At 43.7% G+C, this 121,896-nt stretch overlaps 1 protein-coding gene across 1 annotated transcript; it reads left to right on the top strand.

Annotated features, from left to right (window-relative positions):
- Positions 1-722: 722 nt before the first annotated feature.
- Positions 723-68,889, top strand: PLBD1 (phospholipase B domain containing 1). The gene is given in 12 exon segments (XM_029590348.1): positions 723-971; positions 19,908-20,127; positions 22,001-22,084; positions 25,241-25,379; positions 30,638-30,799; positions 31,690-31,834; positions 41,322-41,522; positions 47,833-47,973; positions 54,479-54,664; positions 67,609-67,715; positions 67,918-68,050; positions 68,053-68,889. Coding segments are annotated over 12 exon segments (1,608 nt in total). The 5' UTR covers positions 723-913; the 3' UTR covers positions 68,085-68,889.
- The last annotated feature ends 53,007 nt before the right edge of the window (positions 68,890-121,896 follow it).

Raw genomic sequence — 121,896 nt, 5'->3', positions numbered from 1 at the left:
ACCACTCCTTTTCACCACCGAACAATATTAAGAACATAAGAAAATGCCATACTAGGTCAGACCAAGGGTCCATCAAGCCCAGCATCCTGTTTCCAACAGTGGCCAATCCAAGCCATAAGAACCTGGCAAGTACCCAAAAACTAAGTCTAGTCCATGGTACCATTGCTAATGGCAGTGGCTATTCTCTAAGTGAACTTAATAGCAGGTAATGGACTTCTCCTCCAAGAACTTATCCAATCCTTTTTTAAACACAGCTATACTAACTGCACTAACCACATCCTCTGGCAACAATTTCCAGAGTTTAATTGTGTGTTGAATAAAAAAAGAACTTTCTCCGATTAGTTTTAAATGTGCCCCATGCTAACTTCATGGAGTGCCCCCTAGTCTTTCTACTATCCGAAAGAGTAAATAACCGATTCACATGTTCGCTTTGTATGCATTACACCTTAGAAGTATTTGAAGGTCTCTGTCGGATCCCCCCTCTCTCTGCAGCTGTGGAAAATTCTGCAGTCGTGACAACAATCCCTTCACTCCCCTCAATAAGGTGAGCGATTTAAAGTTCCCGGCAATAAGGAAGGTGCAAAGGCAGGAAGAGGTCAGCAGGAGAGGACGGGAGCAAAAAAAATGATATGGAGGGATATTAGGAGAAGGCTAAGGTGATAAGAGAGATAAAAAGAAAAGGGCACGAGAGAAGGCGCATCGGAAGAGGCATCGGCGGGAATCTGCAGGCGGCTCCCTCTCCGCCAGGGCTAAGTCCACTTCGCCGGCGGCAGCCGAGCCGGGACTCCGGGGGCGGGGCTACGAGGGGGGCAGGGATTGAGCCCGCGGCCCCGCCCCCCCGCCCCGTCCCGGGACAAACTCCGCCGCGGCGAGTCCCGGCCGGCACCTTGCAAGAAGCGGTGGCGGCGGAGACATGTGCTGGCTCTCGGGGCTTTGCGTCCTGCTCCTGCACACTGCGGGGGCTCTGGCAGGTGAGGAAGGGAACTGAGACACGAACCCCCCTTACGGGATCCCGGGCTGCGACCCTCCCCAGCTCTCAGGCTGCACGAAGCCCGCGGGAAGTGGCTGACACCCCCAATTTAACGGGAAAATGGTGCCCTCCCCCCCCCCGTCTTTGTGCAGACGATCTCGCACATTATAGGCGCTGCGCCCCCTCCAAACAGTGGCAGAGTCAGGGGCCACCTGGGTCATGCCGTCTGTTTGTGACGTCACAGCGGGTATGGGCCAATCGGGTCCCGCGGCTGTATGAGGTAAGGTCAATAATAGGCGCCTGGCTCCCTCGCCGCGGGTTCTCGCTCCCCTCACCTCTGCTGCGCCCGGTGAGATTTCCTTTGCTTTCCTGAAGGATATCAAGAGGCGCCTAGATCTCCCTCCGACGCAGCACTGGGCCGTTTATGACCCCACTCTCTTGACCTGGACTGCTCCCAGGAGAGCGGCTTGATTTCCCTTACATTATTCTTTTCTTAACCTGTGCACGCTTTAAATGGTGCGAAATTTGTAGTGCTGCTCTCTGTCTGTGCTTCACCGATCTACTTTCTGGACTGTGCATTTTTTTTGGATTCTTCCGTTAAAGCCCTAAAATGTCTGAAACTCATCTCTTCAAAACTTTTTTTTTTTTTTAATCAGTTAAACCTTAAATCTTCCTGTTCATGCAAAAGATTTTGTCAGTCTCGGCTGGAGTGTGCATTTCTCAACTATTCAGGCAGTACTGGGGTTGGTATTCTGTCTATTTACCCAAATTGAGAATCGCCAGATCAGTCACAATATATAATAACCCAGGCTCTCCTTTGAATACTTACAGTCCCACCATTATATTTGAGCCACAGTGTAACTCCCCTCTCTCCCCAATAATCACATACTTATTCTTCTCAGCAGTGTCTGTCTGCTGCCCTAACTCGAAGCCTCTTGTTTGTTCTTTGCTGCTGTCTTGTCTGTCTGTTATCACTAGCTTGTAAACTCCAAGGCGTTATGACTGCCCATTATGTGCCTCTGTGCAGGGCTATGTACATCTGGTATGTGCTATACAAATAATTCATAATGATTTTACCATTTTGCTACTATAAAATAAGAAGGTTAGAGAATGTGTTTAGGTGACATCAAAAGCAGGTCAAGCTGAAATGCTTTTTTGGTTTGGGTGGCACTTTGCCTTACACACCTTTTTAGAAGGTGAAAATTATTTTTATTAAAAGATTAGTGTCAGTTACTGAAAACAAAATGTACCAGAGGCATGTTTCCCAATCGGTGTATCTTCAGATCTGATAAAGTGTATTACAGAAAAGTCATCACTGCTGGTACTCTGATCTAGGACAGCACTATAGCTCTGCACTCAGCACCTCACAGCAACAAGACACCAGAGTTGGCTCTTAAACGTGTAATCATGTATACCTCTTCTCCCTAACTAAAGCATGAACCCCAGAGTGTGGTATTTTTAATGGGCAACATGCAGGGCACAGATTACCAGGTCCTGCTTTTGTGCAGCGCACACACAGCACCTTCTCATCTTCCCTATCCTGAGCCTCCTTTGAGTCTTTCCAGCCTTTGTCCTATCCTCAGGCTGAGGGGCCGATGCAATAAAGTGCGTCCAGGCTAGCACATAGGCTTACGTGTTGTTGGACGTGCGTTTAGACAACCACCCGATGCAATAAAGAGATTAGCGAGGCCAAAATGTGCCCAAACAAATGTGTAGTGTATAGCGCTCATCACATGTAAATTCCATGTAGATGAGGCTATTAGCCATTACCCCCTGATGCAAAAAAATTGCTGGGTGCCCAACACACACTTTTTTAAGATGGCAAATTTAACTCCAGCCCTCGAGGTGAAGACAATTCATGAGTCAAGGGCGCATGAAAAATTAAAAAAATTCTATTTTTTTTTTTTATGACATTCGATGCAGTAAGCTAATGGTATACTAAAGCATCGGGAGTTTTTAAAAAGCATGCCAACCTGAAAACCATCACAGAAAGGCACTTTTTATGCACATAAGTCACAATCTGTTCACAAAACATGCTTTCTGCACATAAATCCCGAGTACAGGACTACCGCACCACAAGTTCAGGGTTTTGTCCCTTGCTCTGACACTAGCCCTAGATGCTTTATTCCACCTCTGACCAGGCGTTAAATGTCAGCATTAGGGAAACCTGCATTAAGCCTATGCACATTCATGCAATGGGAAGCAGTGCCTCAATCAACATGGGATTTGCAATATATATATATATTTTGGAGAGTCCCCTATTTCCCACTTGGTATTTTGGGCTGTGTATAATGCATTCTTTCATCACCACCAGTAGTGTTACAAAGTTTTTGTTCCTCTTTCGTCTTCCTCTTTCTGATGTTGTTTTTATGCCCTGACGACAGAATGGTCTATTTTCTTAAATCTGTTCTTCCCACTATTTGGGTGCATATATTTTTCTAAAGGGAAATGTTTCTCATACCTTACAGCCACAGCAATTGCTGTTTAAAACATTTTGCCTTGAAGTCTCCTGGTGTTTATCCAGCATTCTTTCCTAGTGTAGCGCTGTATCTAACTCTTTAAAACAAAAAAATAACTTTTATCAAGGTACTCAATTTGGTGGTGAGGGGAGAAAAAGAGGCCGCAAGCTGTCTCCCGGTGGCAGTTTTCTGTGCTTCCAGTTAATTCTGCCATGAGTATGGAATTTTGTTTGTTTTTACATTCAGTATATTCATTGTAGAAAAATATCTTTGTTGCATAAGGGCTTATGTCCTATTTGAAGTAAAAGTTAACTCTTGTCAAGAATAGAACTTATACACATCTGCTTTGAACAACATTTGAAAACCTAGTGATGCCTAAAGCCAGCTCTTGGACCCAGGTTGTACACTTGGACTGGGTTTCTGATCTAGAAGCTTCAGAATTTCAGAAGAGTTTTTTTTTTTTGTTCAGCCAGATGAAAGTACCCTCCTCACAATTGGCCAGCAGGGTTTAAACTCGATTGAGTTGTGAGCTGCTTGTTTACACCGAAGAGGGATGTTCACTCTTGCGGCAGTGGAGCAGTCAACGAAGATGCCTGACATCGCGCCATCTCGGAGATGCTACGGCAAGGCCCGTGCTCCTAGCGGCATCGAGTCCTCTCCAGGGTGAGCCGGTTCAGAGCATACTTCTTGGGTCTACAAGCTGTTGTCCAGCTAGAGTGCGCTTTCACCTGGCTGGGACAGTAAAACCACATGGCATCTTGACATGGCCGGTTCCTCTGCGTAGTCTGCATGTGGCTAATCCTTAATTGAAGGTGTCTGCACATGCTGAGCAAGCTACCAGCAAAGTGCAGATGAGCGGCTGACTGCAGCAGAGAGGTTACGTAAGCCTTCTTAGTTTAGCAGTCCAGCTAACTATGAAAGCGTTTTAGCCTGTAAATGTCTAATAAGTACATTCTCTATGTTAAAAAAAAAACCGGTCCTAAGATTGTGGAGAGGATAAAATGCGTGTTGTTCACTGAACTGGAAAAGAGCTACAAGACCAGGGGCACTGTCTGGCTGCCGCAGAGTTGGGCTGTGATTATTTACTTTGGCAGCTCTCCCTCTCCGTGGTTACTCTGTAAATTGTTGCACCCAGGGAAGCTGCTTTAAGATGGTTTTGTTTATAGGAAGTTATATTTGTATTTGCGTTTTAAGTCGGCTCTGAGAACTAGAGGCAACATGACCTTATTATTTTCAAAATTAGTCAAAACATAGTAATGATGGCAGATAAAGACCAAATGGTACATCCAGCCTGTCCAGCAAGTTGATTAGGAAACTAATTTCTGCCCCAATCACTCCTTTCTTCTTTTACAGCATCTAACCTCTAAGGATCCATAGTGTTTGGCTTTTTAAATTTGTTTACTGTTTGTTTTTTTTTTGTCTTCACCACCTCTTCTGGAAGGACATTCCAGGCATCCGCCACTCTCTGTGAATAAATATTTCCTGATGTTCTGAGTCATCTGTCCTGGAGTTTCTTTTCATGACCCCTAGTTGTACTGCTGGCTTACCAAAGGAAAAGGTTCAAAGATTGTGCATCACTGAAACCTTTCAGGTATCTGAAGGTCAGCATCCTATCTCCCCTGCACCTCCTCTCTTCTAGGGTGTACATAGTCAGATCCTTCAGCCTCTCCTCATAAGTCTTTCAGTGCTGACCCTTCAACATTTTGGTCACCTCTTCATGGACTGCTTCCATCCTGTCTCTATATCCTTTTTGAGATACGGTCTCCAGAACTGAACACAGTACTCCAGGTGAGGCTTCACCAAGGGCACTATCACCTCCTTTTTCTTACTGGTTATTCCTCTCTCTATGCAGCCTGGCATTCTTCTGGCTTTAGCTGTCGCCTTGTCACATTGCTTCGCTGCCTTCAGATCTCCAGACACTACTACTCCAAGGTCCCCCTCTTCTGGTCCTTGCATGTCACGTACAGCTCTTTTGGGTTACTGCAGCCCTGATGCATGACTCTGCACTTCTTGGCATTGAATCCCAGCCACTCTTTTTAATTTTCTTCAACATAGGGAAGCAATACGGCAGTACACTCTCCATTTACGCCCCCTCCCCCGCACAAAACACAGGAACATCGATTATGGCTTTAAAACAAGGCCGCAGTTTATTATAAAACACAGACCAAGTCCCGCAACTTGTTATACATAATACCAAAACATAATCCCCCCTCCCCCGACTCCATTGTGCCCCTCTTTGCTTACCACCGCGTCCCAATGGTAAGACTATTTCGACACTCCCCCTATCTCTTACCCAGCCACGGAACCAGCAAGGGTAAGCGTGTGGCCTGAGTTATCGTCCCCCCCCCTTTGCTCTTTAGGCCTTCCCGTGTAACAGCCCCAAACTACATGAGCATTTCCCCCCCCCCTCCAATGTCCTTCACAATCCAGTAGAATACATTACAACTTAGAACTCTGGTTTTCCGCCACAAATAAAGGCAACCCATTTGCCTTTGTTCCCCCACTCGGCCATCCTCTAAAGCATTTGTTGCTCGAATCCTTCCTCCAAGGCATTGTTGAATAAATCCTTACCAATGTCCGAAAGATGTACCCCATCGCCCAAAAATAGACCCCCAACACCTCCCATGACCAATGGTGCCATACCCAAAAACCACCCTGTTGAACCAACCGTTTGTCAATTTGTCGATTTCAATTTTTTGCCAAGTTACACCATAAGGGCTCTGTATGGTGTCTAATCCGAATTATAATATCAGACCAATCCGCGTTCATACCCAGCATGCTGATCATAATACCTGCCAAATCTTTTCGCATAATTGCCACCAGTTCACGGCAGGATATTGTACCAATGTCATTTCCTCCCAAATTATTATTATCCGTGGGGCACCCCATATCCGAGCCTTCCCTTGGAGGAAAGAAAGCAACTCCCCCCCACCGCATACCCCCTTTGCCGAACCATCGCACAATCCACTGGTTGGTATTCAGGTTCAAATTTTTTCCATAAGGCCTCTTCGCCGCCCTCCGTTGTGCACGGTGAATGAAAGAATGGCCCACGACCCAAGCACATTCTCGATTAGGTACCACCCCTTCCGTGTCTGCAAAGCACATTATTAGCCACATAGTAAGGGCCCCCTCACTCACCCCATGTCAATTTGTTACTTCCGCACATAAGACCGGAAAAACCGCTGACTTCCAACGTCCGAGCATTTGAATCCTGAGCACCGACCACCCCAACTCTGCCGCCGTAGTTGCTGCCCCTATCTTAAATGAATGTGTCGAGTACCTCCCCGCCTCCCACTCCAAATCTTCCATCACCCATTGTAGCACACGAGCAAATTGAAAAAAGGTTAATGGTAAACCATCCTCATGAACTAAAAAGAAACCACCAGTTGCCGGTCTTACCCATACGAAAGCTTGCGCGCTCCGCACTGGACACACCAGCTCATCGCGTGCCTGAACCAATGAAATCCAAAACCCTTTTCCTTTTTGATCAGTCTTGGATTACTGAATACGCAACGTGATGTGATACTCATAAACCCCAAACATCTTGTGCCCTCAACCCTACCCCGTCTCACATGCCTTAGATCTGGCAGCCAATTCGCTGACCCTCAAGGCTCCAAAAAAATGCCAAGGAGAAAGCCACTCGAAACAGCAAAACCTCGTACGTAGACTGACACACCACCGTCAAGTGTTCCGCTATTTTCAACAGGTCTAAGTACCTTATAGGTCTCCTTTTATCGCCTTGCACAACATACTCTCTACTCCATCCTCCCAAAACTTGTCTTACCAGAAAACTGCTAATCTGGTTTCCCCAACCCCCAGTTTCTGAAAAAATGCGAAACTCATTAATTGGCACTAAACCGACGCCAACGAGTAACCCGCCCCCTTAGCCCACAAAATAAACTGTACCACATCTCCTTCTCGCACGTCCCCCCCCCCCCCCCATTCCATCCCAAAAGTCTGCAAAAAAGAGACACCGCTCCTCTTCCTGCAAGATAATATCTCCACGTAGCCGGTGCCAGGGATTGTCTGATCAATTCCCATGTGTCATCCTGCCAAGCAGCCAAAGGTGCTCTGGGAAAGTCTCTCCCCGCAAACTTGCTTGAGGAGCCTCGACCCTGAAGACATCTCACTTGAAACGATAAAGAGCATCGGCAATCAAGGTCATGTTACCCAGCACGTGTCTCGTCCTTATAGTTACATTCCATCTCATGCATAGAAAGACCATTTCCCTAAGAAGCCCTGACACCCTTGAACACTTTTTGGACTGCTTGTTGACCACCTGAACCACCCCTAAATTATTGCACCACCATACTACTTTTTTATTCTGCAACCCCTTCCCCCAAATCGTCAATGCTACTATTATAGGGAAAAGCTCCAGGAATGTGATATTTCTTGTCAACCCCTCCTTCACCCACTCTTCCAGCCACCTTTCCACGCACCACTGCCCATAAAATATAATCCGAAACCAGACTCCCCCGCTGATTCGGAATACAGTTCCAAATCCTCGTTCGATACTTCTGCCTCCTGCATCATACAGACTCCATTAAAGGAATCTAAAAAACTCTCCCAAACCCCCAGTTCGTCCTTCACTGCTTGCATGACTCGAATGAAATGATGCCTTGCCTTTACCCCTATGGTTCTAGCTGACAGTCTACGGATGAACGTCCGACCCATCGGTATCACCCGGCATGCGAAATTAAGGGAACCTATCAAGGATTGCATCTGCCTCAAGGTCACTTTAACCGAGCCGCGGACCATCCTAACCAGTTCCCTCAACCAAAACTACTTTCTCGGCCGGCAACCACGACACCATGTCCACTGAATCTAATTCTATGCCCAAGAAAGTAAGCCTGGTGACCGGCCCCTCTGTTTTGTCCTGCGCAATGGGCACTCCGAAAGACCTAGCTACCTCCAAGAAACCTGTTAACTGATACTGATAGACGCTGGACCTGCTCGGCCCAGAAGCAAGAAATCATCTTAAGTAATGTAACATGTCTTTGCAATCGTTGTACTGCATCATGGCATATTGGATGAAAGTGCTAAAGGCCTTGAAGAGTGCACACGAAATCGTGCAACCCCATTGGCAAAACATCGATCTACAAAATAACCTCCTTCGAAATAAAAACCCAATAGAGGGAAACTCAGTGGATTAATTGGTAACAGCCAGAAAGCAGATTCTATGTCCGCTTTTACTAGCAAAGCCCCCAGCCGAGCACTGTGCACCAAAGCTATCGCCTCGTCAAAAGAAGCATATTTCACTGTGCACTCATGTTTCGGGATAAAGTCATTTACCGATGAGCCTGCTGGGTACGATAAATTCAGGATCAACCTAAACTTACCTGGGACCTTCTTTGGGATGACCGCCAACTGTGACGAATGCATCCTGTAAAAAGGCCGAACATCGAAAGGCCCCACCACCCTCCCTAATTGGATTTCCACCTGTAACTTTTCACGCACTACATCCGCCATTCTATGCACTGACCTGGAATTCCTCGCCCTCCCCCTGCTCCCCGGACCCACGTATGGAATAAGGAACCCTACAGTAAATCCCACCCTCAGCAAAGAAGCAGCCTCTAAGTTTGGATACCACCGCAAACTCTCCTTTAAAGCAGGGAGCTTGATCGGTGACTCCACCTTTTGATACAAGATTTCATATTTTACTGCCCTTGTTGAGGGGGGGGGGAGATCGTTCACAGGTGCAAACGATCCCCCCCCCCGCACCTTGCGAGCACTTAATGGCCGGATGTGCCCCGCCGCAAGAGGTGCATGCATGCCTGAATTTACATTCGGGGAAACAAGCACGTAAGCTTGTTGAACCTCCAGCAGAGGTCCGATCCGCTCCCGGTGGCTTTGCTTCCTGGTTCGCTCTTGCGATTAATTCCTGAACCTCGAAAGGACCCACCCTTACTGCCCCCAACACCGTAACCCGCTGTGCTACTGCTCGCCCCGCCCCTACGCTTCTGCTAGTCCTTACACCCTTGTTTGTAATCTGAGTACGGCACAGATGAATGTCCTGCGTACCCCAGGACATAAACTTATTCCCTGCCATTTTGTCACGGAACGTTTCGTCTTAGTTGAGCCAAGTCCAACCTTCGTAATCCTTGAAAGTCCCTAAAATGCTGTCCGCTTAGGACAGCAAAACCCCATACTGAGTGGGATCAAAATGACTGAACAACGCTGGCTAATTGTAAAAAAAACACTGGACCCAGTTAACTATATTCTTTGAAATTTTTGGGCCAGCCCTGTCTCTTTTGGCCTTCTTTTTGTGCTTCCTTCCGCCCCTTCTACCCTCTAACAGCTTAAAAATATTTACAAATTTACACCTGCGAATACGCTTAACTAGGCACTTAGGCACTCTTCCCACAATTCAGTTAAGGAATCCAGTGCTGGTCTGCTGGGTGTCCCATGTCTTGCCTGGGACCCTCTGCTAATGCTGTGCGCTGTCCCGGCCCTAAATCTCTCGAACTCGTAGAGGAGGAAGACTAACTAGAAGAGCTGCTGACCTGTGACCTTTTTTTTTCCTGGCATGCCCTCTACTGTCGCGCACTCCTCCCCCCCCCCACCTGTTCCCACTCCTGATGCGCCGCTGCTCCGTACTTCAGCTGCACACCCCTTCGAAGCTGTCCTTCTGTTCCTCGAGTCATCACGCCGTGCCTGGCACTTCCGATCTCTCCACAACTCTTGACGTGACGTCCCTGGGACCATGTCGTCCTTCGCACCTGTGAACGATCCCCCCCCCCCAGCACCGTACAACCCCCTGCCTACTAGCAGTGCCACTGAGGTACAAAACTAGCACCCCTGGTAAGCCCACTTCTGGTGCTCCGCTCTCTGCCCTCCCCCCGGGGCTCGTCCCTCAACCACTCCTCTACTGGAAATACCTCCTCCCCAAGGTGAACGTCCATTTGCGATTGCCAGCCCCAAAAACCCTCCCTGCCCCCGGGAGCCCAGGTAATGGCTCAAAATGTCTGCCACCAAAACAGCTGGGAGGTCTCCCCTCACCCCTTCTCTATCCAAGGAAAGGGCCGGGGAACCTGGGGGGGGCGGGGCCCTACCCTGCCCTGGGTGCACTATGCTCTTTCGCCAGACCCTCCCCCCGCCTTCAGTCTGCCTTGGGTGCCACCACTCTTCCTGGGCAACATCAAGCTAGGTGGAGAGAACATTGCACAAATCTCATCTTTGGGTGAGTTTCCTCACTCCGAAGGTCATCAAATCTTCACAAGAGAGCACTGTTCTGTTCGTACGTCTCACGTTGAATATCAAAGTGGCTCCTAACCCCCTACATTAACATCTAAACCTCACCTCGAGTTACTAGGTGGGCCTCTCATAGGGATACAAATACCTATCTAGGGAGAGGACATTATGGCTAGTCTCAGTCTCTCTCTCTCTCTTTCCCATTAACAATGGTCCCCCAGTGGTTTATGCAGGCGATACAATGGGTCTGCCATGTATTGCAAAGTGTGAAAATGTTATCACAATTTGCACTAACTTAGTGCTTCACATAGGTATTAGTGCAAATTGCGATAAACTGTCTATTTGCATAAAACATGCCCCTTTTGCTATTGCATGCGATACTTATCGCATTTTGATAAATCCAGGCCTCTCTTCTCTCTTCCTCATTGCTTAGGGATGATGTTGCAATTTCATTGGCCACCTTCTGCCACCTCTTTCCCCCGCCCCCCCCCCCCCACGTTTAAATATCTGATGCTGCATGACCTGAATTTCTCACTTAAGATCTTCTTTCTTGTCACTGCCACATGTAAGCCTCAAAAGATGACTGTACTCCTTGAGGGTGTGCTGTCTTCTCTCCATGGGGAAAACATGACACTACTTTTAGCCCAGGTACTGACATGGAAACAACATAAACAATATTTGCCCTCTAGAATTGGCTATGGTGGCATTAACACAAATGCAGGATAATGGTTTTGCTTTGGATTTCAATTATTTTTCCAAAATAAAGCTTGTGCCTACATTTGGTGGTAGTATGCACACACACCTTTAGCAGAACTTTAAGAAACGCCATATGTTTTTGAAAAGGTTATCTGGGATTGGCAAGCCATCTCTGACTTCTAGGTTTTCAATGCAGGTGGACCCTGCTGTTTGTGGCATGGGGCATCCAAATTTGAAGCCCAGTGCGCCTTCATTTCCTGTATTTGCATTTCTCTCCCCTCTGCACCCACTTCATTCCTCCCATCTCTCGTTTGCAAAGCAGACACTGCTGTGCCAATCCTCCAGCCAAGATGGCATGAGCTGCAGCTCCTTACCGACCCTGCTACAAGTAGCACCTTCAGTGAGTTCCTATAGCGTTGAAGAATAGATGTGAGGAGAGGACTGGGAATCTGGCCCCAGCTTCACATATGGTAGCACACAGAATTGCTAGGGGGCTGTTGGGCCAAAATAATTTTACTGCCTTTTTTTTTTTTTCTTTTTCCTGGCTCTGGCGTACCATGCATATTTGAACGTGGATTTGATCATATTTTAGGGTGGGAGGAGGACATCCTGAGGCAATCAACCCATTATAGGCAGGGCCAGTGCATGGGTATTAGGCACCCCAGGCAAACTTTCAGCCTTACGTGGCACCCCCCCTCCCCCTCTGGCCAGCAGGCTGAGAACCAGGAAAGCCAGGGTTCAAATTTATTTCTCCCATTGATACTACTTGTTCTCTTTGCCAAGTCCTTCCATTGCTTCAAATACAAAGTTATATTGTACGCCAGCTGGGATAGTGAGATGCTTACTGTATCTGATAAAACTTGCCTTAAACTTGGATTTGGAAAGGCAAATAAGTCCAAATGAATGTTATTTCTGATTTCTGGGGGTAGACTGGAAATTCATAAAAATGAATAAAACACTTTTTTTTTTTTTAAATCTGTATCATATGGCTAAAAGTGAAATGGCTGGCTGACTTAAATTAGGATCTTCTCTCACTACACAAAAAAAGACACATTCCTTCCATTACCAGGTACTGGCGGGCCAATACAGTAACAGTGCACTCCGGAGCGCACTATTAACCCTCTATTGGATGAGCGTTTGACACGCTAGTGTTACCCCCCTTATTCAGTAAGGGGCCAGGAAAAGAGTGTCCAACCCCCTGACCCTAATAGCGCCCGCAACATGCAGAAAAAGACCATATGGCCTATCTACTCTGCCCATCCGTCCAACTTATCCAGCCCTTACAACTTTCATCCCTTCAATTTCTCTAATTTAAAAATGCCCCTTCTTGATTAAACAATATTTGCCCCTGCCCCCCAAAAGAGAAGATTTAATTAAAAAACAACAAAACCATTTCTTCTGTAGTTTCAGGCTTAGTGGGAGCCATTTGGGGTGCAGTGGGGGATGTACATTTAGTAGGAGGTTTGGAAGGAATCCTTCCTCATCCCCCTCCCCCCATTCATTTTGACTGGCTTGAATTTGCTCTCTGACAGAACTGGCAGGGCATGGGTGTACCTTGAGCCTGATTTTATGTTTTAGGAGGGAGGGAAGAGGCTTCTAAGAAAACTAAAATGTCATGGGATAGGAGGCGATGTCCTTTCGTGGATTACAAACTGGTTAAAAGACAGGAAACAGAGAGTAGGATTAAATGGTCAATTTTCTCAGTGGAAAAGGGTAAACAGTGGAGTGCCTCAGGGATCTGTACTTGGACCGGTGCTTTTCAATATATTTATAAATTATCTGTAAAGGAATACGCGAGTGAGGTTATCAAATTTGTGGATGATACAAAATTATTCAGAGTAGTTAAATCACAAGCGGACTGTGATACATTACAGGAGGACCTTGCGAGACTGGAAGATTGGGCATCCAAATGGCAGATGAAATTTAATGTGGACAAGTGCAAGGTGTTGCATTATAGGGAAAAATAACCCTTGCTGTAGTTACACGATGTTAGGTTCCATTTTAGGAGCTACCACCCAGGAAAAAGATCTAGGCATCATAGTGGATAATACTTTAAAATCGTCGGCTCAGTGTGCTGCAACAGTCAAAAAAAGCAAACAGAATGTTAGGAATTGTTAGGAAGGGAATGGTTAATAAAATGGAAAATGTCATAATGCCTCTATATCGCTCCATGGTGAGACCGCACCTGGAATACTGTATACAATTCTGGTCGCCGCATCTCAAAAAAGATATAGTTGCGATGGAGAAGGTACAGAGAAGGGCAACCAAAATGATAAAGGGGATGGAACAGCTCCCCTATGAGGAAAGGCTGAAGAGGTTAGGGCTGTTCAGCTTAGAGAAGAGAAGGCTGAGGGGGGATATGATAGAGGTCTTTAAGATCATGAGAGGTCTCGAACGAGTAGATGTGAATTGGTTACAGTTTCGAATAATAGAAGGACTAGGGGCCATTCCATGAAGTTAGCAAGTAACACATTTTAAGACTAATCAGAGAAAATTCTTTTTCACTCAACGCACAATAAAGCTCTGGAATTTGTTGCCAGAGGATGTGGTTAGTGCAGCTGGGTTCAAAAAAGGTTTGGAAAAGTTCGTGGAGGAGCAGTCTATTAACGGCTATTAATCAAGTTTACTTAGCGAATAGCCACTACTATTAATTGCATCCGTAGCATGGGATCTTCTTAGTGTTGGGTAATTGCCAGGTTCTTGTGAGCTGCACCTGAACTTTCTTCTTGCTGGTTGCATTCAAACCTGACAAAGTTTTTTAAAAAGGAAAAAATGGTAATATTTTGTCTTAAATCATCTGTATATTTTTTTAATTAAAGCGGAAGCCGATCCAGTTGGCTGTGTTACGGTGAAGAAAATGAGAATCGGACAATCAAAAGAAGCCCTTTATTAAAAATGCCCGACTGGCGGAGTTTCGCTCTTTACATAGAGCTGCCTCAGGGGCAACTAGAAATAAATATATAAACATAGAAATTTAACACAATTAAATAATTAAAAACAATAAAATAATTAAACCCAATAAGATACATGTATAGGTGTACAAACTCAAGACATACAATAAAATCAAACATATAAATGTGTTTAGACATAAAAAATGGTGGGGCGGATTTTAAATGCCCTGCGCGCGTAAATCCGGCCGGATTTACGCACACAGGGCCCTCGCGTGCCTATTTTGCATAGGCCGCCGGCGTGCGCAGAGCCCCGGGACGCGCGTAAGTCCCGGGGCTTCGTAAAAGGGGCGTGTCGGGGGCGTTGCGGAATGACGCGGCGTTTCGGGGTGGGCCCGGGGGTGTGGCGCCGGCCCGGGGGTGTGGTCGAGGCCTCCGGACCAGCTCCCGGGTCGGGTGATGGCGCGCCAGCAGTCCGCTGGCGCGCGCAGATTTAAGTCTGCTTTCAGCAGGCGTAAATCTGCCAACAAAGGTAAGGGAGGGGTTTAGATAGGGGAGGGCGAAGGAAAGTTCCCTCCGAGGCCGCTCCGAAATCGGAACGGCCTCGGAGGGGAACAGGCAGCGCACGCGCAGGTTACACAAATGTGCACCCCCTTGCGCGCACCGACCCCGGATTTTATAAGATACGCGTGGCTACGCGCGTATCTTATAAAATCCAGCGTACTTTTGTTCGCGCGCGCGTATGTTTTTAAGATCTACCCCGGTATGTGAAGCTATTGCAAAGTCAAAATGAAACAAACAGTGTTCTTAAAAATGTGAAATATGAAATGCATTTACATGCATAAATCAAATGATGCTGGAGAGGCTGGCTTTGTGTTCATATAGATTATAATTGAAAAATGCTGAGTGTCAGGGAGTCAGTATTTATTATTAAATGACAAAAACCAAAAAAGCTGCATTAGCTGTATGAATAATGCTTACTTAGATTAGCAGGACTTAAGGTATGCCTGCAGGGCTGATGTCACAATGTCATGCAAGGACATACATTTGTACCTGAATAAAAAAATGAATGAACTGCATTGAAATCATGAACAAAATAAATCAAAAATAAATAACAAAGAAATGAAAAATTGAAAATAAATGAAATATCATGAAACAGAGACTACCTACAGAGATTGGTGTTATCCTGTTCTGTCAAGAGATTTTGCTCTGATCGCGTTGCCAACTACAGTAGCAACATTAATGATGAGAACTCCAATCAGTCTGTTTCATCGACTCGATTGAATTTATATCGCTAAAATAAATATGAATATAGGATTAATTGACTAAAAGGACTTGCTAATATAACCAGAAAAAAAGGGGGTGGAAAAGACCAATACATAAAAAAAACGAATGAACACACAAAGCTCATGAACACCTAGGGGGTAATTTTCAAAGGAGTTACGCGCATAAATGTAACTACTATTGTAGCAATTTTCAAAAGCCATTTACTCACGTAAAGTGCACTTATGCGAATAAATCCTATGGACGATTCAATGGCATATATTGTAGCAATTTTCAAAAGCCCACTTACTCGAGTTAAAGTGCATTTACATGCGTAAAACCCAGAATTTACGCATGTAAATGCTTTTTAAAATCTGCCCCTAGTGTACAAAATTGGTAACCTAAAATTACATACATAAAATCCTGCAGTGCTTTTAATATCAAAATAAATCGGTGCTACTAATCCGATGTCTAAAAAAGACAACAAGGCGGCAGATTAATTACCCTAAAGCAAACTGTTAAATATATATAAAAAATATATATTTTTTTAATATATTTTTTTATATATATTTAACAGCACTGCAGGAATTTATGTATGTAATTTTAGGTTATCAATTTTGTACACTAGGGGCCGGATTTAAAAGCCCTGCGCGCCGGCGCGCCTATTTTTGCATAGGCCGCCGGCGCGCGTAAAGCCCCGGGACGCGCGTAAGTCCCGGGGCTTTCGAAAAGGGGCGGGAGGGGGCATGTCCGGGGGCGTGCCGCGGCATTTCGGGGGTGGGCCCGGGGGCGTGGTCGAGGCCTCCGGACCAGCCCCCGGGACCGGAGGATGGAGCGGGGCTGCTGGCCGACGCGCGCAAGTTACGCCTGCTGAAAGCAGGCGTAACTTTGCCAACAAAGGTAGGGGGGGGTTAGGTAGGGGAAGGTGGGGGGAGGGCAAAGGAAAGTTCCCTCCGAGGCCGCTCCAAAATCGGAGCGGCCTCGGAGGGAACAGGCAGCGCGTGCTGGGCTCGGCGCGCGCCGGTTGCACAAATGTGCACCCCTTTGCGTGCGCCGACCCCGGATTTTTATAAGATACGTGCGGCTACGCGCGTATCTTATAAAATCCAGCGTACTGTTTGTTCGCGCCTGGTACACGAACAAACGTACGCGATCGCGCAAGTATTTAAAATCTACCCCTAGGTGTTCATAAGCTTTTTGTCAATTAATCCTGTATTCATATTTATTTTAGCAATATAGATTCAATCGAGTCGATGAAACAGACTGATTGGAGTTCTCATCATTAATGTTGCTACTGTAGTTGGCAAAGCGATCAGAACAAAATCTCTTGACAGAACAGGATAAAACCAATCTCTGTAGGTAGTCTCTGTTTCATGATATTTCATTTAATTTCAATTTTTCATTTCTTTGTTATTTATTTTTTGATTTATTTTGTTCATGATTTTCAATGCAGTTCATTCATTTTTTTATTCAGGTACAAATGTATGTCCTTGCATGACATTGTGACATCAGCCCTGCAGGCATACCTTAAGTCCTGCTAATCTAAGTAAGCATTATTCATACAGCTAATGCAGCTTTTTTGGTTTTTGTCATTTAATAATAAATACTGACTCCCTGACACTCAGCATTTTTCAATTATAATCTATATGAACACAAAGCCAGCCTCTCCAGCATCATTTGATTTATGCATGTAAATGCATTTCATATTTCACATTTTTAAGAACACTGTTTGTTTCATTTTGACTTTGCAATAGCTTCACATACCATTTTTGATGTCTAAACACATTTATGTTTGATTTTATTGTATGTCTTGAGTTTGTACACCTATACATGTATCTTAATGGTTTTAATTATTTTATTGTTTTTAATTATTTAATTGTGTTAAATTTCTATGTTTATATATTTATTTCTAGTTGCCCCTGAGGCAGATCTATGTAAAAAGCGAAATTCGGCCAGAGTCGGGCATTTTTAATAAAGGGCTTCTTTTGATCGTCCGATTCTCATTTTCTTCACTATTTTTTTTAATTAAACTGTAAGTCTTAACGCAGAATGGGTTTGTGTTTTTAGGGAAATTTTCCCATTCTAGTTGATTTTCATTTTTTTTTTTTTGAGGGAGGGGGCATCCCTATGTTCTGTATGTCATCTGTAACGAACTACTTGATTACATTGCTTTACCTTTTTTTATTCACTGCAAGCCAGGATTATTTATTTGTTTAAAGTCTTTTCTATACCTTCGTTAAGTTATATACCATCGCAACGGTTTACATGTAGGCACATAAGTAACTTTAGAGTAAGCGTACTATAGTACATTCTAACCGGTGCCATTAACTTTCGGTTACATTAAATCATAAAAATATGTACAAATGTTTAGTGATGTAGATTCTGGCCAGGTGTACCTAGAAGGTACTTTTATAGGTCAAAAAAAGATCATATTTCCTGTGTTATCTTATTACATTCATTGTGAACTCAGTATGTTAAAATATTGTAATGCACATTTATGAGAATAGTGCTGTGTACCGGTGCTCTTCTTTTATTCCAGTGTATTTTCTATTCTACGGTCTCTTTATAAAAGGCTTGTTTAAAAAGCCATGTCTTTAGACTTCTCTTGAATGTTTTGGGGTCTCTCTGTTAATCTGATCTCCAAAGGCATTGTGTTCCAGAGTGTGGGTCCTGCTAAAGACAATGCCCTCTCTCTTACCTGTGTTAGTCTCGCTGTCTTGACTGAGGGAATGGTTAAGAGAGCTTTGTTTGCTGAACGAAGGTTCCTGTGTGGTACGTGTACCCGTAGTGCAGTGTTTAGCCAGTCCGCTTTTTCATCATGTATTAGTTTATGTATGGTGCATAGTGCTTTGTATTTTATTCTTTGTTCTATGGGTAGCCAGTGAAGTTCGGCCAGAGTTTGTTATATGGTCACTTCTTCTTTTTCCAGTTAGTATTCTCGCTGCTGTGTTTTGTAGAAGTTGAAGTGGTCTTATTGTTGTATTTGGGAGTCCTAGAAAAAGTGCATTACAGTAATCGGTACTGGCGAAAACTAGTGCCTGAAGCACTGTTCTGAAATCTGCAGGAGTTAGTAACGGTTTAAGTTTTCTGAGGATCATGAGTTTAGCATAGCCTTCTTTTACTTTTAGCGATATGTGTTGTTTTAGATTAATTTCGGGGTCCATTATTATTCTTAGGTTCCTTATTTTTTTCACTTGTTCTATTTTCTGGTTATTTTTGAGTATAATTGGGGTTTGAATGATTTCAATATTTTTTCTTTCTAAGTATAGAAATTCTGTTTTTTTTCAATATTGATCACTAGTTCCATTCGGTTTAATAGTTGTTTTATAATGTCTAGGTACATGTTAGCTAGGTTTAATGTTTTTTCTATTGAGTAGAATTAATTGAATATCTGCGTAGATATAATGTATGATTCCTAATCCTGCTAATAGATGGCATAATGGAAGCATGTATATGTTAAAAAGGGTTGCGGACAAGGCTGATCCCTGCAGTACACCTGTTTCAAGATTGAATTGTCCGATAATGTGTTGTTGATCTGAACTTGAAAGAACCTGTTTTTTAGATATGAGCAGAACCAGTTTGTTTCGTTGTGTAGTCAAATCTCTTCTAGTCTTTTTAGTAGAATTTTATGGTTTACTGTGTCAAAGGCTGCTGATAAGTCTAACATTATTAGAATGTATTTTTTTTCCACTATCAAAACCTCTTAGGATGTTGTCTGTAAGTGAGAGGAGTAGAATTTCGGTACTGTAGTGTTTGTGAAATCCATGTTGTGATGGATATAGTAAGTTATTATTATCAAGGTGTTCCGCTAGTTGTTTCTGTACCGTTTTTCTATTAATTTGGCTAATAAGGGTAGATTTGAGACTGGACGGTAATTGTTTAGGATCAGGGGGTCACTGTTTTTTTTTTTTTTCCCCTTTGGTTTTATAATTACTCCTTTTAGTATATCTGGCATTGTTCCTTCTTATAAAATTTTGCAGCATAACTGCAGCTTCTCAGTCTGGGGAGGTAAATCCTCCTCAGGCCAAATCAAGCAGAGAATTGCATCATGGGATAGCATCTCTGAACATCCCCTGCATGTCAGCAGGGTGGAGATGTGGGGCCACGGATGAGGCTAGGTATCTGCACCAGCACCATGTGCAATGTTTTGAGCAAGGTGCTCTTATCTCCTGCCCCCCCCCCCCCCCTTCAGTTTAGATAACAGTTGGGTAATCCTCTGGAGTGTGTTAAGAGCATTTCTTCTTTGGAAGCTGTTCTGCCCTGCAGGGCACCTATTAACTTTATAGCCAAGGCCTGTCCTCCCAGAGATGCCTGCACATTTCTGGACAATCTGAGAATTTTACAGTTGAGGTTCTGTGAATGTGAAAGGTACTGTAGAAAATTCAAGTCGTGTGGGTGGGTTTTTTTTTTTAATTAATTTTCTGAACACTTATTGTACAGGAATCCAGTATGCAACAGTGTACTGGGTCAGCGAAGAGAAGACCGTTAAGGTGAAAGATACTCTGGACAGGAGCGGGGATGCGTACGGATTTTACAATGACACCATACAGTCCACAGGTTGGGGTGTCCTGGAGATACGAGCTGGCTATGGGACCGAACTCAGGAAAAATAAAGACATCATGTTTGCTGCCGGTTACTTGGAGGGTTATCTTACTGCTCCGTAAGTATCCTTGTAAGCCAAGAGTACTTGCCAGTGCCTGTTGCTTTCAGATGCCCTTATGGTTTGGCCTAACTGCTGGCTCTGCTGTTGATGTAGCTCTCCTAGCCTATGATGACCACCAAAGGTATGGTATGCTTAGTGGTCCATCAAAGAACAGCACAGGAAGTAACAGAGGAAGTTGCATCCTCCCAGCACAGGGGTTGCTGATGTGCATGAGCTAGGATATATATGGGCGCTCCTGGAAGGTACTGCTTGCCAAACATATTAGCTTCTGACGAATAAAAAGAGAAAAATCTGCAGGGGAGGTGGGAGAGAGAGAATCTCTAATTGCTCTAATTCTCTTACTCTCTCCCACTCAGTGTCTCTCTTTCTTGAGTGGCTCAATTTTAAATGTAATAAGGTGGTAGAACAGTTTTGGTTGGCTGTTTCTTCCCAAAAGGCTTTTGTGCAACGCCTGAGATCACTAGCCCCGGCAGCTGGCTGCATAGCTGTTCCTGGAAGGACTGTAAACTGGTGCTGGATGAATGCTTAATGTTGTAGGTCAAGCTAACTATGAATCCTGAAAAATCCTTTTATTTGGGAAGATGTGTACATTGGAGTGACTTTGAAATTTTTCAGCATGTGGGGTAGGAGGAGAGACTTTTTTTTTTTAATTTTAACCTTTTTTAGTCTTGGAGTTAAAGGTCGGTAGAGTAGAGGAATGGTAGAATTTTTAACAACAGTTGTAGTTGAGGCCTTTGTGAAGTCAAAAGGACCTGCTCATTCTGCACCCTACCAGGACATGGCCCATAAGTCAAATCACTAAGACCAGAGCTTCCCAGCCCTGTCCTGGGGACCCCTCAGCCAGTCAGGTTTTCAGGATATCCACAATGAATATTCATGAGAGAAATGTGCATATCATGGAGACTCGTGCATATTCGTTGTGGATATCCTGAAAACCTGACTGGCTGTGGTGTCTCCAGGATTGGGTTTGGGAAGCCCTACTTAAAATAAACACCTTGTGTCCCCTTCATGTTCAGTGGGTGTGGCTCCAGTGTTAACCGAGACAGCTGTTGCACTGCATAATGCCCCTCCTAAGACGCACGGAGTGCAATTCATGCTGCTTAGTAATTCAGCTTGTGTGTTTCCCTAGAAAAGGCAAATGACCGAACAAAATAAATTAATTAATACAATGCCAAAATGGGAAAGCTTAAGACTGCATTTCAGTGGAATGTGGAGGAGTAAAGGGAAAGATAGCCTGGCCCGGCTTCCATGACATTGCATGGGAGGACAAGAGAACTTGACACTTTTTTTTTTTTTTGTTTTTTTGTTTTTATCAGGAGTCACTCCCTCTGGCCCGAATGCCTCTGGGAAGCATGTTAAGGGCTGCATAAGCATGTAGGTGACTAAACCCCGTGTGGGTCAGGGGCAGAGAGAAGGCATTAAGTACAGTGTGGCATCGCCTCCCCTACTCCCCCCCCCGCCCCCCCCCAGATTTCTTTTTTTCTTTTGTTAGTTTCAAATATCAAACTGTCATAAAAGGGTTTACTGAGAGAATGTTTGGGAAAGGCTTCCGTTCACTCAACGGAGGCCCAAAGTGATAGGGGTGACTTGAATATAAGTTTTGGAATATAAGTGAATACCTTTTTAATGACCCTTTTGGACCTCCCGTGCAGTGGGGACCAGCGCTGGGATCTTGGCACCATGGAACTTCGTTCACATCTACCCAGGGGGATTTTTCCCTCTCTTAATATGATACTGTGAGAATTGTCATTTATTGATGTATTTGCTATATTGTCGTGAACCACCTCAGGTAAAACTCTTGTTTGAGAGGAATGGTATATAAGTACGGCTTAACATAATCTCCCTCCTTTTTTAATATTTGGTTTTTTAGGCACATATACAACCAGTTAACAAACCTGTATCCGCAACTGATTAAAGATGCCTCAATGCGTAAGCCAGTCGAAGACTTCTTGTGGTACGTAGCTTGGAATTAGTAACATGGATCCCCTGCTGTTACCTTTGTCAAATTTCATTTCTTTTGTTAAGATGTGATTACTTTTTTTTTTTTTTTGTGAACTAGAATGCTTATGATCATTCGTTCTTTCATGGGTAACATGGTTATATGTGTGTGTTTCATGTTACAAAACAAAATGGAATTTTTAAAATCTTATCAGTTTTGTTGGCAGGTTTAGTCACAAATGTAAAACTTGCAGCATCATCATACTTGAGTTTTGATAAGGTTGCCTATTAGATTCCATACAGAAGGTGTTATCAAACTGTGTAGAAAACCACAGCGCCTTTTTTTTTTTTTTTTTTTTTTTTACAAGAAGGCATGATGTGGGCTACATTGTGTTCATATGGCTCATTAACTTAATAGGGGAATACGGGACACTATAGAAACCTTCCCCAGCTATGTGTGTGAGGATCAGGACAGAACATGAGGAGGGGGGGGGGAGAAATGGGAAGAGATGTGAGAAATGAAACAAATGAGAGACAGTGAGATGGTTAATACATAAGAATAGCCCTGCTGGGTCCATCGAGCCCAGCATCCTGTCTCCAACAGTGGCCGTCCAGGTCACAAGCACCTGGCAGGATCCCATAAAGTAGATCTGTTTCCTGTTACTCATTCCCAGGGATAGCAATAGCGTTCTTCAGTCTACCTGGCTAATAATGTGCTATGGACTTTTCCTCTAGGAACTTGTCCAAACCTCTTTTAAATCCCGCTATGCTAATGTCCTTGATCAAGTCCTCTGGCAACAGATTCCACAGCTTGGTAGTGCACTGGGTGAAACAGTACTTTCTATGATCTCTTTTAATCTGTTAGTTGTTAGTTTCATGGAGTGTCCCCTTGTTTGAAAGGGTAACTAACTGTCCCTTTTTTTACCCATTCCACCCCACTCAAGATTTTATAAACTTCTATCATGTCCCCTTCTCAGCTGTCTCTTTTCCAAGCTGAAAAGCCATAGCCTATGCAGCCTCTCATCATAGGAGAACCATTCCAGCCCCTTTATCATTGTTGCCCTCCTCTGTGCTTTTTTTTTTTTTTTCTAATTCTGCTATTTTTATTTTTTTTTTTTTTAAGAGGGGTGACCAGAACCGCACTCTATGTTCAAGGTGCGGTCATACAGAGGCAATATGATGATTTCCTATTTATTCTCCATTCCTTTCTGGATCATTCCTAACATTCTAATTGCTTTTTTGACCACTTCCGTGCACTGAGCAGAGAACTCAAAGGCCCTTGAGTGGTGACTCCCAAGACAGAGCCCAACATCGTGTACCTGTAGTTGGGATCATTTTTCCATGTGTGCATCATTTTGCACTTTTCCACATTTAAATTTAATCTGCCAGTAGCCCAGTCTCCTAGTTTCCCAAGTTCCCTCTGCAGTACCTTGCTTTTGTTGATGATGTTTTAACAGCCAGCAATCATGTTGCCTTCCTTCCACCTTTCTTAATCTGTGGAATACATCTGGACTGCGCTTTTAAGATTGTTTATAAATACTATGTCCACATCTGTTGCACACTTTTAACTTTTGTAGCAGCACCTTTCAGTTTTTTAAACTATTTTTCTCATTTTATCAATGTCTTCCTTTCTAAAGTTTAGCGCTAGACCCATGGATTTCCTTATTGTCAATTGGTAGGAGCACTGGACGGCCGGCGCCATCTTTAAAAATGGCGCCGGCCGTCCAATGCTCCTACCATGTGACAGGGGCCGGCCAATGGCACGGTTACCCTGTCACATGGTAAGGGCAAAGGGCCATCTGTGCCATTTTTATTAGTGGCAGCCGATGGCCCGAGAGCGGGAGATCGCTCCCGGGGCCCACTGGACCACCAGGTAATTTTAAAACGTTTTTGGGGGGGGGGGGGCGGGAGGGTGGTAGAGGCTAAGGGAGTGGTTTTAAAGGGTCGGGGTGGGTTTTTAGGTTGTGTCCTAACTCCCGTTAGTGTGCACTAACCCGATTTAATGATTTTTTCACGATAAATAAGTGGAATTTCTATTGTATCGCACTCTTTAACGATTCATGACTATTTAAAAAATATCGGACGATATTTTAAATCGTCAAAAAACGATTCACATCCCTACTAAAAATAGGACTAGAAAAGCTTGTTCCATATGACATGGAGCCAGTTGGCAACCCAACACCAGTTGCCATTGCTTTTGGCAAAAAAGTACAGTAAAACAATAAACAAGTGCTATTATAGAATGAGTGTCTCTCACTGATTTTTAGATTCTTTGGGTTTGGCCATCATATGGTTGCCATGTTGGCTTAACCAAATCAGGACTTTACATGGGAATGCATTAATGTGAAATTTCTATCCTGGAAGGTTTCCAGTTTTTTTCATTTGAAAATTATCTGAAAATATTCACATGCAGTGATTACTAGTTTAAAGATTCCAAAAGCCAGTGGAACTGTTATAGCATTAGTTCTTAAAAATAAAATTCATTTTTCAACCAAAAATATTAAAGAGTGGGCCTTACACATTCTTTCAGCATTGAGTCTTCATACATTTTGTTTTGTCATCACCTAAATTTTCCTCTGTCTTCTGGAAGGAAAAAAAATTCAGCAGACACATTCTGCAAGTAAAAGCATGTGCTAATGGCATTTTGGAAACTTTTTTTTTTTTTGCCTGATTTTTTTTTTTTTATTTTATTTTATTTTTTTATTTTGAGCTATTGGGCAAAAATCAAAAAGTGCAGGGAAGTGTTTGCGTTCCCTGTGACTTTAGGAAGGGAGAAAACATTTGGAAGCATCTCTTATCCAAGACTTTAAGCTTTCAGAATGGTGCCAGCAAACTGATTTTCAGTCTTTTGCACTTTTTTTTTTTCCCCTTGAACTTTTGCTCAAAACTTTTAAAATCTAACTTCCCAAAGTATTGTGTGATGTACCATACATATTCCTAAGTGCACTGTTTTACCATTTGAAAAAAAGTTCCATTCCCCTGATTTTAATGTGTTTTTGGTTTGTTTTTGCTTAGTTCAGCACACTGTTTCTGCTATATTGGAAGTCCTAGCATGGATCTGTTATAGCAAGTTCAATTATTTGGTCTTTCTCCACTCCCCCCTCTGTCCCAGTGCCATCTATAGAACTACTGGTCAGGTGCTTCTAGAACGCCTGTCTCTGTACCTTCACAGGAACCAGTATCAGTGGACCAAAAAGCAAACAGAACTCCACAAAGATGACCCCTTCTGGCAACATGCAGGCTATGTTATAGCCCAACTGGATGGACTGTGTGATGGAGCAGCGGAGTGGGCGAAAAGCCATGCCAAAAAGGTAAAGGTAACCTAAATGCCCTCCTTCAGTCTGTTGCATTACTCTGAACTGCAGGAAGGTTAACCAAGGAGGATGAGATGTAATATCAGGTTTTATGAGGGGGAGGGTGTGTGTTTTTTGTTTTTTTTTGTGCTAAGCAATATGGAGGCTGTTCTCTAGTCCAGCGGTTCTCAACCGGTGCGTTGCGACACACTAGTGTGTCGCCAAGCACCGGCAGGTGTGTCGCGTGGCTCCCGGTCCCTCCCGCTGCTCGTTCTTCCCTGCTGCCGTTGCCGCTGGGCTATCAGCACGTTCAAGCCCAGCGGGAACGGCAGCGGTGCAAAAAAAAAAAGCTGTGGCATCCGCGGCTGCCCTTTTCTTCTTCCCGCACCTGCATTCCCCCCCTGGACCCAGAACAGGAAGTGGTGCGCGGGAAGAAGAAAGGCCGTGCCGCAAGAGAACCCACGCCTCGCACGCCATCACGGCACACATGGGGAAGCGCTGCTGCGGCCGTATGGCCAACCGGTCTTCCGTTCGGGGGGGGAGCAGAAGCGCCGCGCGCAGCTTCCGCTTCCTCCCCCCAATGCAGGAAGATCAGCTGCCTCTCCTGCTGCCACCGGCCTCCTGCTATCTTCGGGCGTCGGGCCGTATGGTCCGCCGATCTTCCTGCTTGGGGGGGGGGGGAGGGAGGAAGCGGACGTTGTGCACTGCGCTTCCGCTACCCCCCCCCCCCCCCCGACAGGAAGTTCGGACGCCCGAAGATAGCAGGAGTCCGGTGGCAGCAGGAGAGGCAGCTGATCTTCCTGCTCTGGGGGGAGAAAGCGGAAGGGAAAGGAGAGAGCAGCATGAGCCTCCCGCGATCGATGGAATTCTTCCTTCTTGGCCTGCGGGGGCTGGAGGAGGAGGAGCAGAGGAAGTGAGTGACAGAAAGAGAGAGAAACAGCCAGCCAGCCTGTGTGTAAGTGAGAGAATGTATTTGATCGAGAGTATGTGTGTGATTGAGAGAAACTGGTCAGAGAGCTGATGTATGTATATATGTGAGAGACAATGAAAGTGACTGCTCAAGGAGATGACTGATGTGTATGTGAGAGTGTGAGACAGTCAGGGATGTGTGTGTGTGTGTGAGAGAGAGAGAGAGAAAGCATGGAAGTGAGAAATCTGGGTATGTGAGAAAGCATGGGAGTAAGAAGCCTGGTGTTGTGGGGGTGTATGTGAAAGAAAGCATGGGAGTGAGAAGCCTGATTATGTGAGAGAGAGCATGGGAGTGGGAAGCCTGTGTGTGTGCATGTATATGAGAGAGACTGGTTGGTAAGGTGACTGGTGTGTATGTGAATGTGAGAGAGAGAATGTGATTCAGGGAATGAGAAGCCTATGCACGTGGAGAGCGAGCATGGAAATGAGAGAGAGACTGGGTGTGTGTGTGTGTGTGTAACAGAGAAAGTGATTATGGGAATGAGAAGCCTGTGCATGTGAAGAGAATGAGCATGGGAGTGAGAACCTGGGTGTGTGTGAGACACAGCATGGGAGGGAGAAGCCTGTGTATGTAAGACAGAACATGGAAGTGGGAAGCCTGTGTGTGTGTGTGTATGCATGAGAGAGATCAGGTGACTGGTGTGTGTTTGTGTGTATGTGAGAGAGAGAAAGAAAGTGATTATGGGAATAAGAAGCCTGTGCATGTGAAGAGTGAGCATGGGAGTGAGAAAGCTGGGAGTGTGTGAGATACAGCATGGGAGTGAGAAGCCTGTATATCTGAAAGAGAACATGGGAGTGGGAAGCCTGTGTGTGTGTGTATGCATGAGAGAGATCAGGTGACTGGTGTGTGTGTGTATGTGGGAGAGAAAGAAAGTGATTATGGGAATGAGAAGCCTGTGCATGTGGAGAGAACAAGCTTGGGAGTGAGAGACTGGTGAGTGTATGTGAGAAAGAGAAAGTGATTATGAGAGTGAGAAGCCCATATATGTAAGTGGAACACGGGAGTGGGAAGCCTGTGTGTGTGTATGGCATGAGAGAAACTGTTCAGGAAGGTGACTGGTGTGTTTGTCAAAGACTGGGAGATGATTGGTGTGTGAGAGACAGAAACTGGTCATGGGGGCATGACTGGTATGGTGTGTGTGTGTGAGAGACATGGGCCCTAAGGAAGAGGACCATGAGTATAGAGCTTAGCCACTACTGCTGCTTCTGGTGTGTGCTACAGCCTGCATGGAAGAGGAGTAGGAGAGCTGTTGGAGGGGGTAAGTAAAGGTGGCTTTTTAAGTTTATTTTTCTTGATTGACTGCTATTTTAATTATTTAATATTATGTGATGTGTCTGCTTTTTTTGAAATATTTTATTGGTGTTTGGAGAATTTTTAATAGTTTTTATGAGTTTTTTAATTGTTGGATGTTATTCTGTTCATAGTTGTTGTGAAACATTTATTCTGCTTATTAGTATAGTTTTACAATTATTTCTGTGTGGGGATCTATAGCTGCTTGCTAGTTCTGTTTTCCTAATAAGAGGTGTATTGGTTTTTAGGACCTGATTTAATATTTGTAGTGTTGCCTTTTCATAGATAGGGTTGCTCCTGTTTGAGTGTATTCCATAATACAGGTGTAACTGTGTGTGGATTAGTTTATGTGCATTACTACACATCCTGGGAGTATGTTAGGTCGGTTCTGTGTCTGTTACAGAGATATTTTACTAGCATGTAAGTGTTTTATCAGTCTTATTTGTTGCGTTTTCTCAAGAGGACATGCATTGGTGGTAAACTGCTGTCTTTTCATAAGTAGGGCTATTGAGCCTGAAAGTAGAAGGAGTTTGAGTTGCTGTTACTGAGATGACACCAGAACCAGAATATCTTTTTTGTAGAGTGAGTTGAATGGGGAATGTCATAATTCTGCTTTACATCCATTATTGTGGATCAGGGGGGTTCCCGTGGATGCAAACTGTACATTTACATCTAGCCCTGTGACGATCATGGGTCAGTGTGTCACGCATGTGAGAACCATCTGTCAGGTGTGTCCCGACAGAAAAAAGGTTGAGAACCACTGCTCTAGTCTAAGACCCTTTGGATGATCAGTTTTTGAATTCAAAAGATCCATTCTTGTTCTTCATCTAATTGCTTCAAATGGTTTCCCCCTTGTCAACTAACGTGTATTATCTAAGGAATGTACAATACATGAAAAATGTTCCACCATCAGCACTTTTGATCTGAGAAATTGAATACAGCTTTTGCACTCTACTAATCTTGTAAGTACTGTCTGTTTAGTTTTACCTACAGTATATAATATATCTCACAGGGATATTCTATAAAATAGATTATATAACAGGATTTCCAATTAGTAAAATAAAAGGCAGGTTAATATGATCTGTTTTAGTAATAAATGAATCTCCTTTAACAGTAATCTTGCACATACTACAGTTTCCACATGCATAATGACCCGTAGCACTCAGATGTTTGTTAGATATTGTCATATCCAAATTAATCCATTGTTCCTTCAAATTTTTTTCACTAGGAAAAAGCAAATCTAAGAAGTGCTGAGAAAATGTGATAGATCCCCCAATACTGCCCAATGTATTCTAAATGTATGCTGATAATTAAAAGTTGCAGTCAAATGTCTTGACACCCAAGCTTGAAATACAGATGACTCTCTGATTTTGAAGACTAAGATCTCTATTTATTTAGGCATTTTATATACTGTCATTCCAAATGTAGATCACAACTGTTTACAAGATCTGCATACACATTCGATGTCAACGATCACATACTGTTAAATAAGTATTTTGTAATTTTTAACCTATTATTGATCTTATAGTTACTTATATTTACTTTGTTAAACTGTTACACTGTATTTTGTCTTCAAAAGATTAACTGGAGACACTTTTGTTATATGTAAACAGATGTGAAATTCTGAATCGAATGTCGGTATAGAAAAACAAATAAATACTGTGGGTTAGCATTCACCTTCTAGTTCAACACCGCAAAGTAAACATGTTCTTGTTCAAAATCATAAGTATTTTAGGAAATTACACTAACATAGTAGTCAACTATTTAATTTCACTATAGGAGGGCCAGCTAACAGCTCAAGGTGAGGTTTTTGTGGTGGTTTAGGGTTTTGGGGCCAGTTTGAGATGCAGAGAGAGATGTACGAACAACTCATTTGGAGTGAGGAAAGTCTGACAAAGATGAGATGTTCTCTTGCCCTAGCTTGATGGAATCTATAACAGGGTACTATCAAGCTAGGGCGAGAGAACATTGTAGAAATCTCAACATCGTCTTCTCCTTATCTCCAAGGATTGCATTATAAATAACTTTTTTTTTTTTTTTTTTTTTAATAATTTTCTCAACCCATTGAAAATGTAATTGAGAAAAGCATCTCTTCCTGATTGGAAGCCAAGCTACAAGATATTGCTAGCCAGACATGGTCATGACTATAAGCAGGGCTATTTTGTACCACACAGCAAAAATACTGCACATGGACAAATGTCCATGTGCAGTATTTTTAAACAAGCCAATCAATAACTGCTTCTATTTTTGTCTGATAGTCTGCACTCTGTGGCCATCTGTTTCAGCTTCCAACACATCAATGTCCATTGTAGTGTATTTAAATAAATGCAGACGACTTCAGCCCTTTTTATGATGAATAGTCATTTTCAATATTTATGTGTTGAAGCAATTGATTATTGTGTTTTTTGTATTATCATACTACACGTGTAGCCAGATAAACATTTCGCTGAATGTATGGTACAAATTATCCAGCTAAAGTTAGCCGAATAACTTGTCCCAAATGACCTATCGAATATTAGCCTTTAGTATAGCGGCTGAGCAATGTTTATGATATCTGGTCCACGGCCGATCCCCTTGATCAGTGTAATTTAGGGAGGCCTTCTATAGTGGAACGGATGCTGCCGTTGCTCTGTAGCCCCTAAAAACAAAAAGATAGCCATCACACCATCAGTTCCCTTCTTCCCACTAGAGGATCCTAAATCTTTGATATGAACTCATTTCAATTTTATTTAAACTGATCCAATGACTTTTTAAAAAAAAAAAATCTTGCATGTGAGAATCAAAATTATCAACAACTGTATTCTGCTTAAGCTCCTCTAGCTTCATATCAATGTCTATTTTAATAGAAATAACAATTTTTCCTTGAATAAAAAAAAACTGAGAAAAAAAATCCATTTTTTTTCTTAGCTTTTTCTATTAGTAGGATTAAATCCATCAAATGACTATAGTTGACCATTCAGCATTCTCACAGTAGATTTTTGATACTTTAAAAATTCTTAATGCTCTTTCCCTCCAGCCACTCACTTTATTTGATGTCCTGTTCCTGAACGCAGTTGGAGATCTCTTGGACCTCATCCCTATGCTGTTTCCACCTATAAGAGTTGACCGACTGTTCATTAACAGGGGAGCACTTGGGAAATTCAAATGGGACATGGGCCATTGCTCTGCCCTCATCAAGGTAAGATCAGAAAAAAAAATCCCCTTTGAAATCCTTTTTGTTGTAATTGTATGTCCCTGCAAGAACTTTCTGGAGTGCAGCCTTTTAGCACTGCTGGTTCTGGACAAAATTTGTAGGTTGATTTATATATGTATTTTTTTTTATTTGGGTCAAAAGAGAAATTAAAAGATGTGGTAGTGTATGAGCTTCAGAAATTGCACAGTCCCTTCATTAGCTGCATATCTTTATAATTCACTGATTCTGTGATGCAACTTGAGCAGTGCTTTGAGTCCAGGCCGTCCCAGCAAGGAGAGGCTTGAGGCAAGAATCAGACTTGCATGTCTAGCTTGGCATGGTCTTGCGACACATTTTTTTTTTTTCAGCAGTATACTTTAAATCTGATCCATGTGGGTAGGTGAAATTGAAGACTGGCTTAGGCATGCCTCCAAACCGTTAAGGGCAGGGGTGATTTGGGTTGACTAACTGCAAAGAAATATTGCTTGCTAGCGGCAGGAGATGGGCACAGTAAGATCTTCAGCTGTAAGGGAGAAAACTTGCTTTACCATGGAGGATAGGTCCCTTGCTCTAGGTAGTGTGGGAGCCACAGCACTAGGCTCTGTGGTCTCCCTGTCTGAGGCTGGTGCTGGTGATGGGGCTCTGGCAGGAGTTAGCTGCTGCTTAGCTGTCTCTTAACCTTGTCCATACTGAAAACATTTCTCTCTTCCCCCCCCCCCCCCCCCCCCCGTGTGCTGTGCAGAAATTCAGTACTCAGTACTACTTTGTACACTCGCATACCAAAAAATGTGCACGGGAACTTTCTATATACTATGATTGGCTGGATCTCTAAGCATATGCCGTAGATTGCATTAGCCAAATATTTGGCTTAATCAAGGATTCTGGCTTGTTCCCAGGTTCTCCCTGGATATGAAAACGTCCTTTTTGCTCACAACAGCTGGTACACGTATGCAGCCACCCTGAGGATTTTCAAACACTGGGACTTCAATATCACAGACCCAGGGACCAGCTCCGGCAGGATGTCCTTCAGCAGCTACCCTGGTACAACCCAAAGAACATAATAGATTAAAGCAGCCCCCTAGGGTAGTGGATAGGATGTGGAATGGTTATGGGGGAGGGAGGTGGGGATGGATTGAAGGTATTCACTTTATTTTTTGTAAACATACACAGATGATTAACAAAGGGGCTTATTTGCTAAAGATTTTCTCCCATTTTTTTGTATCTGTGGGAAAAATACTTAGTAAACAGGGCTCAATCTGGATAAACAAATAAGCGTGGGGGGTAGCTTGCTTATTACAGCGGTTACTACCCTAAACCAATTAAGCCTGATACATCACTTTCAATGCATATACAGCATTGCTCTCTGCTTCAACAGCAGGGGGAAATGTGGAAAACAGGTTTTACATTCAGACAACATCCAACAAGGCATTGATCTGTGCAGTCTGGGTAAACAAGCATCGGGGTAACTTGCTTGATGCGGCAGTTACTACCCGTAACCATTAAGCCTTATGCTCAACTTTGAAGCAACTCCAACATTACTCTCTGCATCAATGGCAGGGGGTGGCAGGAAACTTGAATCAGTTACCAACAAGGGCCCTGAAATTGGTGGTTGGTGAAACAGATACTTATGGGAAAATAAGTGTGTGGGAGCTTGCTGGGCAGACTGGATGGACTGATTTTTGGTCTTTTTCTGCCGTCATTTCTGTGTTTCTATGTTTCCTGCAGATGGTGGACGTGCATCTCCCTATGGGGATTGCTTTGAGCTTTTTGAAAGGGAGAAATTTGAAATTCTAAATTCAGGAAAAGAGAGCCTCCCTCTGCTGCGGTGATACCTAAAGGTCCCTCCCCCAGTTGAGAATTCCTGAGGCGATTTCCGTGGTCCCGTAGCTGGGTTTCTCAGCGTGGACTTAGCTGCTAGTTAAGCTGAAAGGCAGCGGGTGCAGGAGGCCAAGTGCGGTGGTGACAGCAGTTTCCTCCCCCCCCCCCCCCTCCCCGCAGCCAAAGACTGTCTCTGTACTCTGCTGTAAACGCTGAGATCAGGTAAGGTTTTAAAAAAAACAAAACAAAAAAACAAAGTTTTACCTGAATCGGAGACTGTTAGAGGAATTTCAGGACTTCCTCCAGTCTCTGTTCTTGGCATGCTGTGCCAACGGTTGTTCCTGCTCCTGTTGGGGAACTGGGCAGCCTGGCAGGTTGAGTATCCCCTGGTGGGCTACGCCCTGCACTTAGGCTATTTTCCTTGTAAGCTGTTGGGTAGGTCACGGCGGCCATTTTTCACGCCCTTTTGTGTGTGTTCTGCTACCCTTTATAGTCTGTCTGTATGCGCAGTGTGTCGACTCTGTGCATGCATTGTGCTCTCAGTTTATGGGTGTGCTTTTTACACGCACAGACTTTTTTTTATGCGCTTAATTTGGCACACAGTTTGTGCATGCGCCTTGCCATGCTTTCTTCTAGGCGCTTATTTTTTTGGGCGCATGTCATTTTTGAGCGTGAGCCATTCTGACGTTACTGCAGTGATAGCACCGGTAAGCAAGAAGCCTAAGCATCTTCCTATTCGTGTTTCCTGTCATATTAGGGCTTCTCAGCCTGACCTGGCTTCTAATCTGTGTCAGCGGTGCTCAGACACTCAAGAGTTGTCTTCCTCGGATTTTTCTAAGCCTGGCTCTTCCCATTCTGATGATGGTTTGGTCACTGCCTTGATGGGGGGGGGGGGGGGGGGGGGGGATGAAAACCAGATCTTGGTTTGCCCTTGACTGGCTCCTTTGCAGTTCTGTGGGACCAGCTCCAGTTCCTTCTGGGCTTGGTCTGGGCCCGGCTGCTTTTTCTTGGGTGGAATGTTTTTCAAGGCTTACAAGCCTTTATTCAGGTGCAGTTCTCTGCTTCCCCCATTTCTGTCTGGTCGGACTCTCAGCCGATGGCTCCTCCCTCTTCCAGTCCTATGCTTAAGTGCCGGGGTTCGCCGGCTCCTTGCAGGTGTTACCAACAGGAAGCCGGATGGCACTGATGAGGGTGATCCCTGATTCACTGGAAGATGAGGAAATTCCTCCAGGGCTGGAATCGTATCAAACCATGTTGTGGTTCTTTTCATAGAGATGAACTGCTGGCCCTAATTTCCCAGACCTTTGAAACAGCTGGGTGTTCCTGGTTCAGATGCCTTGTCAGAGCCGAGGAAGAATGCCATTTTGGTTTCCTTATACAAAGCCTCTTGGTTTTTTCCTGGTGATGGATGCCATCCAGGAAGTGACTGATCTAGAATGGGATGCAAATTTTAAAGGGGGTTGGACACTGGAAGGCCTGTATCTCCTGGATCAGCTGTGAGTAAGCGTTTTGCGGTTGTTTTTTTTCCCCAAAGTGGATGCTCTAGTATGTGTCTAGTATCATCCACTTAGACTATCCCTGTAGAAGGAGGAATGGCCTTGAAGGATGTACATGATAAAAAGATTGAGGCTATTCTTAAGCCTTTTAGGCAGTGGCAATGAATTTACTGTTTGCCTCCTGTTGTGCCCTAGTGCTTCTCTCTCAGGAGGTGGTTGAATCTGGAGGGAATTCCAGAGCGGTTATAGAGCCTGCTGCTGCCTTCTTAGCAGACACAGGCTGTGATTTTTGGTCCATACCTTAGCCAGAGGAATGGCTTCAGTGATAGTGGCCAGGCATCAACTCTGGTTGTGAAATTGGTCAGCTAACACAGCTTCCAAAGCCAATCTTACCAAGATGCCCTTTTAAAGGCTTACATAAGAGTATAAGAAATTGCCATGCTGGGTCAGACCAAGGGTCCATCAGGCCCAGCATCCTGTTTCCAACAGAGGCCAAATCCAGGTCACAAGAACCTGGCAATTACCCAAACACTAAGAAGAACCCAAGCTACTGATACAATTAATAGCAGTGGCTATTCCCTAAGTAAACTTGATTAATAGCCATTAATGGACTTCTCCTCCAAGAACTTATCCAAACCTTTTTTGAACCCAGCTACACTAACTGCACTAACCACCTCCTCTGGCAACAAACTCCAGAGCTTTATTGTGCGTTGAGTGAAAAAGAATTTTCTCCGATTAGTCTTAAATGTGCTACTTGCTAACTTCATGGAATGCCCCCTAGTCCTTCTAAAATTCAAAAGTGTAAATAACCGAGTCACATCTACTCGTTCAAGACCTCTCATGATCTTAAAGACCTCTATCATATCTCCCCTCAGCCATCTCTTCTCCAAGCTGAACAGCCCTAACCTCTTCAGCCTTTCCTCATAGGGGAGCTGTTCCATCCCCTTTATCATTTTGGTTGCCCTTCTCTGTACCTTCTCCATCGCAACTATATCTTTTTTGAGATGCGGCGACCAGAATTGTACACAGTATTCAAGGTGCGGTCTCACCATGGAGCGATACAGAGGCATTATGACATTTTCCGTTCTATTAACCATTCCCTTCCTAATAATTCCTAACATTCTGTTTGCTTTTTTGACTGCTGCAGCACACTGAGCCGACGATTTTAAAGTATTATCCACCATGATGCCTAGATCTTTTTCCTGGGTGGTAGCTCCTAATATGGAACCTAACATCGTGTAACTACAGCAAGGGTTATTTTTCCCTATAATCAACACCTTGCACTTGTCCACATTAAATTTCATCTGCCATTTGGATGCCCAATCTTTCAGTCTTGCAAGGTCCTCCTGTAATGTATCACAGTCTGCTTGTGATTTAACTACTCTGAATAATTTTGTATCATCCGCAAATTTGATAACCTCACTCGTCATATTCCTTTCCAGATCATTTATATATATATATATATATATATATATATATATATATATATATATATATATATATATATATATATTGAAAAGCACCGGTCCAAGTACAGATCCCTGAGGCACTCCACTGTTTACCCTTTTCCACTGAGAAAATTGACCATTTAATCCTACTCTCTGTTTCCTGTCTTTTAACCAGTTTGTAATCCACGAAAGGACATCGCCTCCTATCCCATGACTTTTTAGTTTTCGTAGAAGCCTCTCATGAGGGACTTTGTCAAACGCCTTCTGAAAATCCAAATACACTACATCTACCTGTTCACCTTTATCCACATGTTTATTAACCCCTTCAAAAAAATGAAGCAGATTTGTTAGGCAAGACTTCCCTTGTTGACTGTGTCCCATTAAATCATGTCTTTCTATATGCTCTACGATTTTGATCTTGAGAATAGTTTCCAATAATTTTCCCGGCACTGAAGTCAGGCTCACTGGTCTATAGTTACCCGGATCGCCCCTGGAGCCTTTTTTAAATAATGGGGTTACATTGGCCACCCTCCAGTCTTCAGGTACAATGGATGATTTTAATGATAGGTTACAAATTTTAACTAATAGATCAGAAATTTCATTTTTGAGTTCCTTCAGAACCCTAGGATGCATACCATCTGGTCCAGGTGATTTGCTACTCTTTAGTTTGTCAATCTGGCCTACTACATCTTCCAGGTTCACAGTGATTTCGTTCAGTTCGTCTGAGTCATCACCCCTGAAAACCATCTCTGGAACTGGTATCTCCCCAACATCCTCATTGGTAAACACGGAGACAAAGAATTCATTTAGTCTTTCTGCAATGGCCTTATCTTCCCTAAGAGCCCCTTTAACCCCTCTGTCATCTAATGGTCCAACTGACTCCCTCACAGGTTTCTTGCTTTGGATATATTTAAAAAAGTTTTTATTATGTGTTTTTGCCTCTATGGCCAACTTACCTTGACAATGCTTATGTTTTATCTTATTTTCTTCAGATGGATCCTTCTTCCAATTTTTGAAGGATGTTTTTTTGGCTAAAATAGCCTCTTTTACCTCACCTTTTAACCATGACTGTAATCGTTTTGCCTTCCTTCCACCTTTCTTAATGCGCGGAATACATATGGACTGCGCCTCTTGGATTGTATTTTTAAACAATGTCCAAGCCTGTTGAACACTTTTAACCTTTGCAGCTGCACCTTTCAGTTTTTTTCTATTTTCCTTGTTTGGGAGTGAGTTGGAGAAACTGACCAGTAAGTGGGGAGAGTCTCTTATCCTCTGGCAACTGAGGCATAGGAAACAGTTACAGTACCTCTTTTGGCATGAGGAGTCTATTCTGTGGTTCCAGGCATTTTTGACCCTACAGAGGGATGATCTTTCAGCGGACTTGGCTTTTCGGTAGGTCTCAGTCCTTTCGTCTCTGGCAGCCAAAGAGAGGAGTGGGCTCGGTTAGTGGACCTTCCCGAGCTTCCCAATGAAGGTTTGCCAACCTACCTTCCGGTACAGGAAATAGGGGGTTGTCTCTCTTTTATCGGAGGTGGGTCAAGATCACATCTGACTAGTGGGTCCTGGAGGTGATACACGAAGGGTATGCACTGGAATTTCGTAGAATTCCTTGGGATGTGTTCATGGTGTCCCCTCGGAAGAAGCAGGCAGTGGAGTTCATGCTTCAACGGCTCCTCAAAGTGAGGGCTGTGGTTCCTGTGCCCACATCTCAAAGTATGGGGTAATATTCCATTTATTTTGTTGTGCCCAAGAAGGAGGGCTCCTTTCATCCCATCTTGGATCTCGAGGGTCAACAGTCACTTGAAGGTGACTCATTTTTGAATGGAAACCTTACACTCTGTAATAATGGCAGTGCAGTCAGGGGAATTTCTGACCTCCCTTGGATCTGTAAGAGGCTTACCTTCATATTCCCATCCGATTGGAAAACCAGTGCTTTCTAAGCTTGTGGTGTTGGGGCACTATTATCAGTTTCGGGTGCTGCCTTTTGGACTAGCCACTGCTCCCAGAACATTTTCCAAGATTATGGTGGTGGCAGCAGCAGCCTTGAGAAAAGAAGGAATCCTGGTGCACCTGTATTTGGACGACCTGGCTGATTCAAGCCAAGTCTCAGGAAGAGAGCCTCCTCATGTCACACAAGGTGATCTCCTCCTTATTGCAGGAGTTTGGTTGAGTGGTGAACCTAACCAAGAGCACTCTTCAACCATCCCAGTTGTTGGAATATCTGGGGGTCAGGTTCGACATGGGACAGGATGCAGATTTCCTACCGGAAGTTCAGATCCAGAGATTGATGTCTCAAGTGCATCAGTTGATGAACACCATATGCCTGACGGTGTGGTTCTACCTACAGGTACTCGACTTGATGGCAGCTATCCTGGAAGTGGTGCTGTGGGCAAGAGTGCATAAGCATCCTCTTCAATGTTCTCTGCTATCTCATTGGAACCCACAGTCTCTGAATTATGCTGTTTGGCTCCACTTATTGATGGAAATCTGCTCTTGCCACCAGTGGTGGTTGCAGGAGGATCATCTGAGAAAGGGAGTTCCCTTGTCCTCTCCGGCCTGGTTGGTACTCGCAACAGATGTGAGTCTCCACGGTTGGGAGGCTCACTGTCTGTCTGAAGTTAACAGCCCAGGGGTGCTGGAATGCCTAAGAGTCCCACTGGAACATCAATCACCTGGAGGCCCAGGCAGTACGGCTGGCATGCTTGCAGTTCAGCCACAGGCTGCGGAATCAAGCGGTTCACATGATTTCTGACAATGCGATGATGGTGACCTATATCAATCACCAGAGAGGAGCCAAGAGTCAGCAAGTGTCGCAGGAAATAGACCAGCTGATGGAATGGGTGGAAGGTCATTTGCAGATGATCTCGGCCTCTCACATTGCAGGAAAAGACAACATAAGAGCAGGGAGAGTCTGGACCCAGAAGAGTGGTTGTCAGCCAAGGTGTTTCAGCTGATTGTGGATCACTGGGGCCTTTCGTTGCTAGCCCTTCTGGTGACTTCTTGAAATGCAAAGGTTCCTCACTTCTACAGTCTCAGGAGAGATCCATGGTCCCTGGGAATAGACACTTTTTTGTACAGATCTGGCTGGAAGACTAGGTTGCCTTATGCCTTTCCTTTGTGGCACTTGCTGGGCAGGATAATTCGCAAGATCGAACGCCACAGGGGGCTAGTATTCCTGGTTGCGCCAGACAGACTCAGGTTTCCGTGGTATATGGATTTCCAATGATTCTTGGTGGAGGCCCCCCTTCGTCTTCCGCTGCACATGGATCTGCTTCAGCATGGAATGGTTTTTCATGAGGATCCAACTCTGTTCTGTCTTACGGTTTGACCCTTGAGAGGGCTTGCCCGTTAAGGCATGGTTATTCCTCTGTGGTGTTTGCCACTTTACTCCGCACTCACAAGTTCTCCACTTCTTTGGCCTATGTGTGGGTTTGGAGAGTTTTTGAGGCCTTGTTCAGTTAAGATCCCTCTCATTCCAGATTTTTTGCAGGATGGATTGAATAAAGGCTTGGCCCTTAATTCCTTGAAGGTGCAGGTTGTGGCTCTTGCCTATTTCAGAGGCCTAGTGAATGGTGTTTCTTTGTCTCATCCTGATGTGGCCCAATTTTTGAAGGGAGTGAAGCACCTTCTGCCTTCCCTGAGGTTACTGGTTCCATTGCGGAATCTTAATTTGGTGCTGGACTTTTTGGCGGGCCCTATATTCTAACCACTGCATAGCCTTTCCTTATGGTTGTTGGCTTTGAAGACTGTGTTCCTGGTGGCTATATGTTCTGCGTGTTGGATTTCTGAGCTGCAGGCCTTGTCTTGCTGGGAGCTATTCCTTTGGGTGACTCCAGAGGCGTTACAGCTGCAGTACTGTTCCATCCTGTTTCAGGACAGGAGGTTGGCCCGTAACCTAAGTTCCCTTCCATCCATCTCAGTTTGATTCGGTTATCTTATTGTATTCTGAATTGAGGAAATCATAGTCAGAATGAGAACAACTTTCAAAGCTCCAGATCCAAGCAAATAGCAATTTATCTGTACTGACTGGCAGTCTGAAAGTTGCCGCCGCCTCCCTCTTTCTGCTGCTAAAACCCACGCATTGTGGAAGAGCTCATGTGCTTTCAGCTGCGTTTTAGAGGGGCGAGGAGGAAAGCAGTGCGCCGCGAGAGCCTTCTCACCTCTCTGTGAACCTTCTTCTGTAGAAAATCTGCCCACATAAAAAGCAGGCACTTCATAGCCATAGCAAGATTTTTTTTTTCTTTTCTCTTTGAAACTTGCCACAAAGACTGGAAGTAAAAAAATTGCCTGTGGACTCGGGGGGGACAATTTCCATTTGGTCTGCGCTGGGACAAATGGAAGCAGGAACACAGTCGTGAAAGAGGAGGAAAAGAGTTGAAACAAAAAAGATAGATTTTGTTTTCCAATTGCCATAGGCATGGGGACAAAGGCAGTCGTCTTGTTGTAGATAACATTCGGCCCTTGAACCCGTGGAAGTGGTGGTGGTGCTGCGTTGCTCATGTAGGTTGTGCAGGGAATCTGTCTGGTCCCTTAAAGGACCTTGACCTTGATTGGGAGGTGTTCTCTTTCCGAATTTGCTCGCCTCATGGCACAGTGTAGCAAAGATTAAGCAGGTGAATAAGGCAATTCACCCGCTTAATGGAAAGGGGCACTGGACATACTCCAATTAGATTTTAGTCATGAGCAGAATCTCAGGCTAATCTGGTGCCATTATGGTTCAGGACCCTACTGACATTGCCAGATTTTTCTGGGGGAAGAATTGATACGGGTTTCTTTTAGTTTTAAGGTTATACAAGAGGTTGAAGTGTCTCCTAAAATGTTCATATGTAGTTAATGAGCTCTTGAAGCGTTATTTCTCAGATAAATGCTAGGGCTTTTTGGTGGCTTACATTGACTGAGGAGTTTGGGGCAGCATTATACAAAAATGTTCTTTCCTCTTCCTGTACCTGACCGCAGAAGTTTGTCAAATCTACCACATCCATTTTTTGTACCTCTGCAGGGAGATCTCTGGGGGACCTGACAGTGAAATTGTGTTTTTGTTGAAGAGAACTATCAATTTTCTCATTGGTAGCTTTGATTCCTCCTTGTCTTTTTCCACTTGTCTTAATATTGAACTGAATTTTCCAAGGATTATAGAGCATGATATACTGGTCGGGATGTGTACTTTTGAATGTATGGTCCTTTACTTCTTCTCCTGGCCAAATATAACAGGTTAGGGCAAGTTATAAAGTGTATGTATTTCTGGAAGTGGAGCAGAGCAGTCTGATATTAATGTTACTGTTATTTCTCACCTATCCTATTTAATTATTTACCCTCCTCCCAGTTTCTAATTCCCTGTTAAAATGTAACTTCCATACTTTACCAGTTTTGATGTAAACTGGCATGATGTCCACAACTAATGCCGGTATATAAAAATGTTTAAATAAAATAAATAAATAAATATTGCCTGCTTGTAAAAAGTTTCTAGTCATTGGACAGCTTGGAAGCCATGATTTACTTCAGTTGTCTACAAACCACAACTAGGGTGATTTATGCCAAGTAGTCACCAGGAAGAAAAAAAACAAATGTGAAGACTTAATATTGCAATATATTTTCAGGAAAAGATGATTTAATAAATATTTTTTGGTGCATGGGTCTTGGTGCTAGAATACACAAAGTGTTGCAGGTTAAGAATGAGATACACTTACTGTACATCTTAAATGTAGCTGCAGCATAGAAAGGATGCTGAATAGTAATCTAATTTAGGGTTTTTTTTGTTTGATCTAGGCTTTTTGGTATCCTTGGATGATTTTTACCTCCTTGGCAGTGGTCTCACAATGTTGCAAACGACAAACTCCATCTTCAACGTTACTTTGTTCAAAAATGTAGGGCCTGAAGCCCTCTTCTCTTGGCAGAGAGTCCGCATCGCCAATATGATGGCAGACAGTGGCAAAGCGTGGGCACTAACATTCTCCAGGTATAATTCTGGTAAGCTGACAGCTTTTTCACTTAAGCACCTAATGTTCTGGCAGTCTCTCTCTCTTCTCAGTTGGGGGATCCAACTTAGTGAGAGCCTGTTTTTATCCCTTAAACACTAGTGTGGGTGATCTAGACCATCACCTGCCAACCTGGTTCTGACCCTGATTTCAGCAGCAGTTTATGGCTGAGGGCTGTTGACCAGGGCTCTGAGCACACCACAAGTGCCCCTTCCCCCCTTTTTATTATTATTATTATTATTATTATTTTTTTTTTTTTTTTTTTTTAATAAGCCAGTGAAGGCATAGTTCTGTTCACACAACATTAAGGGCCGGATTCATCAACTCTTTTCCCAGTAGACACAGAATGGAGAAAAGCCTTTGTGAATTAGGCCCCTAAATGCAACAGCTGTAACCTGGCTGCTGTCACATTTGATGTCAAGCATAAGATTTTTGCCTTCGCTGCTGTATTAAACAAAGGAAGAGGGTGGATCTTGGAGTGGTGGTGGTGGGATGAGAGGATCGACATGACAAAACTGAACCAAAATAGCCCATCTTATGGGCGAACAGCAGCAGGAGACGGCAGAGGAAACAGGATGATGTGTGACTCTCTGAACGGGTACTGCCCATTCAGCTGTCGGTGAAGGGCCAATGGTGAAGCCTTGACATGAAGAAATGAATACATAAGGGCCAGAGCTGTCTAAGCTCCAGGCACTTGGGTAAATAGAGTGGGAAGAGGAAGAAGAATGCATTACTGCCACTCAGAGCTTCTTAGGCATCCAGAGTGGGGGTGGGAGGTTCCAGGGTGTGGAGAAGGGGACCAGAGGGGAGCCAATAAGTCCACTATAATATTTTAGTTTTGATATTGGAGGGGGAGGGATGTTGCTGCTTATCTTGCAAATATATATTTGATTGATTGAAGAGATTCAGCCATGACTGCCTTGCTTGCTTTTCTCTCCCCCTGCAGAGTTACCCAGCTATCTTGTTAAAGCTTGGAAGCTTTAACAATCTTTATTTGGATGACTTTAGCCAAGTATATTCTGTAAATGTAGGTTTCAGAAATCCAGCCGCAGTCAGTTGATTGATCTAAAAAGCAAGTTTTATTAATGGAAAAGACAGAGAAAGGAAAAAGCGGAACAAAGAAATGAGGAAGCAGTTTGTTCCACGGAGTAGCAGGCTGGTTACAAAGGCGTTCTCTCAGTTGCTACTCCAAAGCAGAGCACTGCGCATGCCGCTTTTAAGCTTTTCATGATGTCCAATGAGAATGTTCTGACATGCATCCTGGGTGTATTTTCTTCTTCCGGTCACCAATAGGAATCGTTGCTTTTAGTCCAATCAGGTACAGTCTCTCTGGGGTGTCGGCTCCTTTCAGGAAGGAACATTTAATATTTGGCAATTTGAGGTTGTTGGAACCCACAATATACCACCATATAGAATAGAAGGGACCTCTTTTATGTTCCCACATAAGTATTATTATTCTCCCCATCTTTTTTCCTCAAGTCTCACCCATGTGAAAGATGCTGCTGGGCAGTGTTGGCCTGTGGGGTCCGTTGTATCTAAACAGTCTCCTGCCACTTGGCTGAGAGGTCCACGCCACTGAAAGGTCTGTGCCAATGCTGGAGTTCACACCCACCTGGGGGACCCAACTCCACCTCCGGGCCTGCCACTGGGGTCCCTTTGCTTAAGAGGGGACCGCTTGATCTCTGGATTTGCTGCTGTCCTTCTGATCTCTTCCCTTGATAGGAGAGTTTCCCCTGGCTTGAATTTTACAGCTCCACTAGGCTCATGGCTGTTTAGTGTTCAGTGATTCAGGCCCTCTGCACTTTCACCTTTCAGTGATTTTAGCTCCACTAAACTCATGGCCAGTCATTTGCTGTTACCCAGCCTGAATAAGTCACCTTCTGTCAGCCAAAAGGCCAAGACCCAGGCAGGTCCACAGAAAGGAGACCATGTGCATGCCCCTCCATCCTGCCTGGCTCTATCCTTCTGTTGTCTGGGAACTGGGTACCCAAGTGTCTAAATATCCTTGTTAGTCAGGGTGAGAATCTGTTTGCTTCCTAGGACTGTTTTCCATTACATTTCTCTCATAAATCACTTTCCCAGTCATAGTTCTGTATCCTTTGAATTTTTTAGTGATATTTCACTGCAAAATTACCAGCAGTAGTCCAGGGGGCTGTTACCATGCAAATCCCCTACCTGAATCTCTGATTCCTCTACTCAGTGGTCAGTTAAGCACCTTCACAGTAAGGGGTATTTTGGGTTTGCAGTTCACTTAAATGGTAGCATGCTCAAATGTTCAATGTTCATACTATTATCTGGCATTGCAGTTTAAAAAAAAAAAAAAGTAAAAATTACTACAACACTAATTATGAAAAATCTTGGACTGAAACAGAAAGGGAAATATTTAGGACTGACTGATTGGGAAATCCCTCTGTTGGCATTTAGTAGGAAAGGATATAAAAGCCCACCATATCCTACAGTGATATCCACACCATTGTTATAATTGGTTCCTTAAAGGTAAGCTGGGTATGGTTTCTTTTTTGATACCCATACTGTTTTGTGATAAGTTGAATAAGCTGTGGCTGAATTACTTTAATTTTTGAATATATTTTAATTTCTTGTTTTTGGAGGGTGTCTCCCACTTTAAGGAGAGAGGGAATTATATTAATTGTTTACATTGCCCTTTTATTTGTTTACTTGCAATAAAGAGCTTTTTGCTTGGGTAAGGGAGAATCTATAGTTTATAAAAGGCTGTTTGATCTGTTTCTGCCATCATGTTTCTATCTCTTTTGCCCATCCACTCGACTGCTCAACTCTACAATCTCTACCATTTTTTTTTAATTCGGATACTGTCCTTGTTTCCGCCACCTCCACTGGGAGGTTGTTCAATGCATCCACCACCCTCTCTGTAAATAAATAGTTCCTTTTTAGATTATTCATGAATCTGCCAACTTTCACATTTATCCCATGACCCCTGATTCCAGAGTCTCCTTTCTCCGGGACATTGATGGCTCTTGAGTTACAGTATCCATCTTCTCTTGAAGGTGAATTTTAAAAGCCTGGCAAGTGCCAAAACCGGGAGATACTTGCACAAGTTTGGCCGGCATGAGTTGAGCAGATTTTAAAAGTTGCCTGGATGTGTGTGTACTTGCCGCCAAGCGCGCAAATGAAAAGTTGAAAAAAAAAAAAAAGGGGGGCAGGTCATGGGCGTTCCTGGATTTTAACTTTAAAATTAGCATACAAATACGTGCACAAGTGCGTGCAAAGTGCCCTGCGGCATAACTTTACTTCTACTATGGTTGACATGAAAGTTATAAAATAGACCAGGGTTTTAAAGGTTGGTGCTAACAGGAGAGAAGGGAGGATTTGGAAGTCTTATTCCTCCCCTGGGCGAACTAGGAATGAACTAGTAAAACTGCTAATGGCATTGGTGTACGTGTCTCTTAAAATTTCCCCCTTCCCCCCTGCTTACCCAGCAGAAGTGGCATTGCTCGCATAGGCACCCGTCCACTTAAAATTGTGTGCGCGAGGTCAGGCTGTTTTATAATATTTTGCACATATATGTACGAATGTTATAAAATGGCTGCATCCCTGGGTGTGGGCTGACGAACGTGCGAACTTGTGCCCGCACACCTATTTAAAAGTTACGATCCCTAGAAGTAGACAGGTTAGAACAAAAAAAACAACTTTTCTTCTAGTACTGGTAGGCAGAGAATTTGTTGAAAAGAGTTATTAGGCTGAAAGAGAAGTCACATACTGAGTATATTTATAAATCTAAGTGGTATAAGGATGCATTATGTCCCAGAGGGGGAAGAGGTCAGGAGAAGGAGCATTGTGCAAATGTAGCTTTTTTTTTTTTTTTTTTTCCCCTGCTGTGCTGTGGGCTCTGTCTACTCTCCTCATCTCCTTCCCTCCTGTTCCCTGCAAAAGACAGGAGGGAAAATGACAGAAAAAGGAGGGCTCTCAGATAACCAGCAAACTTGATTAACCGATACAACCTACCCCTAGTCATGTTATAGTGGGGATTTTAGCGTGTGTGTACATACTAGGGATGTGCAGACAAAAGGTTTGCGTTGATAAGTTGAGGGTCGATTTCGTTCAATATGGACATATGGAGAATTCCATAAGTTGAGGGTCTGTCCATATGTTCACCGGTTCCCTAAATAAAAATTTAAACCCCTCACCCTCCTTAATCCCCCCCAAGACTTACCAAAACTCCCTGGTGGTCCAGCGGGGAGTCAGGAAGCCATCCCTGTATTCCTTTGCGAGGAGCACGTGACGCGGACGTCACGTGCTCCTCCGCACCTCCGCTCCCGGACCCCCGTTGGACCCTACCGGAACTTTTGGCCACGTCACGTGCTCCTCGCAAAGGAATACAGGGATGGCTTCCTGACTCCCCGCTGGACCACCAGGGAGTTTTGGTAAGTCTTGGGGGGGTCAGGAGGGTGGGGGGTTTAAGTGTTTATTTAGGTTCAACGTATTCAACATAGCTATGTTGAATAAGTTGAAAATCGCAATGCGTTGCGCATCATCACTTTTTTAAGTTTAAAAAAAAAAAAAGTTGCGTTTTACATATGCGTTCAAAACGAATGCACACCCCTGGTACACACACTAGTGAAAAGTGGCCAGGATTGCTTGGGTAGTCTGGATCATAATAGATATAGTTTTTTACTTTTTTGATTTTAAAATGTATATTTATTTTAAAAGGCTTTTTTTATACTGCTACTCTATAAATCATAGTGGTTTACAAATATGCCATAAATAAAAACATACTTATGTATATCCAAAATAGAAACAAAACAAAGAATAGCAAAACACATGGTAGAGTATCATCTGCTGAAGGATTACTCTTTTTTTGCCATTCTTCATTTAACAGTTGCACTGCCTACTGCAAACTCCGGTGTATATAACCAGGTCTTTACACCTTTTTTTGAATGCCTTTGTATCACTTTGCTTTCTAGGTTGCTCTGGTAAGGTATTCCAAAGAGCTGGGCCAGCTATAGAGAAAGCGCTCTCTCTCACTTCTCCAATGGGTGCCTGCCAAATTGCTGGGATCTCCAGGAGGCCTTTATTCTGTGATCTTAGTAATGTGGCACCTGTCCATGGAATATTTGTGGTGTTAATCAATTTGTGAATTAAGATATTTTTTTTCTTAAGTAATTAGTAAAAAGCATATACAGTGGTCCCTTGACTTACGAACTCAATTGGTTCCAGAGGGCTGGTTGTAACCCAAGTTGGTTGTAAGTCAAGACTATTTTTTCCATAGGAAATAGTGGGAAAACCAATAATGCGTTCCGAACCTTCCAAAAGCACCCCTTACCTAACCATTTCTATAATAAAAATGGTTATATAAGGACATTAATTACCAGAAACACCAATACTTCCCTAGTGTACTCCCCAAAAGATTATAAAATATGCCTAGCCTACCAGAAACAATTTCACCTCCTCCACCAGTTCCTTTACGATATCTGCATATGGACTCTCTACCTGGGTAAAATCAAGCTAGGTTGAAAGAACACTGCACAAATCTCATCTTTGGTTGAGTTTCCTCACTCCGAAGGTCATCAAATCTTCACAAGAGAGCATTGTTCTGTTTGACATTCAGAGTGTGGCGTACAAAGTGGCCCCTAACCCCTACAATAATACCTAAACCTCACCTCGAGTTACTAGGTGGGCCTCCCTTAGACATAAATACCTATCTACTGTGAGGGCATTATGGTTAGTCTCTCTCTCTCATTATGGTTGTAACTCGAGATCTGTTCGTAACTCAAAAACAGAATTTTGTTTGTAACCCAAAACCTTGAATGTTGGTCGTAACCAGAGTCGTTCACAACCCAAGGGCCCACTGTTGAACGCTAAAAAAACTTCTCCCTAAAGTACATTGACAATATATTAGACTTCTCCTGAAGAGAATCTCATCCCATCCCATAGTGGGACCCATTCATGCAGCTGCCAAAGAAGGGGAGGGCTGCGATAGTCCCCATTCCTTGTTGAAGAAGGGGTCTGATGGCCACAGAAGAGGCCCTTTCTGTGTTTGTATGGGAGCATGTGCGTATGTGTGCAAGCCTGTGATCATCTGTGTGTGAGGGAGGAACCTATGTATTTATTTCTTTTGGAGCTAGTTGGGCCTCCGTGTGTTTAAGCCTGTGTGTGTAAATAATATATAGATATACTCTGTTTAACTATTATATTATATATTACATCACTGTTATACTATATGAATGCTGAAAGACAGTTCTTTTCTCTTGAGTTGTAGAAAATGTTTCAATTTGCAGGAGAAAATTGATTTGAATGTCAAACCTGTCTCCCTTTCTCCCTGTAAGGAACCTATAACAACCAATATATGATTCTGGACTGGAAGAAGATCGAGCTTCAGAAGAGCCTTGGCCATGGAACACTCACCATCATCGAGCAGATTCCAACATTGGTGGAGTATTCAGATCAGACCAACATTCTTCGGAAAGGTGAGAGCTCATTCCTGCCCCTGGCAGTCCTACTCTCTCTTGGTAGTAGAACTTAAAATGTTTTTTTTTTTTTTTTTTTTTAATGGTTTATAGTTATTGAAATTTCAAATAACATACAAGAAACACTCTCTATTTGCAAATGCAAGCCTTATCACAGAAAAATATAAAGGCAACATTTACGGTAGTTTATTATATCCAGGCCACCAAACAAAGGGATCCATTCCTCACGGGGAAGTAAAGGAAATCATAAAAACTGAGAGGATAACTTTAAAACGTGCGACTACTTCATATGTATATGGGAGTTCGCAAACTTACTACTGTATCTTAAAATCTTCGCATATGTGATATGCGCAGACTATAAAATTTGTGCAAACATGCGCATGCATATAAAAAAATGTATGCCGGACAAGTTCAAAGTTATCTGGATAAATAGTGGCACTTACCTGGACAAGTTCTGATTTATCCGGCTAAATAGCAGTAAAGCTGGATAAGTCTAAAAAGTGCTACTTGTCCATCTAAGCAGCACTTATCTGGTTAAGTAAGATAGCCAGATAAGTCTTGAAAAAAACACTACTTAGACGGATAATTCTTAAAACGCTACTTACCTGGCTAAGTCAGAATTTTTTAGACTTATTAGCTACTTAGACAGCACAAGTCAGCTAGCTGAGTAGCACTTTTAACACTTATCTGGCTGTCTTAACCGGATAAGTCTTGAAAAACTGCTGCTTAAGTCTGAAAAGTGCTACTTATCAGTCTATCTGGCTAAGTAGTGGCTTTACTGCTTCTTAGCTGAATAAATTGGAACTTGTTCGCATAAGTGTCGCTACTTATCCTGATAACTCCAAACTTGTCTGTCTTAAATAGTGACAAGATGCTACTTATCCATATAAGTCAGAATTCAGCTGAATAAGTGGGTACAAATGAGATATACCCGTGTATTTTTATTTCAAATTTTATTGATATGGAAGTAGATTTTATATGTGGAAATTACTTTACTGTTCCCCTCCCCCATAAGTCAGCTTTTACATGTACAAGTCAGGAGATAATCTAACATACACGTGGTAATCAAACTACCAGTTTTACTAATTAGTCTAGTCTGCCGGCTCGCTCAGTCCATAGAGACCTTCCGGTTTCTTCAGCCTGAACTCGGCCCCCCCCATTTCACTCAGCATCTCTACCCAGTCTTTCTTTTACTTTTTGAGATATTTATGATCACTTACTCCAGATATTGAGCAGTAATAAATATACTTACGGTGCCAAATCTTACTTGCATACATTGCTTATAAAATAGTAACTTATTTGTGTAAATGGTGGCCCTGCCCCAGAACACCACTGGCCCCCCTCTTTTTACATGTCCAAATTTATTCCAAACCCTGATCTACGCGTGTATGTTGAGGTTTCTAAAATAGCACGAATATATTATTTTACACATGCAAATGCTATTGTTATGCGTGGAACTTTTGAAAATTCATCTTTACGGAAAAAAGAAAACACGAATAAACCAGATGCAAGCAAATATATAAACATCACTGGTCAAGTAACATCTGAACCAATGGATGGTTTCTTCTTACAAAGAACTTAGAAAGCTGAAAATGTTCAAAGAAAACTAATCTCACGCCCTGATCAGACATTTGCATCGATATTTCAAGTAAAAGGAAGCTCCAAACTGCAAAACCCTAAGTCTATATACAGCAAAAAAGCCTAGAAACATAGAAATGACGGCAGAAAAGGACCAATTGTTTCATCCAGTCTGCCCTGCAAGCTTATATTAATAACTACTGGCCAAACAAGCCACCTTTATAATTATCAGTTTCCCAGACTGTCAAAGTCAGGGCCCTTGTTGGTTGCTGTTTGAATCTAATTCCCCCTTTCCCCCGCCATTGAAGCAGAGAGCAATGATAGAGTTGCATCAACAGCATAGAGGCTTATTGGTTAAGGGTAGTAACTGCCACACCAGCAAGTTACCCCCTTGCACTTTTTTCTTCATTCGCATCCTCTAGCCCAGGGGTGGGCAAGTCCGGTCCTCGAGGGCTGCAAACCAGTCGGGTTTTCAGGATATTCCTAATGAATATGCATGAAATAGATTTGCATACAACTGAGGCAGTGTGTATGCAGGGCTCTCTCATGCATATTCATTAAGGATATCCTGAAAACCCGACTGGTTTGCAGCCCTCGAGGACCGGAATTGCCCACCCCTGCTCTAGCTGTTAGGGATCCACAGTGTTTATCCTGTGCCCCTTTACTAAAATCCAAATCTTTTTACTGTTTTTGCCTTCACCACCTCCTCTGGAAGGGCATTTCAGGCATCCACCACCCTTTTTGTGAACAAATATTTCCTGACACTGGTTCTGAGTCATCGTCCTTGTAGTTTCACTTTGTGATTTCTTTCAAATGGAAAAGGTTGGTCAATGATTGTGCATCATTCAAACCTTTCAGGTATCTGATGATTTGTATCATATCTTCCCTGTACCTCCTCTCCTCTAGGGTATACATATTTAGGAACTTAAACGTCTCCTCAAGTCATTTAGAGGCCCCCCCCCCCCTATTTTGGTCACCATTTTCTGGACCGCCTCCATCTTATCTCTGTCCCTTTTAAGATATAGTCTCCAGAATTGAACACAATACTCCAGGTAAGGCCTCACTAAGGCCCTGTACAAGAGGATTATCACTTCCCTCTCCATGCAGCCTAGCATTCCTCTGGCTTTTGCTATTGCCTTGTCACATTGCTTTGCTGTCTTCAGATCGTTAGACACTATCACTCCTAGGTCTCTCTTGTTCCGTGCACAATAGCCCTTCACCTCCCATCACATGCAGCTCTTTTGGATTACCACGCCTCAGATGCATGACTCTGCACTTCTTTGCATTTAATCCCAACTGCCATAGCTTTGCCCACCGTTCAAGCTTCCTTAAATCACGTCTCATTCTCCTATACTCCTTCTGGCGTGTCCACTTTGTTGCAGATCTTAGTATCATCCACAAATAGACAAATTTTACCTTCTATCCCTTCTGCAATGTCGTTTACAAAGATATTGAACAGAACCGGTCCCAACACTGATCCCTATGGCTCTCCACTTAACACCATTCTCTCTTCAGAGCAGGTTCCATTTACACTCGCATGCTGTCTTCTATCCGTCAACCAGTTTGAAATCCACACCACTACCTTGGCGCTCACTCCGTCGTTTCATTTTATTCATGAGTCTTTTATGTGGGACCGTGTCCCTGATCCAATTCTCTAATCACCCAATCAAAAAAATCAATCAGATTTGTCTGTCAGGACCTACCCCTGATGAATCTATACTGTCTGGGATCGAGAAACCTACTGGATTGTACATAGTTCACTATCCTTTCATTCAGCAGTCTCCATTAACTTTTCCACCACCGAAATGAGGCTAACCGGCCTGAAGTTTCCAGCTTCCTCTCTGCTCCCACTTTTGTGAAGCGGAACCACCACCGCTCTTTTCCAATCACTCAGCACCACTCTTGTTTCCAAGGATCTATTGAACAGGTCACAGAGCAGGACCCACCAGGACATCTCTGAGCTCCCTCGGTATCCTGGGATGAACCTCAGATCCCATGGCTTTATCCACTTTGTTTTCCTAGCTCTTCCTATACATTCTCTTCTGTAAACGGAGTTTTGCCTACTCCATTCCCAGCCACGGTCTTGTTAACAGCGACGGTCCTTCTCCAGGGTCGTCTTTAGTGAACACTGAACTGAAGTATTTGTTGAATATTTCTGCCATTTCTTCTTCTCTTGCCACACATTCATCCTTATCACCTTTCAATTTCACTATACCTTTTTGGACTTTTCTCCTTTCTCTGATGTATCTGAAGAATGTTTTGTCACCTCGCTTTACCTCTTTGGCAATCCTTTCTTCTGCCAGACTTTTTGCTTTCTTTAACTTTTTTCATCTCCCTAAGTCTTACCAGATATTCTTCCCTGTGTTCTGCTTTTTGGGATCCTTTATAATTCTTGATTGCTGCTATTTTTGCTTTGATGTCAGCCACCTTCTTGGAGAACCATGATTCTTAAACTGATTGCTGATATTGCAGGCCTTTTTTTGTTTGGATCCTAAACTTTTTTTACACGGAAAGACTTACTGCTTGTAAAAAGGACACGCTGTCTCATTTTGAGAGGACCTGCAGCCCTTAGCTTGGTTGACCGCATGATCCAAAACTTTTTTTTTTTTTCTTATGAGACAGGATTTTAAAGTTCAAGAAGTGGGGGAGGTTTGGGATTGGGAGGAATAATTTAAAGAAGGGGAAAAACTTATATTCTGGACACTTGTTTGTGAGATATTTGAACTTTACTGTTGCTTATGATAAGGTTTGACATCTGTGTAGGCTATTGAGTCATCTTAATAAAATTATAAACAGGAAAAAAAAAAGCATGTCTCCTTTTCTGAGTCTCTCTAGATACATCTGGGAAGCCTCTAATCTTGGAATTATAAAACAAAGTATCCCTGTATTTAAAATAAATAAATAAATAAATTGTAAAGACCTAATTCCGCATCTGATTCCAAGACAGTTAACTATTCAAGTTGAATGAGATGTTACTTGAGCATCCATTTTATCCACCAAATACACAGGGGTATCCAATTCTTCCACTGGGGATTTGGCCTTCTGATATGGGGGAAAGTAATAAGTCTTCTATATAGGTGGTAAATATTCCATAGGTATTAACAAACAGTCCTTCAAATACTGATGTAAAATAGTTGTAGTTGAGGAAGCCGCTTTAGGAAAATGTGTGAAACTTAACGTCGTCTTCTGAACCAAATTCTCCAAACCTTCCAACTTTCTATGCAATTCAATATATTCCTTAATAGCACTTCCAGAGTCTTCTAGCTTCTTGCAGATTGTCTCTGCTTTATCAGCCTAGGTTGATCTTTAATCTAATTCTCAAAACTTTCTCACTTTTTAATGTTTTTGTAACTGTCCCATGAATTGAGAAATCTGACCAGATAACTGCCTTCCTAACGGGCCGATACAGCCGGCGTGCGCACCGGCCACTCACCGGTGCGCGCGATGCAGTATTTAAATTAGGTCCAGCGGTAGGCAAAAGGAGGCGCTAGGGACCCTAGCGCGTCCCTAGCGCCTCCTTTTTGACAGGAGTGGCGGCTGTCAGCGGGTTTGACAGCCGACGCTCAATTTTGCCTGCTCGAAGCAGGCGTAACTTTGCGCACACCAGGCCGGCTGCCGCGGTCCGGGGGCTGGTCCGGAGCCCACGGTGCCGCCCCCGGATGACGCGCAGATCACGACACTCCCCCCCAGGAAAGCCCTGGTACTTCCGCGCGTCCCGGGGCTTTGCGCGCGCTGGAAGCCTATGCAACATAGGCTTGGCGCATGCAGGGGGTGTTTGGGCCAGGTTTTCGGGGGGTACGCACGTACCCCTTTGAAAATCTGGCCCTAAGTGTGGAGGAGTGCAACTAGAGAAGAAGATCAACAGAAAGGAGTCTCTAGAATGAGGGGTCATGTGATGAGGTTGAAAAGGGGTAGACTAGAGTAATCATAGGACATGTTTCTTTATAGAGATGGTAGATGCATGGAACCAGCCTCCCAGGGAAATGGCAGAGACAAAAACAGTATCTGAATTCAAGAAAGCAATGGATAAATATAGGGGATCTCTAAGGAAGGGATGGGAGTTCTATTGCTAAATTAATTGGGCAGACTAGATGGGTCATGCCTGTCTCTTTCTGCCTTCATGTTTCTATGTAACCTTAAAAACTAATAAAACCACTTTAAAAGTGACATACTGAAATACCGGTGATCATTGCATCTCATAGGTTTCCCTTTGAACCATTTCTCTCTACTGCAATCCATTCAGAATTCAGCTGCAAAGTTTTTTGTTTTTTGTTTTTCCCCTTCACGCTTACTATGAAGTTATAACTACTTTTTTCGCAAATCATTCCACATATAGTTCAAGCTTCTTTTACTCGCCTACAAGTGCACTCATTCCAAGGCTTCTCATTACAGCTCACCCTACACCCATCTTCACGAACTCTGTTCAAGGGACAAATCACACTTTTTTTTTTTTTCTCTATGCCCTTCTGCACTGCCAGATCCTGACTCGGAGCCTCATTTACTAAGTATTTTTTGCCATAGAAGCAGAATGGGAGAAAAGCCTTAGTAAATTAGCCCCTTGGTGCTTCCCATCTTGTTGCACTCATATGCCTAGAATAGACTTCCTCAGTTAATACCTCCTGCTCCCTCCCTGGCCATATTAAAATCTAGCCTAAAAACCCATCTTTTTTGAGGTGGCGCTTAAAGTTTAAATTGTGGCTCTCCATGATCATAGCCCATGTTGATTTTTAAGCATTTTTCTGTAATGGATGAAATGTGTTTATTTCCCCTGTGTTTGAATCCCAGTAGATTGCAAGCTCCATGGAGCGAAGACTCGCTTATATTTATCTGTACAGTGCTGAATACATCTACTAATTCTAGAGACATAAGTAGTAGATATTTATTATATACTGTATAAATAATTTTTTTTTGTTTCTGTACCCCTCAGGATACTGGCCATCTTACAATATCCCTTTCCATGAAAATATCTACAACCTAAGTGGATACCCAGAAATAGTCAAGATGGTAGGCAACCTGATGTCATACGATCTTGCACCCCGTGCCAAGATTTTCCGTCGAGACCAGGCAAAAGTGACTGATATGGAATCCATGAAGCACATCATGAGATACAACAGTACGTGGCCCTTTGTCTGGTGACTGGGTTGACTCGGCTTAAAGAAGGCAGATTGCATGATAGCTATTGGGGAGAGAAGAACATAATGTTGAGATCTGGGAGTCCAGAGGTTCCTGTCTTGTGGTCTTTCCATCCTATTTCAGTTAAAGCTATGTGAGCTGTCAGCGGACCTCTTTGCAGTTTAAAAGTGGTAAACTAGCCGGATTCTTCAAAATGTCGGTCTGCTAGATTGCTGACCCTATAGATCAGGGCTTCCCAAACCTGTCCTGGGGACCCCACAGCCAGTCGGGTTTTCAGGATGTCCACAATGAATATGCATGAGATAAATTTGCATATTCAGAGGCTTCGTGGTATGCAAATGTATCTCATGCATATTCATTGTGGATATCCTGAAAACCCAACTGGCTGTGGGGCCTCCAGGACAGGTTTGGGAAGCCCTGCTGTAGATGGTATTGGTAGGTTTCCTTTCCTTTCTTTGTGTCAGTTAATTTATAAAAAGGATAAACATTCATACAATTTACAATGGCCATGTCCCACTGGTTTTTAAAGCTCTTGTCCTTTTTAGCTCAAACCCCGGTTTGTGTTATATTCAGACACTGCTTTTACTGGAATTAGTAGCATGGGATCTATTTAATGTTTGGGTACTTGGCAGGTACTTGTATCCTGGATTGCACACTGTTGGAAACAGGATGCTGGGCTTGATGGTCCCTTGGTCTGACCCAGTATGGCAAATTCTTATGTTCTTATATTGGTGTAATTCCTGTAGGATACATTGATCCTCCAATAGCACCTGAGTTTACTTAGATTCTTGACTGTGGGAAATAAGATTAGGGATCTGAATCGTTTTTTGACAATTTAAAACAATTGTCAGATATATTTTAAATCATCAAAAATCGTTAGAGCCGCGATACAATAGCAATTCCCCCGATTTATCATCAAAAAATCGGGGGAGGGGGGAGGGCGGGAAAACCAGCACACCAAAACAACCCTAAAACCCACCCCGACCCTTTAAAACAAATCCCCCACCCTCCCGAACCCCCCAAAATGTTTTAAACTACCTGGGGTCCAGTGGGGGGGTCCCGGCACGATCTCCCGCTCTCGGGCCACGGCTGCGTTAATAGAAATGGTGCCGGTGGCCCTTTGCCCTTACCATATGACAGGGCAAAGGTAGTGCCGGCGCCATTTTGGTTCCTGTCACCCGACGTCAAGAGTGCAGGAGATCGCTCCCGGACCCCTGCTGGACCCCTGGGGACTTTTGGCCAGCTTGGGGGGCCTCCTGACCCCCACAAGACTTGCCAAAAGTCCAGCGGGGGTCCGGGAGCGACCTCCTGCACTCGGGCTGTATTGCCAATATTCAAAATGGCGCCGGCGCTACCTTTGCCCTCACTCTGTCATACGACCCGTTATGGTTAGTTGAATTGGTTTTATTTTATGGGGGGTGTGTTGTATTGCTCTTGGTCTGTAGTATCCTTTTTTATATAATGCAACTTAATTAAATCTAATTGTGATGCATTGGATTATATATCACCTTTTTGAAAAGAGAAAAGGCAGTTTAATAAATAAATTTGAATTTAATTCATGATGTTCTTTGACTCCCAGCTGAATCATGCAGAATGTACCTTGCAAGCACTGATTCTGCTTTAGCACAATATGGTGATGAGGTCCAGAAATCTTGTCTCTCTGTTACTATGTAAACTGTCAAAATCTGCCTTTTTCATTTTTTCATATGCGGAAATTACAGCCCCCCCCCCTTTGGAGTCGCATTGGTGGGGAGAAGGCCAGAGAGTCTTCCACAGATGATTTTAGAGGTTTTGAAAGACGAGATGCACTTTATTTAGAAGAGAAGCTCCTACTTCCTTACCCAGGGGCCAATGCAATCATTTTCGTGGAAAGCAGGTACTGACTTTTCAGCGCCCGCTTTCTTAATGCACGCATGGCACCCACAAGGGGGTCGCGCTAGCAAGGAAGCGCTAGGGTCGCTTGCGCGACCTTAACGCCTCCTTGCTAACGCGACCCTGTGGTAGCTGCCGGTTATGGAGACCGACGCCAGTAAACTCGGCATCGGTTTTCATAACCGGCCGCCTGCCATTAATGAAAGCCAGACGCCGAGACTCTGCGGTTTGCCAAGGTAGTTTTTTGTTTTTGTTTTTTTTTTACTGAAGAAGTACAGAAAAGCAGTTTTTTCTGCTTTTCTGTGCTTTTTACATGCGCCAGCTCCAGGAAGGCGTTAATATATGAGCAATAAAAGTGCGTCTGAGACGCACATTTATTTTTTTGCATTCGGAGTGAATGAGTAATAGGCTCATTCACATACATTTGCATGTGCTGAGCACTATCTCATTCACTCCGCGTCGGACACGTGTTAAATAAATCCCCCTATTGCATTAGGGGGTGGATTAGTGCCTATTTAACCCGTGTCCGACAGCGGGTTATACAGTGCCCTCGTGTGAGCGCACTGTATTGCATCGGCCCCCCAGTCTTTCCCCTCCCTCCACCATCACAGAAACTGAGCTTGTTTCCAGCCTAGTCTCCAGCATTCTCTCAATATACTTACCATAGTGATAAAATTTAGCAGGGTGCCATGGGTGTATACATTTGCCCCTGCGATCTTATATGCAAGGTGATGGGAGACAGTCCAGTTGGCTCAACCATCATCTGACGTATAATTGAAGGATAGGCCATATGAATGTCAGAGAAGGAGTCATTCATTGGTAGCCTTTTTATACTGCTGCTTGGTTATATTCATGTAATTTCTGCTTTTCGCATTCTTCTTATTGTATTCTTACAATAATTATAGGAAAATGATTCATCTTTTAAGTATATTATAAACCTGCTCACTAGTAGTTGTACCTTCCACTTAAATTTTGCTGTAACATATCTTGTTCCTCTGACAAACGGGACTGAATTAGCCATGACACATGGGTGACTTTATGCAATGGTGCTGAACGGATTCATCTCTGTAAAAGCTTTACTGAGCTTCTCTCCACATGCTGCCTTGTGAGCCCTGAGTCAGATTTTGCCAGGTTCTTGCATGAATGTGTGATCCTCTTTCCTTTCATATTTTTCTGTAACTTTATTTTTTCTGTCCTGCCTTGCAGGTTTGGGGTTTTTTTTTCTATCTCAGCAGTCCCTCAGCTGCACTTTTAAGTGTTAAAAAAATATATATATATTTTTTAAATGAGTATATGATTGTTGGCAAGATATTTGGGAAGGGACCCAAAAAGAAGCCAGTCATAAACAGCTTCAAGTCACCAGATGCCGATCATTGATGCTCATAAAACTTACTACATTTGTTTGGGCTTGGACTGTGACATGGTTAACTGCTACAACTGCAATGAGATGTTTTCCAGGGTCTGTCAGTCACGGGCCTGGAAAATGTAGAATGTTCACAGGGCACTCAAAGAATGTGGCTCTGAATCCAATCATGGGAGTTGGTCCTCTTCTCAGAGCAAGGTCTATACAAACTCTTACCATGTGGAGTCCTAGCAAAGGCTCCTCCCATTACTGCTCCACACTGAGCTTTCCCATCTACAGTCTCAGGATTTAGAAAAGCATAGCAGTGCCGAGCATTGGAAAAGGAGCTGCCATTGGAATATAAATGGGCTTGTCACCAAACTGGAGCTCTTCGTTGAGAGGAGAAAGATATAGCATCATGCCAGGGTTGTAGCCCCTTCATTGATGCTGTTTTCGGTCAGTGCTGCGCCTCAAGTCCCATCATCTTCTATGGCCCAAAACACCCCAATGGTGTTGGAAACGTTTGTCCCAGATTCCCATGCGTCCTAGGCTCCATCAATAGCATCGACACAGAGCATGCATTCCACAGCATTGTCTACATGGAGCTGGAAATACCAGTGCCATTTGCCTCCATTATTCTGGTGGTATCAATAAAAACACTAGAGATCATTCTACTGTTGAAGAGGCCAGAGTATTGAGAGTCGAGCCTGTTTTAAATTAGTGTGGAGTACATCTGAGCTGTCCCTTTCATTAGAGCCAAGTACTTCAGCTCATCTATAGCAGAGGGAGGAGGATCCTGTTTGAGTCTCTGAAAAGAATGTCTCTCCAACTCTGGCCCAAAGACCACAGTAGTCAGACCAAATCACAGAGTTGGTCTGACTACTGGCCTCCCTGGCTCTGGAAGATGGAAGAGGGGTGCTGGAGCCTCTTATCAAAAGTAGGTCAGGTATTCCTTCAAACAGTTAACCACCAGCTCCACACCACAATGGTGTTGCTGGCCATGGTTGTTAGGCCCTCAACATTTTGGCAAGCCTTCATCTGTGATTAGGGAGTGCCACCCTAAGTTGGAGGTCATGAGAGACTCTGGTAGATCAGCATCCCCTCAATGTTTCCTCTCTGAGACAGTCCACCGCCAAAGGATCATCAATGCGGTGGCAACACTGGAGATACTTACTCCTTTGTGCATGCCTGAAGTGCTTATTCAATAGCACCCTATGAGGAAAGGCTGAAGAGGTTAGGGCTGTTCAGCCTGGAGAAGAGTAGACTGAGGGGGAATATGATAGAGGTCTTAAACAAGTAGATGCAAATCTGTTATTTACACTTTTGGATAATAGGACTAGGGGGCATTCCATGAAGTTAGCAAGTAGCACATTTAAGACTAATTGGAGAAATTTCTTTTTCACTCAACGCACAATTAAGCTATGGAATTTGTTGCCTGAGGATGTGGTTAGTGCAGTTAGTGTAGCTGGGTTTAAAAAAGGTTTAGATAAGTTCTTGGAGGAGAAGTCCATTAAATGCTATTATTCAAGTTGACTAAGGGAATGACCTCTGCTATTACTGGCATCAGTAGCATTAGGATGATCTTACTGGCACTGCACTGGCTGCCAGTACAATCCAGAATCAATTATAAACAATATTTAAAATCATCCACTCCAGTAACCCCAGTCTATAGGCATAACAGTACAACCATATGGCACACACTTAAGGTCTCAAAATAAAGGACTATTGACGGTGTCTATAATATGGAGTACACATCTGGTGCAAATAAGAGAGTGTGTGTTCCATAGTAGGCCCAGAGCTGTGGAATTCTCTGCCTGAGACATTGTTTGATAACAGAGTTTTAAACGTGAGCTGAAAACCTGGCTATTCAAAAATGCATATAACCTAACTTAAAAACATTTACAATGCAGAGAACTACCATATCAAGGACAAAGATAATTGAAGAATGAGTAATAAGTAACGAGATTTTAAGTATTTTAAGAGACCTCTCTGACTATTATGTGAAAAATTGTTGAAATACAACTTCTGTACTACAAACCTGTTGTCCTAGACCTTTAGTTAATATGTATTAGAAAATCACAGATTTATATTAATCTCTATGGTGTAAACCATTGTGATCTTCATTTGGAATGACTGTATATAAAGTTTTCGACCCTGGTTGCCCTCTTCATCATTGGGGTCATGAATCAGAATTTCCCCTTTACCTGGATCAGAAGAAGGTTCAATGGGGATTCCATTGGGTCTCTTGCTGGACTTGCCACAGCACACTCCCATCCCTGGAGGACCTCAGCTATTCCAAGTTTCTAGATAAATTGACAAAATCCTTGAATATTTAATGTCAGGAAGGAAGTGGATCTGAGAACAGATTTTTTTTGACCTTGTGTAACTTCCTAGAGCCCCTGGTAGACTCTGCAGTGATTCCAGAACACAGACTGCTTCAAGCCCAGAATGTGGCAGAATCCTACCATATGCTTTCCAGTGGCCAGGAAAGTGGATCTTAAATTTAGGGTTCAACCAGCTGCTGGATTTAGCATTGTTCAGCTCCTGCACCATTCATAGTGGTGGAGTCTGCTCTGAAGAAGATTAAGAAAACAAGAGAGAGCTTTAACATTCTGTCTTGTAAAGATCTCCCCCAAAATTCCATAAAGCAGTGTATATGGAACCAATACTTACTTGAATGTATTATATGAGGATGAACCCCCCTCATGGAGTCTGTGGACTGCGAGCCTCAGAGTGTAAAGTGGTTGAGTACACTGAAGTGCAAGTGGCATTTGGTCTATTCTGTCTATGAATCTTTCAACACTGTGTGGCAAAGACCTCGGTGGCCGCTATTAGGATCCATAGGCTGGCTTGATCACATGCCCGAAGTCTAAGAGAATATATCCAGGACAGGATTGCAGCTGCCTTCTCTGGGGGACAATTTGTTTTGTTTGGAGACAAAATCAAAAACTGTGGCACAGATTAAGGCGTATCAAGCTGCAATCTAATCTCTGTCCATTGGGAGGTGACAATCAACTTCTGGCTCCCAGGCATCCATACTTCTCTTATAGGCTTATATTCTTTCAGACAGCTCTCCCAGGATTGTGGGCTAGCTTCTTAGGTTTGAATAGACTTAGCTTTATCCTTACCTATTGGAGGCGTTAGCAGGCACTAATTTGGGAATTCTTTTAAAGGCAAACAGTATAGTTTAAATGCCTTCCAGGATCTTCAGCTGGTAGAAATGCAAATAGGATAGTCAATGCAATCAGTAAAGAAAGTAAGTACTCTGAAGTTAAAATTTATTATCCATCTGGGAACCAATGACCTTGCTGAAAACAGCATACAAGCGCTACAGTGAAACTTTCATATTCTGGGGAAGCAGATTACGTATATGGCGAAGACTATTGCCTTTTCAGAAGTTACCATACCTGTTCATACACAGGAGAGGTAAAACTTAAGTACATGGCTCAAAACTCGGTGTAAGGAAGAAAGTTTTGGATATACTGGGGGCTGGGACAGTGTATGGAATAGTAAGGCTCTGTCAATGATGGCTCTCATCTGTATCTGGCAGGAAAACGGATCCTAAGAGAAAAATTCAAAGCATGTTCCATAAGGCATTTAAACTAGAGGATGGGGGTGGCAGAAAAAATTGGAAAGTCACCCCCAAAATCTCCAAGAGGTGGGTGAATAAATAAAAAAAAAATTAGCAGAATATGGCAGAAAAGATGTCCAAAAAGAGCAGCAAGCTGAGGGAGAGAAGCTGGAAAACTGAGTACAAATGCTCATATCTATGTAATAAAATCTCAGATCTGCAGGCTCTAATGATGGAAGTGGATTTGGACATAGGTGCTATAACAGAAACATGGTTCAGAGTCTCATAGTTGGGACGGCCATATCCCAATCATAACTTTTAAGGAAGTATAAAGAGGACAGGAAAGGGGGATGAGTAGCGTTTTATGTAAAAAAAAAAAAAAAAATATCCAAGCAATTGAAATGCAAGGGAAGAAGCATTATGGGTATTTATTTATTTATTTTTTTATTTTTAAAGAAGATAGTGCTTCCATTTACAATGGTGTGGTCTACAGGCCTCCGATTCAGTCAGAAGAACTGGACAGAGATCTGATCGACATCCAGAAGGTGGAAAAGAAAGGGGAAGTGTTTGTTGGAGATGTAAACTGGAGTATCCCTTCTGCGGAATCTACAAGAAGTAGAGAAATAGTGGCTGCCCTTCAAGTGGCTCTGCTCAAATAAATAATAATGGAACCCACAAGGGAGGGTGGAATACTCAACCTGGTGCTCACAAATGGGGACAATGTCTGTAATGTCCGCGAAGGTGCCCATCTGAGCACCACTGATCATCAGACAGTATGGTTTGATATCGCAAAGAAGATACACAGACCCAAGCTTTGAATTTCAGAAATACGACTTTGTAGAAAGGGGTTTTTCCTGGGAGAAAATGGGTGAGGTGTAAGAACAGTGTTCCAGATTAAAAGGAGCCATTACAAAGGCAACAAATGTGTATGTTAGAAAAATAAATAAAAGTAAGAAGAAAAAGAAACCGATCTGGTTCTCATGGGGTGGCTGAAAAAAATAAAGTAAAAAAGAACAGCATTCAGGAAGTATAAAGGATCTCAAAAGAGGAACACAGGGAAGAATACCTGATGAAACTGGAGGAAACTAAGAGAAATCAAGAAAGCAAAAGGGCGGGCGGAAGAAGGGATTGCCAAAGAGGTAAAGCGAGGTGACGACACTTTTTCAGATATATCAGAGAAGGAAAGGAGGTCCTTAGTAGTATAGTAAAATTGAAAGGTGCCGGGGAGCAATGTGTGGAGAAAGATGAAGAAATAGCAGAAATATTAAACAAATATTTCAGTTTGGTGTTTGATAAAGAAGACCCTGGAGAAGGACCATTGTTGATTAACAAGACTGCGGATGGGAGTGGAATAGATGCAACCATGTTTACAGAAGAAAATGTATGGGAAGAGCTAGGAAACCTGAAAGCAGGCTAGGCCATGGGACCTAGGATACTGAAGGAACGTAGAGCTGTACTGGCAGATCCGCTTAAAGACCTGGTCAATAGATCCCCTAAAATGGGCATGGTGCCATGTGACTGGAGAAGAGCGGTGGTGGTCCCGCTTCACAAGAGTGGGAGCAGAGAGGAGGCTGGAAACTACAGGCCACTTAGCTTCACGACTGTGGTGGGAAAATTAGTGGGGACTCTGCTGAAGGAAAGGATAGTGAACTATTTACAATCTGCTGGGTTGCTGGACCCAAGGCAGCATGGATTCACCAGTGGAAGGTCCTGCCAGACAAATCTGACTTTTTTTTTTTTTTTTTTTTTAAATTGGGTAATTAGAGAATTGGATCAAGGAAGTGCACTTGATGTGATTTACTTGAATTTCAGCAAAGCTTTTGATACGGTCCTACATAGGAGGCTCATGAATAAAATGAAAAGCTTGGAGTGGGCGCCAAAGGTGGGGGAATGTATTAATAACTGGTTGCCTGACAGGAAACAATGTGTTAATGGTAAATGGCGCCCGCTCTGAGAGCAAGGTGCGAAGTGGAGTACCTCAAGGATAGTTTTTGGGACAGTTTCCATTCAATCTCTTCATGAGTGACATCGCAGAAGGATAAGAATGAAAAGTTTTACCTTTTGTGCGGATGGTACTAAGATTTGTAACAGAGTGGACATGCCTGAAGGAGTAGGGAGAATGAAGAGTGGCCGAAGATTTGGCAGCTGGGATTCAATGCCAAGAAGTGCAGAGTTGTGCCCTGGGATGTAGAAATCCAAAAGAGCTGTATCTGATGGGGGTGCAAAAGACTATTGTATTCAGAGCAGGAGAGGGATCTTGGGGTGACTCCGGTGATCTGAAGGTGGCAAAGCAATGTGACAAGGTGGTATTTTAAAGCCAGAAAGAAGCTGGGCTGCATAAAGAGGGAAAAACTAACAGAAAAAGGGAAGTGACATTGCCCTTGTACAGATCCTTGATGAGGCCTAACTTGGAGTACTGTGTTCAGTTCTGGAGATCGTATCTCAAAGTATAGAGACAGGATGGAAATCATCCAGAGGATGGTGACTGAAGGATCTAAATATGTATACCACAGAGAAGAGGAGGACATGATGCCGACCTTCAGATACCTGATAGGTATTAATGATGCACAAACTTCAAACCTTTTCTGCTGGAAAGGAAACAGTAGGACTAGGGGTCATGATATGAAACTTCAGGGGGGCACATGCAGAACCAGTATCAGGAAATAGTTTTTCACGGAGTGGGTGTTAGATGCCTGGAATGCTCTTCCAGAAGAGGTGATGCAGACGAGAACAATTTATGCTTTTTAGGGATTTGCAGTATTTGTCCCATGCCCTTTTGAATTCATTAAGAAAGGGAGAGTGTAACACTTTTTTTGCATGGGGGTAACCTGCATGGAGCAGCAGCTACTAACATAAGCAAATTGTTGGGCAGACGGGATGGACCATCTGGTCTTTATCTCCCATCATTACTATGTTAGGAGTGCCTCTTGTTGCAGCTTTTACTGTTTATAGCAGATCTTTACATGAAGGGCTCAGATTTGCCCCTTCTTGAGGGGCGCACAGCCTGCTGGGACACTGAGCAAAGTGACAAGGTTTGCTGAGGAAAAGCTTGATTGTATCCTGCCCATTACTATGGATTTCTCAGAGGAGTGGGGCCTTCTCGGAATTATAAGTTTCCCCTCAGAACAGCACTTATCGAGAGGTGTCTGCCAGCAGCATAAACTAACTCGCCAAGGGCCCCAACTGTTTATTTTGGTCCTTATTTTTCCTCCTCTTTTTTTTTGTTTCCCCCCAGATGTGTGCATACCACTATTGAGGGACTGGTGGGAACTGGGGTACTTGGTGGGGAAATTTTTTTTTTAGAGGAGAGGGGGTTATGTTTTCTGACCATTCCAAGTTCAACTGTTGCTGTATATGAACCTTATCAGCTAAACTATATATTTACTGTATCATTTTCCCTCTGCTCCCTTTCCTGTAGAATTTGACTGCTTTTAGCACGGTGCTAGGTATTTTATACCGGTTGTTCATTGTTGCTAACCATTCAGATTCATTGTTTGTTTTTCTTTCTTTTCCTTCAAGTTTGTAGTAAATATTTTTAATATTCTATCTAGGTATGGTGATTTCTTATGCATGATACTACTAATAAGGGGCTCTAGGTGTGGTATTGAGTTGAGATGCTGTTTTAATCGTTCCAGGTTGTAAACCCATAAGTTGCGGTTTTTTTGGGGTTTTTTTTTCTATGTCAATTCCCCCCCCCCCCCCCCCCCCCCAGACAGACAGACAGACAGACAGACAGACACACACATACCTACCTACCTGGTATTAAATAGTTGAAGGTTCCAATATAATAATTACTCTACTCTTTTGCGGTACTGCTTTACCTACACTTCATCAGGTAGGTAATTTCTGCTCTCTCATATTTATGAAAGGATTGTGGTACTCTTGTCTCTAGTGCTGAGGGACCATAACGTCGTCTTTAACCCAGCTTATGCAATTCTTCATTTGAACCACTGGATTTGGTTCCTTTTTAATTTCTCACATGGAAGGTGTTTCTGGTGGCAGTCATGTCTGCTCAACAGGTTGGTGAATTACAAGCTAGAGTGCTCTGTGCACCCTATCTCCGGTTCTTCCACAGTAAGGCAGTCGTTTGCATTCACCCCAAATCTGTTCCTAAAGTGGTGTTGACTTTTCACATTGTTTTCTACTTTCTTCCCAAGGCCACATGCTTATGACAGTGAGAAGGCTGTTAATTTGTTGGACTATAAGAGGGCTTTGGTTTACTACTTGAAAAGGACTGCATCGTCAAAAGGCCTTGCAGTTATTTGTTGCCTTTGACCCTAATATATTAGGAGTGGCAGTTGCTAAAAGAGCTTTTGTCAAATTGGTCCGTGGCACACAGATCAGACTCTATCAAAGCTTATCTAATTTACTTAGATTACCAGGACTCATTTTTACTTCTGCAATAGACTGAAAAAGTGTCAATTGCTGTGGTTAGAATTTCCTCTTTTAATAATTGTGCACAAAGAGAACCACAGATAAAAATAAGAAAAGCAGTTCTGTTCAAAACAGGAACGTCAATTATTTATGTTCTATTTTATGCAAAACCAATTTAATCTCCATTAATGGGTATAATCATGTTCAAACTATCACTTATCATATAAGCCTAATCACAATAATGAATAATTTTGCCGCAGCTCCCTATTTCTTACCAATTATACTTTTGTCGCAGTTCCTCTTTCTTACCTAAAATATACATTAGTCCCTAGCTCATTATCTTTTTACATCCTACCAATAATCTGCAATATCTAGCAAATTAAACTCCAGAAGCAACTTTGTCATAACACTATTTCACAAGACTCTTCCTTCTCCATTTTCCCTTATTACCTTTTCACCTTCTCTTGGACAATGCTGTCTACAATACTTTTAAGTTCTTCTTAGTGTTTGCTTCTGCATTGACCTAATAAGCTACTACATAATCTCCAATGTTAGGCTATCATGATATCTGAAAAATATGTCCTAATCATCCTTATAGCCATAGTGACTTATTGGCGCACCTCTGAAGATATCTGCAAAGCTGCAACTTGGTTGTCCATGCATACCTTGACCCCCCATCTACTGTCTAGACAGCATGTCAAGAGATGACAGTAGTTCTGGGCAAGCAGTTTTTTGCAACTTTTTCACCCAGTAGGCCACTCCACTGGTGGGGCCTGGTGGTTATTCAGTAAGTGCTTCCATTGTACAGCCCTCAGCTTGGAATTTCTCACTTGTCATGGTTAATTCAGCTCTGTCTGTTGATAGAGAAAGTAAGTTTGCTTATCTTAAACAGGGTTCTCTGTAGACAGCAGGATAAATTAGCCATACTTATTTCCCATCTGCCTTCCTGGAAAGGCAGCTAATTCGCTAAAGAGTATTAAGCTCACAAGACAGCATGCACATGTGGGAACCATTGTGCTTGTTCAGTAAAACTTTCACTGAGCTCAGAAAATGGGTTTGTGTGCTGCCGTTTGAGTGTCTCCCACATGTCATGGCTAATTCATCCCGCTGTCTGCTTAGCCCTGCTTACAGGTAAACAAACTTGCTTTCTTTGTAAGTAAAGAAAATCTGATTTCCAACCTACTGGGCTAAGAAGAGGTTATTACTACATTTTCAAAAGATGCGAGTATATTGATAGCATCCTCTATCTTTCAACAAGTTGATGCAGCAGTGAGCCAAAGTTTGCAGAAATGGGATCTTCTAGGAGAATGAGTTCCCTTCTCTCCTGTGGTGTTCCAGGTGCTCTTTCATATTGTTACATTCCTGTAAGACTCTGCTAGTTGCCTAATTGCCACTTAACATTTCTATAGTGCTCTGTGTGGGCATTTCTTTGAGGCGGATGCTGGCTACCTCCTATGTGTAAGACACCTGAGAGGGGCACAAGGCTAATGAAGCTGTGCTGTCTGTGGTGACAATCATATGATCATCTTATTAGTATTGAAATTATAAGGTGGCCTGATTCATAAGGGTTAAGATATAGGCAAATCAATAATACACTCTGTGTATCTTCTAAAGTAATAAAACAGCACTACCCTTGCACACCCAGTTTTTCCAAGTGAAAAGACCTTGCAATTTCATGTCTAGTTGACAGCTCTGGTGGTCAGGCTGAGCACATCCTCTTCAGTACTGACTTGTAGTGTTCATTTTTTTGTTTTTCCTCTTCCAGACTACGAGGCAGATCCTTATGCAGCTCATGACCCCTGTAATACTATCTGCTGTCGGGGAGATTTGGTCCATGAGAATCCAACTCCAGACGGTTGCTATGATGCAAAGGTAAAAGTACAGAGTTGTGGGCCAGCATGAATGGTGGCCTTCACTGAATCCCTGGCCCTGTGAATTTCATGCTCTACCTGCACCCTGCTTTCTCCATGGAGATGTTGCTGTTCCTCCTTATACCCCTGCTGGCTCTCCCCCCCCCCCCCCCCCCCCCCCACACACACCTCTCCCCTCACCATCCTTGTTTTGTGTTTCATAGGTTGCAGATATCAGCATGGCCTCCAAATTTACTGCTTTTGCTATCAGTGGCCCAACCACGGAGGGCGGCCTGCCTCCTTTCCGCTGGAGCAGCTTTAATAAGACGGAGCACCAGGGCCTGCCAGAGGTCTACAACTTGATTTTGTCACAATGCAACCCATTTTGTAAGACAGCTATAGAATATGCAGAGAGATATACATTGGAACTTTGATTATAAAAAAAACAACCCAACAACAAATCCGTCTTTGCTCCATGTACATGAGAAGTTGGGAGTGCTTTTGCTTGGCTGTGCATGTGGTGGGCTGGTGATGTGTAGTCAATGTTTTGTATTGTTGGGGGGTGGGGATGTGGGATGTTCTTAGCTCACATTTCTGCTGCCAGTGCTATTATGGCAACTTTATGCTGAAGAAGTGCTTACAGTCCTTAGAAAAACCAAGTGCTGCACCAAGAAAGTGATTTGGACGCTGAATGTAACCTGCCCTTAAGCACAGACGTGCACAGAGTACACTCGCAACTTGGGGGGGGGGGGAGGAAGGCTTGTGCCATTTTCTTATGTGAGCTCAGGGTTAGATTCTTTGCCAAGTGTGAGTAAATTCTGCATCAGTTTAGATTCTGTGGTCTATTTTCATAAATTAGCATTGGCATAGGGTACAGAAATAGGCATTTGTTGTGTATATTGCTTATGTAACCGCCATTTTTAGAGACTGTTAAGCACCAACTCTACCTTGCATTATTTTGGGGGGAGGGGACACATTCGTGTTAAGGAGGACAGGATAATTTTATAAGGCCCAGGCGCTCGCTCGCACGCTGTCACTTCAAAGAAAAGAGTCCTTACAACTAGTGTTGGGTTCCATAACAGACGTGGTCTACTCTAATTTAACAAATAAAAAAAAAAAAAGGTTTAGTAATACAAAAATAATACACAGTCCAAAACACAAAAAGCAGCTTCTTACACTGTCTACAAATCTCAAAAGCCAAACTCTCAAGCAATGTGAATAGCGATAACAGCTGGAAAGCGGGTCTTCCCCCTAATGGCCAAGGATCTCCTTCTCCTATCCCCTTTCAGAATTTAATAATCCTTTTCCCAAGAAAATGGTAACAATGACCTGTTTGTGCACTCGGTCATCCAGACAAGGGTTCCCCTCCTGTGGATTTAAGGAAAAGAGACCTTTGGGCTTGAACTGTCCTTGGAATTCTCCAACCAGATGAGAAAGAAAGACAATGTTGCCTCTGAGGACAGGAGCCAAAGATACTTGCCCTCTCCTATTCCGAAACAGACTGCAAGTAGCCTCTTATTATTATTTTTATTTATTTATTTGTGGGTTTTTTTAATACACCGATCATCGTTTGGAACATCTGAACGGTGTACAGTTGAACAGCAAATTCAGCAACAAGCTTTACATATAACTTAGTGTATAACAAGATTAGCAGTCAGGGTAAAGATGGGAGAACAACGATACTAAGGTACAGAATTACGCTACTCTGTGTAAACCTTGGGAAAGTCATTGAACTAGAGGAAAAATATATATTCCAAAATATATACAAATATTTACATTTGGTATATGGAAAAAACGGGACATTGTGTTTTGTTTTTTTGCCAACTCCCTTTTCTGTACGTCTCCCTCGGGAATCTAGCAGTTCCCCTTTTTAAAACTTTGGACCAGTGACCCAACTCCTGAGGGGATTGACTCCTATCAATCACAGTAGCCACTAACTCATCTTGAATCTCCCATTGCTGGAATGCCCCTGCTGTTTAATGTATAGTAAAGCCTACACTTAATATGCAAAGAAGTTACATTTATTGAAAACATATGTAGCCCTGCTCCAGGTGTAACTGTAAAATAGGGCACACTCAGTAGCAGGGCTGAGTCCCTGACGCATTCTCAAACACTGGTGCATATTCTGCGAATGGTGAGAGGAGGATTGGAATTCCAGCATTAATGGAACAGTTCCAAGGAGATCTTGACGCAAGGTGTGGTATTCCAAAATTGACTTAATATTGAACTATTCAAATGAAATGGTGTATGTAGGTGGTACAGTTTTTCAATCAATTTGAATCCACATGTAGGTAATGAGATGTGTCAAGGGGGTTATATTCTTTGTTACACTCTCTGGGGATCTCCTTGGGATTTAAAGGCTCCCTGTCTCCTAAGGAACCTTGATGAAACCTGATTCCCAATCCTTGAAACTTTCTCCTGTGTACCTCTCTCCTTCACGTCTTGGGACTCCTAGTTCACTGGATACAGAGCACCAATTTAGCAACTCTCTCCTTCATGTTTCTCTTCTCTCCACAGGTTGGTCATCTCTGGACAGGCACCTGACACTTCTCACTGGGTCCTGTGTAATCCTTTCATTTTGAACTCCAACCAGGGTCTCCCTTTCCCCATAGAAAGATAATCCTAGAGTGAGAGAATTATTCCCTCAGAGTAGGAATACTCTCCACCCTACTGATGGATTCCCCAGAGTCAGTTACTTATAAATATTGGAAGCACCACAACTGTTGGTTTGGCCCCGTATACTCCATAAAGAATATGGAGCCACAGGGACAAAGATGGGTTGTACCCTTTTCCCAAAGTACACACACACAAGAAACCAGAGGCTTACTTCCTTTCAGTCTCCCTACTCCTAACACTCCTAGAAGACAGGCCCATAACAAAGTGGTTGAGTCCACTTGCCACTCTACCAACTTTAGTGTCCTACTGTGGGATAAGCATAGGTCTAGTGAAGGGGGCCATAGCCCCCTTTACATGTACATTATAACACTATTTTTTATTTTCAGAGTTAAAGTAGTTTTTCTAACTTTTGTGTTAACATCTCCTGTATTATTTTCAAACTTTGTTTTGCTTTCCTTTTTTCTCTTTGTCTCGTTCATTTCTCTATGTATATTGCATTCTTCTCCTTCATAACACTTGCTCAACTCTCCCCTCTCAAAAATGTTCATATCTCTCCTATCAGTCTGTCTTCAGTGCTGTAGTCTTTCTTTCCATTCATTTTCTGAACCTCTCCCTTCCCTTCTCTCCAAGTATCTCCACTTCTTTCTTTCCATATATCTATTCTCTTCCCTCTGGTTTTGTTTTGTTTTTTTATTCTTCATTTCACCTTCTCTCTCCCAACTGTTATTAATTTGCTTCTGTTCACTCTTCCACATGCACACCACCCATTATTGCTGCAAAAATTGTACTGGCAGTGGATAGGCTACTGGCATCTGAACTAAAATATATTGCAGCAGGGGTGAGGGGAGGCAGGTATTGGGAACAGCATGCAGGGAGCTGGGCTAGTGGGGAAACATTCTAGAGTAACTACAGGACAATGGCAAGGAGTTGGTACAGAAATAGTCTGAAGACAAGCAAAACAGGTAGGAGTTTCCACAACCTCTTCTGCAGTTTCTAAGGGAAATGGCGGAGGAGAAGGATGGCACTGATAGCATGAAGAACCACTGATGGTTACTTGATCTATCAGAAGGCATTTGACAGAGTACCTCATGAGACTCCTCAGGAACTTTAGGAGGTCATGGAATTGGAGGCAGTGTCTTATTGTGGATTGATAAATGGATGAAAGAAATGGAAAAAGCAGGGTAGAACTAAATGATTCATTTTCCAAATGGAGAAATGCCTCTAGTGGATTGCTTCAGGGGTCTGTACTGGGACCTGTGCTATTTAGCATATTCGTAAATGATCTAGAAAAAGGAAAGCGTGAGGTGACCAGACTTGTAGAGGACGCAAAATTGTTTCTAGTCTTTAGATTATGAAGAACTGCAGAAGGAACTTGAGACTAGAGACCTGGCTTCTACATGGCAGATGAAATTTCATGTGGAAAATGTGCCAAGTAATAACCCCAACGTGAGAAACATTCCTCTTGCTACTGCTTTCACCTGTGCTTCCAAAGAAAGGTTAGCGTTGATCACACCGCAATTTCTGACCTTTGAGGAAATCGGCACCTCTCACTTCTCAAAGTGGAAGAACATTGGAGCTCCAGGGGCTGAAAAGCTATTCAATATAATCATCTCCATTTGCTCAGTGTTTATGGTTAGCCTGTGATCAGCCAATGTAATGTGGTCATGCTAAAAACATGCGTCCAAACTGGGCACGTGCTTTTTTTTTTTTTTTAATATCAAACACATAATCGTCTCTGGGCACTCAATGCAATAAGTAAATGAGCTGCTGCGCTGAAAAGGAAGCTCTAGGGATAAATTGTGCGGCCCTAGCGCGTCCATGGCAATGGGCGCCCAAGAGGTGTGGCTGAACGTGGCTTAGGAAAACGAATGCTCAATTTACGAGCATCTGTCTTTTTCTGTAGCAGCTATTTACCAGCACGATAGGCTCGGAGCTTTTATATTGTGGGTATATATTGGTGCTACTTTTTGTGGTTCTTCCTAAAGGGCAGGCGTAAAATTTACGGGTTAGAAAGTGCGCGTTGGGCGCATGGGGATTTTTTGCATTGCGGGCCAATAGCATCATCTACATGGCATTTATCGGTGATGAGTGCTATTAGCTACGCCTTTGTTTGGAAGCACGTTTTGGATGCACTGATTCCCTTATTGCATCAGAGGTTATGGATGCGCATCCAAAACGCACGTCCAACTGCTCGTTAAGCTGTGGCTAGGCTGGGCACACTTTATTTCATCGGCCTTAAAGTAGTTGAAATGAGAGCAAATCAGTTAATGTTCAAATTGGAAGGAAAAAGTGAATGTTGTCAGCATAAATCCTATAGCTTACACTCCGGTCAGCCAAAAGATGACAAATTGGGTCTAGATAGATATTAAAGAAGGTGGAAACTATGTAGACACTGCAGACCCTGTTTGTTGGGTGTTTTTTTTTTTTTTTTAACTGTGCAGATGATCAGACAAATAAGATGAAAATTATTTTAGCACTATTGTTATTTCCAGATTAGCAAAATGGGTTAGAAGAATTTGATGACTTATGGTGTTAAAAGCTGAAAATATGTCTAATAGCATAAGGATATAATTTGCGCCAGACAAAAACCATGATGAAAAATATCTAAACTGGAGAGCAGCAAACTCTTCTGTACTTTAAGTTGCTTGAAAACCAAACTGGTAGTTGTCTAAAACAGAATGCTCATCTATAAAAACTTGCAACTACTTTAATCCTTCTGATTCAATTAGCTAAATAGATAGGGAGGAGATGGGTCAGCAATTAGTGAATTTAGCTTGATTTAAACTACTCATTTTCAAGCTAGGGCAGGTCAAAGTCACCAGTTCTGAAGATAGATATCTTTCCATCATAGAGATATAATGATGTTAGTAATAGAACCTTTTGTAAAACAGTGTCTACTGTATTTAATGGACAAGTGGTGGAGTTCATCGTACCAATCATCGGAGTAATTTCTTCTTGGGTAACCAGCATGAAATGTTCCTATTCTGGTCCCACTGCATTGGTTTGCAAAATAGAGGGATATGTTTCAGCTGAAAATCAAATACAAAGGTCAGAAAACCTGTGAAAGAAGGGAGCATAAGCTTCATATTGAGAAAGTAGTAAAATATTACTGTTTTAAACTTTCTTATTACAATCAGGCAGGTTGTATCTGATAACTACTGAGCACATTGGAATTAGTCTTCCCCCATTTACGTTCTAGCCAATGCAAAACTTTTTTTTTTTTCCTTAATTCATTGGAAAACCATCGTGCACTAATTTGATCTTCATACAGTTAACTTAAATATTTCATCTGCAGTCTGACTCAAGAATTCATGCCAGATGTCAACAACAAAATTTAACATTAGAGTTAGATATGAGTAAGCTTTGGTACCTAATGGGAACAAAGCAAGTCAGTACCAACATGACCTCTTTTAAAGTAGTGTGTAGCCATACTCTTACAGTGCTCAGCTGCCAAGCTGATTTTTAAAACTATTTATATAAGTTTAGTCCAGGATACTTCAGTATGAGTCAGAACAGGTAGCCTGTAGTTTACTAAAGAATCTTAAAATAAATATCAAATCAAGGGTGTGATTATGGATAGGTTCATGTACCAATTGCTTCCAACCAACATGACTGCTGTAGTCAAAAGGGGGAAAAAAACCTTCCATACTTTGTATTGTCATTAGATGTAAACCCAGCTTTGGACAGAATTTAGTGGCCCTACTTGTGGTATACACTAGATGAGTTTAACTTACCCTCAACTTTTATTAAGACATTCAAAATTTGTTCTTGTGTCAGAGCCAATTATTAGTAAGTGGACACTTTTGCTGAAAGAACTGAGAAATAAAATTGCGGACCTGCTATTGGAAATTTGAAAACTATTAGTAACATCATATATGGGACCTGAAGACTGGGGCTTGCCAATGTAACACCATTTTTTAAATGCTTATCTATATGTTCAAAATTGTTGAACATATAGATAAGCATAGTTTAATGTGACAAAGCCAATACACTAGAAACATGGATTTAGCCAAGGGAAGTCTTACCTCACATATCTGCTACATTTTGTTTTTGAGGGCATCAATAAACATGTGGATAAGGATGAGCTAGTTGATTATAGTGTATCTGGATTTCCAGAAAGCATTTGATAAAGGCCCTCAGGAGAGACTTCTTAGGAAATTAAAAATCATGGGATAGGGGGCAGAGTCCTATTGTGGATTGCCAGTTGGTTAAAAGATAGAAAACAGAGAGTAGGGCTAAATGGTAAATTTTCCCATGGAAAAAGATGTATAGTGGAGTGCCTCAGGGATCTGTTCTGGGACCATTGCTGCCTTGGAGGAAGAAGGTCTCATGATTGGAGAGCATCAACCTGGTGTAGCAGGAAAGGATCCTGTAGCAAGGACCTGCTCTCCAGGTGATGCACTATCCTTTCGTACTGAGGATATCTCCCCAAGGCCTACTGCCCAGGAGGGAAGGGTTAGGTCGTCCGTCATAGTTGGTGATTCGATTATTAGGAATGTAGACAGCTGGGTGGCTGGTGGGCATGAGGATCGCCTGGTAACATGCCTACCTGGTGCGAAGGTGGCGAACCTCACATGTCACCTAGATAGGATTTTAGACAGTGCTGGGGAAGAGCCGGCTGTTGTGGTACATGTGGGCACCAACGACATAGGAAAATGTGGGAGGGAGGTTCTGAAAGCCAAATTTAGACTCTTGGGTAGAAAACTTAAATCCAGAGCCTCCAGGGTAGTATTCTCTGAAATGTGCCCTGTTCCACGCACAGGTCACCAGAGGCAGGCAGAACTCCGGAGTCTCAATGCGTGGATGAGAAGATGGTGCAAGGAAGAGGGATTACGTTTTGTTAGGAACTGGGGAACCTTTTGGGGAAGGGGGAGTCTCTTCTGAAGGGATGGGCTCCACCTTAACCAGTGTGGAACCAGACTGCTGGCACTAACCTTTAAAAAGGAGATAGAGCAGCTTTTAAACTAGAACAAAGGGGAAAACCGACAGTCGCTCAGCAGCGCATGGTTCGGAGAGAGGTATCTTCAAAGGATACTAATGATGCATTAGAATTAGGGCATCCCGACAGTGAGGTTCCAATAATAAGAAAAGTAGTCCAAATGCCTGTAACTAAAAACTCACCTGAGCTAAAAAATTCTAACATCCCTATCAATTAAAAAGCAGAATGAAAATACAAACAAAAAACAAACTTTGAAATGTTTGTAGGCTAATGCCCGAAGTCTAAGAAGTAAGATGGGAGAATTAGAATGTATAGCAGTGAATGATGACATAGACTTAATTGGCATCACAGAGACTTGGTGGAAGGAGGACAACCAATGGGAAAGTGCTATACTGGGGTACAAATTATATCGCAATGACAGAGAGGAGCACCCGGGAGGCGGTGTGGCGCTTTATGTCCGGGATGGCATAGAGTCCAACAGGATAAACATCCTGCATGAGACTAAATGCAAAATTGAATCTTTATGGGTAGAAATCTCTTGTGTATCGGGGAAGACTATAGTGATAGGGGTATACTACCATCCACCTGGTCAAGATGGTGAGACAGACAGTGAAATGCTAAGAGAAATTAGGGAAGTTAACCAAATTGGTAGTGCGGTAATAATGGGAGACTTCAATTACCCCAATATTGACTGGGTAAATGTATCATCGGGACACACTAGAGAGATAACATTCCTGGATGGAATAAATGATAGCTTTATGGAGCAATTGGTTAAGGAACTGATGAGAGAGGGAGCAATTTTAGATCTAATTCTCAGTGGAGCACAGGATTTGGTGAGAGAGGTAATGGTGATGGGGCTGCTTGGCAATAGTGATCATAATATGATCAAATTTGAATTAATGACTGGAAGAGGAACAGTATGCAAATCTACGGCTCTCGTAAAAAGGGAAACTTTGATAAAATGAGAAAAATTGTTAGAAAAAAACTGAAAGGAGCAGCTACAAAAGTAAAAAGTATGCAAGAGGTAGGGTCATTGTTTAAAAAAAAAAACAAAAAAAAAAAAAAAAAAAAAACCATTCTAGAAGCACAGTCCAGATATATTCCACACATTAAGAAAGGTGGAAGGAAGACAAAATGATTACCGGCATGCTTAAAAGGGGAGGTGAAAGAAGCTATTTTAGCCAAAAATCTTCATTCAAAAATTGGAAGAAGGATCCAACAGAAGAAAATAGGATAATACATAAACGATGGCAAGTTAAATGTAAGACATTGATAAGACAGGCTAAGAGAGAATTTGAAAAGAAGTTGGCAGTAGAGGCAAAAACTCACAGTAAAACCTTTTTTAAATATAGCCGAAGCAGAAAGCCTGTGAGGGAGTCAGTTGGACCGTTAGATGATCGAGGGGTTAAAGGGGCACTTAGAGAAGATAAGGCCATCGCGGAAAGATTAAATGATTTCTTTGCTTTGGTGTTTACTGAAGAGGATGTTGGGGAGGTACCCATACTGGAGAAGGTTTTCATGGGTAATGATTCAGATGGACTTAATCAAATCACGGTGAGCCTAGAAGATGTTGTAGACCTGATTGACAAACTGAAGAGTAGTAAATCACCTGGACCAGATGGTATGCACCCCAGAGTTCTGAAGGAACTAAAAAATGAAGTTTCAGACCTATTAGTAAAAATTTGTAACCTATCATTAAAATCATCCATTGTACCTGAAGACTAGAGGATAGCTAATGTAACCCCCATATTTAAAAAGGGCTCCAGGGGCAATCCAGGAAACTACAGATCAGTTAGCCTGACTTCTGTGCCAGGAAAAATAGTGGAAAGTGTTCTAAACATCAAAATCACAGAACATATAGAAAGACATGGTTTAATAGAACAAAATCAGCATGGCTTTACCCAAGGCAAGTCTTGCCTTTCAAATCTGCTTCACGTTTTTGAAGGAGTTAATAAACATGTGGATAAAGGTGAACCGGTAGATGTAGTATACTTGGATTTTCAGAAGGCGTTTGACAAAGTTCCTCATGAGAGGTTTCTAGGAAAAGTAGAAAGTCATGGGATAGGTGGTGATGTCCTTTCATGGATTGCAAACTGGCTAAAAGACAGGAAACAGTAGGATTAAATGGACAATTTGTTCAGTGGAAGGGAGTGGGCAGTGGAGTGCCTCAGGGATCTGTATTGGGACCATTACTTTTCAATATATTTATAAATGATCTGGAAAGAAATATGACAAGTGAGAAAATCAAATTTGCAGATGATACAAAATTGTTCAGAGTAGTTAAATCACAAGCAGATTGTGATAAATTGCAGGAAGACCTTGTGAGACTGGAAAATTGGGCATCCAAATGGCAGATGAAATTTAATGTGGATAAGTGCAAGGTGATGCATATAGGGAAAAATAACCCATGCTATAGTTACACAATGTTAGGTTCCATATTAGGTGCTATAACCCAAGAAAAAGATCTAGGCGTCATAGTGGATAACACATTGAAATTGTCGGTTCAGTGTGCTGCGGCAGTCAAAAAAGTAAACAGAATGTTGGGAATTATTAGAAAGGGAATGGTGAATAAAACGGAAAATGTCATAATGCCTCTTTATCGCTCCATGGTGAGACCGCACCTTGAATACTGTGTACAATTCTGGTCGCCGCATCTCAGAAAAGATATAATTGCGATGGAGAAGGTACAGAGAAGGGCTACCAAAATGATAAGGGGAATGGAACAGCTTCCCTATGAGGAAAGGCAAAAGAGGTTAGGACTTTTCAGCTTGGAGAAGAGACTGCTGAGGGGGGATATGATAGAGGTCTTTAAGATCATGAGAGATCTAGAATGGGTAAATGTGAATTGGTTATTTACTCTTTCGGATAATAGACTAGGGGGCGCTCCATGAAGTTAGCATGTGGCACATTTAAAACTAATCGGAGAAAGTTCTTTATCACTCAATGCACAATTAAACTCTGGAATTTGTTGCCAGAGGATGTGGTTAGTGCAGTTAGTGTAGCTGTGTTTAAAAAAGGATTGGTTAAGGTCTTGGAGGAGAAGTCCATTACCTGCTATTAATTAAGTTGACTTAGAAAATAGCCACTGCTATTACTAGCAATGGTACCATGGAATAGACTTAGTTTTTGGGTACTTGCCAGGTTCTTATGGTCTGGATTGGCCACTGTTGGAAACAGGATGCTGGGTTGATGGACCCTTGGTCTGACCCAGTATGGCATGTTCTTATGTTCTTACATAAATAAACTCTTGCTTTTTCTCAATCACTTTCTTGATGTCCTCACTCACATACAGTGTCTCTCTCACACGTACACACACAGATGCTCTCTCCTTCTCATTAACACATGCTCTCTCTGTCTCACACACGATGCGCTCTCTCCCTCTCACACATTCAACTATGAAGGACATCCAAAAGGTTATATCCAGACCAAGGGTACAGCATCGTGTACTCAACCAATTTTTATTACAATTTGCTGAATTGGTACTATTTAATAATTATTTTATGTTTGAAGGAGATTATCTCCAAAAATATAGCTTTGCAGTAGCCCTTTTTGTTACTAATTTAGTGATGGAAGAATATGGGAAAACATCCATTTACACATCTGATTTTCCTAAAATGTTATGGTGGGTGCAATAAATAGATCTTGTCTTTCTTTGGAATTCTACCAAAGAACAATTACAGATTTCATGAATGGATGAATTCTGTTGATCAATTTTTGCAATTTACCATTGTGTATCTGTTAAATGACTGTTAGCAATGTGCTAGGGAGATAGCAATCTGTTGTATATCTGCTGCTCGAGTTAGCAATCTGTTATGGAGAAGATGCTTGATGAGAGGAACAATCAGATAGGAGGAGCAATCTGTAGAGAAAGCTCTGTGTAGTGGGTTCCTGGAGAGAGAGGGGTCAGCAATCTTGTAGTATCTCAGATATAGTCTTGCTAAGGAGTAGCAATCTGTAATGAATCTGATATAGTTGTGGGTGGATCCCTGGGCCAATGGTAGATGACCACGCTCTCGGGAGGATACCCCGAGAAGGACCATAGGCTAGGCTGGAGTATGGAGACAGACACACATTAGTTCTTTTATTAAACAGGTTATTAGAAACCACCAGAGATGGCAGTAGTGAGCTGATATGCCCGGCAGGGCTGTAGTCCCTTAGGTACTGGAACAACGATCCCAGGATGGCTGAGCTGTTGCAAAACTAGAAAGTGAGTAGGCAGAGTTCACAAATAGAACTAGATGACAAAACTCACGAAAGGTCTCAAGTAAGCTCAGGAGCTGGAAAGGATTAGGCTCTCGAGGAGCGAGTACCTGGTTCCAGGGCAAGCTCTGAGAGAGCGATGGTAACTCACATTTATTTGTAGCAGTGATAGCTTCCAGGCAGTAGAGAATCTTCAGAGTGTCCAGGAACATGGGCCCTCGAGGAGTGAGTACCGGTTCCTATCTGTAATCTGAAAGTAAAGAAAAGAGCGAGGCCCCTGAGGAGCAGGTATCCCTGGTAAGTCCGAGGAGGCAGAGTAGCTTGGATAGCCGAAGCGAGTCCGTAGCCATATGCTTATCTGTATCCTTGCTAACTTGGTTTGTTAGCGTTTTCAAAGACCTTTAAATATTGGAAGCAGATGACGTCATCTCAGGGGGACGCCCCTGAGGTTCACGCCCTTGCTGCTACAAGAGTCGGGACGCGCGCGTGCCCTAGGCATCAGGACAAGATGGCGGATTTGCAGCATCGAGCCGGTCCAAGGACGCCGGAGGGAGATGCCATGGTAGCCAGCCGTCCATCAGATCCGGAGGGAGTCTCCACAGAGGTAAAGAGGGCAGAGTGACTGCGTCGAGCAGTGACGGACGCAACAGTATCACACTCACCAGATTGCAATTTTGGACATTCTAATTAATAAACAACAAGATAATTTACAGACAATGATTTTTCGAAAAGCAACTGAACGCAATCATCTCTTGAAAGTTGTCATTTCACCTCTTGGCATTCAAAAAGGGACTTCTAGTCAGCCAATATTTTCCGCATTCTGTGGATTTGCTCCACTAAGGAAGAATTCAAAAGTTAATCCTTCTTTTTAGTGGGCTGGTTCTTTACATGAGGTTATCTGATGTCTGCAGTGAAGAAGGCATATTGTCCTAATAGATGTACACTTCTTTACAATATCAATCAAAGCCATCAGCAACTGAATTGGTGTGTGGTGTTCCTCATTCATATTAATCAGCATTTGTTGCCCAGAGCATCCGTCACCATTGGGATATACTTGCCCTTCACTCTATTTCTTATGAATTTCCACTTATTTTCTATAAGAGGGGTCAGAACATTAGGGATCAAATTAAGGCAATATTACCTGTTGAATACCCTGCAGCAGCTACATCTGTAATGACAGGCCATTACCCATGCAATGACTGTGATCTTTGTGAGACTACTCTCTCAGGTGCTGTGTGGGAACACCCTAGCATACATGTTCAATACACAAGGATTTTTTTTCCCCCCAAATTGTAATTCAGTGAATGTTTACTTTATTAAGTGTGATTGCCCTTTAGTGTAGGTGGGTAGAACATTACGTCCCATTAAAGTTTGAATCCGGGAACACTGGACTCAATTGAACACATGTAAAGAGGATGTTCCAATTGTAAAACACTGCCTGACTTGTAATCATAAATTTTGAAGACTTGCAATGGTCTGTCATTGATCCAGCTGTAATTTCACAATGGGGTGGTAATACAGCTGACTGACAATTTTAAAGAACAATAGATGTTTTGCTTGGACTCTTTCATCACGAGGACTAAATGAAATCATAGGTTTTTACTGATTTAATACAGCCAGGTTCACATTGGGTGAGTGAGTTTAGCCTTAAGTTTTGATTGGTCCATTTAGTATTTAAACTTGAAAATTTTGTCGGAAGGAAGACGTGAGCTGTAACATGTCATTGGGAAATAGTTATCGATTGAAATTTGAGTTATTAATACAGAGAACTTTCATTTTATTATTGCCCCTGAAGAAAACACACACACTGTGGTGGGCAATGCAACTCAGTGTTGTCAGAATATTGAAAGGACTTTCTTTGGATCAACATCATTAAAATAAGTGATGCAAGCTCTTGTTTCATAACTTTTTTAATGTAATTTCCCAAAAACTCCTTAAAAAGATGTTTTGTTTGTATAACATCTAGAACCCAATGATCAAAAAGTAAGAGCGAAATAAAACGCTTTGCATTCCAAAATTGGGAACATTGTTGAGCAAATGTAATATCATTCCCACATATGAGGGTCTCTTTAAAATCCTCCTGACTAGTTTTTCATTTCCTTGGTTTAAAAATATCCAAGCAACTGAAATGCAAGGGATGTAGGGTATGAAAAAGCTTTAGCCTGAATTTTAAAAGCCCTGTGTGTGTGTAAAATTCAGGGGTTAGTGTAAAATTGGCACTGGAGAACTGGATACAATCTCCCTTACCTTAGCCTTGCACTTGATATCAGCTATCTGGATTATGGTAATTTTAGAAGAAAAGGCATCAGAAATAGAGTGGGCTCTCACTCTCCTTTCTCATGCAGCAGCCATCTTGGTCTCCCCCCCCCCCCCCCTGCACATTTTCAAAAGGGTCCAGCCATGCGCAGAAATGCTGGGCCAGAAGAAAGGGGTGGGGGTGGGGTCTTGTTGGGGAGGGGTGGGTCGGGACAGCCCCATTAGAAGCTGTCCCAGGGAAGTGCACGCTGGCCAGTGCCCATAATTTACTTCTCATCAGAGCAGGTAAGTTAAAAAATTAAAAAAAAAAGGGTTAGCTAGGATAGTTTTAGGGGTCGGGGTGGAGAGGGGAAAAGGGAGGAAGATTAGGTGGGGGGGGCAGGGAAATTCCCTCCCAGTCCATTCCTTAATTGGAGAAGACTGAGAGGGAACTGGGAAAAAGCCCACCATGCGCATGTTATAAAATATCCAAAATGATGAATACTGATGTACCACAATCAATCAGACACATTTATACCACCCTACATGCAGTGGAAAAGTGAATTTTTTTCTCATTAGTTAGACCTCATACATAAGCATTATGGAATGCAAGTTTAGCATGTTAATGAGAATGCCGGCATTCTCATTAACATGCTAAACTTGCATTCCATAATGCCCATGCTAAACTTGCATTCCATAATGCCTATGTATGAGGTCTAACTAATGAGAAAAAAATTCACTTTTCCACTGCATGTAGGGTGGTATAAATGTGTCTGATTGATTGTGGTGCATCAGTATTCATCGTTTTGGACGACTGAGACCACTGCCTTAACTTTTTTGAGAGTTTCATTGTGACATGTTATAAAATAGCCACATCCATGTCCTAAAAAAGAAAAAGATAAGTGTTTCCATTTATGTTGGTATGGTCTACAGCAGTGGTCCCCAACCCTGTCCTGGGGGCCCACCAGCCAGTCGGGTTTTCAGGATATCCACAATGAATATGCATGAGAGAAAATTTGCATGTTATGGAGGCAGTGCATGCAAATTTTCTCTCATGCATATTCATTGTGGATATCCTGAAAACCTGACTGGTGGGTGGGCCCCCAGGACAGGGTTGGGGACCACTGGTCTACAGGCCTCCACTTCAAACAAGAAATTGACAGAAATCTGGTCGAAGACATTCAAAAGTTGGCAAGAAGGGAGAAATGTTGCACGCTGGAGAATTTAATTTGCTAGATGTGGACAGAAGTATCTCTTCTGCAGAATCTGCAAGAAGAGAGAGAGCTGACGATCTTCAAGGAGCTCTGCTCAAACAAATGGTAATGGAAACCATGTGAGAAGATGTGATACTCAACCTAATGATCACAAACAGAGATAATGTCTCTAAAGTCGGTTAGGTGCTCACCTGACCACCAATGATCATCAGATGATGTGGTTTGATGTTGCAGCCAAGAGCAAGAAAAGTCGCATGAAGTTCTGAATTTCAAAAATACAGCTTTTGTCAAAATGGGGGATGTACCTAAAGGACGAACTAGAAGACTGAGAGAAAATGGATGAGGTGGAAAAGCATTGGCTCAAATTAAAAGGCGCTATGACAAAGGCAACAAATCTATATGTTAAAGTAAACATAGTAAGAGGAAAAAGAAACCAAACTAGTTCTCAAAGGAAGTGACTGAAAAAAATAAAAAGAACAGTGTTCAAGAAATATAAAGGATCTCAAAAAGAGGAACACAGGGAAGAATACCTGGTGAAGCTAAGGAAGACAGACAACGAAAGAAATCAGGAAAGCAAACGGTGAAGCAGAAGAAAGGATTGCCAACAAGGTAAAGTGAGGTGACAAAACATTTTTAGATTATATCAGAGAAAAGAGGAGGGTCAAAAGTGTTATAATAAAACTGAAAGGTAACAAGGAGCAATGTATAGAGAAAGAAGAAGAAATAGTAGAAATATTAAACAAATACTTCATTTCGTGTTTTCTAAAGAAGACCGTGGAGAAGGACAATTATTGGTTGAAAAGAGAATGTATGGGAAGAGCTAGGAAAAGTGAAAGTTGACAAAGCCATGGGACTGGATGAGATACATCTCAAGATACTGAGGGAGTTCAAAGTTGTGCTGGCAGGTCTGTTTAGGAGAGTCCTGGAAATGGGAGTGGTGCCGCAAGATTGGATAAGAACGGTTGTGGTCCCATTTTGCAATAGTGGTAGGAGAGAGGAGGCTGGAAACTACTGGCTGGTAAGTCTCACCTCAGTAGTCAGAAAATTAATGGAGACTGCTGAAGGAAAGGAGAATGAACTATCTACAATCTGGTGGATTGCTGAACTTGAGGCAGCATAGATTTGCCAGTGGTTGGGCGATTCCATCAGCCAAATCTGATTTTTTTGATTGAGTGACTAGATAACTGGTTCAAGGAAGAATGCTTGATGTGATTTACTTAGATTTCAGCAAAGCTTTCAATACTGTCCTATAGAGGAGGCTTATGTATAAAATGAGAAGCTTGGGCGTGGTTCCAAGGTGGTGGAGTAGATTACAGCATGTATTGGAAAATGAAAGCGACGCTGAAGAGAGAACTATGTTAAGTGGAGTGCCTCAAGGATTGGTTTTGGAACTAGTTCTGTTCAATATCTTCACGAGCAACAGTGTGCAAGGGCTAGAAGGTAAAGTTTGTCTATTTGTGGACATGCTTGAAAGAGTAGTGAGAATGAAAAGTGATTTAAAAAAGCTTGAAGAGTGGATGAAGATTTAGCAGCTGGGATTCAATGCCAAGAACTGCAGAGTTGGGCATCTGCACTGTATGTGATATGGGGTAGGGGCATGAAAGACTAACGTGCGTGGATCTAGAGATGGAATTTGGGGTGATAGGGGCTGGTGCTCTAAAGCCAATGTATCAAGGTGATAGCTAAAGTCAGGATGCTGGGCTGCATCGAGAAATAACCAGCAAGAAAAAGGAGTTGTTAATGCCTTTCTACAGGTCCTTAGTGAGGCCTCACCTGGCGTACTGTGTTCAGTGCTGGAGACTATATCTCAAACAAGGATAGAGAGAGGAAGGAGGCTGGCCAGAGAAGAGTGCTCAAAATGGTGTGGTGTCCATATCAGAAGATTTATGAGGAGACGTTGAAGGATCTAAATATGTATACCCTGGAAGAGAGAAGGTGCGGAGGAGATATGATACAGATCTTCAGATAGCTGAAAGGTTTTAATGATGCACGGACATGACATTTTTTCCATTGGAAAGGAAACTAGAACTAGGGTTCACAAAATGAAACCCAGGGGAGACAACTCAAAACTAACATCATGAACTATTTCTTCATAGACAGGATCGTGGATGCATAGAATGTCCTCCTGGAAAAGGTGGTGAGGATGAAACCAGTTAATAAATTCAAAGGGGCATGGGATAAACACCATGGACCCCTTGAGGAAAAGGGTGCATCGGGCTAACCTGCATAGAGCAGCAGCTAATACCCTAAGCTGCTGACTGGCCCATTTGTCTTTATCTGTCATCACTACTAAGGTACACATATACACATAGGGGGGCGGATTTTCAAAGGCGCGCGAATAGCCTACTTTTGTTTGCGCTCCAGGCGCAAACAAAAGTACGCTGGATTTTAGTAGATACGCGCGGAGCCGCGCGTATCCGCTAAAATCCTGGATCGGCGCGCGCAAGGCTATCGATTTTGTATAGCCTGCGCGCGCCGAGCCGTGCTGCCTCCCCCCGTTCCCTCCAAGGCCGCTCCGAAATCGGAGCGGCCTTGGAGGGAACTTTCCTTTGCCCTCCCCTCACCTTCCCCTCCCTTCCCCTACCTAACCCACCCGCCCGGCCCTGTCTACACCCCCCCCTTACCTTTGTCGGGGGATTTACGCCTCCCGGAGGGAGACGTAAATCCCCGCGCGCCAGCGGGCCTGCTGCGCGCCGGGCCGCGACCTGGGGGCGGGTACGGAGGGCGCGGCCACGCCCCCGGGCCGTAGCCACGCCCCGTACCCGCCCCCAAAACGCTGCCGACACGCCCCCGGACCGCCGCGACGACCGGGCCCGCCCCCCGACACGCCCCCGACACGCCCCCCTCCGAGAACCCCGGGACTTACGCGAGTCCCGGGGCTCTGCGCGCGCCGGGAGGCCTATGTAAAATAGGCTTCCCGGCGCGCAGGGCCCTGCTCGCCTAAATCCGCCCGGTTTTGGGCGGATTTAGGCGAGCAGGGCTCTGAAAATCTACCCCAGGGTGAACATGTTTTTATATTGAAAAGAAATTCTGGCATGGAGTGGAAACTGAAAAAGTACAGAGAAGGGTAATAAAAATGATTGCAGGGGTCTTCTGCTGGAGGAAGAGATGACTTAAGAGTAGAGGGATAGGATAGAGGCTAATAAAATTGTGTGGTATGGAATAGGGAAACTTTATTTACGCTATCGAATAGAGCTAGGACTAAGGGACACTCCTTCAAACCAAAAAGTAGAAGATCTGAAACAAATGAAAATATGTAGTTTTTTCAGTTAATGTATAATTAACCGTGGGAATGTTTTGCCCAAAAATATGGTGAAGGCTAGTAGTATTATTGAGTAAAAGTTTAAAAAAGATTTGGTCAAGTTTCAGGTGCACAGGTCCATTAACAATTATGAGCTAGACAGACTTTAGCTCCTCCATGTCTTAGTGCTGGAGGGGAGAAACATGAAACAGACTTTCAGAGGGAGAGGGGCAGGTACTGCCAGGCTGCTTGGACTGGCCGCTGTCCGAGAAACAGGAACCTGGCCTCGATGGCCCATTGGTCTGACCCAGCATGGCATTTCTTATGTTGTCATTTAGTAATGGCAATAGGCTTTTCCTTCTTGTTCCTGAAACTTTGTATGACCTTCCTGTGAGTTAGGTAGATTTACCCCATGCCAAGGGAAGGGAGGTCAACTCTAGAAGAACAATTTTATTCACAGTGCAGGCTCAGAAGCCTGAATATGGGGAGGGGAGGGAGACGACGGACAGACAGTATTCCAAATCCTTCCAAATACCATGGTGGGGACTGTAAGCAGGGATTTCCTGAGCCCGTGTCCCTCCCCCCCCCCCCCCCCCCAAAATCAAAGTACCCTAACCACACTCTACTAACTGTTTCATAACATTTACTGAAAAGTGAAAATGGAAAGAGGAGAAAATCAGAAAAAAAAAAATCAGCAGTTGTTTGTAAAGATTCACTGACAGATACAACAATGAACAATAGTTTCAATAAACTAGATGCCCTAGCAAAGAATCAAATATCTCTACACCATGAAGCTTTGAAGAAAAAGAGAAAAAAAATGTTCATACCAGTTCAGAAAAACACAGTTCTAGGTGAAGAAAAGGACTGTAGTTGAAATCCACTCCTTTCGCAGGCTTAGGACTTTTAATAGTTATGAACTGTTTGTTTGCATGGTTGTCTTGTAAGTGCAATTTCTTTTCCTAGTAGCTGGATGGGAAGCTAAGTGTTGCAGATCTCAGAAGAAAAACCAAAAAACAACTTTCTCTCTGCTGCTGCTTGGTACCTTCCCTTTGAACAAGCACTCAGTTTCATAAACCAACAACTCCAGGGAACGTGGCCAACCAATAATCACTGCCCTTGAGTCGCATGTGGCCAGACTGCCCTTCGGTGTGAATTGCACAACTGAAGGCCCCACTGCTGGCAATGCTTCAAACAGGCACTTGCAGCTCCTAGCAGGGACATAACTGCAGGAAAATATTAGCCCGGGGGCTTTTTTTCAAAACCAGCCCACAAAAGAGCTGACTTGTACACTTTCCCTGCAGCACATGTGGCAACAGCTCCCAAAAGCAGGCCTGGAACCTGGCCGAATTCAGCTAAAATATCTCCAAAATAAGCTTCATATTTCTCAAATAAATAAGAAGCAGAGCATATTCTAGAGCAGAGGTGAGCAGAGCTGCAGGCTCCCCCCCCCCCCCCCGTTCCATATATGCAAATCAGGGGGGGGCCGTCCCACTCCATAAGTCTGCTTCTATCTCTTACTGAGATACATCCTGGATTTGTGACCTGGCAAAACAATCAGCTCTTTAACCAACTGGTAATGAGACAAACACACTACCAGCTAGTGTCAGGTACACACTTATGGCTAGTCTTACAAACAGATTTTTAGGTTACAGATACTTTATTGGCACACACAAAGACAAACAGTCTTTTTCAGACACTTTCTCCCAGGAACAAACACACGTGTGTGTGTGTGTGTGTGTGTGTGTCTCTCTCTCTCTCACACACATACACACACATGCTGACTTGCTACTGTTGTGTTGCTGCTTATGAGTTTGCACAGTCCATGACTCCATCCCAGCACTGCCACATCATGGTGTAAAGTTCTTCCTTGCCAGCCCTTCCCCATTCTGCCACAGCCCCCTCCCTTTCCCAATCCCACTCTCTAGGACTCGCTGGTTCCAGGGCCAGCTGCTTCTCTCAGAGCTCAGCACAGTCACCTCAGACAGAAGCCTCCCCCACACACTGCACAAGCATGTCCTGGCTTCTCCCCTCCCTTCCTGTGCCTGTAGGTTGCCTCCACTTTTCTGCCACCCTCTCATCACTCCAGTGCATTCCCCTTGTGTGCAGGCATTACAGTTTGCTGTTTTTATGGTTTCCCAGGCTCTGCTCTGCCTACCCATTCCAGGAGTGGGGGGGGGGGGGGGGGGGCAGAAATGATCCATACTGTTTCCTGAGCTTATAAAACAAAGTTTACACCCTGCCGAGACTGTGGTGAGCTACTCACCCAAAATAGCCCAGATCAGATGGAATCCTTTCTCTTGTGCAGCCAGGGCTGGTGCAAGGGTATTAGATGCCATAGGCAAAACTTACAGCCTTGCGCGTGTACACACCTAGCCCCATCCTCCCCACAAACAATTAAAAATTATGCATTTATGATAGCAGATTTTACTTGAAAAAGAACATTCAATGTACAGTCTTCTAAGGTAAAATTATGTATATTATTTACATTTACCTCTGTGGTACCAACAGAAAATTCTGCAAAAAGGTTACCTGAAGCCCTATGGGATTAGTCCTATTGTAAAGCATGTTGGGTATGGGCTCGGCTCTCAGAAAGCTTTGAGTAAACTGAATTACAATGTACTGTAGTAAACCTCCAATATGAAAACAGCACTAGTTGTCAGCACTTAAACAGTAACAACTCTACCTATGAAAAGGCAACACTGTAAATAATACACCAAACCCTACAATACTGTGGTAAAGGTCACGCTGTCCCTATTCAGCAAAAGCAGAGAGCCAGATAGCAACAGAGTGTTGTGTTTGTGGCATTGTGGACCCTTGGTTGCAGTGGAGATGACTCCGCCCATAGGGAGGAGCCCCTTGGGGAACCACTGCGATAGACTGAACTCAGATAGCAGACACAGTATGGATAGAGCCCCGGAGCCCCCTCGACCCATGAAACCTCCCAGCTGGAACTCACCACGCGGCAACGGACCGCCCACTGACCGCGTCATCATCCGGGGCTGGAGGCAAGTTTAAAGCCCAGCCTTGCTGCCTGCATCGCTCTCTTTCGCCCGATCGCACTCCTGACTAGGCAGAGGGCTCCCACACGGCCGGCACAGACCCATCGGGGTCCCGGAGTCCCCTTGACCCACGAGACCTCCCAGCCGGAACTCACCACGCGGCGACGGACCGACCACTGACATAAGAACATAAGAAATTGCCATGCTGGGTCAGACCAAGGGTCCATCAAGCCGAGCATCCTGTTTTCAATAGAGGCCAAACCAGGCCACAAGAACCTGGCAATTACCCAAACACTAAGAAGATCCCATGCAATTAATAGCAGTGGCTATTCCCTAAGTAAATTTGATTAATAGCCGTTAATGGACTTCTCTTCCAAGAACTTATCCAAACCTTTATTGAACCCAGCTACACTAACTACCCTAACTGCACTAACCACATCCTCTGGCAACAAATTCCAGAGCTTTATTGTGTGTTGAGTGAAAAAGAATTTTCTCCGATTAGTCTTAAATGTGCTACTTGCTAACTTCATGGAATGCCCCCTAGTCCTTCTATTATTCGAAAGTGTAAATAACCGATTCACATCTACCCGTTCAAGACTTCTCATGATCTTAAAGACCTCCATCATATCCCCCCTCAGCCATCACTTCTCCAAGCTGAATAGCCCTAACCTCTTCAGCCTTTCCTCATAGGGGAGCTGTTCCATCCCCTTTATCATTTTGGTTGCCCTTCTCTGTACCTTCTCAATCGCAATTATATTTTTTTTGAGATGCAGCAACCAGAATTGTGCACAGTATTCCAGCTGTGGTCTCACCATGGAGAGATATAGAGGCATTATGACATTTTCTGTTTTATTAACCATTCCCTTCCTAATAATTCCTAACATTCTGTTTGCTTTTTTGACTGCTGCAGCACACTGAGCCAACGATTTTAAATTATTATCCACTATGATGCCTAGATCTTTTTCCTGGGTGGTAGCTCCTAATATGGAACCGCGTCATCATCCGGGGCTGGAGGCAAGTTTAAAGCCCAGCCCTGCTGCCGGCATCGCTCTCTTTCGCCCGATCGCTCTCCCGACTAGGCTGAGGGCTCCCGGCCAGCGCAGACCCATCGGGGTCCCAGAGCCCCCTCCACCCATGAGACCTCCCAGCTGGAACTCACCATGTGGCAATGGACCGCCCACTGACCGCGTCATCATCCGGGGCTGGAGGCAAGTTTAAAGCCCAACCCTGCTGCCGGTGTCGCGTGCCAAAGGTGCGTGACTAAGGGGCCTGCCCCTTAGTGCGCCTCTTTGTGCTCCCCCTTCCTCCTTACCCTACCCTCCCCCCTTAATTGATTTCTCTACCACGAAACCGTGCCTACCACACCCTTTGTACCACCTTCAATTTTTCCTCAATACTCTTAGCCAAAATCCCCATACGTTCTATTACCGTTCATCACCTGCGCTACCTTGTTCCCCTCTGCGAGTTTTTGTGTGGTTTTGCACTCCTAGCATTCTACCACTACCACCTATTGCTCAGCACTGTATCTGCTCTGTATTTGAATATTGCCCTGTACTATATCTAACAGCTGCTGAATATTGCTTTGTACTAATTCTGTTAGTTAACTTCTATCCACCTCTCACCCTCCACTCCCCCATCCACCCTCTTCCACCCCATCCTTGCTCCCCTCTCTTCAGCCTTACCCTCCCATAGGTTCTCCAATTAATCATTTCCACCATGCCCCCCCATTCCTACTCCTCTCCCAACTCATTCCCCATCCCTGTATACACCACCCCTTGCTCAGACCACCACTTCTTCGCCATGCGAACCCTCAAGCCCAGTGCAAATCCCTCCTCCCCATCCTTATCTCCCCTTTAACACAACTCCTTGGCCTCTCCACTCTATCCCGCATGCTATTTAATGCTCACTCCCTCTCCAAAAAAACCCACATGCTTGATGACCTCATTCATGACTACACACCTGAAATCTGTGCAGTCACGGAAACTTGGCTCAAGGACACTGACACTGTTATCTTGAACCAACTCCCTGCATGTTCCCATGACATTTTCTCCATACCTAGACCAAAAAAAAGAGCAAGTGGCATTCTCCTTATCACCAAAGAAACCCTTAAACTCAGTCCCATGAATATCAACCTCCCACCTAAGCTTGAAGTCAGCCTATTTAAATCTACTGATCTCTAAATCTGCCTCGTCTACGCCCCCCCTGGCCTCCTGGAACAAAATCCCTCCCCCCTCATTGAACTCATTTCCAATAACATAAATAATGAAAAACCTGCTATACAACTGGGAGATTTCAATCTCCACGTAGACTCCATACCCCTATCACCATCCTGTGAAACCTTCCTAGCCGCCCTTCAGGCCCTAGGCTTCACCCAAATCATATCAGCCCCTACGCACAATGTGGGGCACACCCTAGATCTCATTTTCACCAATTACTGCATCCAAGTCCCATCACCCCCCACCTGCACCCCTGGACTGTGGTCTGACCACTCACTTATTGAGATTCACCTCACCTTAAGCGCCACCAACACCTGCAATCATACACAAAACAACTCCTTTTCCTTCCGCAAAATCTGCACAACTGAGGAGCTTACCACAGCACTCTCCGAATCCCTAAACAAACTTGATTGCTCCACCCCCGACACAGCACTCAACTCCTGAGTCAGCCTCACTCAAGACATAGCCAATAATATATGCCCCCTCATCACCCGCAAGCAACGCACCTCTCCCTCCAATAACAAACCCTGGTACACAATGGAACTGCACCAAATGAAACACAACCTTAGACTCAAAGAAAGAGCTTGGCGCAAAGATCCGAACCCACAGCGCTCCACCTCTTACAAATCCTACTTACACACATATCGCCTTGCCATTCAAAAAACCAAACGTGACTACTACGCCTCTAAGATTTATCAATATACATTCAACCCCAAAGCCCTCTTCTCCTATGTCGCAGCCCTCACCAATCCCTCCACCCCCATCATCACTGATGAAGAAGCTAGCACGAAATATGAAGAACTCGCTCGTTTTTTCCACAACAAAATAGCTAACATAATCCTCACATTCCCCCCTGCAACCACCCCTACGCCCTGCTCTCTCCAGCCCAACCACAATACCTCCTCCCTGAAAAATTCACTCAACACCATTGACCTCACCTCATCTAAGGAAATTGAGGCAATACTCAAGAAATCTAAGCCTACATCCCACCCTTCCGATACTATACCCACGAAAACCCTACTCTCCATCCCCAATATTATTGCTCAACCTCTAGCAGATATTATTAACTGCTCCCTTTCCACTGGCTCAGTTCCCGATCCCCTTAAACATGCTGTAGTCAAACCCCTTCTCAAGAAGCCTTCTCTTGACCCCAACGACCCAGCCAACTACCGTCCCAACTCCAATCTCCCCCTCATTTCCAAAATCATGGAGAAAATAGTAAACACCCAACTCATGGAATACCTTGACGACAACGACATACTTCACTCCTCACAGTTTGGCTTTCGCAAAACTTAAGCACCGAAACCCTCCTTCTATCCCTTACGGACTTCCTCCTCATTGGCCTTGACCAAGGCCATAATTTCCTCATCGCTTTCCTTGACATCTCTGTGGCTTTTGATACGATAAGCCACAATCTCCTCATCTCCCACCTAGCTGACATCGGCATTTTGGGCACAGCCCTCCTGTGGTTCAGATCCTACCTAGCTGCCAGCCGTTTATCTGTCAAACTCGATATCTCAGAATCCTCCTATTTCACCCTTTTGCAAGGAGTGTCTCAAGGATCCTCCCTCTCCTCTACTCTATTTAACATATACCTCCTCCCCCTCTGTCATCATCTATCAGATCTCGGTCTCAAATTCTACATCTACGCAGATGATGTCCAAATCATCATCCCTATCCGAGATTCACTAACTGCTACCCTAAGTTTCTGGAAGAAATGCCTCTCTTCTATTAACACACTACTGACCTCTCTTAACTTGCCCTCAACTCTGCTTAAAATTGAGCTTTTTCTCATCCACAACTACTAGACCTTTAAGCTTACTCCATCCAACGACCCCACGATCATTTCATTCACCTTGCAACCCCCTGTACGAAACCTACCTGACCCACATCTGAGCCTAAAAAACCTCATTACCTCCGTCATAAAAGGAGGATTTTATAAGCTCATGGTCATAAAAAAGCTCAAGCCCCTACTCCACACACATGATCTCAAAATTGTCATCCAAGCTACCTTATCCTCTAAGCTGGATTACTGCAACTCTCTGTACCTTGGCCTCCCCTTCTCCACCATCAAACCTCTCCAGATATTACAAAATGCAACGGCAAGGAACATAACATACATAGAACATAAGAAATTGCCATGCTGGGTCAGACCAAGGGTCCATCAAGCCCAGCATCCTGTTTCCAACAGAGGCTAAGGATAATCAGCAATGCTCGCAAATCAGACCACATAACCCCCATCCTCAAAGACGTACACTGGATCCCCATCTCATCCCGCATCCTGTTCAAAGCCCTTACTATCATAGACAAGGCTATCCACAAACATAACTCCTCGTGGCTCAGTGAACCATTACAACTCACTCAATCCTCCCGCCCCACCAGAACGAACCGCAAATGCACATTACAAGTCCCCCCACTTAAGAAAGCCTGGCTTACAGCCACAAGGGACCGCGCCCTCTCAATTGCTGGCCCCACCCACTGGAATGCTCTACCTCTCAATCTCCGCCTGGAGCCCTGCCCATTTAAATTCAGAAAAATGCTAAAGACATGGCTTTTTCATCAGGCTTTCCCGAATTAATTTCGATGATTCCTGCCCCCCTCCCTCCCACCTTTTCTCATTGTTCCTAGCAATAAACCCAATGTAATCTTATGAAACCTGTAATCATGTAAAATCTGTATATTTGTAAACTATGTTCCATCTCTTTCTTTTCACTCCTTCTTACTTTCAGTTTGTTAGGCTCTCTGTTACTGAGCCTCCTACTTCTTATTTATCGGTTGTCCGCTTCCCCCTCCCCTGTTCTTTGTATTTTCCACCTGTTGTTAAAATGTAAACCGATATGATGTGTATTTTAATGTCAGTATAGAAAAGCTGTTAAATAAATATTGTACTGCTGTAGATAGATGGTAAAATCAGGATATCAAATAAAACACCAAAATTCTTGACCCTGTCTTTGAATGGGATTAAAGTGCCCAAAAGACAGGAAGGGAGGAAACACTAAGACCTGATAAGAAATTACCAATTCTAGAGAAGCAAATGGCCTCTGAATTTGCTAAATTTAACATAAAATGATTTTTACACATCCACGCATTTATAAGTCCCAAACCCTCTCTGATTTGTTATAATATTGACTAAAAACTGCTCACCATAAGGAAAACTAGTTAGACGCATTCTGCATGCATTCTAAAAATGCTAGCTTAATGGTGCAACAACCAGCAGGCTGGCCGCAAATAAACATTTAAAAAGAATACGGAAAGAATCGAGGCATTCCTGCAGCATTATGTATCAGTCAAAGGAAGAATTATTAATACAGTCTTGCTGGTAAGGCGTTTCCAAATAGGAGGGAAACCAGGCAAGCACCTGCCCATGGATTCCAAGTTCCCTCAAGCGCTCTAAAAGGTTCGCATGGGAGACCATGTCAAATGCGGTGGAGACAGCGAGAAAGCCAGCTGTGACAGCAGCCCCTCCATCAAGCTCCTGGTGCAAAAAAAATCAGAGCTGGAAAGCAGCAAAGTCTCTGTACTATGCTCCGTTTACCAAAACCATCCTAGAAAGGATGTCCTAGATTGTTATCACTATTAAATTCAGCAAATTGTTCATCGATAACCTTTTCTAACAATTTAACCAGTGTGTGGAGATTAGAAATAGGGCGGCAGCTTGAAGGGGTTTCCATGGGCAGATTGCTCTCCTTATAGATAGGGCTAAGAAGAGCCCACCCCCTCCTGAAGGGAAAGGCTACAGCATTCAAAACTTCTTCTCTAAGCGAGTACGGCGTCATGAAAGAGCTTGGGTCCAGGAGGACCCATAACATCCACAACTGTTTTAGCCCCGACAGAAGTAAAACTCGCACACGAGGCAGAGTATTGACGGAGGCGGATAGGGTGGCCTCAACAAGGCCTGAAAAAAAAAACAAAACAGGAACAGTCCCCCCAGCAGAGTGAGCGGAGAACATATCTTATCAGCCAAAAGCAGGGCTTTTTCAGTATTACGATTAGCAAAGTGCTGGGAGCTAAAGAGGAATCATTTTCACGTTTCCTAGGGCCTTCAGTTAGGGTCTTGCATGAAAATGCTCAAAAAGTTGGTTTAAGGAGGTCCGTAACTGGTATGGTAAAATATTTTTTCCCACGACTCCATCAATAACTGCTTGTAAGTATTCCTGGTTGTTTGAAAAGGTAGGCGCGGCTGAGCGGACGGCTTCTTCTGCCACTTTCTTTCAGCCTGCCGCATTAATCTTTTGCTGGAATGGAGCTCTGAATCAAACCAGGGAACTCCTTTCCTCTTATACGATGTGGCCTTTTGTTTAACACTAGACAGAGCATGAACCAGTGAATTGGCCAGCCTCTCAATGGAGGTAAAATCTAGTTGGTTCTTTACTAATTCCCATTCTTTTTTAAAACAGTCCGGGTCAATGGGACCACTTGAAGGTTTGGGAAAAGACTTTTCCGTATCTGAAGGGATAACATTGAAAAGTACATAAATGCGATTTAAAAAATGATCTGATCACAAAATCGGCTGAACTAAAATATTCCTGATAGCGATTTGCTATTTGGGGGCTCAGGTACCAAGATTTGATCAATTGTGTGTCTCCCCTTATGTGTTGCTGTGGAAATTAGCTGCTTAAAGTGCAAAGCACTTAAAAACTCCTGATATTCTTGATAAATCCCCTTTGGCTTACAATTTTACAGGCTAATTTTGAAATGAGCGCACATGTGCCCATACACACGCCTATTGGTGCACGAGCAGAGATACGCTGGAATTTTAAATTGTGCGCGCACTTGCGTGGGTATGAATTAAAATATGCCTAATACACGTAAGAATGTTTCTAATCTTAAGCGCTTACTCAAGCAAACCTACCGCATATATCTTCCATTGGACTTTGCCAGGTTTAATGCATGCATGTATGTAGTCACATTTTAAAACATGTTTGCCTGAGGGGCATTCCCAGTTTTTCCCAATAGTCCACCAGTTTGCCCAGTCAATCTCAAGATTATCCAGACCCCTCTCGTCCTTCATCCTGAACACCCCCCAGTTGATCCAGACCTCTCATTCTGTCGGGCAAGTCCTAAAAAAAGCGAGATCTGCAGACTTGCTCCTCATCAGGAACCGCAATTTAAGTTATGCGGCTAACAAGCCCCCATGCGCTGCAGCCTCCGGTTTTAAAATACGGCATTATGCTTGTTACTCTTGGCCCCACTTCAGATCGCTTAGACCCTGCCTCTTTTCCACCCCCTTATTTTTTTGCTTGCATACGCACATAAATCATGGCTTTTAAAATACACGCGTAGGTGGACATTTTAGCACAAGCAATGCTTTAAAAATCAAACCCAGTGTATATATTCACTTTGCCAATAAACATTACCATATTAGAAAGCACCAGCAGGGACGTTAAAAACTCAAAAAAGAATGTCCTATCCTTACATAGTTTACCAGATGGGCAACAAAGAAGCCCAATAAACCCCATCCATCAAGTTTAACAATTAAATTCTCACAGCCATTACCTATAGACATAGGATACAACTTCAAGTCAAAAGATGATTTATAGAACAGCATACCACCACCATTCCTCCTGACATCCCTCCACCCCACCTTCCAACCCCCTTCCAACCCCTCATTCCTACCCCCTCCCTCGGAATACCTTGTTACCCCAAAAAGCCAACTCTTATCAGTTCTTACCAGTTTTGACACGGTACTCCCCATGCTTAAGCTGTATCCAAGTTTTTCTCTCCCCCTGTTCTATGTAAGACAACTTTGTCACTGTTTTTTATGGTTGCAATGTAAACCGGAGTGATAATTAACTCTGTTATTTGAACTTTGGCATAGAAAAGTTATAAATAAATAAATAAATAAAATTCCTTGGAGTATCCCATTAGGCAGCGTAGATTCAATAAATGATTCACCTGCTGCAGACAGCCAGGTTTCTGTCAAGAATATCACATCAATTACCCATCTGCTAAGTATCCTGTTGTAATAAAAGCTTCTTTCTAAAAAAAAAAAAAAAAAAGATATTCAGATAAAGCATAGAAAGATTACACAATGTTAATGTTTTCATAACAAGCTTTAACCTTTGTAATATACAATACACAAAATGTTTAAAAGGATTTAGTTTTGACAGATATTTGAGAAACAATAAGATGCATCTACTGAGCGCGCTGTTTAATCCGCAGTTGGATGTGTAGGCTCGTCCACAGCCCCTTATGCTGTAAGGGGATTTACGCCTTCACAACGTGCATCCAACACGCTAGGAAATTAATAATGCTCATCACATGCAAAATGCATGTCGACGAGGCTATTAGTTATTCACGTCACATGCAATAAAAAAAAAAAAAAAGTGCATCCAATACGCACATTTTTGCACTCAGAAATTAATTCCTGCCCAGAGCAGAAATTAATTTCTGAGCACCCCAAAAAGTTGTTCAGAAAAGCAGAAAATACTGCTTTTTCTGTACATCCTCTGACTTAATATCATGGCGATATTAAGTCGGAGGAACGAAAGATTAAAAAAAATATATTTTTTAAAGTGCCGGCAATCAGGTTTGGGAAATGGATGCTCAGTTAACCAGCATCTGTTTTCTAAACCCACGGCTGTGCGCCAATTAGGAAAACAGACACCGTTAAATTCAGCGTCCATTTTCTTAACCGGCGGGCAGCTGACCACTCCTGGGTGCCAGTTGTCAAGGAGGCACTAGGGGCTCGCAGTTGACCCTAGCGCCTCCTTGACAGTGCGACCCCTAATTAAAATATTGCGCGGTGCCCCCAGGAGTGGTGCCTGGGGGTGAGTTAGGAAAGTGGGTGCTGAACACTCAGCTCCCGCTTTCAGCGCATGGTTTTTTGCATCGGCCCCTATGAATAGGACCTCAACAGCAACAGGAGCTGCCCAGAGCCACTGAGTGCTGCTGTTACATTTAGTCAATGAAGGGAAGGTGAAGAAGCTAAAGCTGGCTATGGAAGGGTAGAAAACATGATAAATGAGGCAAAGACTCAAAGGGAAAGGAGAAGCAGAACATGAGAGGGAGTCCATCAAGGACAGAAAAAATGATTATCTCTGAAAATATTTAAAGAGAAATAAGGGAAAAGACTATTGGCAAACAAAACCAGACTGATGCAGTTCAGCTCTGGGGTTGCTCCTGCATTACAAGTAGTGACCTTTGTTTTTAGTGTTTACTTCATTTTTACTGAAAATTTCAATGTTATAACAAATAAATGTTGCGCTGGAGGTGGACCCTTGGCCCAATGCAGGATTGGTACGGCCCTCTGGTCGGACCCGGAGAGCACCTGCCCCAGGAGGAGACAGAGGCTAGCTGGAGCTAGCCTCTGTCGCCAATAGCAACCCGGGGTTCCCTCCTTGGTTACCCGGACTGCCTGGTCTTAGGTGGGCCTCGCAGGGTCTCTTAGAGAGGAAGCACAGGGGAGTGCCCACCACGAACAAGGGTGTGCGGTCAATGTCCAAAGGTCAGAGTGTCAGTCCAGAATGGTCAGCCAAAGCAGGGGTCAGAACCTTTAGTCAATCCGGGAGTGGTCAGGTCAGGCCGAGGTCAAGTTCCAGGTAGCGGTCAGCCGAAGACGGTGAACAGGCAGAGGTCAAGATCCGGGCAGTAGTCGGACGTGGTCAGCACACAGATGAGCCGAGGAGCAACTAACCCAAGGAGGAAGGGAGAAGTTGCTAAGGCGAGCCCTGAGTGTCAGGAGCCGCCTTATGTAGTTCTCCAGGGGTGATGTCATGAGGAGGAGCCGGCAGTCCTGGCGAGCTGCGGTCCCTTTAAGAAAGGGGGAGGAGCGCGCGCGGCTAAGGAGCTGCATCTGGGAAATCGTTGGTAGCGTCTCCGCCGTGAACCAAAGGTCTGCAGCGGGAGGGCAGGCCGGAAGCGTGCCGACAGTCTTCATAGCGCCTCCCCCACTCTGCTCCGGAGCAGGGCTAGCTCCGGGACGGCGCGGGAAGGCAGGTAAGAGGGGCTGGTCGCTGATTTTTCTCTTGTGTGTTATAACAGCCATTTTTCCGCTAAATCTTTGGTTTATAACATTGCAATTCCTAGGAAAATAAAATAAAAACTGAAAATGAAGCTCCCTGATTACTAATTAACAAATACTTTTTATTATTACTATAGCATTTTATTTTCTTTGATATTCCTTTCGTAGTTTGTTATATTGGCCCAAATTGTTAATATCATCTACAGCTAGCAGTGATAAAAATATTCCCATTAAGGCTGCCTGGGCCACTGTTCAGTATAGGGTGACTATCTGTAATGCATCCCTCATTTTGGTTAAAACAAAAAAAATTGTTTTTCTTTCTATCCTTAAGGTTCAGCACAGTGCACTGTATTTCAGTGGGACTTTGGCTGTATCTTACCATAACATGCCCCAGCACATGGCCCTCGAAATACCATTTGAAAGTTGAACTTTCTAAATCAATATGACCTGGCTAAACACTCCACCACCAAGCTTTACTAACTGAGGCCTGGATTTATCAAAATGCACTAAATATCACCTGCGATAGAAAAAGGGGTTTTTATGCTAATACCTATGGGCTGGATTTTAAAAGCCCTGCGTGCGTAAATCGGGCTGGATTTACGCGCGCTGGGCACTTGCGCGCCGGCATGCCTATTTTGCATATGCCGCCGGCGCACGCATAGCCCCGGGACGCGTGTAGGTCCTGGGGCTTCGTAAAAGGAGCGGGAGGGGGTGTGTCTGGGGGGCGTGTCTGGGGTCAGGGGGTGGTTCGGGGCGGGTCTAGGAGCATGGTGCTGGCCCAGGGGTGTGGCTGAGGCCTCCGGACCAGCCCCCGGGTTGGGTGATGGAGCGCCAGCAGCCCGCTGGTGCACGCAGATTTACACCTACCTCGTGTAGGCGTAAATCTGCTGACAAAGGTAGGGGGGTATAGATAGGGCCGGAGGGAGGGGAAGGTGAGGGGAGGCGGAAGGAAAGTTCCCTCCGAGGCCGCTCCAATTTTGGAGCGGCCTCGGAGGGAACAGGCAGCATGCGCTGGGCTCGGCGCGCGCAGGTTGCACAAATGTGCACCCCCTTGTGCGCCGACTCCGGATTTTATAAGATATGCGCGGCTACGCATGTATCTTATAAAATCCAGCGCTGTTTTTGAAAATGTACCCCTATGTGAAGAGCTAAGTTATTGCAATAACTTTTTCACACTTTGAGATAAGTGCCAGAATGGGGTATTTCCTACATACAACCACTGGGGGGAAGGGAGACAGACTACCCATAATGGCCTCCATTAGATAGTTATTTATATCTCTCTGGGAGGCCCACCTAGTAACTCAAGGTGAGGGTTAGGTAGTAGTGTAGGGGTTAGGGGCCAATATGACATTCAAAGTGAAACGTACGAACAGAACAGTGCTCTCTTGTGAAGATTTGATGACCCTCAGAGTGAGGAAACTCACCCAAAGATGAGATTTGTGCAATGTTCTCTCAACCTAGCTTGTTGTTACCCAGGAAGAGAGTCCATCAAGCTAGGTTGAGACGGCATTATGGTCTCCTCTCTCTCTCTCTCTCTCTCTCTGCTTTAAACAGGCCTTTGAGAACACATCGCACCTCCTCTTTTTCGGATTTGCATCGCGCCATACATTATGGTGCTTTCGCATGCAAAAACGCCTTATAGCATTTTGATAAATGACCCCCTGAAACAGGTGCTGATGACCATCCATCCGCACTTGAAGAAATGACCACCCTCCACATTCCGAGGGACATTTAGAGTTCTGACACACTTGCTGCAAGATAGATATATTTATTGTGTGGCAAGATATAAACACACCCCAAGTGCTATGCCATTAATGCTACAATTTAAACTTTTAATTGAGCAAAAGCACAATTTTGTGAAAAGAGACATCTCATAACTCAAAACACAGTTGTATATTTGTGCATATGCTCTTTCATATACTCATCAAATCTTATTGATTTTGTGTATTGCTCTTTTTCTTTTTCTTAGTGGAATACTTTATGTATATATATATATATATATATTTATGTGTTATCATATATTACATTACTATGTAATGCAAACTGTTTTCATGGGTCAGTTAAATTTATAAATAAGTTGACCAGTTTATTATACTGTATGTTCTTGGTTCCATGTATCGCCTTACAGGCAGTTTTTTGTTCCATGTAAACCGGTTTGATTTGTATCTAATGCAAGAAGATCGGTATATAAAAACTAAAAATAAATAAATAAATAAATAAATACAATGGCATTTTAAAGAGTGATTTTTCAAACACATATGTGGGTGTGGTAAATGCTGTTTTATACTTGTTTATAGGCCTTTTGAAAATTATCCGGGGAATTACGTATATGTGTTAAAGTATGCACTGAAGCAATTTCACATGAAGTTTTATGTGCACTTGAAAGAGGCAATCCCCAGGGAAGGAGTTAGGGTGGGGGGGGGGGGGGGTTGCATGCTCTACCCGCACGGGTACCTCCTCCCATAACCTTCACATCTGCCAGCAGGCTGGAAAGCCTCGGAGTTCCTTACAAAATGAAGTAGGGAGAGGAGGATCCTGAGCAGGGCCAGAGAGGGTGATGCTGTGCCACAGTTGCCACGGACAGACAGGTGTGTAAGGAGGGGGGTGTAAAAGTGAAAGTGTGCTGAGAGTGCTTGTACCCTTGCATCAGCCCTGAGCAGTAGTTCTGAACTTTGAGAGAATCACTTTGGGTTACTGTAGTTTTAGAAATGAAAAGCAAAGACACTTGGCTAGTGACTGCAATAAGTACTCCTGAGGCCTGCAGAAAGGGAACGTTTTTTTTTTTGGGTTTTTCATCCACTCTTGCAGAAGGTACTGAGCAACACACGTACACAAACAGCTGGGTGTTTCCGAGCAGTGCTTCCGTGACACCGCTGGGCACTAGAGGGAGCCTAAGACCAAGCACAGAACAGGGTTTGGGAGGACTTGTTTGGCCACTCAGCCCAAGCTGCTCTGACTGCAAACCAGCTGCACAGTGAAACAGTTCCTCCAGCTTCCTTTTTCCTGACCAACATTCTCCTCCCCTGAAATCTCCTAGATTCCAGTGCATCCCTGAGAGATTATATCTCTCTTATCCTCTCAAATGTTGGCGGGTGTGCAGAAAATATAGAGGCCCAAACAGGAACCTCTGGCAACCATAGGGATCTTGCACTGCTTTTAATTTGTCACCCTCATTGCCAGCTATGGCATTCAAGATTGCCCACCGACTGTTGATGAGAAAACACAACATACCCATGAACTTCAGTGAATAATGTATTAACCCATGAAGCACCGATGTCTATGATTCAACACTAACAGTAAGTAGAAAAACATGGAACGGACTACACATTACAGGGCTGCCAACCTGCTTTGGATTTTCAGTACAGGTTGATCCAGTCCTGGTTTTACCCCATTGCAATACTGGGACTTATTCTGATTTCCCTATTGCATTCTCTAAGAAAAGCAAGACTATAAGTATCTGGAGGCAGGGGAGTAAAACCAGAACTGGCTTAAGCTGTCCTGAAAATCTGGAACCAGTTGGCAACCCTAACACATTATGGAGGTAATTTTCAAAGCGTTACCTGGGGGTTTGTGCACAAAATTAGCATATACACGCGTAAATAGGATGTATATGCTATTTTATAAACCTCGAGAGTACCCGCATACTTGTAGTGTTGTGTGTAAATGTGAACAGGTTAAAAAGGAGCTGTTTGAGGGTGTTCCAGGGTTGGGTGTCAGAAGTACATGCACAAGTAAATGATTTCAGAAGCAGAGTCCATGCCTACTTTAAGATAATTCATGCCTCTGCATTTCATTCTGGGTTATCGCACACAAATTGTTAAAATTATTATATGCGTAAAATATACATGCTTGTATGAATAAATTAGGCAGAGAAAGTATGAGAGTTCCTGCATTGCAAATACATGTGTGTGCCGAAACATACGCACCTACCTTCAGAACAGAAATATGGAGTATTTTGTAAACGGTGCAGCTCTCGTCGCATAGCTTATAAAATACTCCCAGGATCAATAGCCGCGAGCCCACTTATGCACACAAATGGTGTACCGCAGACAATTTTTTAAAGTTGGGCTCCCTAGGAGACAGCTACTGGTAAAACGCAGGCTGGATTAAAGCAGAACTAGTTAACGATTGCTATGTTATATCGACTGTAAACCCAGCCCGGCGTGCGTGTCCTGCATGGTTGGGGGCCATAAAAGTATTTGTAAGTTCTTTGGGGCAGGAACCCTGGCTAGCTCTTGTGCCCCTTTCCCCAGGGTATGGATCATTTGGCTTGGGGGAAAGGGAGTTCCTTTCAGGTCCTAGTGCAGGGGTAGTTGACATCCTCTTGGTATTCCCTGGGAGAGGGTCACTTCACTTCCTGCGTGCTGTGTGACAAATGAATACACTGGATTAGCATCCAGACTTAGGTTTACTGAATGAAATAGTTGCAGATGGCACAATAAATGTGTTTCCAGCATCACAGTGTTTTCTCTGTATTACAGTAATCACCTCTATCGGTGCAGGCATCTTTCAATAGGCAAGGGATCCCACCACCGTACTGGATTAGGTGAGATGGAGGTACTGACGGGCAGGGCAAACTTTTAGCTGGTCAGAAAAAACCCCTTCCACAGATGGCCAAAAATCCCGTCCTGGCACACAAAGTAAACTTTTCTCTCTTCCCAGGGGCTGAAAACTGTGGAATCTTTACAGTTCTGTTACTCACTGTTAGCAGGTTCTTCCGCTGCTTTAGATTTATTTCAGTCTCTGACTCTCCTCTGGATCCCTTATGGGAGGGATCCTTGGACACAGGTTCTCTTACCCTGCTCCACTGCACGTAGGAAGGGGCAGCCAACCAATCTTCCTCCTGGATGTCTAACTCAATAGTCTTTTTTCCCTTAACCGCAGATAACACCGGAGTTGCCCCTTGCAGTGGATCACTACTTTGGATGGGCAGGTCTTCCCTATCCCTGGGCATCCTGAACACAGGGCTCCCCATTCCCTGAATCCAGGAAAGACCTAGGTGTCTAGCACGGCTCCTACTGTGAAAAGGTCACAGTTCTGCAAAAGAACCCGAGGGCTATCCAAACCAGCTAGGGAGTAGGCTGGCAGGACCATCCTCCCAACCCTGCTCAGTATTTCCAGGCTGGGTGAAAACACAACAAAAAGTAAGAGCCTACTACCTTCCAACTATCTAAAAATTATACACAACTGCCTCTAGACTCTCAGGAGAGAACGGTTATAAAGCCTCCTAGGGGGACAGCCATTCCCAGGCCCCTGAAAGGGAGAGACTGGAATTTGAATGGGTCCTCCCCCGGTCACTCACCTACTCTTAGCTAGTCTTTCCCAGGGCATTCTGGTAACCGAAGAATGGCTCTCGGTTACACCACAAATGGACTCTGATATTTTGGCACAGCAGAAAGGATCTTGCAGACAAAGCCACAGATTCTGACATTTACAATTTGTGATCCTGATACGATCAACACAACTCATCCACACCAGCGGAGAACTACAGCAACAGAGGGAAGATGAGCTCTGACTGCTGCGATTTCCTGAAGTGATGACCTCGGCATCTGTCTTGTATGACGTATGTGCGTAATTACTGATGTATAAATAAAATGAAGGCACCATGCTCTATCATCAAAAATAATAAAGCCATTAAATTTAATGTAATACTACTTTTGACATAGAACCAGAAACAGGGCAGGTGGAAGCAGTAGGTAAGCTAAGCAGGAACCCAAAACTCCACCGGTTTGGGGGTGGTTATAACGAGTGCTTCCACCTATCCTGCTCAGATGTGGTCTTTTGGATGGTAGGACCATGGCAGTTGTGCTACCTTCTTCCTGCCTGTGCTTGCCAGAAGAGGAAGAGGTGTCCTATGGGTCCTCAGGGGGCGGCAAGGAGTCCCAATCACCATAGCCAGAAGGAGTAGGAGGCATTGGCATTGGGCTCACGGGGCTGGAAGAAAGGCCTAAGCTTCAGGAGGTGGAGCAGTGTCAGCTGGGCATTTAATGGCTGAAGAGAGACGGAGCAGAGTTAGCAGGCATGCAGGACCAAAAGAAGGAAGCGCAGTGTTGCCTGGGTCCCTGCAGCTGAAGAGAGTTGAAGCAGTGTCTACCCCACAAGCAGGAGAAAAAAAAAAAAAAAAGAGGCATCCTAATGCTGTTCAGGCTCAAGGAGGAGGCTGCTGTTGCTGCTGAGTGAGAGAGAATGCAAGAGAAGAGAATGCATATGTGTGAGAGTGAGCATATGAGAGTAAGAGAGAATATGAGAGAAACAGCCTATGTGTGAATGAGCATGTATTAAAGACAGCATGTGTGTGTGTGTGTTTGAGAGAGAAAGCATGAGTGAGAGAATTTGTGTGTGTGTGTGTGTGTGTAAGAGACAGCATGTGTGTGTGTGAAAGAGCATGTGAATGAAGAGAATTCGTGTATGTGTAAAACAGAGCATATGAGAGAGAGAGCATATGTATGTGTAAGAGGGCATTAGAGAGTGTGTGTATATATGAGAGAGGGAGCTTGTGTGTGTGTGTGTGAGAGAGAGAGAGAGAGAGATAATGGAGAAAGTTTGTGTGACTAATCTATGACAATCGCAGGGTGACTGTAAATCAAATGTACCCAGGTATGGAGCGCAGGGGATTTTTGAATTCTTATTACTTTTAATTATTGGGTTTTTCTTGATAAGAACATAAGAGCATGCCATACTGGGTCAGACCAAGGGTCCATCAAGCCCAGCATCCTGTTTCCAATAGTGGTCAATCTAGGCCATAAGAACCTGGCAAGTACCCAAAAACTAAGTCTATTTCATGTTACCGTTGCTAATAATAGCAGTGGCTATTTTCTAAATCAACTTAATTAATAGCAGGTAATGGACTTCTCCTCCAAGAACTTATCCAATCCTTTTCTAACACAGCTTTACTAACTGCACTAACCATATCCTCTGGCAACAAATTCCAGAGTTTAATTGTGTGTTGAGTAAAAAAGAACTTCCTACATACACGGTATACATAATAAAACAAGGGGTTTACGGTTAGAGACAACCTTGAATATTCAACCGCTGGTTTTTTCTTATCCTGTGTATAAGTTGCTTAACAAATTACTCTTAAATACCTGTGGGATGTTTTATTGTTTCGGTTACAACACCACTTCAATATTTGGTCAGATACCTGGATAACAGTTACCTTTATTGCCATGGGTTTATTACACGTTTATAGGTTTGTTACAAGTTTCACATAATACAGATTCCTGTGGTATGGTTCTTTGATAGAAGGGGGCTCTGCCGTTTTTGGTTTATTTTGCTATTTGTCTGTATAACAAGTGTAATGACATATGTGCGTAGTGGTGAAATTAATGGCAATCTATATGACTCCATGATGCACGGTTGAGAGGTTGTATCTTTAATGTTCTGTTCTAACCTACTGTTACTGTAAAGTGTTATGTGCAATTTACCCTAATAAAATACAAAAAAAAAAAAAAATTAGCCAGAAAACACTTCAGTAAATAAACTGCTTTAGCATAAAAAAAAAAAAAAAAAGAACTTCCTCTGATTAGTTTTAAATGTGCCACATGCTAACTTCATGGAGTGCCCCCTAGTCTTTCTATTATCCGAAAGAGTAAATAACCGATTCACATCTACCCGTTCTAGACCTCTCATGATTTTAAACACCTCTATCATATCCCCCCTTAGCCGTCTCTTCTCCAAGCTGAAAAGTCCTAACCTCTTTAGTCTTTCCTCATAGGGGAGCTGTTCCATTCCCTTTTTGGTCGCCCTTCTCTATACCTTCTCCATCGCAATTATATCTTTTTTGAGATGCGGCGACCAGAATTGTACACAGTATTCAAGGTGCGGTCTCACCATGGAGCAATACAGAGCATTATGGCATTTTCCGTTTTATTCACCATCCCCTTTCTAATAATTCCCAACATTCCTGTAGCTTTTTTGACTGCCACAGCACACTGAACCGATGATTTCAATGTGCCATCCACTATGACACCTAGATCTCTTTCTTGGGTTGTAGCACCTAATATGGAACCTAACACTGTGTAACTATAGCATGGGTTATTTTTCCCTATATGCATCACCTTGCACTTATCCACATTAAATTTCATCTGCCATTTTGATGCCCAATTTCTTCCTTGTGAGTCTGCTGTTTTGAAATATTTTATTAATGTTTAAAAAAATGTATCAATTTGTAGGAGTTTTTAATTATTGGATGTTATTCTATTCTTCAGCAGTTTTGAAATATTCATTTCATTGGTATGGGCTTTTAAAAGAACTTTATTAACAAAACAAACAACAGACTGTTTTTATGATCTTGTTTTAACTATATTGGGATTGAATTTAATGTGAAATTGTGGATATCACTTTAGGCAAATCCTAGTTGGTTTGGAAAGTGATTCATAAAGGCTGTTAAATAAATAAACAGTACAAGATTACAAAGGTCAAATTCCAACAAAACCTTTGCCTCAGACAAAAAGCATGCATATCAAAAGAGAAAAACACTTGACAGCAGCTAATTTAAGTATCATACTGGCAAATAATTCCTATATATTCCTCAGCCCTTTGACTCTAAGCAACCAATAATTATCGCAACTAAAAGTTTCACAAGAATCTAGTAAAGTCCTCAGATCTCATCATGTTTGCGAGACCTATGTTTCAGCATGTAAGTTAATTTTTCAACAATGACAATGTCATGTAGCTGTTCCCTCCCCTAGAGGTGGCAACTTTCTCAGAGTAGCAATGGTAAACCTGGCAGCATGTGTCATCTGATCACACAGTGAGTACTTCTCCTTGCACAATGTTAAATTCTCATAGTTCTCCAGCAAATACATACTCGCTGTTAAGCTAACATCTACCTTCAGGATTTAAAACATCTCTTCCTATACCTCATTCCAGAACCACCACAAGTGCATATATGTTCCAAGCTGACCCCAATCCTGCCAACAGAGGGAGAGAGAGAGAAGGTTATACAAGGATATCGGTAGGCTCTGTGCAGAAATGTATACATCAATTCAACCCTGCAACTGCAAAGGGACGTCTTTTGATATCTCCTCCAAATCACTTTCCATGTTGGTCAAATCAAGCTCTAGCCCAAGATCTCTGTTCCACTTCTCCACCAATGGTAACGGAGATTCCCCAACAGCCCATATAGCCTTGTACAGAACCAGTACTATTTTCCTGGTGGTGTCATCATTCATAAGTATTTTCTCAACCTCATCAAGGTTGCCAGCATTTCATTTTCTGCCCACCAACTAGCATGCCAAGTGACTGGATGTTCTCAATGGTGCAGGACATCATGAATTCACGTAGTTCATGGCTGGTACCAGAGTTGATGGAAAAACTGGTCTTCATTAAGATAACAAAATGCCTAAGTAGAGGATCAAATTTTAAACACAGTATCACAGAAAAATGATATATATATTTTATAATTTTATTTCCACTTTGACTTATTATAAAAAATGAAAGATCTTCATACATTGGGCTTTTCAGTGGCTTAACTTATCCTAATTGTGCCTTATTTGCACTCAATGCACTATATAATCATTGGTCCTGTTTTCATAGAAATGTTTAGGCAAATAATACCATATGTTTATGGTCAAAAATAAAATGTTTATCTTTTTTATTCTTTCCCAACATGGGTCCATGTTTCAAAACGAGACCTTGGTCTGCTTCAGAGGGATTCTTCTTCTCTGTTTGTAGGAGTATACGTTTAGGAGCTCAGCTTTTTTGGAATATCAGCCCCTTACAGTCCAATCAATTTCTATGTCATTGCCAGTTACACCAAATGGCAATCAAGATTCTCCTCGTCGAATAGTCATGTGGCATCAGAATGGGTCCCCATCAGCAGTGAAAGCTGAACTGAAGCTAAGTGGAGCCTTTTGAGATGATGGACAGACATATGACAATATAATCAGAAGAGGGACCTGTCAGCAAGAAAAGTTGCACTGAAGCTAAGTATTGTCTTTTAAAATGATGGACAGACATATGGCATCATAATCAGAAGATAATTGCATGCAGGGATTATCAGCGTGAGGATGAATGGTTTGTTTGATGTGCCTGCACATAAAAAATGTTTAAAAATTCCAAAGCCTGGCAGATGATGTCAATTCATGATTCCCTCTGGCTTGAATTACAGCCCGAGGTCCACGTTTGATATCAATATAAAATTTATATAACATTGCTCTGCGCTAGTGTGTTTACATTTTGACTCTCCACTTAGGCATTTTGTTCACTACATGTGTGGGAGAGGTGATTCTCCTTGCTGGTGGTTTGTACTTCATTAAGGTAAATCTCTCTCTCTCTGCTCAGTTTCCCTGGCTTTCAATGCGAGTGGCAGGGGTAATGAGCACACATCTACATTTCACATCTTTGTGGATTTCCTGCCCACTGAACAGCAATGGTCAAACTTTGGGGGGTTCAACCCCATTGAACCAATGCCCACCATTGTTGCCCTGAGTGCCCTTCGGTGTTGTTGCCAGTCTGGCTCCTGCTGCTCAGCCACTCTCATGGGGAGGAAAAGTACCCAATTTTCACTTACATTCTGTCCTCACCACATGTCAAGCTGCATGACTATACAGACAGATAGCTAAACTGTCATTCAGCTTATCTATGATGATAGGCCACTTCTTCTTAAACTCTAAAGCATTTATTAAATAATAATCACTAGAAAACATAGATCTTACTGGAGGATAAAATGGATTCATGAATAACTGTAACAACATTTCTGAACTGGCATAGATGATTAAAACCTTCCTTGAAAGTCCATAAATCATTTTTAAGATGGACTTGGGAAAATCCATTGCTTATCACTGGGATATGCAGCATGGAATCCATCAACCTTATGGGATCCTGCCAGGTACTTGTGACCTGGATTGGCCACTGTTGGAAACAGAATGCTGGGATTTATGGACCTTTGGTCTAAGCCAGTATGGCTTATCTTATGTACTCTGCTGAGCCAAGAGAAAAAAGCAATGGGGTAGATTTTATAAATGTACGTGCGGGCGTACTTTTGTTTGTGCACCAGGCACGAACAAAAGTATGCTGGATTTTATAAGATACGCGCGTATCTTATAAAATCCGGGGTCGGCGCATGCAAGGGGGTGCACATTTGTGCAACTTGCGCGTGCCGAGCCCAGCGCGAGCTGCCTGTTCCCTCCGCCTCCCCTCACCTTCCCCTCCCCTCCCTTCCCCTACCTAACCCACCCCCCTGGCCCTATCTAAACCCCCCCTACCTTTGTTGGCAGATTTACGCCTGTGGAAAGCAGGCGTAAATCTGCGCGAGCCAGCGGGCTGCTGGCGCGCCATCACTCGATCCAGGGGCTGGTCCGGAGGCCTTGACCACGCCCCCGGGCCGGCGCCACGCCCCCGGGCCCGCCTCCGGGCCCGCCACGTCACTCGCGGCCCACCCCCGAAACGCTGCATCACTCACGACATGCCCCCGACACGCCCCCGACATGCCCCTCCATGCAAGCCCCGGGACTTATGCGCGTCCTGGGGCTTGCGCGCGCCACCGAGCCTATTTTGCATAGGCTCGGTGCGCGCAGGGGGGGTTTGGGGTAGGTTTTTGGGGGGTACGCACGTACCCCTTTGAAAATCTACCCCAATGCTTTCTGTGGGATCCCAGAGAAACAGGTAGCAGTTGCTGCAGGCTTAGCTGACCTCTGCTTTCTAAACTGAAGAGGCTTTAGACAGTGAGGCCAGTTCTCTCGGAATACACAACTTCCTGCCCTACACTGGATCAAGCAAAACAACAGTTGCACATCTGAGCTAACAGTCACATACAAGGAGTAAAATGGAATATTTCGATACAACCATTAGGTGGCTACATAACACAAAAATAAGAAGATCTGTGTATACAGGACAGCAGGTGATTTTAATTCTAAATGGAGATGCCAAAAGTGTGAGGACATTGTGGGTCCATTTGAAACAAAAGAAAGAAATAACAGTGGGGAAAGATTAATAGAATTCTGTTACAACTGCCAGCTTTCTGTAACTAATAAAGATCAGTTAGATACAGTATTACATGAACATTACTAGATGGCACAATCAAAATCAATTTTGTAATTGATAATAACAGATCTAGAAAAAGTATAAGGAATGTGAAAAGCAGACATGGAGCAGACAGTGGATCAGATCACAACACGGAAACATAGAAATGATGGCAGAAAAGGACCAAACGGTCCATCCAGTCTGCCCAGCAAGCTTATGGTGGCATCAAAAGTATCAGGCTTATTGGTTAAGGGGAGTAACAGCTGCATCAGCAAATTACCTCCATTCTTATTTGTTTTCTCAGACCTTAAAATTTAGTGTCCTTGTTGTTTGCTGTCTGAATCTGAATCCCCTTTTTTTCTCCCCCCCCCCTTTACCATTTAAGCAGAGAGCAATACTGGAGTAGTATCAACAGTATGAAGGATTATTGGTTAAGGGTAGTAACCATCACACCAGAAAGTTATCCCCATGTACTTTTTTTTTCATTTCCATCCTTTAGCCTTTAGGGATCCACAGTGTTTATCCCATGCCCCTTTGAAATCTTTCACTATTTTTCTCTTCACCACCTCCTCCGGAAGGGCATTCCAGGCATCCACCACCCTTTCTGTGAAGAAATATTTCCTGATGTTGGTTCTGAGTCTTCCTCCCTGTAGTTTCATTTCATGACCCCTAATTCTACTGATTTCTTTCCAACGGAGAAGGTTTGTTGATTGTGCATCATTAAAACCTTTCAGGTATCTGAAGGTCTGTAAACCACTCCAGTAAAAATGGATGCACCATCATCATCTTTTTTTAGGACGGCCCATAATGCTTCTTCTCTACCTCTCATTCCTTGCAGTTCAGTTGCTTGGACATTGTTTTTATATAAAGAGCTACTCCTTCCCCTTTTCTGTTCTCTCTGTCCTTCTTTAATAAGTTATAACCCGGGATGGCCGCATCCCAATTGTGAGACTCAGTGAACTCCCTAGATTTGTTTTGCTTCTTAGATACCTGTTCTGCTTTTTTGAGTTGATTGATTTTGTTGTTTTCTCCTCTCTAATCTTTTATAGCTTTTATTGCTTGGGGATGACATGTCCCTTTTATTGGCCATCTCCTACTACCCCCATTCTTTAGTTTAAATGCCTGGTAATATATGATCTGAATTTCTCAGATAGCAGCCTCATTCCTACTATTCTCGAGTTATTGTTACTTCTCTAGTTCAATTTTCAGGCTCCCCCTACAGCATCCTGCCCTCAAGTTTCTACTGTTGTCCCTCTCCCACCCCTGTTCATTGTATTTTCCATCTACTGTTGAGATGTAAAGCAATATGATGTGCATTCTAATGTCGGTATAGAAAAGCTGTTAAATAAATCAATAAACAAACAAACAAACAAATAAATAAATAAATAAGCCAGCAAGATCCGAAACACATCCTCTGACAGATCAAGCAGCTGCAGTATTAACCTCTCAACATCCAGGCTGTGAGCGACAGGGCCTGGAGGTTGGGATGCCACAGTCTGCCTTGGTCTTGCATGATGAGATCTGGGGAAGTCCCAAAACTGATCGGTCTCCAGATGGACAACTCTCATAGGAGTTGAAACCAGACCTGTCTCGGCCAATGAGGGACTATGAGAATCATAGTCCCAGTGGCGTAACTAAAGTATTTAGCACCCAGGGCAGACTGCATCACCTCACCCCCCCTTAGTACTTCACTCATAGTCCCTTTGTCCTCTCAAAGCTTCAAGAGAGTCTTCCCTACTAAGGGAATCAGAGGATACGTGTACAAAAAAACCTGGCCCCAATGATGGGCAAGGGCATCCAAGGCTGGTTTGGAGTCTGACCTGTACAGAGAGCAGAACCGAGGCACCGTCCTATTGCAGGGGGATGTGAACAAATCTATGTCCTGGCTCCCCCAGAGTTGGAATATCTGATTCGCTACCCCCTGGTCCAGGGACCAGTCTTGGGGGTCTGAAGAAGCGACTCTGCCTGTCCACTACCACATTCTCCATCCCAGCCAGATACATGGCTCTGAGCACCATCCCATGGGACAGGGCCCACAACCATATCTGGACCACTTCCTGACACAGGAGATATGATCCCATGATCCCTGCTTATTGCCATACCACATGGCTACCTGGTTGTCAGTCTGGATCAGGGCAACTTTGTTGGACAGCCGATCTCTGAAAGCCCATAGGGCTGGATTTTCAAAAGGTTACGTGTGTAAATCCAGAGGATTTATGCGCGTAACAGGTCCTGCGTGCGCCAGGCCTATTTTTAAAAGTCTCGGCGGTGGGCGTAAAGCCCCGGGACGCGTGTAAGTCCCGGGGCTTGAAAAAAGGGGTGGGGCGTGGGTGGTCCAGGGTGGGGGTGGGGTCAGCAGCTCCTGGCACAGCGTCATTTGCCGCTGTGTCATACATTGCGTGCTGGGAATCGGCAAAAGGTAAGATAATTTTGGAGGGGTGTGCAGGGTAGCGCACACACATGTAGGCCATGCACGTATGCTATAAAATCTACCCTATAGTGCATACCTGATCGCCCGAAGCTCCAGAAAGTTGATTTGACAAAAACATTCCTGAGCAGACCAAATACCCTGGGTACCAAGCCCATCGACATGAGCTCTCCACCCTAGGGTAGATGCATTCGTGATTAGGACAAATTGATTAGGGAGACTCCAAAACTAGATCTCCTGTTCCAGATTGGAAAGTAACTGCCATCAGGACAATAAGCCCCAAGGAGATGGGGTGACTTGGATGCAATTCTGGAGGCTCTGAGTAGCCTGGTGCCACTGTGACCTCAGGATCCATTGGGCTCTGCACATGTGTAAAAGTGCCAAGGGAGTAACATGGTTGGTTGTGGCCATATGGTCCAACAGCCTCAACATGTGCCAGGCTGACACCTACTGGCTCTGTTGAATCTCTGCTGCAATGGTCACCAAGGCGACAGCCCTCTGGCAAGGTAGAAAGCCCTTGGCCTGTGCCATGTCTAGCAGGCCTCTTATGAAGTCCAATTGAGGTGAAGGGCAAAGATGGGACTTTGGGTAGTTGAGAACGAACCCTAGTGACTTCAACACTCAAATGGTCAAGTGCATGAACCTGACAGCCACTTCCTGAGATGTGCTTTTGACCACTCAGTTGTCCAGATATGGGAAGACATGCACTCCCAAGTCTGCAGAAGTGCGCTGCCACCACGGCCAGGCATTTTGTGAAGACTTGTAGGGCAGATGCTAGCCTGAACGGTAGCACCTGGTACTGGAAGTGCTGTGTTCCCACCACAAATCGGAGATACCTCCTGTGACTGGAAAAGATCTCAATATGAGTGTATGCCCCTTTAGGTCAAGGGAGCAAAGCCAGTCCCCTTATTGCAAAACAAGGATCAAGGTGCCCAGGGAAACCATCTTGAACTTTCCTCTTTTTAGAAACTTGCTCAAGGCCCTTAGGTCTAGGATGATATGGTGTCCTCCTGTTCTCTTTGGAATCAAGAAGCACCTAGAGTAGAATCACTGCCCTCTTTGCCCTGGTGGTATAGGCTCAACCACTTTGGCCATTAAGAGGGAGGAGAGCTCCGCTAGTAGTACCTCCTGATGTGTTACCAACCCCCAATATAGGCACGGAGGGCAATTTGCTGGGACACCCAATAGATTCAATCGGTACCCTTGGTGGATGATGGATAGAACCCACTGGTGCGAGGTTACACCGGGCCACTGGTTCGCAAAGAATCGCAGTCTGCCCCTGACCAGAGAGTCCATTGTCCCAGATAAGGGCAACTGGTTTACGCTCCCTGTGCACAATAAAAAACCTGCCCCCAGAGTTAACTGAGGAGCTGCCAGGGGCTTGGGGGCTCTCTGCTGCCTGGGATGGCCACAGGAGCCCTGATAGTGTTGATGGGAGTGAGGAGGTGGAGGATAGTACTTTCTTTGACAAAAGAAAGACTTCCTTGGCCTTGTCTCTACGGCCTCCTGGATGAGAAGGATGGGTCAAGAGTACTGGTGGAGAGTTGATGGAGGGTCTCATGGTGGTCTAAAGTTGGGCCACAGTATACCTCACCCTATCTCAGAAGAGATTCTCTCCAGTACATGGCACATCAGCGAATCATTCCTGTACCTCTAGTCAGAGATCCGAGGCCTACAGCCATGCCATTCTGCGGGCACCAATTCCTACTGCAGGGACTCTTGAAGCCATCTTGAAAACATTGTTGCTGCTGTTGAGGCAACTGCTCAGCCACCTCCTGCACCTGCATCCAGATGTCCTGTGAATACTGGCTCATGGGGAGCTGGTAGGCAGAGATGTGGGCAATAAGCATGGCACCTTGGAACACCTTCCTCCGACAAGCATCCATCGCTCCCTGGTCCTTCCCCAGGGGCACTGAGGAATGGGTCCGAGAGCACTTTTTATCTCTTGAGAGCAGATTCAATCACCACCGACTGATGAGGCAGCCGACCCTTATCAAATCCAGCAGCCTTCTGGCCAAGGTAAACCCCATCCGCCTTCTTATTAATGGGAGGCACTGTGAGGGGGGTATTCCCATATCCTCAGCAGCAACTCTTTTAGGATCTTGTGTACCGGGACCGTCACAATCTCCTTAGAAGGCTCCAAAAACTGAAGGATGTCATACATTTTCTGCCTGGCATCTTCCTCTGTTAAAGGTTGAAACAGGAAGGCCTTCACCATCACCCTCACAAACCCTGTGAAAGTGAAGTCCTCAGGTGGGGACTTTCTTTTCTCATCTGGAGGAGAAGGGTCAGATGGAAGACCATCAGAGGCCTTGGAAGAGGACTCCGTCGGATCATCCCTCCAGGAGTTATAGGGACCATCATTCTCACTATAGGCTACCGATGAATACGTTGAGCTTCTACAGCAGCAGTAGGATGATGGGCAGCACCAGCTCTTGTGCCATTGGTGCCACAGGCCCAATGCCCTGCAGTGCCCGATCTACTGCCAGCTGGACTTGATGCTCCAGCTTCTCCTCAAATGTTGATGATACAACACCAACTGGTTGGAAGAAGGGGTTGTCAGATCTTCTTTTGACCCATGAGGTGGATTGATGACTGACACCAGGACCAGTGGAGACTGTTGGGGACCATTGGCACTGATAGAGGATGGACCCTCCTTACCGTGGGGTCACTTTGAGGGCATCACAGCTAAAGCCTGAGCATTCCACGCCCAGCACCGAGCATCAATGGGGATCAATGCCGATGCTTAGGCTTCCCTCGATGCTTAGCCATGACTTTCCCCAGATCCAAGGCAGAAGACGATGAACCCGATATCCTTGGCCCAGAGGAGATAGAAATCGGTCAGTCTCTGGTGCCCCTATCTGCCAAAAGCACCAACAGAGCCAACAGTCCTGCCGATGTACGAGATGGCGAGGTGTCCATCAGTGCTGCTCCAAGATCCATCACTGCCAATGCCGGTGATGCCAATACCGATGGCTCAGACTTCCTTGACCCAAAGAGCTAATCCATCTTGTCTAATCAAAGCCGATGTCTCTTGTACAAGCGACAACCTGGGACATCATGCAATGCCCCCAGGCAGAGGACACATATCTCATGAGGATCCGTATTGGAGATGGTCCTCTGGTACCAGGGGCATTGACGAAAATTGGATGTGGCCATGATGGAATGAAAGAAAAGGGGGCCGTACACAATAAACAATAGCGGTGGCCGTCGATGGCCATTGGACACCGGGGAATTGCTGCCACAGGGGGAATCAACCACGAAAGGAAACTTACCAGAAATGCCGAAAACCCTGACTAGGACACTATGGGGAGGCACCAAGAAGGACCCGGTGATGGAACGATACCAAAAACCACAAAAAACCGCAATGAAAAAATATGTTTTACACTAGGACAGAAACTGCTAAAGTGAGCTCAATCAGACCGTGAGGCTTACAGCTCCATGGAAAAGAAGAGTCTGAACTGGGACCCCACGTGAGCATGAGGTATAGGGCATGCTCAATGTGCCTAGTCAAAGTTCTAGAAACTTTGACATAGGTTTTCCACATTGGGGCTCTATCTGGTGCTGGGCCGGCCCTGAAAACACACTATTTTGATGTCACACTATGGTGCCGGTCTCAAGACCTCCTTGTGAACTTCACTTATCGGACAAGTCAGACATATTTACTATATTACTCTCTTCTTCCATCACCAATTTCAGATTCTATATGTTCCACCTTGCTGCTCCACATGCCTGGAACAGACTTCTTGAGTTGATGCATACCTGGGAATTTTTGAGTTAGGCTCACCCTGAAATTAGTGCGGGAGTAGGTGGGGGGGGGGGGGGGGGGGGGTGAGTTAAGAATGGTGTTTGCAGTAAAGACTTTTTGGTTTCTTCCTTCACCCCCTAGGAACTCTGTTCTTGAACATAATCTGCTCAGAAGTGTCAAAAAGTAGAATTATAAATAAAATAAAAAAATAAAATAAACTAATATTCTCTAGCAGGTAATAAAATAGTTTCCAGCCTTTGGTGTTTCTGGCTCAGCCTCCCTCTTCTCATTCTCTGCCCTTATTTGTCTCTCTTTTTCTTTTCTCTTTCTCTCTGGTGTCCTCTCTCCTTTTCTTTTCCAGTTCTTTCTCTTTCTTGTCTCTTTCCTTCAGCTGCAGACATTTTAATACTTTATCTTCCTTTTTCTAGCCTCTTCTCCTGTTTTTCAACTTTTCCTCTTCTTATTCTTCCTACCTTCTTTCCTTTCGCTGTTTCACCTCCTCTTTCTCCCATGCTCACTTTCCATTCCTCTTACCTTCCCTCCTACATTATCATCCTGGACTCTCCCCGCAACCAATCCAGGGTCCTCTCTTTCTCCTGCCACCCTCGTTCCTGTCTTTCCCCTTTATCTTCCTCCTCTCCTCCCCCTACCCTCTTGCTCTCATCTCTTTCCCTTTTTGCTCTTTTCTTACCTTTCTCACCACTCTCTCTTCTCATCCTTACTCTTTGCCCCCATCAACTTTTGATTGTCCCTCTCTCTCACACACACTCTTGCCCCCTCCTTCTCTTGCTCTCTCCTCTTACTGTCATCACACACTTATTCTTTCTTCTTCTTTACCCACTTAGTAAGTGTAGTTAATGTCAAGACCGAAGCCTTTCCTGAGTACAGCCCTTTTTTCCCCTCCTTTCACTGCTGATTGGCTCCTTATGCTACCCAGAGCCAATCAGAAGGGAGAGGCGGGGAAGCAGGTGCAGGCTGAGAGGCTTCTCCCCAGTGGCTTCCTGGCTGCCTCCCCTGCATCCTAGTGCTTGCCATTTCTTTACCTTATGCTACAGAAAAAGACAGCTACACGGAACCGGGAGGATGTTTAAGACCCAGAGATCCTGGGTGCTCTCCCAGAGGCCCAGAGTTGGGACTCTAAACCCTGAGTCTCCAGGCCAAATCCGGAGAGTTCCCAGGTATGTGCATCAGGCTCCCTCTCTGGCCTTATTCAATCAAAATCAACCTAAAAACCCACCTTTTTTAAGCTGCTTTTAAATCTTAACCCCTGTTTCTCCTTATTATACCTTTGTTGGTTTTAACCATTTCCCATAATAAATCAAACTCCCTAAATCTCTTTTGTAAGCTCAGTGGAGCAGGGAGTATAATTGTACAGTGCTGCATATGTCTGATTGTGGTGGTAGTAGTAGTTGCAAGAGCAGCATTTCTTGACCCTGACAGGTAATGCGCAGTTTCCTGGTGACCCACTTCCTCCAAAGCAGCACAGTGGCTCCCCGAATGAGGGAGGGGCTGCTCCACTACTGCCTCTGAAAGTCATTTCTTATCTGCCACCAAATCAGACACAAGATCTGCCCATGATAATACATAACAATGAACACCAACATTAAAAACAGTAAATCTAAAATTATAAAAAAACCGATCCCCTTTCCTTCTTAAAAGCTCAAAACTGCATCAAATATCCTGCCCAAGATAACTTTCCATTCTTCCTATCCCTCTGGAACAGACTAGTACTGCCCCAAAATCATATATTTACCCCATAGACCCTGTCTCCAGATTCCTTTGACTCATCTGGAATCAACCAGGTCTTCAACTTTTTCCTCAGTTCCAGATAATTTGATTCCAACCATAACCCTAACCGAGCAGAATTCCATAGGCCTGCCTATTGACTGAAAAGCTCTTTACAGTAAGTGATTTTATGCATTTCTCAGTTTAAGTGCACTTGAAATAATACCTCTTAGCTGAATGCAGATTCCAACCAGGAGTATAACTCTTCAAAAGCCTCTGCAAATTCCTAGTTCCCTACTCTTAGTTGCCTTATACATTAATGTCATCAATTTAAATGTTATCACTTTGCCTCAGTTTCCGGTTTCTTGACAGAGGCTGCCAGAGTGGAGGTGGAACTGCTCTACTATGTCCCTGAAGGTCTCCACTATATATCTCTCTGTCTTTCTCGGCTCTTCCAGGTCAACCACTTTAGCTTCCAGAGACTGTACGTTTTCTCTGAGTGCTAGGAACTCTATGCACCAGGTGCATACGTAGAACCTCTCTCCAAAAGGAAAATAATCATACATATTAATGTGCAACACTCCTTGAAGGTCTTTCTAGACTGAGGCTCTAGCTGCTTTGTTAGTTACTCCTGTGCTTGTGAAACTGCACACACGGTAAGTGAATCTTTGATATGGAAACTCTAAGGGGGGGAACCATAGCCCAGAGAAATAACTGCTGTTTTGGAGCATGTTAAATGCCCATCTCCCTGTGAGAGCCCACTAATTACCTGGCACTTAAAGAGGTAAACAGTGGAGTTAACCAGCTGCTGTCTGTGATTGACAGAGAGATAACTGTTGTGATTGAATCAATTATTCTGATTACATAGTAGCAAGTAACATAACAAGCCATAAAGCCCGTAAAAACAGGCTCTATTGTTGTTGGGAAACCTGTAATGGAAGAGTTGCGCTATGTCACGTCGGTGAGAGCTGTCAGAGCTGCTCTCTTCTGCGCCCTCATGGCATGATCCAATCAATCTAAGACTGTAGTGGATTAGTGGAAGGGAGGTGAGGGAAAACAAACTTCATCCTCACACACACAAACCTTTCTACCCTCTCTTCTCACTGCCCTCTTGCAAGTCCCTCTCAGTCACCACCTCAGTCATTCATCCCCTTCCCTCACCTCCTCATCAGTCACTCACCCTCCCACTCAATCCCCCTTTCCTTCCCTCTCACTCACCCCTCCTTCTCTGTCATCCCTTGCCTGTCATTCACCCCTTCCTTCCCGCCCCCTCCCTTCCTCTATCAAGTCCTCAGCTAGATAAGTGCCTCTTTTGAGAAGTTTCCTAACAGGTCCATCCTAGATTATAGTTTTCTGTCTAGCGCTCTCAGTTGTAGTTTTCTTTTAAGCCCTCCCATACATGAGTACCTCTACTTAGTGGTAACTAACAGGTCCGTACCCCCCTCTTCAGACCTATGAACATTTGATTTCCAGTCAACCTAAGACTGTAATGGATTAGTGGAAGGGAGGTGAGGGAAAACAAACTTTATCCTCACACACACACACACAAGCCTTTCTACCCTCTCTTCTCACTCCCCTCTTCCAAGTCCCTCTCATTCACTCCCTCAGTCATTCATCCCCTTCCCTCACCTCCTCATCAGTCACTCACCCTCCCACTCAATCCCCCTTTTCCTTCTCAGTCACTTGGGAAACATGTAATGGAAGAGCCGCACTATGTTATGGCGGTGAGAGCTGCTCTCTTCTGCACCTTTGCGGCATGTCGGTCAGAGCTGCTTTCTACTGTGCATTTGCGGCACGTCGGTCACCGCTCAATTATAAGAGAGATAATGACAGCAGATACAGACCAAATGGTCCAACCAGTTGCCCAGCAATTTGCTTATGGTCATATCTGCCGTTCTATACAAGTTTCCCCCATGCATTCTGTAAAGGGTGGTAACTGCCTATCCGTGCAGGTTGACCCCATGCAGATATGTTACACTATCCCTTTCTTTAAACCTTTAGGGATCCTAAGTGTTTGTTCCATGCCCTTTTGAATTTATTAACTGTTCTCATCTTCATCACCTCTTCTGGGATGGGATTCCAAGCATCCACCACCTTCTCCGTGAAGAAAGATTTCCTGATATTGGTTCCGAGTCATGCTCCCTGGAGCTTTATATCATGATCCCTACTTTTACTGCTTCCTTTCCAACAGAAAATATTTAAAGTTTGTGCATCATTACAACATTGTAGGTATCTGAAGATCTATATCATATCTCCCCTTCACCTCCTCTCTTCCAGGGTGTACATATTCAGATACTTCATCCTCTCCTCATTTGTCTTCTGATCCAGACCCCAGGCCATTTTCGTTCCCTTCTCTGGACCGCCTACTTCCTGTCTCTATCCTTTTTGAGATATGGGCTCCAGAACTGAACACAGTACTCCAGGTGAGGCCTCACCAAGGACCTGTACAAGGGCATTATCACCTCCTTTTTCTTACTGGTTATTCCTCTCTCTATGCAGCCCAGCATTCTTCTGGCTTTAGCTACTGCCTTGTCACATTGCTTCACTGCCTTCAGATCGCCAGACTCAATCAACCCAAGGTCCCTCTCCCTCTCCATGCACAATAGTCTTTTGATCCCCCATAACATATAGATTTTTTGGATTTCCACACTCCAGGTGCATGACCGCATGTCTTGGCATTGAATTGCAGCTGCCAAATCTTCGACCACTCTTCAA

This window comes from Rhinatrema bivittatum, chromosome 2 (genome assembly GCF_901001135.1).
Source record: "Rhinatrema bivittatum chromosome 2, aRhiBiv1.1, whole genome shotgun sequence".
NCBI classification, from domain to species: Eukaryota; Metazoa; Chordata; class Amphibia; order Gymnophiona; family Rhinatrematidae; genus Rhinatrema; species Rhinatrema bivittatum.
Note: the sequence above shows the minus strand (reverse complement) of the source record. Positions and strands in the feature narration are given on the sequence as shown.